This window comes from Sciurus carolinensis, chromosome 7 (assembly GCF_902686445.1).
Source record: "Sciurus carolinensis chromosome 7, mSciCar1.2, whole genome shotgun sequence".
NCBI lineage: Eukaryota > Metazoa > Chordata > Mammalia > Rodentia > Sciuridae > Sciurus > Sciurus carolinensis.
The window spans coordinates 112,153,198-112,275,093 of NC_062219.1; the positions used below are offsets into that span (position 1 = coordinate 112,153,198).

The window sequence follows — 121,896 nt, forward strand, 5'->3', positions numbered from 1 at the left end:
AGTTTTTAAAATCAAGAATGCATTTTGTATTTTCTTGGATACTTCTTCTATGTCTATGGATATGGTCATATGGGTCTTATCTTTTCTATTTTGACAGGGTTTTGCTTTGTTGCCCAGGCTGGTCATAAACTCTTGCCTGGGCTCAAGGGATCCTCCTGTCTCAGCCTCCCAGGGAACCAGTACTACACTCCTGGTTAGTTTTTTCATCTTTAATTTCTTAATGTGATAAACTACGTTGGTTGTTTTTGAATTGTTAAATTAATCTTGCATTCCTAGGATAAACTCTACTTGCTCATATACATATATATATGGAGAGAGAGAGAGAGAGAGAGAGAGAGAGAGAGAGAGAGAGAGAGAGAGTGTAGATTCAAGGTACAAGATTTTTGTTCAGAATTTTTGCATCTATATACATGAGGGATATTGGTCTTCAGTTTTCTGTTCTTGTAACATCTTTGTCTAATTTTGGTGTCAGGGTAATGCTGGCCTTATCTAATAAGTTGAGAAGTATTCCTTGTTCTAGAATTTTCTAGAAAAGTTTGTATAGAAATGATAATATAGGAGCTAGGGTTGGGATTGTAGCTCAGTGATTAAGAGTGCTTACCTAGTATGCATGAGAGACCCTGGGCTCAATCCCAGGAATTATGTAAAAAAATAAAATTAAATTAAATAAAAAAAAAATACCAAAGAAGAGAGAGAGAGAGAGAGAGAAAGGGAGAGAGAAAAGTTAAATGTTTGGCAGCATTCGTCAGCAAAGTCATCTAGACCTGAATTTTTTCTTGTGATATGGCTTTTAACAAATTTGATAATTTGAAAGTAGATACAGGTCCATTCAGGTTATCTATTTCATCTTGAGTAAATTTCCATAGTTTGTGTCTTTCAAAGAATTAGCTCAACTCATCTAAGTTATAGAATTTGTTGGAATAAAATTGTTCATAATATTCCCTTATAACCATTTTTTTAATTTTTTTATTTCATTTGTTCTAATTAGTTGTATATGACAGAATGCATTTATACATTTCAATAGATCATACAGTAGAGTGTAATCTCTCATTTTTCTGATTATACATATTGCAGGATACATATTGCAGGACTTATAATCATTTTAACATCTATACAATCTATAGTGAAGATGCCATTTTCATTTTCAATATGATGATTTCTCTCTCTCTCTCTCTCTCTCTCTTTTTCTTTGTCTCTCTCCCTCCCTCCCTCTCTTTTCCCGATCATTCTAACTGAAAATTCATCAATTGTATTTATTTTCTTGAACAAACAGCTTTTTGGCTCATTGATTTTCTTTAATATGTTTCTGTTTTCCATTTGATTCCTTTTTCTCTCATCTTTATTATTGCTTATCTTCTGCCTACTTTGCGTTCAACTTGCTGTACTCAACAGGTTTTTTAAAATTTTTTTAAAAATTAGAACTATTAAGCAAAAATAGTACGGAAGTAAATTTTCATCTATTTTGTGCTCCAAAGTAAACTTTCCATTTTGAGATTTCTCAATAGGCCTAAAAATACATCTAGTCATTGTCTGCCCTACCTACTACATGCTAGGCACTATTCTAGGAACCTGAGATCGAACAGTGAATAAAACAAAGTTCATGCCCTCACTGAGTTTATGTTCTAGGTAGAGGACATGGACAATAAACAAATAGATAAATATTTAAGATGGTGATGATGAATGCTATGCACACAAATAAATCAAGGGACAGGGATAGAGACAGAGCAGGTTGGGGAGGGATTGTTTCTATTTTAGATAGGGTCAACAGAGGGAGAACATCATGGAAATACCTTGGGGAAGAACATTCCAGGCTGAGACAGCAGCAAAGGCAAAGTCTCTGATGCTGAAATGTGCTGGTATTTTTTGAGGAAAACTGAGAATGTATAAATGGCTAGGGAGAGAAATAGCTGGGGACAAGGGCGTATCAAGACTTGTAGGACAATGAAAACTTCATATTTAATTCTAAGCATGGCAGGTAGCGTTCCAAGATGATCTCACAATATTTCCCACCCCAGGGCATACCCCCTCGTATAAACACAGGACTAAGAATTTGATAAGTTTCACTCCTGTTATTAGGTTATGTTCTATGGTACAGCTGAATAAAAATGAGAAATTTCCCCAATGGCCCTGACCTAATCACATGAGCCCTTTAGAAATGGGGGTTGTTGAAGAGGAAATCAGAGATGTGAAGCATAACAATGATGGGATGTGCCCAGACTGGCTTCTATGGAGGGGACCGCATGGCAAGGTGACCAATGCCTTTAGGAGCTGCAAGCAGCCCCTGCTGATAAGCATGAAGGTAGGATTGTATCCCTATGACCAGAAAGAACTGAATTCTGCTCATGATAAGAATGAGGTTGAAAGTGGAGCTTTCCCCCAGAGCCTCCTGGAAAGAACTCAGTCGGCTGACCCCTGGATTTCAGCCTGTGATACTCGGAGCACAAAACCTAGTCACACCATGCCAGACTTCTGACCTGCCGAACCATGGGCTCATCAATAGGCATTGTTCAGAGGTGCAAAGTTTATGGTTATACAGCCATTTAAAAAAATAGACTTCTTAGGATGGGAAGCCATAGATACTTATGACCTTTAAAAAAATCACTTTTACGTCAATGTCACCCCAATTAAATAGTAGCTCCCTGAAAACATCAACCCACCATTCTACATGTTTCCACACTCTGCTGTACCAGGTGCATAGAGGACACCCAGGAAATAGTCCACAAACAGCTAAAAAGGCAAACTACTTGGGACAACTGTGTAGCCTCTATACTGACCACTTTTTTAAATGACTGCTGATATTTGTGTAAGTTTTTTAAGAAGAAATGGCATTCTAGACATGCCCAGCTTGCCTTCAGTCTTGCCCTCTTTGGGGAAGGGGTGGCTTCTTCTCAAAGGCAACATGTTGAAACAGAGCTCACCTTCCTTCAACCAACCACAGCTCCATCAGAATTCCCACTCTGCTGCTACCGTCTCCCAGGTCTCCGAGCTCTGACCTTGGGCTGATACTCAATTCCTCCCTCTTCCACCCTCTGCAAGTCAGGAAACCCTGGAAATTGATTTTCCAAAATGCCTCTCCATGAGACCTAGCTTCCATGTTCCCACCATTATCAGCCTGAGGGCAAAGGCCTCCCCAGGGAGATTTGAGGCAGGGAGGAAAGGGATGCAAAAGGGTCCCCTCCCTCGGCTTCTGGAAGCTTCCCTTTCCTACCATCCACACCTGGGGGTGGGCTGGGCATGTGGAAGTGGGGTCCATTAATGACCAAGGGCATATCAACTTTTCCTGTTCTTCTAGAATGGGCCACCTTCCAGCCCAGCCTGAAATTTGTGGGTGTGGAAGAAGGAGCTCAGGTGGAGAAGTCAAGGGGTAGCTTCTCTCTTGTTCTCATCTATTCTCTGCCTCAATTCCACTTTGGGTACCACCACCTACCTAAGATATCACTTAGTACATGAAAGTCCTTCCTCTAAAACTTTCATAGGCCCCTGTCTCTCACTCAGGTGAGTTGGGTGCTCCTTACTAGGCTGTGAGCACTCAAGACTTATCTTTGTGTTCCACGTTCATATGATGTCATTGATGATAACAATCATGACCATGACAATGAGGAGGCTTTTGTTTTTCAGCCTGGGATATCAACCCCTCAGAGTCTGAAGACTTAGTCCAAAGCAGGAGGAAGTTGTGAAGCACATCCACTCTTCTCTATAAACTCACTTCCCCCAACTCCTCCCCAACCCTGGGAATCATGGCCAGACAGTATCCCACCCCTCCCACCCTGGGTTATCAATATCAGCTGTCAGATCTTTTGTGCAGGGTGTTGGAGTTTAACAAGGAGACAGGCTTAAAGGAAGCAAACATTCATGGCAGGGTTTCAAGTATCTGTTGGTGGGTAGAGTGTGATGTTTGGACAGGGATACAGAGCTTTGCTCCTACATCTCAAAACACACCCCACCCATGTGGCAGGACTCATGTGAGTAAAAGACGAGCATTGAACATGTGTGCTCTCCCTCGCCATACCTGGGACAGAACAAGGGTCCACACAGTGGGCAGGATCCAGAGGTTACTGCTGGAACCCCGAATGAGACAATGGAGAAGAAATCAAAAGATGTTGAAGGTCCTGGAGATCTTAACAGAATAAGAGAAAAGCTACCCCTTGTCCTCCCCACCTGAGACCCTTCTTCCACACCCCCAAGGTTCAGGCTGGGCAGGGAGGTCCCCATTCTACAAGGGCAGGGAAAGTTGGTATGCCCTTGGTCATTAATAGACCCCACTTCCACATGCCCAATTCACCCCGAGGTGGGAAAGCTTCCAGAACACTGGCCTTTCCTAACTCTGGTTGTCCTGTGCTCCATACTGAAGCCCAGAGGAGGGAACCCTTTTGCATCCCTTTTCTTCTCTTCCCATGACAGCCCACAGCTTCCTGGGCTCAGGGAGGGGAAGCCTGAGATGGGGGACGGGCATGGAAAAGGAGGAAGGCAGGAAGTTGTGTGCAGCTTGGGGGGCTGGCCCTCTGGCATCCTGGGGGAGTCTTCCTCCTTAATTGCTTGACTTCTACAGCTGTTATCGCTAACGAGAAATTAAAAAGTACCCTGACCCCTGCCCCCGCTCCTGCCCCCACAGCTCACAAGTGCTCACTCAGCACGTAGCTCTCAGAGGAGCACCCCATGGAGACTCAGGGACGCCTCAGCCTGACTGCTTCCAGTCCCCCAAGGGAGGAGGCGAAGGCCTGGGGGTGAAAGGGTGGGAATGGGCCTGGGGCCCCTGACTTCTCCACTCCTCCCACTACCGTCAGGCCTTGGGTCTCTTTCTGGTTAGCCCTGAGTTTATGTATCCTGCCTCATAATCCCCACAGCTCTTCTGGGACTCATCAGACCTCAGGCCCAGATTTGGGGCCTGGAACTGCAGACTGAAGATCTCCCCTCAGCTGCTCTGGGTCGGGTAAGCTACTACACAAAGTCAAGAGAAGCAGAGAGATGGGTCAGAAACCACAGTCGGAAGGATTTCAGTTTGCACGTGGAAGAACTTCCCGGCTGCCTCATGATCCTCCCCTGTGTGAGGATAAGGAGGCCCTGCTGCCCATCGCCCTTGCAGTCTGTGTGATCTGCCTCTGCCTGGCTCTTAGCCCTCTCTTCCCACCCCACAGCACCCAAGGGCAGATGCTGTCTCACAACACACCTCCAGCACCTACAGATACAGACTATCGACACACATACCTCTCCTTCCCCAAGGACCACTGAATTTTCATAAGCAAAATACTGTGTTCGAAAATGTGTCTCACCCATTTTTCTCTCTCACACACACACACACACACAAAGTTCTATATGGTGCAGTGCTTCATGTTAAATCAAACCCAGGTAAGGGAAAATTCCCCCAAGGAACTTCTCGCTCTTTCACTTTACATGATTATATTCCTGCTATTTACTATTGTTCTCTCAAACCTACGCAGATAGTATGGAGATTAATAATATGCAATTTTACTACAACTCATTCCCAACTTTATCAACTCTTGCCGCCTTCACAGATTTTTCTCAACTATGATACCTGCCAATCAACCACTGTCTTTTAGAGTTCTCTTAAGCTTTTTAGTGTTAAAATAGGGTTTTCAGGACTAGGGTTGTAGCTAGTGGTTGTAGCTCACTTAGCACATGTAAGGCACTGGGTTCGATCCTCAGCACCACATAAAAATAAATAAATAAAATGAAGATTTTTTTTTTTTTAAATAGGGTTTTTCAACTCAAAACCAACTGGGAATCTGTCTATGAAGATAACCAACAGTTGTCCCAAACATGTGGTTCCCAAATCACATTAATATTCTGTTCTGGCAAGTCTTATGTAAGTCCATTTTTACATAAGTCAGAATCATTTCAAATCAGGGGATAAATGAAGCAGGTATCCGCTTGGCAGCAATGTCAACAGAGGGGAGCGCTTGGAGACCTGCCTAGAGAGGGTGTCACCGGCTCTCCGTGCCTGCGAACAAGGGTTACTCCAGAGCGAAGGAGCCTGACACGCGCTCGCCCAGCCCGCTGGAAAGCCTGACTCAGGCGGAGTTTACATAAGTCATACTTACGTAAGCGTAGGCCTACGAAGACTTGGGAAGGTACACAGAGAAATGTAAATAGCCAGGATTATGGGTGTGTTTAATTTGGGGTACCTGATATTGCAAGACCGCTTTTAAAAATAATGTAGCCATACTCAAAATTAAGCTTAGGCAGAACGTCTGTGTGTGCCCGGCCCTGTGGAGGGGTTGTCAGATAATTAAGACATGTTATGAGAGGGCCCCTGTCTTAATGAAACTGAAACTCAAGGTGCATAAAGGAGCTCCGGGTTCTGCCCAAGCAGGCTGCCATCTACCTCCCACCGGGTGGAGCTCTGGGTTCAGACCCCTCCTTCCCCAACAGGTCCCATTGCCCCCCAGCCAGACAGCCCCGCATTTGGCCTCCAGTCCCCCACAAAGGACCAATCCTCTTGTAGTTCAGATGTTTCTTTGCATGTCACTGGTATTCTGAATTATGACAATGTCAAAAGTCACGGTCTCCTGGGTCCCCTCTCCCAACTCCCTTCCTTGCCTCCCCAGTATCTTTAAGGGAACTTCAGTGTTTTTGATCACTATCTGTCCCCAGTGCTCCTCCCCGAACAACCCAGGGGACACTGGAGCGTGGGTGGGGGAGGGGTGGTGGCAGGGTGGCCACCACCATCTGCATGTTCTCAGCAATCAGTCCTCCCCCATTGCCTTTCTGGAGCTGGGAGGGGGGCACTGCTGAGTCAGGATATTCTTCACATTCCCTCCCTTCTCCCCTGCCGACCCAAATGCCACAAACCCTGCCTCTGAGTGACCAGCCAGAGCTGAGTGGCTGTTCCACCCACCTTGACCTCCAAGCCCAAGACCAGCCCTCCTTCCAGGACCCCAGGGAGAGGCTGCAAGAAGGAGGTCGTCTGCCCACTGTACTCTGGGGCCTTGCTGGGAGTCAGGATGCCACGTTATCTCTGCTGTTCCCATCTCCCTGCCTTTCTCTTAACTGCATCTCTCCCAACTCCCCTGGCTGAGAGGATCTGCCACCACTGATCAGGAAGGTGATGGGAAACAGGCCCACTCCACGTGGGGTGTAGTCAGCCCTCTAGCTCAACATCTAGGGACCCTCCGGTGTGCAGAGGTGAGCCTAGAGGGAGGCCCCAAGAAAGACTTCAAACCCCATTCTGAAGGGAGAGCCTGCCCTGTACTCAGGGAGCTCCTAGCCAGTTGGGAGAGACCCCCAAAGGCAGGTGAGCAAGGGGGGAGGGGGCTGCTCTCACACTAACATGAACTCTCAGGGATCAAGTACACGAAGACTCAGAAATTCAAGGGCAAACTAGGCTGGGCCTGGAAGAGGGGAAGAAGTATAGGAATAGTTAGTCTCAACAGGAAAGGAAGCCTTCCTGGAGGAGGAAGTCTTGGGGGACAGAGAAGCTTTCTGGAGGCTTAGAAGTAAGCAAGGAGGGAAAGACACGTAGGAAGGCCCAGGTCAGAAGCAAGGCCTGCCTCACACAGTTGGGCAGGAAGGAACCCTGAACAGGGAGCAAGCGTGCTGGGCTCTGTTCCTGGCTGTGACATTGCCTTCCAGGGTGGCAGAGGCCAAGGCCTGTACCTCTCAGGCACAGACCCCTCTTTAGCCAGTGCAGGGGTTGGCCTCAGGACTCCTTGGGTGCCTCCCAGCAAGATATATGGCCTGTCCAGCTGCACAGGGCCCATTATTAGAAGGGCTCCATGCTTGCTTTAATACTGTGGGCGCACAGATTTGTACCCTGTCCTGCCCCAAGCCTGGCAGCTCTGTTTTCCTCCTGTGTCTTCTGTTCTGCAGAACCCTTAGTGGGAAGGAAAGCAGGTCAGCCCAAAGCCCCGACTCCCCACCCCACAAGCGGCGGGAAGGGAGGAGGCTGCTCTCCTGGAAGCTACGGGCAGCAGCTGACTCCCAGCACATGCAGGTCCCCAGCCTGACCCTTGGCAGCCTGCAACAGCCCACTCAGCCCGCGAATGGCCTCATCCCTTGGAGAGCCCAGCAGGAGCATTTCACAACCACATGCACTCCGCAGAGCCTGTTCTTGGAAAGCTGAGGACGGGACAGCTCAGTTCTGGGTGTTAGAGAAGCTTCAGCCCCTGGGGTCTTCACTTGAACAATAAACAACTGTGGGCCTACTCGGTGGGAGAGAGAGTAAGGTCAAGGTTAGCTAGTGCTCTGAGGCTGGGAGAGGGGGAGAGCACAGGTCCGCATGGGTTTCCCACACAGCGTTCACTCTGCAGGGGGTTATCCCAACCTAATGAGGGGCACACAGTCAGTTCCCACTGGAGGAGGTCGGATCGGAGGCAAGAGGAACGTGGTGTGCCAGGGAAGGACGTGTAGCCCGGTAGGCTGAGGGGGCTCTGAGGGCAGGGCCACCCCCAGAGACTTCCACAGTGCTGGACTCCCCACTACATGCCATATGAATTAGGGAGGTGAGACACTCAAAAATAAAGTCAGGGTGGCAGGTGAACTGCCCTTTCACAGCTGGAAGCTGGTCATATGAGATGGGACACTGAGGCAAGAGAGAAGCCCAGAACACAGGAAGGTCCCACTCGAGGGTACAGACTACGTCATAATGTGCTAGGAAATGGCACCGATGCCAAGCAGGGGTAGGAGTTCTCAGAGTGGGCCTTCAGGAGAAGGGGCCCTGAGACCCCTTGGTGAAGAAGGGAAAGACAAAGGCTCTGCCCTGCACAGAATGGGGAGGGGGATCCCAGCGAGGGCAAAGACCTAGCTGTGCCTAGAAAATGAAGGTCTCATCCCTAGTGTGGGTGGGCCTGGGGGTAGTGACAGAGCAGGAGGAGCTGCTGTTTCTTCAGACTGATGCATGAAGAGAAGCCCCAAGTGGAAGGTCAGGGCCAATCTCCATTTGATGTGCCAATTCAAATATCTGAGCTAGACGCTCCTAACAGGAAGGGGCCAGGCTGGGCCAGGTGGGAATGCTGGAGGAGGAGACATGGCACGGTGGCTGTCATGGTGCAGGTGCTCACTACACATCTTAATGAATGAATGAACTGATTGATGGATTGGTTAAGTCAGGGAACTGGCTTGACTGGGAGATTGGCAAAAGTAACCTTTGAACTCAGCGCGCTTCTGATGCCTCTGAAGGTCCTGGGGATGCTGCAGATTTGAGCCATCCATTTCAGCTCCTTCAAGCGGCCTCTGTGACTTTCCTGATTTCTCTATCTCAAGCCACTTGCATGCTCCAAGACCTTAGACTTAGAATATTACGAGATTAGAGAACACTAAGGACTTTTCTGTTCATACAAAATCCATATTTATATAATAATGATAGCAATAACATTTAACTTGTAATGATGGTTTACTGTGTACCAGGCACTATGCCATAGATTTACACTTCAGCACAACGCTTCCAAGTAAACCAACCCTCCTATGTAAACACTATTAGATGCGGGGAATAAAAAAAAAAATGTGTATCCAAGAGAAATGTTGATAGAAATGTTTTTCACTTTATTTTGGTTCTCTGACACACATTTTTCACATTTTAACATTTTTGAAATCAGGATGCGCCTTGCAATCAATAACAAGAAGGCACTGTGTCATAGTTTAATTAGCACTGTTCTTTCTTCTCGTTAGCACATAATTTAACTGTCTGTCTTGCTTTGGATGAAGAATGGTGGATCTCTTATGTGGTATGTGTAACTGACCCACCTTCCCCTTTCAACCAACAGTAGATGATACATGGGGCAAGTGTGTTTGGGGAGACATGGAGGCTGTATCTTGGCCCATTGGTCAGGGAGTTGCCTGGGAACAAGGCTGTCTTTCCTCCCCAGAGTTCCTGACAGCCCCCAAGTGAGCACCCCTGGTCCTGGAGGCCCGGTAGAAGGGGTCATGGGAGTGAGCAAAGAAAACCTTGGGCTTCCCAACAAAGCCCTTTTTATGCAGCTCAGTGGGGAAAGCCTAGAGAAGCTGTTCTCAGCAGCTCCAGGGAGGAATGGAGGTAAAAGGGAAGGCACAGGATTGCTCCACTTTTCTCCAGGAACCCTGGGCCAGTGGAAACCATACAAGCAGACGGCACTAGGCCATCAGGATCAGCAGCCGACTACAGACGCGCAGCCAACACTGACCTCAGCCTGCTCCAGCACTTACTATGCTTACCTGCCAAAATGTGTCACCCTTGGCCTTTCCCTCTGCCCTCATGCTGGCCCCAGGAGGGGAAGAAGGAGCAAGTGAGAAAATGACCAGCCCCCGTAGACAGCCACAGAAATGAAGGCCTCCGGAGCCCGGGCCTGGCCCCTCAGCCCTCTCTGCTCCATTCCCGCAGCAGTGCTTGGGTTGGGTGCCTGGTCTGCCTTCTAGGCACTCCTCAGCAGGGGATCTCCAAGGTGGCAGGGGGCGAAAGGAAGGGAGAAGCGGCTCTTGCCAGGGACTCTCCTACTTGGTCAGAACTCTGCCACCACCTCCTCCCCTTTACCCTCTTTTCCCAGTTCTCCTCCAGTCAGAGGCCTGTCTTCTCCCTCCTGTACTTCTCAGAAGATTTGTCCTGGGGTCCTAGTGGCCCAAGGATGCCCAGTGACCCATCAGATACCTAAGCCCAGCCTGGTTGGGGGCAGGGGAAGGACAGAGACCCTAGCTTGTCCCCTCCCCACCAGACCTGGGAGTGGAAGCCTCTGCATCTGCAGTGAGGGCGAGGGGATCAGGGCCTTTAATGAGGACCAAGACCAGGGACTTAAGGGGTTAGGGAAGGGGCTTTCGTCCTGGCCTGGATGGGGGAGGGGAGTCAGGGTCTTCCCTAGAGCCCACTCCTTCAGCATCTCCTCCCCACCCCCCTGCCTTCTGAGGCCACAGATGCATCCTGCTGGGGTGCAGGCAGGAGGCCAAGATAGTGGCCACCCCTCCCACCCATGGCCCACCAAGTCTCCGCAGTCAGAGTCTGCCAGAACTACACACACTCAGCATCTCCACTCAGCTGTGGGCCTTGGAAAGGAAGCCTGTCCCTCTTGCCTGTATCATAGCACGTACTCCTGCAAATGGATTTTGGAGTGCCTTCCCTTCTGTCCTTGCCACAATGAGCCAGGAGTGGGCCAGGACTATCTTCCACCCTAGCATTACCAGCCCATAAAAACCGCACAGGTATTAACTCATATAATTCCTTATACGAGGAAACTGAGGTTCAGAGAGGGTAAGTAACTTGCTGGGCATCACCCCCTAGGGAGTCTGGCTCTAGAACTTGTAGGTGTTTAGTTAACAGTCACTCTCCAGGTGGCATTTTTGGTATGAGGCTGAATCCTGAGGTTGGAGCTGAGTGAATGTCTCTGGGGGTACTGCAGGCTGACCCAGGAGTGAGGGACACCCATCCTTCCAGGCCCATCCCAGGCTCTACTTGGAGTTGCCAAGGCAGGCAGGGAGAACTGGCATCCCTGTGTTCTACGTGCTCGCTGCTCACAGAGTGCCTGCTCAGCCCTGCCCTCATGGCACAAGGGGCCACATGGCCAGTAGGGCTGCCCTTGGGGTTGCCAGCCTGGGAACCGCAGGCCCAGACTCCACTCCATTCCCGCCCACTCTGTGGTGATGAGGGAGCTACAAGGTGACTCCTCCAGTCCAGAGTCACCCTGTGGACACTCACCGCCGGCCATATCTTTTCACCATCTTATCTCCAGCCCCCTGACACAGTGTCTGGCTATTGAAGACACTCAGTAACTGTTGAATGAATGGCCAAGAAACACAAAGATCAATGAGTCAGGGACCTGGTCTCCAGCAGTGGGCAATCACATAGGAGAGTCAGGTTTGTGGACACACTGATTATAACACAAGGAGACCACAGGAGCTCAGTGGAGAGCGAGATCATCCAACTGCAGGTCTGGGGAAGGCTTCATGGAGGAGGCTGTATTTAAGCCACATAATTGTGGTTTATGTTTACAGATGACCACATATGGCACTCTTCTTCCTCAGTACTCTTTACATATTAACATTTATCTCTCATTTTGCCATCAGAGGTCGATACTATGGACATGCCCCCCTTTTTATGTAAGGTGCTGGGGATCAAACTCCCAGCCTTGCAAATGTTAGGCAAGCGCTCTACTACTGAACAATACCCCTAGTCCTAACATACCCATTTTACAGATGAGGAAACCAAAGCTCAGATGAAGTACCTGCTCAAAGTCACACAGCTACAGTAAATGAACAGAGTCATCATTTGACTCCAACTCTGGCACAGAGACAGGAATGGGAGGGCTCTATAGGGAACAGCAAAAGGTAAATTTGGCCAGGTGGGAAGGTTGCAAACTGGCACCCCCTGGACCACATCCGGTCCTGAGACATGTTCTGTCTGGCCCACTGGCACTGACCTGCACAGCCCTGCACAGCCTGCACAGCGTCCTTGTCCTTGAAAAAAGGTGCAGCCCATTACTGTAGCCAGAAAGTAAACAGTGAGGCTGGGGGAGGGTGGTGGCTTCAGAGACTTAAATTCCAGAAATGCACAACCATTGAGAAGTTGAGTGGCAGACCTCCCCCCACCCCCGGCCCACATCCCTTGTCCCCAGTTACCTGTCTGGCCCCTGTCAACATTTAGTTTGAGGACCTGGAATAGAGCCCAAAGGACAAAAGGGAACAACAGCAGGTAACCAAGGGAAGGCACCTTAAGGTCTGGACACAAAGGGCCCTATATTTGGGGCTGAAGAATTTGGGCATTGCATTGGCAAAAGCTCTGTTATCAGAGTCCCTCCACCACCAGCCAGCAACTGAGAAGGGAGTGCACATGCCCAGGTGAGGGACAGTTTAAATTGGTGTCAACCAAACCTTGAGGGTGGTAAGCAAAATCTTTACAAGCATTGTCACCGCCTCGAATTTCTCACCTCTGTGACCCCCATACTCAGCTCTGTGATTGTCCCAGCTGTGACCACACAGGCCTCCCTCAGCAGGCCTCTCTGTTTAAGCAGAAGGAAAGTCCCAGAGCCAGTACCCCTGCCCAGTGGTGTCCCCTGGCCCCGTGGAACTCTCCAACCCACAATGCAGAGCTGGCGGGCCAGAGTAAAAATGCAGGACAGGATTTCGGACTGGAATTTCCCTCTGAGTGGGTGGGGTCCATCAGGTGAACCAGGTGACCCAGCTGGGGGCCGAGTGGAAAAATTTGGTCTGTCCCAGCCCCTTCCCCCAGTGACTCAGGCCCATAGTGGCAGTGTGTCTGGAGAGGGGAGGAGACAGGAACCCACAGAAAAATTTTCCCTTGTCTCTCTGGCTCTGCCACTGCCCAGCTCACCCCCACCCCCATTAAACACACATCCCGCCTCACCACTGGCTCACCACAGCCACTGTCTGTACCTGTGGCAACAGCCATGGAGCTGGCACATCCCAGGGCCTTCCCAGCTCTTTGGGGTGGGGCAGTCCTCCTGAACTTGAGTGCTCCCCACACCCAGATAGCCTGGGGGAGGAAGCATGTTTGACACAGGGAGGAGGGTTGCCAGGTGAGTGCAGGACATCCATGGTCCAAGCAATATTCGAAAGATACTTATACTAAAAAAATGTTTATTCTCTTTTTGCAGAAGGGAGTCCCAGACTCTGAAATTCAGATTTAATTGAGAAGCTTATATTTTATCTGGCAACCTTCTGCAAGAGACAGACGTGAGGATAGGGAACGCCCAAGTCACCACCTACCACCATCCCACCACTCCATGTCTCCCTACAAGGCCTTTCTATGTTGACTTTGACCTCAGGGCCTCTCTCGGACCTTCTAAGTCCCTAGGCACCAAACTCTATCTCCTGACAAGTTATCCCTGGGACCCAAATGCCACAATAGACGTAGAGTCAGCAAGGATCTGGTAGGGGTGGTTCTAGGAGTGCTTGTCTGGAGCTGAGGACGACCCACCCCACAGCATGCAGCTCCAAGTGAGAAGGCTTGAGAAGGAGGAGGCCCGCTGCTCCAGGGCACCTCTTATACACCCCTATCTTCCACCTCCAGTTTCTACCCAGACCTCCCAGGGTCTGGGTTGAAACAGTATCTCTCTTTCTCTTCTTTTGGACCCCACAGCCCTCCCCAGACATACTTGCCCATGAACTTATCATATTACCCTCCACTGAAGTTTCACATCCAAGCAAGGGGCTTGGTCCTGGAACAGGGAAGCAGGCAAGGGCCGGGTTCCTACACCATCTCCTCCTTCACCTAATGGTGCCGCTTGCAGCCAGACACTGTGCTGGGCCCCAGGACAGCACAGCCAAGACCCTCACGGCACTCTCAATGTGGTGAGAGACAGAACATGCGCCTAGTAGTGAGGGAGGGGCAGAGAGAGATGAGAAAAGGATGGAGGGCCAGGACCAAAGCAGCATTTGGTCTGGTTGGGGGAGGGAGCTCTGTGGTTTTACAAGACAGATGTACGCGGCCAACCACTTTGTCTAATGTGTGGCCCTCCGTAGGGAGCCGCGCCTCCTCCTCCTTGAGTGTAAATGGACTTCTGTCTGCCACAGCCATGGGCCAGGCCTGCTGGCTCCCACTAAGCCCCAGGCAGAGCCACGGCCTGCTTGCTGCTGTCAGAAATTCCCTGGAGACACGGGTGTTTTGACCTAGGATTGGTTGACAATTCTCTTGTTGGCAGTAACTGCTCAGCCCTTGGGGCAGGTAGATGCTGAAGGGTCATGTTGTCCTTACCCTCTCCTTCCTGGAAATCCCCATATCCACCCAGGGTAGCAAGGCAGGAACCCATTGTCCAGATGCAGAGGCCAAATCCCAAGGCTCAGCTAGTGTCACAGGGCTCACAGAGAAGCAGGGGCAGGGTGGGGATAAGAGACAAACGCTGGGTTTCCAGAGCACACTCCAGGGCTCGGCAACCCACCTGCTCCCTGCCTGGCGCAGGGCCTGACTCAGTGCTGTAACAGCACAGGCTGGGGGCTTCAATGACAGACATTTATTTCTCACAGTTCTGGAGGTTGCAAAGTCCAAGATCAACGTGCTGGTCAATTTGGGTCCTAGTGAGGGCTCTCTTCTATTCCTGATTAATTCCTGGTGTGTGCACATGGAGTGGGAGGGAGAGGGAGAGTGCTCTGGTATCTTCTATGGGCACCAATTCCACCTTGGGGACACCACCCTCACAACCCAAATCACCTCCCAAAGGCCCCATGTTCAAATACCATTGATTGGGGGTGGAATATCAATATATGAATTTGAGGAGACTCAACGTCGTCCACAGCACTGGACATGAGGGAAGACCCTGTGGTCACTTTAGAGAGGCCCTTTCACTCATTTTTCTTTTTCTTTCTTTCTTTTTTTTTATTTATTAATTAATATTTATTTATTTATTTATTTATTTATTTATTGGTACCAGGGATTGAACCCAGGGTGCTGAACCACTGAGCCACATCCCCAGTCCTTTTTTTTTTTTTTTAAATTAGAGACGGTCTCACTGAGTTGCTTAGGGCCTTGTTAAGTAGCTGAGGATGGCTTTGAACTTGTGATCCTCCTGCCTCAGCCTCCAAGGTGCTGGAATTATAAGCATGCACCACCACGCCTGTCCCTTTCAATCTTTTGAACAGAGCAGTCAGAAGTGAAGGAGGAAGAGGAGTGTCTTTCTGACCTTCAGGACTCCTCCATACCCCAGTCTAGTTCCTGACCCTTGGAGGGGACAGGGCAGGAACATCCCAATCTGCACTTCCAGGTACCTAGGTTCTGAGCTTGTCTCAGCAGGCCTCCCCCTCACTAGCCCCATTTGGCATCCCCCCTGGGTCCTACCCAGGTTGTTACCTCACTATTGAGATGTGCCCTTCTCCTACCTTGAGGTTGCTTGAACAGTCAGATGCTGGCAGAAGTTGAATGTCAGGACCCTGTCAGTCTCCAGGCTGGATGGTCCAGTGGATAGGGCCCAGAGCTGTGAACCTAGCAGAACCCTTCTGCCATCTCCCAGACTCAGCAACCCAAACACAACAGCTACTGGTCCCTTAGTTGACACAATTGTATTGTTGGAAAGAGTTTCCTTGAATCTACTGGGAAGATCTCCTTCCTTCACTCCACCCCCAGGTGTCCCCACCAGTATACCTGAGCACTTTACAGGGAAAAACAGGAGAAGGAGGAGAGGAGCAAAAGGCTCTGAGCAGGCCCATAATATCAGAGCTGGAAAGAAATCTGGAGATTTCCCAGGCATCCCTACATAGACAGATGAGGAAACTAAGGCTGTGGGATAAGCCACTGTGTTACCCTAAGCATGTGCTTTCCCTCTCTGTGCTCTGAGATTCTGCCCAGTGTTGCTGTTCCAGCATTTGAGTTGAAGAATCTTGCCCAAGGAGCTCAGTCCCCACCACAACCAGCCTGCTGTGGACTTCCACAGGCTGTCACCCTAGCCAGGTCCTGGGGACTTCTAACAGATGGGGCTGGGGCAGTGGAGGGAGTAGGGGAGGGAAAAATAGAAGGGGGAGGAGGTGAGTGTCACCCAGGGGAGGGGCAGCAGGAAAGGGAAACTGAGTATGTCCCTGGCTTGCCCCAGCCTGTCCCTTGCATCCGGGGAAGGGTGAGAGTGACTGTCAGCTGAGGAAGGGGGGCAAGAGGGGCAGGCTGGGGAGGGGCAGGGAACCCCCGCCTGGACTTGTTGGGGCAGCTGGGTGCAGCTGTTTCCGGCTGATGAAAGGGCCCTGCTTGATATGGTGGCGGGGAATGACGCTAACCCCGAATCAGAGCCCTTCCCATCCTCCCAACCTGGTCATGCCCAGGGGCCCACTTTAGGGACAGTCAAAATTCAGGGAGAAGAGGGAAGCGCAGGGCTCCTGTTGCCACTGAGGACAATACCCTGAGGGTAGGATGGCCGGGGGGCGGGGCATCCATCCAATCTTCCCTACTCCAGGTCAGCAGGGACTGGGGAGGTGTCCAAGCAGGACCGGAAGACGGGGCACAAGGACCTTGCTCCCTCCTGTTCCCATGGGGGTACCTGGGCACACAGCTCAACATTCGAACACTCACACACAAAGACAGGTGGCACCCAGAGGACGGAGGAGCAGGGAGTGTGGCTGAACGTTGAGTGTACAAACTGTCTAGCCACCTGCCTTTCGTCAGGTCTGGGTCGTAAGAGATAACACTTATTGAACACATCCTGTGCGTCAGGTATCTTTCTAAGACCTTTCTTTAGGTACGTGGCCTTGTTGAGCCCTCACCACAGCTCCATCAGGTAGGTGCTATCATCACCCTCATTTTATAGATGAAGATATAGGAGCCCAGAGTGGTTAAGGAACTTGCCCGTGGTCATTCAGTGGTCAGAGGCAGAGCAGAGATATGAGCCCAGCTCTAGGGCCTGAGGTCTTAACCACTATGCAACCCTTCCTGGAGGGAACTCATCAGGAGATGAGAGTTCTGGTCATCCTGTGACCACCTTGCAAACAAACAGTGCCCTTACAAGAAGGGAAAACTTCAATCAGAAATGCATCAGGTACAATGAGTTCTTAGAGAAAGGGCACCAGGTCCCAGGATTGGGGAGAAAGGAAGAACCAAGAGAGACTTCCAGAACAATAAATATTTAGATTGGAATTGAGGAGTTTGAATGTCCTAGTTGAGGTTGTTTATTTTGTTTTTTTTACTTTTTTATTGCGATAAAAAGTATATAACGTAAAATTTCCCCTGTTCTATATAATGTGAATCTTGAATGTTCCCCAAAGGCCCGTTCTGTGCTGAAAGGTTTGGTTGCCAGTTAGTGGTGCTACTGCGCAGGGTTGGAACCTTTAAGAAGTGGGGCGTAGTGGAAGGAAGCCAGGTCAATGGAGCATGCCTCAAAGGGAAAAATTGTGCCTCGGTCCCTTCTTTCTCTCTCTTTTTGCTTCCCAGGCACCATGAAGTACATAGGACTCCTCCATCACATCCTGCTGCCATGGTGTACTTTGCCATCATAGGCCCAAAGCAACAGGGCCAAGTGACCATGGACAGAAACTTCTGAAACTGCAAGTCAAAATAAGCCTTTTCCCTTATTAAGTTGATTACCTCTGCCATTTTGTCACAGAGATGAAAAACAGACTAACACTGCATTTTATCCATTTTCAGAGTACAATTCACTTTTTAATGTTGATGAAGTGCAATTTATTTTTTCATGTTTCTGTATTTGTAGTGTCATGCTAAAGAAATCATTGCCAAATTCAAGATTTTTAAGATGTCCCCTCATGTTTTCTTCTAAGAGTTTTGAAGTTCTACTTCTTAAATTTGGGTCTTAGCTTCTTTTTGAGGTGATTTTTATATGTAGTATAAGATAAGGTAAGATTATGTGATCTGGAGACAAAGATTATTTTACTTCTTTTTTCCAAGTTAGATCCATTTTATTTCTTTTTCTTGCCTAATTACACTGACTAAAACTTCCTTTGTTATGTTGAATTGAAGTGACAAAAGTTCCTGATGATAGGGTCAAAGCTTTCAGACTCCCATATTTTAATATGATGTAAACTGTGGGTTTCTTTCCTTTATTCTATGAACGTGGTACATTATATTGGTTGTGTGTGTATGTGTGTGTGTGTGTTGAACTATCCTTGCATTCTAGGAATAAATCCCACTTGGTCATGGTGTATAATACTTTTAATATGCTACTGAACTTGGTTTGTGATATTTTTGTTGAGGAGTTTTGCATCTCTATGCATAAGACATATTGGTCTGCAGTTTCCTTGTATTGTCTTTGTCTCTAAAGTCAGGGTAATGCTAACCTCTAGGCTGAGTTGGAAATGTTCCCTCCTCTTCGATATTTTGGAAAAGATTGAAAAAGGATAGTGTTAATTCTTTACAATTTTAGTAGAATTCACCAGTGAAGACGCCTGGTCTTGGACTTTTTCTTTGTTGGGAGGTTTTTGATTGCTGATCCAACCTTTTTACTTGTTATTGATCTATTCAGATTTTCTAACTCTGTTTAAGTTGGTTTTATAAGATGCATGTATCTTTTTCATCTAGGTTATTATTGTCCATAATATTCTCCTATAATCTTTTTTTTTTTTGGTACCGGGGATTGAACTCAGGGGCACTCAACCACTGAGTCACATCCCCAGTCCTATTTTATATTTTATTTAGAGACAGGGTCTCAATTAGTTGCTTAGGGTCTCACTAAAGCTGACTCTGAACTCTTGATCCTCCTGCCTCAGCCTCCCAAGTCTCTGGGATTACAGGTGTGTGCCACCGCACCCAGTGCTATGATCCTTTTGATGTCTTTAAAATCAGTATTAATGTCTCCACTTTCTGATTTCAGTTATTTGAATCTTCTTTCTTAGTCAATCTAGCTAAATATTTGTCAATTTTCTTGAATTTTTCAAAGAACAAACTTTTGTTTTTATTTTCTCTATTATTTTCTATACTTCATTTTTTCATTTTATCTTTACTCTTTATTACTTTCTTCCTTCAGCTAGCTTTGAGGCTAGTTGATTTTTCTTTTTCTAGTTCCTTAAGGTATACAGTTAGGTTTGAGATCTCTTTTCTTTTTTAATATAGGTATTTACAGCTATAAATTGGTCTCTTGCCACTGTGTTTGGTACATCCCATAAGTTTTGGTATGTTGTACTTTTATTTTCATTTGTTTCAAGATTGTTTTCTTCATTGACTCATTGGTAGTTTAAGAGTGTGAATTATACAAATTTTTCCATTTTCCTTCTGTTATTGATTTCCAGTTTCATCCCATTGTGATTGGAAAATAAATTATTTTAATATTTCAAAACTTTATATAGACCATGTGGTCTATCCCGGAGGGCATTTCGTGCACACTTGAGAAGATATATGTTTTGCTGTTGTTGGCTAGAGTATTCTATAATGTCTGGAAGGTATAATTGGTTCATAGTCACGGCTCATTTTCTGTTGCTATATTAAAAACCAGAGACAGGATCATTTATAAAGAATAGACGTTTATTTGGCTCATGGTTCTGGAGGCTGTGAAGTCCAAGAGCATGGAGCATCTGTTCAGCATTGGGTGCAGGCCGATGATACATGATAGCATGGCAGAGGGCACCACATAGCAGGGCAGAGCCAGTGTCCTAGCTTGGGTATCTCTTCCTCTTCTTATAAAGCTGCAATTGCCATCATGGAGACCCTGTTCTCATGACCTTATCTAATCCTAATTACCTCCCAAAAGCTCCACCTCCAAATATGATTAACATATGAATTTGGGGATTAACTTTTCAATACATGAAAACTTGAGGGACACATTCAAACCACAGCAATTGTGTTGTCCAAGTCCTCTAGTTCCCTATTGGTTTTCTGTCTGAATGTTCAGAAAACACTGAATGTTCCCTATTGATTTTCTGTCTGAAAGTAAGGTATTCAAGTCTCCAACTACTACTGTAGAATTGTCTATTTCTCCCTTCAATTTTGTCTATTTTGCTTCAAATATTTTAGGGCTCTGTTTTCAGGTGTGCATATGTTTATAAATGTTATGTCTTCTTACTCACTCAATTGAATCTTTTACCAATATAAAATGTCTTGTCTATTTTAAATTGTTTTGGCTTAAAGTCTATTTTGCATGACAATAAGCTCTCTTTTGGTTACTATTTGCATTAAATATCTTTTTCCAACATTTTAATTTAAATCTCTTTATGCCATTATATCTGAAATAAGTCTCTTAAATATAGCATAATTGTTTTCTTAATCCAATCTGTTAGTCTCTGCCTTTTGATTGATTTTAATTCATTTACATTTAATATAATTATTGATAAAGAATTATTTACTTTGTCTATTTAACTGTTTTTCTGTATTGTTACATGTGTTATCCCCATTCTTCCATAATTGCCTTCTTAAATTTAGTTGATTTTTCGCTAGCATATCATCTTGATTCGTTTGTTTCTTTTTTTCTTTCCTTTCCTTTTCTTTCTTTCTTTCTTTTTTTTTTTTTTTTTTTGTATACTGTTTAGTGATTTTCTTAGTGGTTACCTTGGGATTGCAATTCTCATCTTAAATTTGTAGCAACCTAGCCTTAATGACTCCTATTTAGTTTCAATAGTAAACAAATACTCTTGCTCCTTGTATATCTCTCCATTTACTTTGTTATTGTTCCAGATTACATAGATTTACATTTACATGGTGTGCCCTTAACATGAATCTATGCATTTGCCTTTTAAATCAAATAAAGCCCTCATAAGCAGAAAAGGTTTCAAAGTAAAAGGTACAAGGTATGAGGAGTCCTTGGCGGAAGGGTGCTGTCAGTAGGCTTGCGGGGAAGGGGAGAGACTGGGAAGCTCTCCAGGATGGTAAACATTGGAATTGGAGTTGAATTTTCTTAATTTTTTTTCTCGTGGTGCTGGGGATCGAACCCATTGCCATATGGATGCTAAGCAAGCACTCTACCACTGAGTTTTACCCCCAGCTCTGGAATTAAATTTTGAAGAACAAAAAATTACTATGTAAAACTGCTTATTCACAGGAAAAGATGTCCAAAATATTTCATTTAGGGCAAAAAGTAGGTTACCAAATAGCATGAGTGACCTCATTTTTGTAAATATGTGTGTATTTATACATATTTAAGGATATATGTGTATATGAGCATAGAAAAAACATTCATTTTTATAATCATAGTATTTTAACAGTGTTTATCTCCAGTTGTTGGAACTATGGGAAAAGGAACATTTTCCTTTTTTCCTAGTGCATTCTATATTATTTGAATTATTTACAATGAGTACATACCACTTTTATAACCAGGAAGAGCAATAGTGTCATTTTTGTTCTGCAGGGTCAAATGAATGAGTTGGCATTCACTTTGGAAAGAAGGTCGGAAGGACCTACTAGGCAGAGGAACAGCATCGGCAAAAGCAAAGACACATGAAAATCATGCCCTGTAACAGGAACTGCCAGTCACATGGCTTGGCTGGAGGGCATTGGGAGTGACTGGAAAATCTGTGTTCCTAGGGCCACATTATCAAGGCTTTTCATTTCACAAAAAGTTTAGAGATGGTTCTTGGCACCAGGGCAGGAGAGGAGCAAGTTTTGGTTTACATATTAAGCAAATTGGCAATAGGGGAGGGGAGAAGCTAAGAGACTGGGAAGTCAATGAGGAGGCTGTTGCAATAACTAAAGGAAGAGAAGATGGTGTTGGAGGTGAGTCAAGGTCTAAAGGGTAGAAAAGACAAATGGAAAGAAAGATAAACTGAGGGCAAATCAGACAACACTTTTCCCTGGGAGGAAACTGAGTTTATCTGTCTGTCATCAAAGTCTCCAGGTCTGTGTTCCAGTCTGGCATATTAATGACAGGAAGCCAGTCTAGAAATGATCATGATCATGATGAAAATGGTGCTGATTCATGATGATAAGGAGGAAAATCCCATTCAAAGATCTCGGTAGGTCTTTACAGCTTACACAACCCTCTGACTTCTGTCTCCCAACACTCAAAATATATGTTCCCATTCTACAAATGAAGAAACTGAGGCCCGGAGAGCTGATGCACCCAGAGCGAGACCAAAGAGACAGCACCATTCCCTAGGTGTATGTTGGGCAGCTGCTGCTATGCCCAGCAGAGCATGAGCAGGGGCTTGTGTTCACTTTCTAGCTGCGTGACCCTAGGCAATTTATATAATCTCCCTGTGCCTCTGTTTCCTCTCCTATAAAATGGGCAAATAGTATAATTACTTCATAGGTAAATGAAAAGAGCTTAGGACAGAACCTGGCACCTAGTAAGTGCTCAGTAAATATGAGCCCTATTTTTTTTTTTTTATAATTACTAGAAATACCCAACACAGATAACCTGGACAGAATGAATGGGACAATCAGAAAAATGAGACAATTATACTCCATTTATGTATGATTTATCAAAATGCATAAATGCATTCTTCTGTCATGTATCACTAATTAGAACAAATTTTTAAAAATTAAAAAAAGAAAAAGAATGAATGGGAAACTAGACTCTGGGCATTCACGGGGCCCCTTCCTTACTTCTCAGACCCTGGTTCATGGGATAAAGACCAAAGTTTGAACTTGTGTTCCTGGCCTGGCTCACTTGGGCTCTGGGGGCCTTTGTGGAACCTACTTTTCTACTCTTTTCCATGTTCCTTGGCACAGATTTGTCATTCATTCATTCATCCATTCAGCAAATATGTATCAAATCCTGATCTGGACCAGCACTGAGGCCTGAGACGACAAAGAAGATTATGACCTGGGTCTGCCTTCAAGGAGCTCCCCTTGTGGTTGTCTCAGTCCCCTCCCTCCCTCATTCACTTATTATTAAACACTTGCTAGGCGCCTCCTCTGGACCACACACACGCAGGTTTCTGTCTCTTCCTGCCTTGGACACGAAGCAGTTACTGAAGGAGTCATTGCCCTGGGATGTTTAGTTTCCAATCTGTTTCTCATTCTTTCCCCCTGTGTGCCCACTCTGCGCCCACACACACAGTCACACCGAGACACCAAAACAGAGATCCAGAGGAACATTCTCCCCGCATCTCCCCTGACTGAAGACGTCCCACTAGTTTTCAGAGTCAGGAGGGAAGAGCAGCAGCAACCGAGGCCTCTGGACTCTCTCCCATTCCATCATTCTTTCATACTTTCAACAGCCGTTTACCAAGCACTGTGTCTGGGCAGAGCAGGGGTAACAGAAATGAACAATCACAGAGCAGACTTGAAGCAGTCTCCACTGAGCAGCTTATTCTTTCTACTATTATGTAGTGGGCATCTCTAAAGTGCCAGTCAAAGCTTGAGGAATGTGAATAAGATGAAGCAGCTGCCCTCAGTGAGCTTGCCCTCTCTGGAAGAGACCACAGGCAAGCAAACGCATAAATATTTCACTGGTTTTACGATCAAATAAAGAGGGTGACACAATAGTCATGGAGGTTCTTTGTATTTTAGCAGGACTTCCCTTCTCTGGGCTTCTGCTTGTTCACAAGTAGTAATCATATCTACCTGTGCGATGAGGAGCACTGTGTGTGTCATCAGTTGTTATTATTTTTAAGTAGATGCACAAATGGATCATCAAAAAGACTCAGCAGTTAGTGCAGGATAAAGCAATATAGGTTCAGGACATCCCAGGGGTACTGGGGAGGATCCTCAAGGAGCCAGATCCAGCCCAGCCAGGGAATAAGGTGAGGAGAGTGGACACAGATGCCCTCTGCCCCTCACCTAGCCTTGCATCTCTGGCACCCATAGCCACCCCCAAGGATGCTGGGTCTCTGAGAGGCTGGAGCAGGTGGGAGCAGACAGAACACACCCACAAGCCTCACCTCCCTGCAGGACGAGAGAAGAAGAAGGGTTCACAGGTGGGCACTAACCACCCTCCCCAGGCACAGGGCAGGTAGGACAGTGGTTACCTCCTCCCAGGGCCCCTGGCTCTCCAGAGTGCCCACCACCCCATCTAGTGAGGAGATGTTTGGGTGGGAGACGGAAGGACAGGGCAAATCCCATTCATGAGGTCCCTCCCTGGATCCTGGAGTTCGGAGCCCCTGAACACACCCGACCCTTTCCGCAACTCTGTGGGTTTTATCAAAGCCCCCGCTTCTCAGATGAACCCACAGAGGGGAGAAAGCACACATCATTTTCAGTCATTTACTTCAGAAATGGCAGTGAACAGATGGTATAAGTCTTTTTGTCCTCCCCATCTTCTTCTGGTGGGGTAGGGGGCGTAAGGGAAGGGAGACCTGGGCAACCCAGGATGGTGGAGGGAGAGGAGTGAGAGAAAGACACTGCTGTGCAGAATGACCTGGATCTGGGGGGAGGGCTCCGGGATGGATGGAGAGAGGGGGGTGGGACTGGCAGGATGGAAGGAACACGAGCCACAGGGAGGAAGCCCCGCCTGCCCTCCACCCCCATCACAATAGGCATCCTGGCAAACAGGATGGGGATGGAGCAAGGCCCTGTTCTCTGTACCAACCCCCATCCAGCATCACCTGGCCAGGCAGCCCCATTCCCAGCCCTGAGCCCACAGGGACCAGGATGTGGGCAACTAGGGATAGACAAGCCCTGACGTAGACAACTCTGCGACCCCCATGCCCGGCCTCCGCAACCACAAGCCAAATACTCTTTGTGGTTTGGGCCCCAGCCAAGCGCCCACACCCCAGCTCACGGGACCGCAACTTCCCTGTTGCATCAGGTTACTGAGCGCGTGCACACACACCCAGCCTGTTACACAACCGTGGTGCGCGCGCCCGGCACCCACACACCTCGGGTGGCCAGACAGTCCACAGAGGAAACCGCAGCCTTGCGCAGAGGGCACAGGCTTCTCTCCAGCCTCCTGGCATCTAGAGCTGGGAGGTGGGAGTGGAGAGGGTACCTGGCCAGAAGCCAGGGCCTACAGGCTCTCCCACTGGTTCACTGAGAAACCCCAGTAGTCACGTCGTCCACCTCTCTGCGCCTGTTTCTTAGCCTAGAAAGGAAGATCACCTTCCACCCCGATGATCTACATACCCCATTACCCCCGGGCCAGCCAACACCCTCCAAACCACTGCCAACGCCCTCCTTTCCCTCGGACTGTCAGCTAGAAAGGGGGCCGGAATTGTCACAGAGGAGAAACAGAGGGCTGGATGAGATGACCACCACAAAAGGGCCCTTTTCTGAAGCAGCTCCCCGCAAAAGAAGTGTTCCTTGAGAAACTCATGGTCGCCCCTGTGAGGAAGAGGGACACAGCTCTTTCCAGGCAGGATCGAGGAGTAGGAGGTGGGGGAGGGAATATTTTTCTGTGCACTTTCTCTTCTAATTTTTCTCCAACAAACACGTGTCACATACTACTTTGCAAAGCGGGGAAGGGGTGTGCTTGATGTATGAACATTCCCAGGGGCATTTGCCCTCTGACCCAGGGCGATAACTTAAACTAGTGTTTCCCTAAGTGTGATGTGACGAATGGTTTCAAATAAGCACAGGAAACCTGGATGGAACACCCCCACAGGTTGGCTTCACAGGGCCTCTAAATGCTGATCTGGGGCACGGCCCTCTAAAAGGCCCAATGAGACAAGAGATGCCATTGGCCAGCGAGCATCTTCAGAGACACTTTCTAGGCACTGCTGGAAACCAGGGTCCAGTGGGAAGCCTAGCGCTCACCCAGCCAAGTTGTGCCTCCATCAAGGAGGCTCAGGAGGGCACGGAAGCCCGATGCCCTAGATAACCTCTGCTAACTACATGAGTCAAACCCCAAGCCCTCTGCCCAGAACTGGTCCAAGACCTGCATCCTCCTTAGGAAGGCAGGTCGTGACTTGAGGAGGGCCCGTGGGAGGCCCTGCAGCCTCCCTGAAGTTACTTAGATCTGCAGTGACCCCTACTGGCTCTGGCCAAATCGCCCCTCCCCTTAGTCCTCACCCTCACCACTCCCTGTTCCTTCAGCATTCTCCCCACCTATAGTGTTCCAGTGTAATTTTGTCTGCCATTGCTACCCATTGCTCTGGGGAAGGATGATTCAATGGGCCTTGCCCATGCCCTCCAGGAATGGCCCTGTGATCCAAATCTGACCAGTCATTGAACCATTTCCCCTGGTAAACCAGGATGCAGATTTGATTTTCAAGCCCAGGATGCCTCCCCTCTTCTGCCAATTGTGTCTTGATTTCCCTTGGGCCATCCCCACACCCTCAGTAAAATTAACTTGAATGGAGATGACCACTCCACTATCTCCAGGGGAAGACACACGATTTAGGCCTGGCCACTCAAGCACAAAACATCCTGGCCACAGTGATTGGTCCTGGAAGGGTAGATGGCCAACCCAGGCCCATTAGAGCCAATTCTGGGCTATTCCCAGAACCACTGGGAAGAAGAATGGCTTTCCACACTGGAGTTGCTAAACAGTGGGGTATAAGCTTCCAGGAGCGCTGCCTGGGGAGATCACATTGAAGAAGGAAGTCCACCCAGGAGAGCAGAGACAAAGTCCTGATGACATAGCCCAGCTGAGCCAAGAACAGATTCTCCCGCGGACACTTCAGTGACAGAAGCCAATAAAATACTTTTTCGTTATTGTTCTTGTCTTGGCAGGTATGAGTTGTGTTCCTGTTCTTTGAAACAAAAATCTATCAACGCCCCGCCCCCCATTGTTAATCATTGTTCACAGCTACATCTTCTACTTGCCTTTGTCTCCTATGCTTATACAGACATACTGGACATTTTTTAAATAAAAATCGACACCACTGGCTACTTCTTCCTTCAAGATATACTCTTTCAATTATTTTTATGAAAACTCCCTCTTCTAATTTTCCTCCTGCGCCTCCGAAGTCCTGTCTGGCTCATTTTCCTTTGCTGGCTCCTCTTTGTTTTCAAGTAACAGAAACCAACTCTGACATTTGTAAGGAAAAAAAAAAAAAAAAAAAAAAAAAGGGAAAGGAAAGAAAAAGAAAGAATTTATTGGAAAATATTGAGAAGCCAGTGCAGAGGATTGACTGGAAGGCTAGAGTGCTTAGCTTAGAAATGGGATGAAAATGACTTGGCTGGATTCCAAAATTCCCTTCCATCCCAGGGTCAGGATGTTCAAGATGCCCAGTCCCAGGACAGAGTCTGGCCTACTGAGCTTAAGTTGCATGGACACCCCCTCAGTTGTCCCATGGAAGTCAAAGGGATGCCAGAATAGAATGAGTCTCTAGGGACTCTTCCAACTCTGACATGGGAAAGTAGATCACGTGACTTTTCAGCCCACAAGATGGAAGAGAGGAAGTGACCCAAGAGGGAAACAGAGGCCAAAAGACCACAAAACTCGGGTGCACTTTTCCTGAGTTTTCCCCCAGACCTTTCTCTTCTTCCTCTACACTGCTTCCTGGGCCTTCTCCTTCCCTCCCAGAATGGCCACAGCCGCCTCTGAAATGCCTATGATCCCCAGTACAGACCTCCAGCCAGCCCAGAGATCTGGGTTCAGTGTCCTGAGTCCAGTCATGCCATCAACTCAGAGGATCCAAACTGAATTTTCCCTGGTCACCAAGTCTACTTCTTTGGAAGCATCACACCAGAAACTGGGAGCCATTGAGTCATTTTCAATGTCCTGCCTGACCCCCACACCAGGCTCTTTCTCTAGCATCCTCCTCTCTGTCACTGTCATGGTCACCCAGCGAATTCCCTGTGACATAAACTTCTATCCATCTCCCCTTCTTCAGTAATAGGCCTGCTGATCTGATCTGTAGCTAAGTCGATGGCTGCCTGGAATAAAGACAGCTAAGGTGAGATGGTGTGGCCAAGCTCGAGACGATTTTATACAAGTAGAAGTGGCTGTGTTATCTACAAAGATTCGCCCTTGAAGAGAAGAATGTGCCCTCCTCTCTCCCTTTTTCTCCTTCTTTCCAACTGGACTGTGGGCATAATGACTAGAGTTGGAAACGCAATTTTGGACTATGAACATTCAAGGGTGGTGAGGTGGCACCATGAGATAGGAGGCTGGGCTCCTGATGTCCGTGGAGCTATTCTACCTGCCCTGGCTGCCCAGCTCTCCACCTTATTTACACGAGAGAAACAAATGTCCATGTTGTCAGGGGTTTTCAGTCAGTCACTGCTAAACTCAATCCTCACTCACTGCTGTCATCCCCGAAGCCTCAGTTTATGTTTTATATTGTTTTTTGAGACTCTGCTGCCCTAGCTGACCTAGAACTCCTGATTTCAAGCAATCCTCCTGCCTCGGCCTCCTGAGTACCTGGGACTACAGGCATGTACACTGCACCCAGCTCAGTCTCAGCTGTAATGTCACTTCCTCAGGGAAACTTCCTGGATCACACAGACTCAGGCGGGTTCAACTGGGAGAAATTTCTCAGCATAGCATCCTGCACTTCTCTCCAGGACTTTTCACATTTGTATCCAAGTCATTTTTTTTCATATAATAATTGTTTTATTGTTTTTCACTCTATTTGAACACAATGTCCAATAGGGCAGGAACTGAGTCTGTCTTATTGAATCTTCAGCACCTAAAATAGTCACTCAATAAACTTTGTTGATGAATGAACATCACCTTTTTTGTGGGGGAGGATCTGGGAACTTCCCATTTTAAATGAGATGACTGAGCCAGGCATGGTGGCATGCACCTGTAATCTAAGCAACTCAGGAAGCTGAGGCAGGAGGATCCCAAGTTCCAGGAAAGCCTGGACAATTTAGCAAGACCCTGTCTCATAATTTTAAAAATTAAAAAGACTGGATCTGTAGCTCAGTGGTAAAGCACCCATGGATTCAATCCCCAATACCGAGAGAGAGAGAGAGAGAGAGAGAGAGAGAGAGAGAGAGAGAGAAAGAGAAAGATTACTGTATTCTTCATTGACCAGATCAAGTTCTTATAGTTGCTGTACATAACACAGTGACCCAACCAGACCCTCACCTCAGACACACCAGCTTCTCCATTGGAGTCTTACCCACATGGAAATTTGCCCTCCCCTCTCTCTGTCCCAACCTCTGTATCTTTGTGCTCCTCTTTTTCCCAAAATTCTTGGATTATCTATTTACCACAGACAAATTGGCAGCAACAGGTCCCAGAATTCCAGTTCAGCAAACAGGCTGTTGTCCTTCTGGAAGTCACCTCTAGCAAAGAAGAAGATGATGCCACCATCCTTCTCCCACTCGGTAGCTGAGGAGCTGGCAAGAGAGAAGCCATGAGGTCAGGTGACCTTCCAGGCGCTGCTCTCTCTAGCTCCCACTGGCAGCCATGTGTGTGCCCCAGGCCTTCTCTGACCTTAGACCCTGAGATTCCCACCTTCGCCTCTTTTCTCCACCTCAGTGACCTTCCAAAGCACTGAAGCATGGAGGGTAAGATTGAGGGCCTGGCCAGGTTGGTCCCCACTAGGCTGTGAGCACCTGAGGGCAGGGATCGAAATTTACCCAGCCTTGTCTTCCCGTACTTCCACGTACCTGGTACAAAGTGGGCACTTAGCAAATGGCCACTAGGTAAAGCAAAATGCCATCTGGCCGCAGCTTGGAGAGGAAGAAAGGGCTTGGTAGGGCAAGGAGGATCATTTGAAATACTTGCTGCCCACTGGGTGACCTAAGGGGCTGGAGGGAAAGTGAGATGGAGGACAGTCGGGGCTACAGATCAGGTCTGACCGCCAGCCACTACCAGTGAGGGAGTAGGGGCCCAGTCAGGAAAGGCCAGCTGAGTCCAGGGTCGGTGGGAACCATATCCCAGCAGACCCTTTCCCTGCAGCACCCCAACACCAAGGGGAACTATAACTATAGGTGAGCGACCACAATCGGCTATTGGCTCTAATCAGTGCCATCCTTAGCTGCTGCTTTTATTAATTATTATTATTATTATTACTATTATTATTATTATTATCGGTACTGGTGATTGAACACAGGGGTGCTTTATCACTGAGCTACATCCCCATACCTTTTAAGTTTTTAGTATAAGACACAGAATTGCTAAGTTGTTGAGGTTGGCCTCCAACTAGAGAGCCTTGTGCCTTAGCCTCCCACATAGGTGGAATTTTAGGCAAGTATCACCATGTCAGGCAGCTACTCCACCTGAGAGAGCACAACCTAAGAGGCTGCCACCACAGGGCCACACAAGAGCTGTCCAGGTCCACCACAGTCTTCTGGGCCATTGTCTTCTACCCTCCCACCCCAACCTGAATGATTCCCAGGGACCATGTGGATCTCAGGGATGCCCCCCATACAGAAGTAGTTCCAAGTTGGGCTAGCTAAACTTCAGATGTCAGGCTGGAAGGGCCTTCAGAGATCATAGAACTCAGTCCAAAATATACACAGGGCGGATGAGGAAACTGAGTCCAGAAAGAACAAAGATTTGCCCTCAGCTGTAGAACAAGCTAGAGGAACAAGAGGTTCCTGGCTCCCATTTCAGTGCCATTTGCCACACAAAGTAGGGTCTCTGAGGAAGAAAGATCTGCAGGTTTGGAATGGAAGCTCTCAGTCTCAGAGGAGGATATTCACCCTTACTTCACAATGGAGTAAAGAGCACAACCCTGTGGCCCAATAAGCTGGGTACTAATCCTATCTCATCCACAGTATAACCTTCAGGAAAAGTCCCAGCCTCTCTGTACTTCAGTTTCCTCAATGAAAAAATATAGACAATAGTAATGGTGCTAACCTTGTAGCAATGTTGGGGAAATTAAATGAGTGGATACATACAAAGTGCTTGGAAAAGGTCTGATTATATAGTATGTGCTCAGTAAACACAAGCTGTTACTATTGCATAGCATCAAAGCCCTCTGTGTCTTAAGTCAGCAGAAGGCCCTCCCCTGAGGAGTGATTTGCAGTAGCAAGATTTGCATTTCCCAGAGTGTGGGTGGAATCCAGGGCCCCCTCCCCAGGCTGTCAGTGACACCACCCTCCAACCTCCTGTCTCCCGACTCAGTGGGCCCTCAGCCCCTCCAGTCGCCAGCCTGTCTGCCCGGATCTCACGCCCGATGCAGAGATAAACATATCCCACGATAGTATTGTTTCCCACTTCCCGTAGCTCTCAAGTGCGATCCTAGGGGGTAGGATTAGCCAGGCATCCAGGCAGCTTAGAGGTTTGAGAGGCTATTCACAGAGTTGGCCAGTCCCCAGTCCTTAAAGACAGTGGAGGTAGCTGGGATTGAAGGGAAAGGGCAAGGGAAGCTGCTGCGGCCTGACCTTCTGGAACACTGTGCCGTCCTCAGCCACACACCACAAGCACATTTGACCTAGATAGAGGGAGAGCTGCCCAGCTGAGTGGAGACATAAGACATCCCCTCTGCTAGTCAACTTCCTCCCCATCCCTGATCCGAGCCTCTGGGTTCTGTGTTCCCTCAGGTGGCTGATCTGACATGCAAGGTGTGTCCTAGGAAGGGAAGCCCAGAGCCCTTGGCAGACAGCCCGTAACCCTGGATCCTAGGAGGCAGGCAGGGGGAGGGGCTGGAGGATGGAGGGTGCTTACCTCATCCAGTGGTAGAGTCAGCCAGGGGAGAGAGGCCTTCCTCCCAACTCAGCCAGGGCGGGCCCCCTGCTCTCTCCCCACTCCCCAGTACTCCCAGTACAGCCACTCTCATGACCTCACTGCCATGACCAAGCCAGGCAGGCAGCCAGCAGCCGGGGACCCGCCAAAATCCACATCCCTCCGAGACCACCACAAGTCAGTCATGGCCTAGACAATGTTGCTCAAATAAACCTCCACCCACCCAAATGCACATCCACAAGACAGTGTGTCCCACTACATGTTTACTCCAGTCAGGGGGCCCACCTCCCCTCCCAAGAAGGCTGGACCAGGGCGGTCCGTCCTCTACTACCAGACATCCTAGCTCCTCCTCCCCTGCTCAATTCTGCTCAGCTACCCCAACATGATCTTCCCTAAGTAACCCATCTGCTATTAACCTTGCCACAATTCCATAGTAATGGCGGTGGTGATAATGATGGTGATTGTGGTGGTGATGGTGATGACACATGTTAGTGATGGTGATTGTGGTAGTGATGGTGGTGGTGTTGGTGATAGTGTTGGTGATTGTGGTGGTGATGGTGGTGGTATTGGTGATGGTATTGGTGATGGTGGTGGTGTTGGTGATGGTGTTGGTGATTGTGGTGGTGATGGTGGTGGTATTGGTGATGGTATTGGTGATTGTAGTGGTGATGGTGATTGTGGTAGTGATGGTGGTGGTGTTGGTGATAGTGTTGGTGATTGTGGTGGTGATGGTGGTGGTGTTGGTGATGGTATTAGTGATTGTGGTGGTGATGGTGATTGTGGTAGTGATGGTGGTGGTGTTGGTGATAGTGTTGGTGATTGTGGTGGTGATGGTGGTGGTGGTGGTGATGGTATTAGTGATTGTGGTGGTGATGGTGGTGGTATTGGTGATGGTGTTGGTGATTGTGGTAGTGATGGTGGTGGTGTTGGTGATAGTGTTGGTGATTGTGGTGGTGATGGTGATTGTGGTGGTGATGGTGATTGTGGTGGTGATGGTATTGGTGATTGTGGTGGTGATGGTGTTGGTGACGGTGATTGTGGTGATGATGGTGGTAATGGTGGAAGCGATTATGATGTGATATTAGAGATGGAGGTGATAGAGGTGAAGTGGTAGCAGTGGTGATGAGCTGGTAGAGGGGATAGAGATGGTGATGGTAGTGGAGGTAGTGGTGGTTGAGGTAGTGGAAATGAAGTGAGTAGGGGTGTCTCCTCTCCTTCTCTAAGCTTGAACAGACCATCAGCCATGACCCCAAGGACTACAGGAACACTGTGTTGATTAAAGAGTGTCCAAGGCATTCGGCACAGAAGGCTCTCAGAGCAATGGGAGTAACTACCCCTCCCCTGTTCCCCAGCAAGGCATAATATGTTCCCATCTGGGACTTCAGACTATCCTCCAACTCGCAGCAAGTATCATCTGGCCTAGAATCTGCTGAGGCTTCCCTTGAGGAAGGTGGACAGAGACCCAGCTCAGGAGGCAGAGGATCTTACAATGGGATACCATCTAAATGCACTACACTATGCATCCTACCATAAAACAGGAATCATAATTCTTTTTGGCAAAGTTATTGTGAGGACTGAGATAAATATCCTTAGAAAGGCCTGGTACAGAAAGTGGCATAAGAAGTGTTAGATATTTTTCATTCCGTTCCAGGGTTTTCTTATCAAGCCCCACCTACCCACTCCCCCAGCCCACCTCCTTTGCCGCGTGCCTCCATGCATTCACTTTCTAGAGCTACTGTAACAAATCATCACAAACTTTGTGGCTTAAGACAACAGAAATGTGTTCTGTCACAGCTCTGAAGACCAGAAGTCTAAAATTAAGGAATCGGCAGAGCCGAGTTCTCTTCCAACTTCTGGAGGCTGGTCCCTGCCTCTGTCTTCACCTGAGTCTTCACATGACCTTCCTCTGTGTCTCTGTGTTCCTTTCTGTTTCTTACAGGGACTTTCACTGGATTTATGATCTACCCTAATCCAATATGATTTCATCTTAATCCTTACCTTCATTATATCTGAAAAGACCTATTTCTAAATAAGGTCACAGTCTCAGATTCCAGGTGGACATAAATTTTGAGGGACCACTATAAAATTCATTCTATCCCCCGCCACAATCTGAGTAAACCAAACTTGATTCCTCAACCCCCTATCACCTGGCACAACCGCAGCCCTGTCCAAACTGCTCTGAGACCCACACCCAACCCCTGCAGTGTCCCAGGCCACTGGCCAGTGCCCAGCTCTGCAGCACCATGCGTGCATGAGCTCAGATTCCCTCTTCACTTGGCGGTGAGAAAGGGGGATTCTAGGCTTCAGCCAGAGCCCATAGGGGCCTCTCTGCTCGGAAATGCTTCTTCCTCTCCCCCTGGCAGCTGTTTGGCTTGGCGGGGGTCCAGCTGGCAAGTTCAGCAGCCAAGGAGCCCTGGGGGGCAGGGGGAGGGAATGGTGTGGGGCAGGCAGCTCCCTGCTCAGGCCCAGGCCCTGGGAGCTGGGCCAATGGCTGGCCTCCCTGCTGGCTGGCTCCGGTCCCCTCACCCTTGGTTCTCCTCCTCCTGGTCTCCTGTCCTCCCCATCCCACAAAGGGGAATTCTGGAGACCCTCCACCACCCGCCCCAGCCAAGGAGAAGACGTGCAGAAGAGGAGCATCAGCTGGCAATGCAAGAAACACACCCAGAGAAAGAGCGTTTAGCCGGTGCTGCAGATCGGCTCGTACAGGCTTTGGATACTCCTTCAGGGCACCCTAGGACAACCTGAACTCCTTCCAACATGTGGATACCCTGTCCCTTGCTCCATCATGTTCCTGCACTCTCCTGTCCCTTGTATCTCCTCTAAAGCACTTGCCTTCTCTTTCCAGGGCCCTTCTGAACCCCCAAGCTATTGCCCATTCTTCTGAATCAGGCCTCTCCTCAGATAAACAGGACAGGAAATGAAGTCTCAGACACCACAGGTCCTTTACCAAGGATGAGAATGTGGTAAAGAAACATATGAGAAGGGTCTTTAGAGCCCATTCTGCATAGGTTTAAGTGAAAGCCCTACATTTAACACCTGTGGAAACCTGGACAGGTAATAACTCTCTGAGCCTCTGGCGCACACCTGTAATCCCAGCTACTCAGGAGGCTGAGGCTGAGGAACAGTGTAAGTTCAAGGTCAACCTTGGCAACTTAGATCCTATCTCAAAAAACTTCTAAAGGGCTGGGGATGTAGCTCAATGGTAGAGCTATATTGCTTTCAAGGCCCTGAGTTTAATCCCTAGTATTGGGGGGAGAGGAATGAGGATACTTAATATAGTTAATTTCTGGATTTGCAAGGACAAAATCACATTGCGTCTGAAAGAACAGAGGTACTCTCTAAATGATAACGACTTACTACGTGCCACTTTGTATTGATTATTTCATTTAAACCTAATAATAACTTTAGGAAATAGAAACCATTTCACAGCTAAAGGAGCTAAGCAGTTTAGGTTCCAGAAAAAGTAAGTGGCTGAGTAGGGATTTTTTTTTCCAAGCACCATGAATCCAGACCCTGTCGTCTAAATCAGCATGCTCTGGCAGAGTAAACATGGTAGATAGTACTAGTGTTAGTATTAATATTAACATCATTATGGGCTGTTCGGACTGAGCCTAGGTCACAGAGAGCAGCTGTGGTGCAGGGGTTTTCCCAGGGACCCCTGCAGGTGCAGCATGGAGGTCTCCCTCACCCGGCACAACACAAATTTATATGCAGTTTGCAAGGAAGGTTCTGCCTGGCTGCCTCTGTGATACTGAAGTCCCGGATGCTAGGGTCAGCCCATCCCAGCCTCTCAGTCACAGGAGGAGACCATTGAAACTGAGTCTCCGAGGCGCTTTTGCCTTGGCACATCTGGAAGCTGTTAGCCTCCTCTGCCCCCCTCCTGGAGCCAGCTGTTTGCGGTGGCTAATTCTGGGAAGTGCCCCTCAGTCAGCAGCTGCCTGTGGGGACAGGGGTGGGGGTTCCTCACCACCAAACCAGTGGAAAGGGAGGGAGTTGGGCAGGTCGCACAGGGTTAATCTGAATAACCACAGCTGTCACCCAGAAGAGCTGGTCTCCTCCCCCAGCCCTGCAGATAGCCATGGGGTTACTATGGGTTGAGTAATGAGAGGGGAAGAGGGGGAGGAGGCAGCCAGACCGAGGAGCAGAGATGGAGAGAATGTTTCTGCTGTAAAAGATCTTCAAGAGGTCATCTGATATTGTCCATCCCCCTGTTGCCTGGGGGTCACAGTGACCGTGTGGTGTAGTAGAAAGAGGGCATCCTTTGTAGTTGAGCTGAGCTAGGTCATGATCCTGACTCCATCACTGTTGGTCTCAGTGACCTTGAGAAAGGTCCTCAGCCTCTCCGGGTCTAAAAATCTCATCTGTGCGATTGGGAGACCCGTACCTCCCTGGCAAGACTGCCAAGAGGCTTCTGGGAAATGTGGTCTGGTCCAGGCCCCAAAACATGGGCTTCCTCCTGCTGAGAGCATCAGGAAGCTACAAGCCATCTTCCCCTGGCTCCACTCCCTGCTCCACCTGCTGGAGTCTCACTCTAGCTTTTGCCCATGGCACACCGGCCTCACTCCAGACCTACTCTCAAAGGTATGCCTTCCCTACAGCCTGAGCTACCCACCTCTCTACCCAGCTCTGCCGCCTCACTTCCTAAGCTTATTGAACACACCACCTCCCCACAGGAACTGGCAGCTCCTGCCAATTTCCATAGCCCCAAATCTCCCTCCACCAATGGCCTCCTTACCCCTGGCCTCAGGGAGGTGATTGGATACCTCTGAAGTCAGTCATCCTGGGGTTTAACCGTCATCACTGCTGCAAAGATGCCTCTTTATACACTATCACATGTAAGTTTCATCATTATTCGGAAAAGCTACTATTTTTATAATATAGAACAAAGGACAGATGTTAACATTCATTAGACTTGATATACACCAAGCTGTGAGAGAAAAGCCCAGGCCCTCCTGGATTCTCTTCTAAGTAGATGCAGCATTAATAAATGAAGGACTGGCTAAAATCTCCTACAGGGATTATTGCAAAGGGCTGTGACCCCAGATAGCCACCCTCACCTCCTCCTGGCTGGAACACTCAGAACCACTGCTCAGCCCTAACCCAAGGAACTGCTCCATCACCTGCAATTGGGTGGCACCTATACCCACTTTCACAAGTTTCTCCTTCCTGTCGTCCCACAAGCTGGAGTCCCTGGAACAGTGAAATCACATCCTCAGGCTTCAGGCCCTCCTCCCTCCTCCCTAATCCACACACCTTAACACCTTTGATGGTGGTGCTTTGGTTTTTTGTTTGTTTGTGGTTTTTGCAGTACTGGGGATTAAACCCAGGGGTGTTTTACCACTGAGCTATATCTCCAGTCCTTTTTATTTTTTTATTTTGAAACAGGGTCTCCCTAAGTTGTTCAGGTTGGCCTTTGGCCTTGAACTTGCAATCCTCCTGCCTCAGCTTCTTGAGTTGCTGGGATTACAGGTTTGACTGCATACAGCAATTGACGTTTTGTTTGTTTGTTTGTTTGTTTGTTTTGTTTTGTTTTGTTTTGTTTAATATTTTATTTTAATTGTAGGTGGACACAATGCCTTTATTTTATTTTTATTGGTGCTGAGGATTGAATCCAGGGCCCCACACATGCTAGGCGAGCACTCTACCACTGAGTCACAACCCCAGGCCCACAGCAATTGTTTTTAACCACCATTTATCAAGTGCTTAACTTTGTGCCAGGCGCTTTATGACTACTATCTCATTCAACAGCCCACACATGCTCAGCGACCCCCAAAATGAGTATTGTTATATTAGGCTTACAAATGAGGAAGCCAAGCTTCAGAAAGAGACCCTTCATACAAAGCACAATCCCAGTCTGTGGGAATAGCAACCACTGGCCTTGCAAAGGGCCCAGCAGCCCAGCACACTATCAAGGGTCCCAGACCTGAAGGGTCAGTCACCTAGGTGTCAGCTCCACCTCATGTCTACCAGATGCCTCAAACTCAGCATGTCCAAAAACACACCTTCTGAGCTTCTCCTTTAAAAGCATTTTGCCCAGAGCTTTCCCATCGCAGTTCAGAGCCACTCTATCCTTCTAACAGCGGAGACTCCCATCAGGAAATCCTGTTGTCTGGACCTTCGGAACTCACCACTCCCAACCACCTCCCCTGCTTGACCACAAGGACCCCCTCCCCCACCTCCAGGGCGGGTGTGTAGAGGAGGGAGGACCTTAGGACTGATGCAGACGTAATTGAGCAGACAGCATATGGGAGGCCCCTGCTGAGAGACCAGTCTTATCCCGCCCTTAAGAGGTTTCATGTTTGCAAAAACGCCTTCACATCCATGTCTCCTGGGACCCTCACCATTAGCCTTAGACAGTTCTCTCCCTCCCTCCCCTCTCTCTTCCTTCCTTCCGTGTCCTCCCTCCTACCTTCTTTCCTTTGCTTTCATGTGAAATACATACTGAGCATTTGCTCCATTCGTAACACAGAAAGATGGGGGTTAGGGAATACCAGTGTGGTTCTAGGGCCCTAGAGAATTGAAAACTGTACTTGTGGTTTCCATAACGAGACCAAGATGTTGGACAAGGAACAAAACCAGCCATAGGCCTCACCAGCAGGTATGCTCAAGGATGCAGGGAACTCTCGCTGGAAAAGCAGATCTGAGCTGGGGGTGGGGATTTTCAGACAGACCAAGGTAGGACAGAGGAAGGAAAGGACGCTGGGCGTAAGGGACAGTTTCAGCACAGCCTTGAAGAGAACAGACCAAGTCTGGAGGGCACCCATCTGGTTGGAACAGAAGGGTCACTTGAGGTGTGGTGGAGTCCGGGGAGCATCCAGAAGTGAAGAGAGAAGAGGATCAACGGTCAGACCTCCCAGCAGGATTTACCATAGGACAATGGTGGCACAGCAAAAGCACTGACTTTGGACATACACTGACCTGGGCTCAAATCCTTGCCTCCTGGGCAGGTGGCTTTCTCTCTGCCTTGGATTTCTCACCTCTAATAGAGAAAATAATCCCCACCTCACAGAGTACTTAAATGAGATGATCTGGCATCATACTTCATAGATGCTTTTTAAAAATGTTTATTGAATCTGAGCAAATGAAGGCAGTGGGTGTGAAGCGCTCGTTCAAGTGGTTTAGTCACAGAAGAACCGGATTGCACAATGGCCCAAGTCAGCGCGGGGTCAGGGGAGGCTGTTTCTTAGCTGAGGGAGACCTGTGGGTGTTTGCAAGTTGAGGAGGATGGATGCTGCCAAAAGAGGGCCCAGGGAGGAGAAGGCTCAAAAACAGATAGCGGGGACAGTGACACGGCCCTGCGAATGTACTAAAACCATCAAATGGAACACTTTAAGTGGGTGGATTGTGTGGAATGTGAATTTTATCTCAATAAAACTGTCAAAAAAAATGTCTGGAGAGATCCACTAGCTCTTGGGAGTCAAGGAGGGAGGACTTGGGCTAGAGAACAGAGAAGGATATATAGCGTGCTTCATGCTTCCAAGACAGAGAATGGCAGGCTGATGGGCTTGCTCTTTGGTTCCACAGCTTAAATGAGTATCTACTATGTGCCAGATGCTGTGCCAGCCTGGAGTTGCTCACAGTCCCTAGGCAGGTCCAACATGAATGGAGCCATGGAAGGGTGCACAGAGTGTGGTGGCAGCCCAACACAGTGGGCACAAAGAGGGACTGGATGCTCTGTCCCATCCCACAGTCTCCAATAGAGCCAGGCATCTCTCAATTGGACCCACCTGTGTGGGCTCAGACCTGCAGTACAGGGGTGACCTGTGGGCTGTGACCACGGGTGGTGGACAGCAAGGTAGGACTCTCTGCAGCCCAACTGGGACCATGGTTGGAAGTGTCATTCTGGGAGAGTCAAAAGCAGGTCCTGAAGTCATCAGCCCAGTCCCCAAGAGGACCTGCATGTGGTTTCTTTGCTCTTCTGAGCAAGTGCCTTCCCTGCCCCTGAAACACCGCAGGTCGTGTTCATATGGTAAAGTGATGCTCCATGACAGGTGGGCCAGGAGAGGCCTGGCAAGCTTGTTGGACAGGACGAGGAATTAGTTCAGGCCACAGAAAAGCCACCAAGTGGACAATCCACAGTTGGGGAGAACATTGAGAATCAGGCCCATCTCCTGAGTCAGGGGTCTTAAAGGCACCCCCAGATCAGCCTGCACTACCAGATGTTCCACACACTGACCCAAAGGCCCCAGCTGCCCGTGCCACCACCCAGAACCACTCACAACTTTTCTGTTCACCCCTACAAAGCCACATCCTTGCTACCACCTCCTTCTCTTCCCATCCCTCAGGCAAACTGAAGCAGTGTCCCAGAAGGAGGGCCTGAAGGGACCTGTTCTAACCCTGACTCTGCCACCAGTGTGCTGAGTGCCTTGCCCTCTGGGCTCAGCCCCCTTCCGTGTGCAGAGGCAGAATGTGAGGTGGTGAAGGGCATGGGCTCCAGACAGACTCCTGGGTGACCCCAGCCCCTCACTCACAGCGGTGAGAGCTTGGGCATGTTCTGCATCCTCTTTGCGTCTCAGTCCCCTTACCTAAAGAGAGCGACTCAGGCTGGAGGTGCAGATGTGTGGCAGAGTGTTCACCTAGCCTGTATGAGGCCTTGGATTCGATCTCCAGCTTGGAGAATAAATAAATAAATAAATAAACAGGCTTCTCAGAGGACAGCATAAAGATTAAATGGATTATAGATATAAAGCACTCAGAATGGGGTATGGCCCAGAGGAAGAGTCAATTAATATTAACTCCTTATACTATTACAACTGTGTGGAGGTTTGTTCAGTGGCCTCTGAGGTCCTTCCAGCTCTGGCGTTCTATGACCTTGGGATTCTGCCAGTGCTCTCATACTGGTCTGCCTTTCTACTTCTGTACAATATATAGCCATTATTTGGGTAACGCAGGCACCTCAAACCTGGATGTCTTCTTGTCCTCAGGTCCCCTTGACTTTGGGTCTCCTTGACCTATGCTTTCCTATAACATCCAATGGGAGGCTTGGGCCCCACCCACACATGGGAAAGCGCAGAGCCCTTCCCAGTATCTCTGAGGACAGCCTGGAGCGGGGAGCTCCTATTCCTCTTTGAAAGTCTCTGCCCTGTTGTGATCTGCTCTTAAAATACACCTGTGTGGCAAACCTTTCTGAAGTTTCAGGTGTGCGGTAAGAAATCACAGCACAGAACAGGAAGCAAGTCCAATGTCAAGTTGAAACAGCAGGAATCTGGGTGTGTCCCCAGCACATGTAGACAATGGAACAGGAGAAAGTAACGAGGAAGCTCCTGGGGTGTCCGCTAGTGAATACAAAGACAAGCGAGTCCTGAAAGAGTACAAAGCTGGATGCAGGATACCATGAATGACATGTTTGCAGGAAAAAGGGGGGGGACTGGGAACAGCTCAGTGGGAGAATGCTTGCCCAGCATGTGCGAGGCCCTGCATTTGATCCCCACCACCAACCACGAAGACAACAGCAAAAGAAAGAGGGAGATGTGGGAAGGGGTTTGCTATATGTACGTAGAATACATCTGGGAAGCCACATAAGAAACTGGGGGTCACCTTAGCTGCTGAGGAGGGGTGGAGGGAGACTTTTTATCATACTTAAATGTTTGAGATAGGCAAAAATATTACCTATTAACAAAAAATATTTTTTAAATCAAAATAAAATTTGATTCTGCCCAGACATTTCCTTAGTAGTCCTCAAGCACTGGCCCTCTCGTGAGGACTTTCCCTGTATCCCTCTCTGTCACTGTCTCAGAGATGCCAGTTTCCTCACAGCTCGTGTTATGCAAAACTTTCGCTCTATCTCTATCTCATTGTCACTCATTCTGACCTTACCTCTTTCACTCTGAGGACCCATCACTGTGATTTCCTCACAGGAGAATCATTTCCCCAGGATGAACCATGACACATCCCTAGAAAACAAGAGTGGCGGCAGCTTCCAGACTAAATGGTTTTTTTTAGTCTGTTCCATGCCTGCCACGGTAGGGAGTGTGAATTTTTTTTTTTTTTTTTTTTTTTTTTTTTTTGTACCAGGGATTGAACCCATGAACTCTTAACCACTGAGCCACATTCCCTGCCCTTTTTATTTCTTTATTTTGAGACAGGGTCTTCCTAAATTGCTGAGGCTGGCTTTGGGTTTGTGAGCCTCCTGCCTCAACCTCCTGAGATTACAGCTTGCACCACTGCACTCGGCTGACTGTGAACCTCTTGAGAGCAGAGGCCCCCTAGCACATGTTTACCAGATGGAATCTGTTTGGGGAGACAAGTGTGAGGACAAGGAGAGACAAGCCAGAGGGTGGAACCTAGGCCAGATCAGAAGCAGAGCAGGAAAGTAACAAAAGTTCACACTTACCAAGCATCTGACCCCTTGCCAGTCACTTCCCCCACCAAGTGCTTTCCTTACATTAGCTCATTTAATCACGACAACCCCAAACGAGTTATTATCTGTGTTGTACAGATGAGGAAACTAAGGCACAGAGTGACTAAGGAACTCCCCTGACATCACATAGCTAAAGAGCAACGGAGAAGAGTCCAGTTCAGACAGTCAGACAGAGCTGGAGCTGAGAAGTAGGAAGAAGGGCCTCAAGGAGGCTCCCTCTCTGGACCCTCTCTGGAGATTTTTTTTTTTTTTTTTTGAGGAAAGGGCAGACCATTCCCAGACCAGACCTGCTTGCTGTAGTCTGGACAAGATCACCTTCCAGGGCCTTCACCACTTTTTGAGTCTCTCTTCTGAGCTGAGAGCCCTGAGGGCAGGGATCTAAGTCCCTCAGTAGGTCTGGCTTAGAGCAGCAACTGAGGCCAGAGGTTAAAAAGCAGGAAGCACCACAGCTCCTTGCAGAAGGACAAATGTTGTTCTGACCCCATATCCCTGCCCAACAAAGGCTCCAAAGGGGCTGGATGGGTAGCAAACAGGGGACGAGAGTGGGCTTTCCAGCTCCAAGACCTCCAACCCCAGCCTAGAGTGACCTGTCCCCTCTCCACTGCCCCTATTTTTAAGTGTGTATACACAGAAACCCTGGCCCAATTCGATGAATCCAGTGTTCCCTCAGGGTACAACAACCCTTGGCTTTGATTTATACTAGTGAATACACACTCCAGGAAATTCATTTATTCATTCATTCACTCTTCTTTCCACAAGTTTTCATTGAGCTCTGCTAAGCTCCAGGCCCTACATGACACAAGCCCCTCAAAAAATTACCCACCTACTAGAGAAAATGGCACTTGGACTTGTAAGCCCAATAAAGATCCTTACCAGTGAGCTGGGTGGAAAGAGGATGTGTGGGCCCAATGGACGTCTTCACGGAGGGAACATCTGAGCTAAACCTTCAGGGCAGGTGGAACTTTCCAGACAGTAGCCAGTTGAGAAACTGAAGGTCATGTGGGGACTAGCGTGTACAACCCAAGAGCAGCAGCCACAGGCAAGACCAAGAGAGAAGAGAGAAAGCCAGGAGCTACACCACAGAGGCCCCTGCAGGGCCCTGGACTCAGCGGCAAGGGAGCAACATTGTCTTCTTTCTGGTTTAGACAGACTATGCTGGCAGGGAGAAGAAGGATCAAAGGGGGAAGCTGGGCCTCCTTAGTCAATCTTGCCATTCACAGGCCCCTCCTGCCCTTCGCACTGTGCTGGCTGCCTGGGGCCCGGCCTCCTCACAGCCACCATCTTTAAGTGTCTGAACCATATTCCACCACAGGCATGTTAGGGGAGTAAAAAGAAGAAGACCCCTGGTGGCTGGTCAGCATCCTGTCCTAAGCCCCAGGGTGTGTGTGTGATGTTTGCTCCACTCACTTCTCTCAGCTGGGACCCCGGCAGGAGCTCAGAGAAGAACAAGAGAGAGCCTTCCAGGAGCCAGCCCCTGAAAACAAAGTTACAGGTTTAAGATTACAGCGAAGGCTTACTGAGCACCTAGTGTATCTGCGAACTAGCCAGGCTTAACATTAGAAATCCTATCAAGGATACATTGCTGGTGGGACTACAAATTATTGCAACCACTCTGGAAAGCAGTATGGAGATTCCTCAGAAAATTTGGAATGGAACCACTGTTTGACTCAGTTATCCCCCTTTTCAGTATATAACCAAAGAAGTTAAAATCAGCATACTACAGTGACACAGCCACATCAATGTTTACAGCAGCTCATTTCACAATAGCTAAACTATGGAACCAACCTAGGTGCCCTTCAATATATGAATGGGTAAAGGAAATGTGGTATATAAACACAGCGGAATATTACTCAGCCATAAAGAAGAATGAATTATGGCATTTGCCTGTAAATTGATGAAACTGGAGACTGTCATGCTAAGTCAAATAAGCCAATCCCCAAAAATCATATCTCTGATATGCAGATGCTCACACACAATAAGGGGGAAGGGCAGAGGGAGGGAAGAATAGAAGTTCATTGGATTAGACAAAGGGGAATGAAGGGAAGAGAGGAGGATGGGAATAGAAAAGACAGTAGAATGAATAGGACAGAACTTTCCTATGTTCATGTATGAATACACAGCCAGTGAAACTCCACATCATGCACAACCACAAGAATGGGAAGTTATACTCCATGTATGTATAATATGTCAAAATAGACTCTACTGTCATGTTTATCTAAAAGGAATAAATTTTTTAAATTTTTAAAAGAAATTTTATGAAGAGAGGGCTGGGGATATAGCTCAGTTGGTAGAGTGCTTGTCTTGCAAGCACGAGGCCCTGGGTTCGATCCCCAGCACCGCAAAAAAAAAAAAGAAAAAAAAAAGAAATTTTATGAAGAGATTCTATTGCCAAACCCATTTTACAGAAGGAAAAATAAAGCAAACAAAAACCCCATAGCATATACCACAAGGGCTCAAAACCAGGTCCTCTAGCTCCTTTTGTTTATTCAATAAATGCAATCATCATCTTTCAGGATCTGTCAGGGAATTGGTTCTAGGACCCATGAAAAAAACCAAACTCCTTGGGTGCTGAAGTCCTTCATATAAAACACAGTCCTCCTGCACGCTTTAAATCATCTCTAGGTTATTTATAATACCTAACACAATGTAAAGGGTATGTAAGTGGTTGTTACACTGTGTTTAGGAATAAAAAGTGTGCATTCAGCACAGTTGCTATTTACTCATTGATTTGTTTATTAGTATTTTCGCTCCTCAGTTGAATGTGCTGATGTGGAACCGTGGATTCGGCAGGACCCAGGAATGCAGAGGGTGCACTCTGCTTCCTAAACCCCCGGCAAATGTGCCAGGCACCAGCTAGGCTCTTAGGAGAATAAGTAGTGAATCTGCAACAGTTCATGCTGTAACCACCCTGGGCCACCTCCCTGGGGTAGGATGAAGGTCAGGAGCAAGGATCAGTCATCATGCTTAGAGACGAAGTTCAGAGTCCCAGAGCATGATCAGTTACCAAAGAGAAAGAACAGTCACTCTGCTAAGGAGCAGGAGGGCTCTAGGGTTCATGACCTCCTCTCTGAGAGGAGGACACAAGGCTTGAATCCTCAGCATCCTCACTCAGTGCTCTTCCTGGTCTCTTTGGGTTGTGCCCAATCTCTTAACAACCATGTCCCTTGGTGTCCTAGAGGCAGGAGGGGATAAGCGAGAGCCGCCAGGAGGACCTTATGGAGGAGAAGGGAGACATGTTTTCCCTCCCCCAGCCTGCTCCTGGCCTTGCACCTCAGGGGCCTAGCTCTGGCCTGGGAAACAGAGTAAGTGGGTAAGAGAAAATGGCAGGAATCTGGGACGATGGGACAATTCCCTTGCCTGGGTGGCAGGTGGCTATCTCTGCAACAGTGACTCAACTGCAGGTCACTGAAGTCAGGGGAAGATAGAGCGGTTTGGTGTGGTCACCTTCGACTCAGCGGCCCCAGGCAGAAAGACTGAGGGCCAGGTCAGCCTCAAGGATGTGGAGCTGGGCGTGTGTATGTGCTGGAGGATGGAGGGATCTTTGGGGACTTTCTTGAATTCACAAGCCAAAGGCAAGAAAGATTGTCTGGGATTACATTCCTATTGTGGGGTCTATAGAGACCCTGGTCATCCCCTCCTACCTCCCATTCCTCAAGACCCTCCCTAAGAGTCTTCCGCCAGGAAGCCTCCCTGTACGAATGCATCTTCTCCCCACTGATCCGCGTGCACTGACTGACGCAGGGCCTCTCCAGCATTTTCCTCAAACTTATACCCAAGTCAGGGAAGTACTACACTCCACCCCATCTTCAGGCTCAGGTTTCCTAAAATGGTGGCCAAATTTCTTTAACAGCTTATCTTTTAGTTTTAAATATGTGCAAATTTTATGTTCTACTCCAGGATATAGTCATATATGTTGTTATTATTTTTTTCTTTTTTGTATGTGGTACTGGAGATTGAATTCAGGGGCTCTCTACCACTGAGCTACATCTTCAGTCTTTTCTATTTTTTATTTTGAGGCAGGGCCTTACTAAATTGCTGAGGCTGGCCTCCAACCTGTGATCTTCCTGCTTCAGCCTCCTGAGTCACTGGGATTACAGGCATGTGCCCCTGAGCCTAGCTATTATTGTATTTTTTTAAAATAATAATTCTGCCATGCCTGGTGGCACATGCCTGTAATCTCAGCGACTCAGGAGGCTGAGGCAGGAGGGTCACAAGATCGTGAGTTCAAAGCCAGCCTCAGCAATTTAGGGAGGCACTAAGCAACTCTGTGACATTGTGTCTCTAAATAAAATACAAAAAAGGGATGGGGATGTGGCCTAGTGGTTAGGCACCCCAGAGTTCAACCCCTGGTACCAAAAAGAAGAAGAAGAAAAAGGAGGAGGAGGAGGAGGAGGAGGAGGAGGAGGAGGAAGGGGACTCATACTTAACCTATAACTTTGTAAACTACCTCAACTTTAGCAAGTATGTCATTGTGGACCTCGATTTGAGGACCAATGAGGCAATAAACTTCATCTGGATCCAAGAGCTGTCTGGCTGGTCCTGAAACCCTGATCTCTGCCATCCTCAGGGCAGCTAGGTAGGTGGGCAGCTGGAGGCCTCTCTGTGGTTCCCTCTGCTGACAGGGCACAGCTCAAACCTCACATTCTGCTGATGTCACAATGTTACTGGTTTGGAAGCACATCCAGAACATTAGTGCTCAAATTTAGCTGGAAATTATAATCACTTGTGGATCTTTTGAAACCCCTGCCACTCAGTCCACAACTTACACCAATTAAATCAGTGTCTCTTGAGGATGAAATTCACTCAATGGTACTTTTTAATTCTCCCCAGACAATTCCAATGTGCAGCTGAGTTTGAGAACCAGCGATTTGGGCCAACCCTTTATAATGACAGAGATGCTGAGGCCCAGCGAGACGTGCCTGGCTCAAGGTCATCAGCAAGGCAGTGGCCAGACCCAGCAACTCCACTAACCAAGGCAGGCCTCCTCCTGTCCACACTCATCCTCCACACCCCTGGGGGCACTTGCCTGGCAGACTGCTAGTTCCACAAGGATCCTAGAGTTCTTGGTTCAAGACTGGCTCAGAGGAAGATCCCCAGGAAAAGCTCCCCGAACCCTTCATCCCAGAGTGCCCCCATTCAAGCTGCTCTCTGGAGACAGGATGTCCTAGAGCATTTCCAGCCTGCAAACTCTCCTTGCCTCAAAGCCAACCTGGATTGATTTAACAGGATTTCAGGGGGACTGAGGACTGGGATGGCTGGGGCTTGGGGGCAGGACACCACAAGGAGATACACTATAGCTACAGGCAAAAGCTGGGACAGGCATGGCACAGGGTTCCCCGGCTCCACCCTGAGGAGGGGAGTACTCTCCCCTCCCTCCTCTCCCCACCCTCTGGTGACGCATGCCCGCACGCACGCAAGCACGCAAGCACGGACCTCTGCCTTCCACCTCATACCCTTGCCCCAGTGGGGAGATGAGGGAAATCTGTCTGCAACTTATTTTCATTTGGGTCTGGCGGGTCTCAACAGATCCATCCAGGGACGTGCAGGGCCCTGTGTCCTATCCATATGACACACACCCACAATCAGAACTTCTGGAGGGAGAGGGAGGAGGAGGCATCCCAGGGATTCAGAGTCTTCGGACTGAAGACATTCAGTGGCCAAACACCACCCTAGAAAGGGAGGAGGGATGGGGATCACAAGGAAAGACAAAGAGGCCGAAGTGGGCATCCAGTCTTCTGTCGTCTTCTTCCATCTTCCAACCCAGTGGTTCTCAACCCAGGTCACACATAGAATCACCTGGGGAGCTTTTAAAAATGCAGATGTCTAGGCTCCAGTCCCAGGAAGTTTGATTTAACTCTTCTTCCAGTAAGAAGTTTGTGGCATCAATTACATGTGCAGACAGGACCTTTGCCTAATAGAATGGCAGAGGGCCAGAGGAAGAGCTTGCCCTTTCCAGGCGTACAGGGTGGGCACCATACTCTGAGACCCCAGCTTCATGTCCTTCATCAACATAATGCAGAGAATGGGTAGGTTCTCATTTTCCCTGTCCCCTTCCCTGGCCTTGGACAAATCACTTGGCTTCCCAGAGCCTCAATTTCTTCATCCACAAAATAGTTGGAGAGATTAGTTGCCACTTGAGAGGTACTTGTAAAAATTAAGTGATTAAGTCTACACAGTCCTGAGCATTTAAAAACAATCAATAAAATGTAGCTAGATTACCTAGTCAGCTTTCCATTACTATAACAAACACCTGAGATGAGAAATTTATAAAAAGAAAGGATTGGACAGCCACAGTGGTGCACACCTGTAATCTCAGTAGCTTGGGAGGCTGAGGCAGGAAGATCTCAAGTTCAAAGCCAGCCCTAAGCAACTCAGTGAGACCCAGTCTCTTAATAAAACATAAAAGAGCTGGGGATGTGGCTCAGTGGTTAAGAGACCTGGGTTCAATCCCCATTACAAAAGAAGGGGGGCATATTTTGGCTCACAGTTTGGGAGATATCAGTCCATAAGCAGTTGGCCCTGTTGCTCATGGGTCTATGATGAAGCAGCGCATCCTGGTAGGAATGGCAGAGTGAAACTGCTTACTTGAACCCAGCGAGAATTCAAAATAAAATATAAAAATGGCTGGGGATGTGACTCACTGGTTAAGTGCCCCTGGGCTCAATCCCTGGTACCAAAGCACAACAAACAAAAACAAACAAACAAACAAACAAAACAAAACTGCTTGCTTCATGGCCAAGGAACAAAAAGAGAGAAAGAGGAAGGGGCCAGCCAGTGTCCCAGTATTCCCTTGAAGAGCACACCCAGTAGCGTGGAGACCTGCCACAAGGCCCTAATAGGTTCCACCGCCTCCCAATAGTGCTGCCTGGGAACCAAGCCTCCAAAACTTGGACCTTTGGGGGATATTAACCTTTTTTTAAATTGTAAACAAATGGTGTACAACTTGTTTCTCAGGTTGTACATGAAGTAGAGGCATACCATTTGTGTAATCATACATTTACATAGGGTAATGGTGTTTGAGTGCTAGCCTTTTATTTTGAAAAATGAAAGCTAAAGTCGGTCATGGTGGCACCCACCTGTAATCCCAGTGACTTTGGAGGCTGAGACAGGAGGATCACAAGTTCAAGGCCAGCCTCAGCAACTTAGTCCTGTCTGAAAATTAAATCAATCAATCAATCAATAAATAGAACTGAGGTCATAGCTCAGTAGTAAACATCCCTGGTTTCAGTTCCTAGTATTAAAAAAAAAAAAAATGAAAGCCAATTTGTACACCTGTGTTCGTAGTAGCATTATTCGAAACAGCTAAAAGGTCAAAGCAAACTAAATGCCCATCTACAGAAGAATGGATAAGAAAATGTGATAAATGCACACAATGGGATATTACTCAGTCTTTTTAAGAAGGGAATTCCTTTTTACTTTCCATATTTTTTATTGATGCATTATAGTCGTACATAATGGTGGGATTTGTTGTTACATACGTGTACATGCACACCATGTAACAATATAATTTGGGAAATATCATTCCCCAGTATTTCCCCTTTCCCAAAAGGAGGAAAATTTTGACACAGGTCACAGCATGGATGACCCTCAAGGACATATGTTAAGTGAAATCAGTCAGTCACTAAAAGATGCTGTATGGTTCCACTTGCAGGAAGTTCCTAGGGTGGTCAAATTTTAGGACAGAATGGTGGTTGCAGGTGCCAGGGGTACAGGAGGTGGGGACTTAGTGTTTAATGGGTACAGAGTATCAGTTTTGCAAGATGAGAAGAGCCGTAGAGATGGATGGTGGGTTTAGATGCACAACAATGGAAGGTATTTAATGCCACTGGAACTGTACACTTAAAAATGAGTTCAGATGGGACTTGGGATGTAGCTCAGTGATTAGGGCACTTACCTAGTATGTGCCAGGCCTTGGTTTCAATCCCCAGCACCACAAAGATTTTTTTTAAAAAAGTTCAGATGGTAAAGTTTATGTATACTTTGCCACAATATTAAAAAAAAAAAAAAAAAAAAAACCTGGAGAAAAATAAATAAATAAATAAATAAATAAAAGCCAGAATTAGCCACACAGTTGACCTGAGCAATGCTGTGCTCCTAGAGAAGGGTGGACACATGGCCTTGCCTTCAGGCCTCTCCTGAGATAGATACAGGGGGACAGATGCTAAATGAATGAACGCAAGATTTATACTGACAATAAACAGGAAATCATAGATGGTTTTAAATATTTACATAGTATACAGGCTTCAGGGTGAGGACATTACAGGGGAGGGTGGAGGAGGGGCAGGAGATATAGGACAAAGTAAACATTGGTAGAAAAAGGGGACTGAAGTCGTCCAAACATGCGCACCGAGGGAGAAAAGACGACCACTGGAGGGGGAAACCCCTGTCCAGGCCCAGGAGAGTGAGCCAGAAGTCTGGGCCGCCTCCTGTCTTCCTTCCACAGGAGATCCTTGTTTACCCTGCTAGGCTGAAAGAGAATGTAATCAAATTACGACTCATTATTCTAAACTGTCTCCAGTGGGCAGGGCAGGCAGGGAGGCTGGAAAAGGGAAACAAGCTGTTTTCCAGAACATTGTTCATTTGCTCCTTCTCCAGCTCCCTCTGTCCCCAAGCCCTTTGCTCCCTTTCTGGCTCCCCCTGTCCTGCCACATTCCGCCCTCCTTCCCGCCATCAGTTCCTTGGGCAGAACCAAAGTTAGGGGAGCAGAGCTGGAACTTCCATATCTGAGCAAGTGACCACAGGCAGGACAATCAGCAATGTCCCGCCTCCAGGGGCTCCCATGTTGGAGACCACCTAACCCCCAGCAAAGAACCTCTCCAGCCCCTCCCACCTGCCCACCAAAGAACAAATTCAATCTGTTGCTAGAAGTCAGGTTGCTTGGTTGATCAGGTCTACCTCTCTAACTTGCTGGGTCTTCGGGGTCTTTGGGGAGTGGTGGGTCATGTCAGAATGAACCCCTCTGTTTTCCCTTTCCTGCCATCCAGGACTTATTTGAGAATAAGGGGTGATTCCATCCATTAGGACCCTCAGATCTGACACCCAGAAGCCTAACACAGATAAAATAAACAGAGCTTCAGCAACAGGGGCAGCAGCTGGGAGCGTGGGATGGCCCTGTGCCATGAACCCCACAGAGATCCAGGGACCAACATGGCCTGGCAGCAACGAACTCAATGCCCCGCAAGGATCATCCCTGATCCACACAAGCCTACATGCAGTTTCTCACAAAGGGGAGTAGTGGGGCAGAGGTCCCTTTGGAAGGCCAAATGGGTTAAAAAGGGGAAATAAAGCAATCGCCCTCTTCCTCCGTTCTGGCCAGCTGCCTTCCAATGACCCAACAGGAGTGAGCAGAGAGGCCGGCTCCACCGCCTCCCCTGGGTTCTCACGTTCCATGTCCTGGCAGCTCTTGGTCATAAATACATCAGAAAATCTTCTCTGGGGTCAAAAGGAAACTGTGAACAAAGGGGAAAATTGGCATTTTTCCAAACATTGAGTTATGACAGTCCCGTCTCCCCCACCCACCCCGCCCCACCGCCACGACACACACGAGCCATGCATGGAGCATGTTTGTGCTCACTCAGAAAACATGGGCACGAGTCCTCACATCCCAGAAAAACTCTAGTTTATGTTATTTTATTATTAATACTCACAACTTTAATAAATTCACCCCCAAACTGCCAGATCCAAAGCTCACTCAGTTTCCAGAAGCCAGGAAGATGGTATTGAGGGAATGTTGTGACTGTCCCAATCCTGACCCTGCACTCTTCTCACTGCCCCCACCCCACCACTCTCACCTGAGGCCAGTCTCCCTCGGGTCAAAATGGCTCCTGTAGCAACAGTAGGGGCAGAGTGAGAACATGAAAACAGAACTCCCCCGGGTCCCAGCCTCTCCCTTCTGTGCCAAGCCCAGTCCAGCGATGGAGGCACAAAGGAAGTACTTATACTTTGGCTCAAAGTGACAGATTCGTAAAATTGGGAGGTGACCTCAGAGATCCCTTGCCCAACATTTCATTTATACATGAGGTCATGGTAGTCTAGAACAGTCCAAGGTTGAGCCTCAGGCTCCACAGGCACTGAGAGGCAGAGCTAGCAGGTCATCGGCAGGGACTCCCCAGTCCTTCAGCTATCTCCTTCCTCCCTCTGTCCTATCACTTTGTGACATTTGTCTCCCATCAGGCCTTCCCAGGATCCAGAAGAAAACCATTCTCAACAGTAGCCTTCTCCAGGAGCCCATTCCAGCTGGTTCCTAAGATGATCTCTCTCTCATCTGGACCCTATCCCTGGACTATGGCCCAGGTGATCTCCTGGCCCTCTAACGACACCCACATCAACCTCCAGGCAGGGATGGGGAGGGCCTTGGAATTCAGACTGCCAGATCAGGGCTTCCAGGTCTAGTCCATCCCTCTAGGTGACTCGTCAGACATCATATCTTATAAGAGGAGAAACAGAGTTTCAGCAAGGTGAATTGACTGGCCCAGGCTGACTTAGTTGGTCACTGGCAACTCTAGAGTCCCAAGGCTTTCTATTTCCATATGTCTGCCTAGAATAAAGACAATTCCCAGCAGCCCTGGCAGCTAAGTATAGCTATCTAGCTAAGTTCTGGCAAATGCGATAAACCCGTCCTACCACTCTGAGTTGTAAGGATGGGACTGTTTGCAGAATCAGAGTCAAGAACCAGATGATGCTCTTTATGGATGGAGAAACAAGCCCAGACAGCATATGCATCTGACTTTATGTTGCCTAATTGTTCGGACAGAGGCTGATTTTCAGTCTGCAACTCTGTCCTTTTGTTTTTTTGGGTTTTTTGTTTGCTTGTTTGTTTGTTTTTGGTAGTAGTGGGACTGAACCACTGGTTCTCTAGCATGGAGCTACCTTTCCAGCCTCCCCCTACACTTTTTGTAATTTATTTTGAGACAAGGTCTCACTAAGTTGCCCAGGTTGTCCTTAAACTTTCAATCCTCCTGCTTCAGCCTCACAAGTCACTAGGATTACAGGTGTGCACCACTGCACCCAGCTACTCTTATATATTTCTTCTTTGCATATAGAGGATAGCATCTGCCTAAAGCACCATTTTGTACATGTTCAGCAAAATGCACCAGCAGTTTCAAAGTGCCTTAAAAAGTTACAAACTTTTCCTTAGACCAGGGGCCCTGTGTGGTGGCGCACGCCTGTAATGCCAGTGGCTCAGGAGGCTAAGGCAGGGGAATTGTGAGTTCAAAGCCAGCCTCAGCAACTTAGCAAGGCCTTAAGCAACCTAATGAGACCCTGTCTCAAAATAAAATATAAAAATAGGACTGGGGGATGTGACTCAGTGGTTAAGTGCCCCTGGGTTCAATCCCCAATTCCAAAAAAAAGAAAAAATGCATTTGGAGAAAGGACTCAGATGAGTTGCTTAGATTAACAGGGACATGAAGGCATTTTCGGAAAGGTATCCAGCCCTCTGCAGAAATACCAGAGCAGGGGCTTACTTAGATTGTGAGGGAACTGAGCTGAGTTGGCTTCACTGGACATGGCCGCAGGCTGGGCCTCTCACTTGGTTTAGAGTCCAGTCCATGCCTGTGAGGGCACCCAAATGCCATACCAGGTCTTTTCCCCCTCCCACAGGCAGTTTTGTTTGGGACCTTCCTCTAGTCTCACTTTCCCAGAAGCCTTTGGGATAATGAAGACCCTCAGAACTGCCTCTCACTGATTCTACTTCTTTTTTTTGTTTTCCTTCCTTGTCCTTATTAGGGCAGTCCTGTGTCCTAGTGCTCCAGCATAGAAATGAATCTGTTTTGCTTTACAATCAATCTGTTATATGAAACATTTAAGTTTCATGTACTTTTTCTGAATGTGTCCTATTTTCATGATTTAAAATGTTTTAAAAATAGATAAATTAAAAGGAAAGAGCAAGTGAACTTCAGGGCAATCATCAAATTCATAAAATGTTTCTTTTGTGAAACAAGAGGATTCACACCCAGAACATGTTCCCTCAGTGCATATAATCATTTGTTTATAAAAGGCACATAGTAACTGCTCAATTAATACCTATTGATGAAATGAATTCCTGAACAAATGAATGACAAAATTTGGACAGAGTAAAAATCCTGGCAAAGAAGAGAAGCAACACTGAAAATTCGATGGGAAATGTTGAATTAGCAAAGACTCCAGATCTAGTCCCAACTGTTGCCAGGCCCATGGTGTCAGCAGGACACACCTGTAGAAAGGCCACTACCAAACAAGGGCTTTTTGTCCAAGGTTTCCCCCACCCCCCGACTCAGCTTTTTGGGAGGCCACAGCCCAAACTGTCGGGCACTGCCCCGTATGAAAGGTCGTGGGAAACCAAAGTGTGCAACCAGGCGAGCCCACAGCAGCCAGGCCCTGGCCTTTTCCCCAGCCCAGCTGTCTCCACAGCTTGAGGTGCAGTCCCTTCCCTCATCTGCATAAAACCAGTGAAGGGAGAAGGGCTAGCCGCTGCACATGAAACCAGACCCTTCTTGGGAGGCATCCAGCCTCAGTTCCTGGCCTGGGCAGGGCAGGCCACGTGTTGTTATGGTTGAGTGGACCAGCTGGGAATCAGCAGGGGGGTTGTAAGGAAACCACATTAATTAAGAGAAAGCAAACATGACTGTCACTCCAGTCTGCCAGTCCCTTCCTCTGCTTTCCCTTGCCCCCTCCCACCATGGTCTCTACCGGATCAGTTCTCTCCACCTTCCCACACTTTTCATTGCCTCTGCTCTTTCACAGATCACAACCATGTGGCTCTTGGCTCTGATCTTTCTTCCTGGGCGAGGTGGGAAGAAAGCTAGAAGCACATCCATCCACAGCTGGGCTCAGAACTTCCCTGAAGTCAGACTGGCTGACCCACCCAAGGCGTCCTAACTCTTGCGTCTGCTCTGGCCTGAGCCTGTTGGTGGGCAGCAAGGCACCAGACCACATCGTTTCTGCTACAAGTTGAAATTTTCCTTGGCATGAATATGTCTGGGTTCTTCTCCTATGGGCATTTCCCTGAACATCTTCCTTAGGAAGCTTTATTTGGGATTAACATGATCTCCAGAATTAGGAGACAAAAGTCCAGAACAAAGTATGGAGGAATAAAGGAAGGTTTCCTTGGGAAGCAGGGTGGAAGCTGGGGGTTGGGCTCCTTGGAAGAGGGAGTTGGGTAAGGGGAGGTTCAGCACACAGTGTCATTGCTGCTCTATGAATTCCAGGATTGTCACTGCAGCTAGAAATAGTTCTCCCATACATTACAGTAGCTCTGCCAACAGCCCCCAGAAATCATGAAAAGACCTTTCCCTTGGGTGGCAGCTACCATTTTGTAGCCCCCAGACAAGGTCCTTCATCCCCTTTTATTTCGCAGCATAATTGTACTTAAAAAAAGAAAAGAAAAGAAAAAAAGCGGACGGCGGGGGAGGAGACGGGTCCACTGCCCGGTGGAGGGGCAAGGCAAGTGTCCTTATCCAAGCGATTGGGGCTCTGGCCTGCGTGCCAGTTGGAGTCGCCGCAGCCGGAACGATTGGGCCGAGCGGAGGAAGACATGTTGCTCTTCGTGGAGGTAACATCTGAAGGAACTGGTTTAAATCCTAATGCCAAAGTATGGCAAGATTTCCTCCTGGAACCCCTGATGCCACTCCTGTAACTCATGGAACTGAAAGCTCTTGGCATGAAACAGCAGCCACATCAGGGTCTCATCCTGAAGGAAATGCTGAGCTTTCAGAAGATATGTGTAAGGAATATGAAGTAATGTATTCTCCATCTTGTGAAACCACAAGAAACACTACAGGCATTGAAGAATCAACTGATGGAATGATATTAGGACCTGAAGAGCTGAGTTACCAAATATATGATGTTTCTGGAGAAAGCAGTTCAGCAATTTCTACAGAAGACCTAAAAGAATGTCTAAATAAACAATTAGAATTCTGTTTTTCAAGAGAAAACTTGTCAAAGGATCTTTATTTGATATCTCAGATGGATAGTGATCAGTTCGTCCCAATTTGGACAATTGCTAACATGGAAGAAATAAAAAAGCTGACCACAGATCCTGATCTAATTCTTGAAGTGTTGAGATCTTCTCCTATGGTACAAGTTGATGAGAAAGGTGAGAAGGTGAGACCAAGTCATAAGCGTTGTATTGTGATTCTCAGAGAGATTCCTGAAACAACACCAGTAGAGGAAGTGAAAGCTTTGTTTAAAAGTGAAAACTGCCCCAAAGTGATAAACTGTGAGTTTGCACACAATAGCAACTGGTATATCACTTTTCAGTCAGACACAGATGCACAACAGGCTTTTAAATACTTAAGAGAAGAAGTTAAAACATTTCAGGGCAAGCCAGGCATGGCAAGGATAAAAGCCATCAACACTTTTTTTGCTAAGAATGGTTATCGATTAATGGATTCTGGTATGTATAGTCAGCCCATTCAAACTCAAGCACAGTATGCCTCACCAGTCTTTATGCAGCCTGTATATAATCCTCACCAACAGTACTCAGTCTATAGTATTATGCCTCAGTCTTGGTCTCCAAGTCCTGCACCCTACTTTGAAACGCCACTGGCTCCCTTTCCCAATGGTAGTTTTGTGAATGGCTTTAATTCACCAGGATCTTATAAAACAAATGCTGCTGCTATGAATATTGGTCGACCATTCCAAAAAAATCGTGTGAAGCCTCATTTTAGGTCATCCAGTGGCTCAGAATATTCAACAGAGGGTTCTGTATCACTGGGGGATGGACCATTGAACAGATCTAGTTCAAGGAACTTTCCACCCGAACGGCCTAACCCTATGGTAACAGGGAATCAGGAGCAAACTCAACTTCCCAAGGAGACTCCTGTTTTACAAGTGGAACAGAATGGGGACTATGGTAGGGGCAGGAGAACTGTTTTCAGAGGTCGAAGACAGCAAGAAGATGACAGAGTCCCAAAACCCCATCCTTCAACAGCTGAAACAAAGGCTCCAACACCAAAGTTTGACTTACTAGCTTCAAACTTTCCTCCACTACCTGGCAGTTCATCAAGAATGCCAGGTGAACTGATTTTGGAGAACAGAATGTCTGATGTTGTTAAAGGTGTCTACAAAGAAAAGGATAATGAAGACTTGAGAGTTAGTTGCCCAGTGCCTGCAGAGGATGAGCAAACAGACTGCACTTCTGCCCAGCAACTCAATATGAGTACCAGTCCTCCATGTACAGCTGAGCTTCCTGCATTAAGCACAACTCAGCAAGAAAAGGATCTGATAGAGGAATCCACTGTTCAGAAGGACATTCTCAATCACATGACTATACCAGTTTCTTCCCCAAGCACTACAAAGACATCACGGGCAAATACTGCTTCACCAAGTAATAGTAACATAAATGCATCTGGAGCTGTGACCCTACAGGAACCTCGAAAGTTAAGTTATGCTGAAGTGTGCCAGAAGCCCCCTAAAGAGCCAGTTCCAGTTCTTGTGCAGCCACTACGGGAACTTCGCTCCAATGTTGTGTCTCCCACCAAAAATGAAGAGACTGGAGTTCCTGAGAAGTCCATTGAAAAATTACGAGAAGCCAGAAGCAAGGGTTAGTAAGGATTATTCTGGCTTCCGAGGCAATACCATTCCCAGGGGAGCAGCTGGAAAAATCAGGGAACAGAGACGCCAGTTTAGCCATAGGGCTATACCTCAGGGAGTGACTCGACCTAATGGCAAAGAGCAATATGTGCCACCCAGATCACCAAAGTAAAATCAAAAAAACAAAACTATTCAAAAACTTTCTCTCTTCCCATTAAACTTGAGCCGTGGCTATATCGAACTGTTTTGGAGGGGAGTGGGTAGCCAGGAAGGAAACAAAGTATGTCCTTAAATCATTATGGATTTTTGAGTTGTGAGGAGTAGAATCCCAAAATTCATCTCTAAAGTGATTTTAAAATGCTGGAGGATTCCAATCAGTATAAATACATATCTATATACCTATATAAAATGTAATTTTTCTATTTTTGTTTTCAATTTTAATTTACAAAGATTTTTCTGCCTGGAATCAATTTTGAGGGTTCAGATTTAGCTTGAGAAATTTTAAAAAACAAAACAAAACAAAACAAAAAAAAAAACAGTATACATCCTTCAGTATAGGAGATGAGGGAGTGAGAGAAAATATTTTTTGAAGAAGCATTTCTGTAAAAATTAGAAATTACTTTTTTTAATCTATTTAAAGTTTGGCTTGGAGAATGTCATCTCTGATTATATGGCCTTGTGTTGCAAGCAGATCAGTGACTAGGGTGTCTGTGAGTGTGAGTGTGTGCAAGAGTGATTTAAGCCAAATCTGTTGTCATGTTAGTAAATGATTTGAAAACTGAATGTAATACTTGAGTAGATTTTTATTCTAGTTTGAAATTTAGTCTGTCTTTTCGACTTTATTAATATTTCATTCAACAGGCTGTTAAAATTTGATTGTACTTGGAGATGTGACTACCAATCACTTTGATACTCAAGGAAAGAATGGAGGCTATCCAGAAAACTTCATCTTGGACCTGAAGTGATAGGTCAAGTGAATTTCAGAGGTTTAAACTACTCTGTGATCCCTCATCCACAAAACTTTTTTGCTTCTTCATTTGTTACTCTTTGTTTTTTGACTACCTACCCCCAAAAGCAAAATAACCAACCACCTACTGAATTGTATATTTCTGTCTGCTTTAATTAGTCCAGTCAAATCATATAACAGTTATAAATTTGGAAATTTAATGTTGAATTACTTTAGTCTTCTGTTCACATACTCAGAATTTTAGGTCCCAGAAAGGTGGAGCAGACTGACCTTCCAGTAATATATTTGTTTATTGTTAAAAATGGAATTTTGTAACTGACTTTTTTTAAGTATTAAATAGTATAGAAGTAAAGAGAAAATTTTTATAAAGGCTTAATTTGGGGGAAACTTTCTGTTTACAGTATATTTATCACCTTGCTTCCTTCCTCTTCTCAAAAAAAAAACTATATATATATATATGTACACTATACATATATATATATATGTATATATATATACACACACAGTTTGGAATTCACTGAAACAGCAAGAGATTTTTATGATAAGGTGATAAAAATGGTTGAATAAAATTAATGCAGAATTTCTCAGTGAATAAAGTTGTAGCTGTCATATTAAATAGGCAAGTTTACATGCTGGTATTTAGAAAATGGCTAAAATATTAAAAACCATGTTGCATTAATCTGTTTTAAGTAAAAAAAAAAGAAAAGAAAAAAAGAAAAAAAGCCCACAGCATACCCAACTGAGGATAGGGGTATATAAAGAGGGCTCACTGATTAACTAGGTGTCATTTTTTGAGTAGGAAAATAGGTCCTAGAAAATATGTTTGAATTGAAAGCAAGCTAAAAGTCTAGCAACAGGGAATTGGTTGAATAAGGGCTGGCAACTTCTAGAAAATGAAATCATACATTGTCATGAAAAATGATACCCAAGGACAACAATAGAGATTAATGGAACCAGAGATGCCAGAAGACAGACTAGATAAAATGTAGTGGGGGAAGTGTACTTTTTTTTTTTTTTAATGGTTCTGGGACAGTTAGATATTGCTGTGGGAAAAATGAATTTTTTTTTTTTTAAACCGGGGATTGAATTCAGGGACACTCAACCACTGAGTCACATTCCCAGCCCTATTTTTTATTAAGAGCCAGGGTCTCACTGAGTTGCTTAGCACCTCACTTTTGCTGAGACTGGCTTTTAACTCTCAATCCTCCTGCCTCAGCCTCCAGAGCTGGGGGGGATTACAGGCATGTGCCACCACACCAGGTGGAAAATGAAACTTAATCCCAATCTCAAACCATATAACAAAACAATTCCAGATGAATTTAAATTCTAAATGTGAAAGGTAAAAAATAAAGTTTTGGGGAGAAAAATACTAGAACATCTTTGTGACTTTAAAGAGAAAAACAATTAATAGTAAATTAAAAGAACAAACAATAAAGAAAAACCCCAATGAACTGCAATATATTAAAAATGAAAGATTACTGCTCACCTAAACAACATACTAACTGGAAAGAATAAGCAACCCACAGAGAGGTATAAGACATTTGCTATATAAGGATAAGTATCTAGAATATATAAAGAATTAGAAATTGAGAAGACAGAAACAAGCAACCCCAAATAAAAGAGACCAAAGTCTTGAACATATATTTTACAAAGGAAGATATATAAATAGCCTATAAATATATGAAAAGTTATTCATCTTCATTAGGCATCCAAGAAATTAAAATTCACAATGAGACACTACTACACGTCAACCAGAATGACAAGATAAAAACTACAAAAGATATCAAATATTAACAAGGCTGAAGATCACCTCTATCTCTTATACATTAATTGGTGTCAGAGTAAACTGGTGCAATCACTGTGGGAAATTGTCAGGATTTATGAAAGCTCAGCATATGTATACCTGATAGCCTAACAATTCCACTGCTAGCTACATGCCGGAAAAAGGGTTATTCTTGTTTTTGCCAAAGGTCACGTTTTGTCCCAGGACTATTTTCAATAGTTTTAAATGGAAAGGATCAACAGAACACAGGTTTTTTTTTAAATGTGACATATTCACAGCAGAGTATTTCTGGTGCTAAAAGTTGACATAAAGATCATCCTTGCAGGGGCTGGGGAGACAGCTCAGTTGGTAGAGTGCTTGCCTTATAAGCACAAGGCCCTGGGTTCGATCCCCAGCACCCCCCCCCCCAAAAAAAAAAGATCATCCTTGGAAGGAGTAATGTCTAGAAGGGGACACAGCCAGCAGTAAAGAGTGCTGGTTATGTTTACTTGTTGGCATGGATAGTGTGTTCCATTTGTGAAAACTCATCAAATTGCACACCACTGATTTGTATACTTTCTTGTATAATTAATACTTTCATTTACAGGGGTGTGTGTAAAATCTTGTCTCTCACATTTCATGTAGAGACTAATAATAAATGTATTTAGAAAAATAAGATATTACAAAACAATACACAGATTATTATTTCATTTTGCTAAACAAATAACACTTCTCTGGTCATGGGTGGCACTTATTTTCTTTTTATTTCATCTATTTCTTCTTTATTCTACAATGATCACATTACCTGCTATTGTAGAAAATATGTGGTTTTTCAAAATAAAATTTGATTGTGATAAGTTAATGAGCAAAGGTTGGGCACTTGAATGCTTTAGCTCACTATGTCCAAAACAAGTGCTGGGTGGAGCTTTGTTACTGCCCCAATCTCTGCCGTGTCCCAAGAAGTAGTTGAGGATGGGTAAAGAAATGGAATACGGTACAAAAAGTGGGTGTGGTTAAAGGTCATCTACATAAAAGAAAAGTGTAAGCTATAGGGAGAGTCAAAGCTTTCGAATTTTGGCTGGGAAACCTAGACCTATATCTCACCAAGACCTTCTGTTCCATTCCTAACCCAGGTGTTAGTCTCTCCCACTTGACTGACATTTCTTTCAAGCTTCCCCTTAGCCTGGTTGTCTTTGCTGAGTGTGGTGTTTTTTAGTACCCCAATGCCACGTTTCCCCTGTTCTCCATGTCTTTGGTGATGCCACTCAAGTGCCTCATGCAGCAACTGCTCTGCATCGTCCAGCCCACCAGTCCCAACTAGAAAATGGGCTCCTCTCTCTCCCTCTCATCAAGGAACATCTGGGGGCTGGGGAGATAGCTCAGTCGGTAGAGTGCTTGCCTTGTAAGCACAAGGCCCTGGGTTCAATCCCCAGCACCCCCCCAAAAAAAAAGGAACACTTAATAAGCCTCATCTTTCTCATCTTTGAATCAAAGTAAGATGACTAGAAATTCACCCTTTAGGTTTATTCTGGAAGGGAGGGGGATTCTTACCACTAAGTGGAATAATTGAGTTGCAAATGATCTTCCTTTCTTACATAGCTCCAAGGGGAACACTGTACAGATCCTGCCAATGTAAAAGAGGGAAAACTAGGCAGTGGTATTTTCTTTCTGGGTATCATAAGTTTCCTTATAAGGCAAGACGGTCAAACATGAAAAGAGCTATCTCAATTAATTCACTTATGTTTGTGGAACATGTTTTATCTAAGATTCACAACAACCCTACAGAATTGATTTGCAACCGGAGGAAGTGTTGGAGATACTAAAGTCAGCAAAAAGCAATATTCCTGCTTTAATGGAGTTTACACTCTGGTAGGGAGACACATGTTATACAAACGAATGTAAAACTGCCACTGTGTTGAGCACAAAGATGGAGACTTATCTAGGGCTGAGAACCAGAATAAGGATGGTCAAGGAAGACTTCACTGTAGAAATGAATGTGAGGTGGGCTCTAAGAAATAAGGAGGAGTTTGCCAAATTGTTAAAAGAGCAGGCAGAGGATAAAACTTGTGCAAAGACCTTGATGCTGGAGAGAAGGCTGAGCAAGAATCCAAGATCAATGTGTGTGTTGGGGGTGTGGAGTGTCGGTAAAATGGTCGTGTTAATTCTATCCCCAGTCTGTCTAAAAACCTGATACTCCAAAGTCAGAGTTTCTAACCATTCAACCTCTCCAGTACAGGTCTAGCCCCAGTCACAGATACTGAACATCCACAGCTGATTTGCAGAAAAGAGGAAACTCCGAAGAGTTACGGGTGGTGTAAAGAAGTCTCCTAGGGAACGAAAGCAACTTTGGAGACGAGGGATTGGCAGAAAGAAGCTAGAAGATCTCGAACGAAATGAAATACAGACTTGACACAATGGCTTCTCTCCTTAGCTCAAATCCAGAAGGGGCAAGAGAAATGGCAATAACAGGCCTAAAGGCCAGGAGCGGTGGTACACTCCTGTAACCCCAGGGGCTCGGGAGGCTGAGGCAGGAAGATCTCAACTTAGGCAGCAATTTAGGAAGGCCCTAGGCAACCTAGAGAGACCCTGTCTCAAGATAAAAAGTAAAAAGAGCTGGGGATGTGGCTCAGTGCTGAAGCGCCGGAGGGGGTTCAATCCATGGTACCAAAATAAACAAATATATAATAACAGCACTAAATGAGCGAGGAGTCCGCCGCCGCTGGCGTTCCTGCCCAACTACCGGCTGCGCGCGCGCCGTTACGGAAGCGGAAGTGAACGGAGGTCAGGCTTGGTTTTCAAGATGGCGTCCCTCATGGCGCTGGTATCCGGCTGTGGGCGGCTGCTCCGAGGGCGCCTGGAGGTCCCACTCACTACCAGTTGTGCTCGACTTCCAGCTCGCGGATTCAGGGAAGGTGAGTCCCAAATCCTTGAGCGTCCGAAATTGAGAAAAGCAACAGAAAGTACTTCCGCCTTCCTCTCCCTTCACGAGATTCTGAAACATCGGCGGAGGTGCTGACCTCGCGGGGTGCTTAAAACCTTCTTCCAGACCTTGGTGATGTTGCTTGAATCTCTGTGCCTTGTTAGTGTTCTCAGGAAATGGAGGAAGACGGAGGGAAAAGCCTAGTTACTTAACAGAAATAAAAAGAAACCTGTCGCAGGGTTCAGAAAAGTTTTCAGGAAGGACTTGCACCGCCATCTCCTTCATTAAAGTATTCCTGGACGATGAAGAAAGAACATTGGTTTCTCTTCTGAAAATGCTGTGATCTGAAGGTGGCTTCTCCCCCATCCACCCTGGCCGGTAGTTTTCCTGAGAGGTGGAGTGGAGGCCAAGGCGGAAAGGCCACTGAACAGCTGAGACAGGCAAATGCCTCATGGTGGTTCCGCATTTCGTTAATATTGTCTGGGAGCCTGATTCTAGCATCAGCTGAAAGGTTACTGAAGGCCAAGTGCTGTGCTTCAAGCTGTGAAGGGATTCTGAAGAAAGAAAACACAGCCCTTTTTCTGAGAAGCTTAGGTTCTAATGAGATGATATGTATGCACTCCAGTAAATTCAAGTTAGACATTTACATGACAAAGTACAGGGAGATTCAGTTACCAGAAACAGCAGACCCGGTTGGAAATTTTCATAAAGGAAATGTTTCTTGAACAGGCTTATAAATGGATGGAATCTGGCAGAGAGTGAAAAGGTCTTTCAGGACATGGCCTTCTTTTGTGTACTGTTGGAAGCTGGAAAGGGAGTGATGTGCAAAATAAGCGATATGATTTGGTTTGGGGGTTTTTTGTTTTGTTTTGTTGTTTGTTTGTTTTTTGTTTTTGTTTTTGTTTAAGATTCTGTCATAGTATTTATTGGCCAGCCAGTATATCGTTAAAAGCTGAGAAGTATCCAGTGAAAAGAATGATCATTGTTGTCAGAGGGAGAAAGAAAAAAAGAGTTTAATTAAGGCATCTTTCGATTTGCCTTGGAAGAATTCTCTTTTTGGATTTCAAACAAGTTTCAGTTAGAGTGGCAAACAAATTTGGGGAAATCAAAGAGATATTCAAGAAGAAATGGTAATAGCAGGTATGCTTGAAGAATTCAACTATGAAGGGAAGATGGGACAATTGGTAGGAGGAAAAAAAGTCCAGATTATTCCTGTTTAATGCTGGAATAGTCTATTAATAAAGACCAGACATCATGCTGATGACAGAAAGAACTTGGATAAGGTGTTGCATCTACTCCCATGCTGCATAATTAGGCCTATACTCACATATTTTTGAGGATATCTACCAAGTGTCAAACACTAATGGCTGGAAATTGCATATCCTTTATGAAATTCAGAGTTGGAACAGTTCTTTGTTTTGTTCCCAGAAAAAAAAAAAGAGGAATAGTTTTTGTTTTGCTTGTTAGATTTTTATTTGTTGTTGTTTGTTTTGTTTTGCTTTGTTTTCCAATATGGGGGATTGAACACAGGGGTGCTTTACCATTAAGCTACATCTCCAGCCCTTTGTATTTTGAGACAGGGTCTTCCTAAGTTGCCCAGGGCTGGCCTTGAACTTGTGACCCTCCAGCATCAGCCTCCCACAGTCCTAGGATTACAGATATGCGCTACTGCGCCAGGTCTTATTTGTTGGGTTTTTAAAGACAGGAATGTTTGAGGTTAGACTTAGGGAATTGTTTTAGTTGAGGAGTCTGGGAAGTGATAGACTGTATATTCAAATGGCTCTCTAAAGTCTTCTCCATAAATACTTAGGTTAGTAGCTCTTATGTCTGTTAATCATTGGTAAACCTAAAGCTAGTCATTAGATTGAATTGATGTGGTCTTATGTGAAGGCACTATCATATTCTATGTTCTTGGGAATCATCTATGTATAGAACCTTTCAATGAAATGAAAAATTATTTTGATCTATCCATTATTTGTAAAGCATAAAGTATTGCACATAAGCTAATTTTTATTAGTTCCTGTGGGTATATTTGACACCCAAATAATATCGTACACAGAATTTAAAGTTGTGGGGAGGAAGTTGAGTCACTTGCTATAAGCATTTAAGCATCCTGCTTTTCAAAGGTAAAACTACATAATTTTATCAGAATGCTTGAGTACTGGGCACCTTCCTCCTGCCTGTGAATACTTCTAGTCTAAAACAATGGTTCTCAATCAAGGACAGTTTATCTCCCAGGAAACATTAGGCAATGTCTTCAGACATATTTGGTTGTCACAACTGGTACTACTGGCATCTGATGGGTAAAGGCCAGGGATGCTACTAAAATAGTGCACCTGGCAGCTCCCTATAACAAAGAACCATCTGGCCCCAAATGCGAATCATGCTGCTTTTAAGAATGTCTGGTGTAAAGTTTGGCAAGAGGTACATACAAAACCAACAGAGAGAGAGAGACAGAAAAAAATTTTTATGGAAGGAGCAAGACTGAAAAATAACAAAAATGAAAATTGTGATTTGCTAAGTTCTTGCTGCACCTACTGTGCTTGACTCTCCCATATGTTTATTCATTCTTTTTAACAGTCCTTAAAGGTGGCCATTAACTGTCCTTGTTTTTACATCTGAGGAAATCTGGTCCTAAGGAGTTCAGTAGCTTGCCCAACATGAACTGTAAGTGGTAGAGGTGGAAGTGGAGCCAACAGTCTTCCTTCTCAACCAGTAACATCATCTTGGTCCTCCATGGCACGACCTTCCTGTTGTTCCCTCCTTTCCTGAAAGTTCTTACCGTTTAACTTGCTAAAGACTGTTTAAATACCTTTATGGTTGGTACTGCCAGATGTAGCAAAGATTTTGTTAGATCTTAGTCCTGCTTTGTCACTCTTAGAGCCCTTGTTAAGGAATTTTTTTATTTAAAAACAAGAAAACAAATACATGATTACATGAATTAACAGCCATTATCTATACACGATTCAATACACTTTCAGCAGAACTTATTGAAATGAGGAAAAGCCAAAGGGAATTTGCATCATTTCTTTCATTTAGTTTAGGGAGCTTTCTAGAGGACTGTCATTTCATGTGCCAAGCAGGGTGGACAGTTTTGTGAACTAAAAGCTATGAGAGAAGAGTGAGCAAGTTGAAGACTTGGAAGAATTCAAGGGACAGTCAGGTGGAGTGGCACACACCTGTAATCCCAGCAGTTTTGGAGGCTGACACAAGAGGACCACAAGTTTAAGGCCAGCCTCAGCAATTTAATGAGACCCTCTCTCAAAAATAAAATAAAAAGCTGGAAGTCAGGCCTGGTAGCATATGCCTATAATTCCAGCAGCTTGGTGGGGTGAGGCAGGAGGATCACCAAGTTCAAAGGCAGCCTCAGCCATTCAGTGAAACCTTGTCTCAAAAGATAAAAGATAAAGGGCCGGGGAGATAGCTCAGCTGGTAGAGTGCTCGCCTCGCAAGCACAAGGCCCTGAGTTTGATCCCCAGTACCACAATAAAAAATAAAAGATAAAAAGGGCTAAAGATGTGACTCTGTGGTTAAGTGCCCCTGTGTTCAATCTGGTACCAGAAGGGGTGAGGGGTGCTGGAGATGTAGCTTAGTGGTAGATATGGGTTTAATCCCCACTACCACAAACAACAAAACAAAGAATTCAAGGGACATAGTCCAGAGTAACCTGCTAGTGGAAAGAGATTTCTGTGCTGCAAATAATCCTCCTCATTCAGAACTATAGGGCAGGGGATGTTCCCTGAGAGGTCCAAGGGAAAAGAAGGGGAGAGGCAGTGGAAGAACCAGGAAACTTCAATGACTGAATTAAAGATGAACTAAAGAAAGCAGTGTTTGATGCAGGAAGGCTTTTGAGAAAAGCAGTCAGTGATCAGAAATGCAGGCACACATCCCGAAAATGCTGCTACCTTCTGGTTATCAGTTGTTCCATTCCTTCATAGTCTGCTCACAACTTGATTTCCACATATCTTAGGCCCTTGGTTTCTTTGACCTGACTGCATCCATACACTGCAATAACTACTCGTCATTTATCTGTCCTCACTTTCTTTACTAAGCAGTCAGGTCTTTATACAGCTGCAGTTCACTGGGTGTGTTTATGTGGCCTTCAAGGTCTTTTGTGTTCATCGCAGTCTCACCACAATGCTATTTTGCTCCAGACTATTATAATTTAATTATCTTGGACTCCATCCTAGGAGAGTATTTACTGAAGTACTCAAAGAACCTCTTTAAGAGGCATGAGCTTTCTTATGGTGAAATTCTCATACTTGGTTTAGTTCCCTCTCCTCCGCTAGGGCAAAAATTGTGTCTTCCACTAATTAGAACAAATTTTTTAAAAATCTAAAAAAGAAAAAAAGATTGTGCCTTCCTATTCAATCCCCAACTCTCCACAGTAGGTAGCATGAGGCTGTGTACCCCATAGGTGCTTAGCATATATGTTGCCTCATTTGGGACAGATTATTCCATGCTTATGAGAAATGCCTATCTTGAAAGATTTGGGCCTTAATTCTAGTTTAGAAAACTGCTTCATCTTTTTCCTTAGTTTACTTCATACTGCCATATCTGTGAACACAAGGGTGATTTTCATCTTTTCCTAAACAAGTTTTCTGTTAGTGCCTAAATCTCTTAGTTCAGCTTTTAGCCATCCCACTTCTCTTGAATGAAGAGGAGGCTGGGAACAAAATGGATCTCAGGTTTGTTTGGTTTTAACATGTTTTGCTATACACACTGAAAATCAATACTATTTCGATTCCTATCTCCTCTTTCCAGAGGCTTAAAATCTACTGAGGTCCTGTCCAGGCTCCAGCTGGGCCCTCTCCCCCTGCACTAAGACACCACCCTGATCAGTCTCTGTCTCATGTGAGTTCTCAGGTCATTCCTCTGGTTTGACAAATTGTCTCTCTCAGATAAGCATCAGCCTATTGTTTTACCCACTGGCTCCTAGTAAGACGATTCACTGGCTCAGAGTTGCAATGCAGAGAGCTTGTGAATAGTGGAGCTTGCCATCAGCTTTGATCTCTTTTCCAGGGGCCAGTGGGATGACTTCAGGGTTTGGGTCTTGGCCGAGAGTGATGTGTGTTTTGTTAGACTTGTTTACCTCATGGTTAGGACCAAGTGCCTGCACCACGAAGGGAACCACATGTTTATCCTCTGTGTTTCAGGGCATTGTTCTTGTGCTGACTCCAGTGGTACTAGAATGTGTCTCTACTTTTGTTTCCTGTGGGACTTCTTAGCTTAGAAACTTTCCCCCCTATTTACTGTTCACATCCAGTTTCCTGCAGACCCTCTCCCAATTTGGTTTGTACAAATTTTCAAAGTTTGGGGCGCTTGGATCCCTTACTGGGTTGGGGATGTACCCTCTTTCGACTCCCCTAACCCTTGGTTGCATCTGCAGATTGACCTTCTCTCTGCAGCTGTGCTGGCTTTCAGACTAAGGACCAGGTTGAGTCTCATCCACATCCCGTTCTTGGGTTGGTCTCTGTTCTGTACAAGTAGATCCGTGTGTGGGGTGACGTAAATTAAGTTTCTGTGAGAAACCTAAGTTTGTCTTCAAATTGGTTAGTGACTACAGTGTTCTCGGGAGAGAGCCTCAGGGCTCTGCTAGTTGTTGTTTCTCCTTTGTCTGTCTGGATTGGACACTGAGGGGCTCTCAGGTTAGTTGTTTTGGAATAACAAAACAGACTTTTTGAATGGCTCACCCAGAAAACAAATGGGGGACAATTTCAAGCAGTCTGTGTCCAATTAGGTGTGGGTCACAGAGCTCAGTGATCACAGATGCTGCCATGCGCCTCTAGTTGAGTTAGAATTGCCTTTTTTCCTTATACAGTCCCTTCTATTTTTATTTTTTATTGCAAAATCCATATATGTTTTAGAAAATGTAGGTAGGCAAAAAGAAGAAACTAAAAGCACCTACATATTCTCACCACAAGGAATAACCAGAAAAAAGATTTGGATTTCTAACATATAGACATACAGCTGGCCAGCAGCCTCTTGCAGTCCACAGTCAATTTTGTATATGCTAATGGCCATTTTCCTGGGGAGTGGTCTGTAGCTTTCACTGGGTTCTCAAAGTTAAAGACCTTAGACTCTTTCTAATCTGTACTATTTCTTGCTTTGGCCAGAGCTGAGTAAAGCTAAACTGTGGTAGCCACGCTGCTGTTTAAATAGGGTTTTAGTGTTTTGAGAGACAGTTTTCAGCCTAGCTATGCGGGCCCAAGTTTTCTCTTGCAGGAATTAGCAGTTAGAAGGGGATTGTGACAAGTATTTTGCTCCCTAAAATAATAGCTAGCATTGAGCATTGAGCATTTGGTATGGACCAGTTCCTCTGCTAACAGCTGTGGCTGCTCTCTTCCTAAAGACACTTGAAGAACAAGGGATTCTCTCCAAGAACAGTGCTGAGTGTGGCTGTCTGCTTGGTTCTTCCTTTGATCATTGTTGGAGTTGTCATTCTGCATCCTGGTTAGGTTAAGAGAGGAAATGTGTGTAACCTGACAGAGGTGTGCAACTGACGGTCTTGCCCTGTTTTTCCTTCTGACTGTCTCAGACCTAGGGAGTTGCTCTGTTTGGAGTGACAGTGCTCTCCTTGAAATGGCTGCTGCACCCTATCTGCATGTTCTTTATTCCCTCAGATTTCTTGCATCATCCCTTTCCAGTATAGATAACAAAATGCAACCCTGCAGGAGAGGAATAGAGAAGAATACTGCAGAGGAGAGGATTCAATTCACAGGGCTGTCTTCCTAGGGATTTAACATGCAACTCTCAGGATGTGTTTAAGGATGAACTTGTCTCACTGATTAGCCACCATGGGGCTGCTGGAACACTCTATTTTAGATTGCAAACCTTTCAAAATCAGAAGCCATTTTGTCTGATTTCTATGTGAAGGGGCATATGCAGGGAGTACTTCTCAAAGTCCTTTCAATGCTGCTGCCCCACCAACTTTTAGGACATGATTGTTAGCCACAGTAGGGCAGGATCTTGCCAGTTCTTGAACAGAACCAAGATGTATCTCTCAGCTTAGAAAGGAGAAAACAGTGTGGAGACCCTTAATCCCACAGAGATGATACTGTGCCCGACCATCCAGGGCTTTCCCCTAGTCAACCTAAGGGCATACAGCTTTGGCACTTGGCCGGGGTGAGCCCTGAATGCTCCCTGTCCCAGGTGGGGCCCACAGGAGAGGGCAGACTTGAGGCTCCTTTTTTCTGCCTTGTATTTGAACTGTTATATGAAACTCCACGTTCCTTATTAAATGACTGACCTAATTTTTCCCCTTTATCTCTGTAGTGGTGGAGATCCAAGAAGGGAAGACAACTATAGTAAGTATCGAGTTGGCCACTTAAAACCTCCTTAATGCTTAGAATTGCCTGGCTGTCCCTCTGAAGGAGGGAAGCAGGCCCACACTGGACTCCTGGCTCCAGGACCAGCTCCCTGGGTGACCATAAATCCCACAGCCAGTGATTTTTCCAAGCCGTGCATTGTAGTGTGGTTAATCAGGAACAGTCACTGTGCCTGGGCAGAGGTTATCTGTTATTTGATTAAAGAGATCTTTTGTATGACAAGGTCTCAGAGATTTTGCTAATACATTCTTTGGTAGGTGATAAATCAGTTTCCCATAGGGGAAACTGAGGCAGCATTGCAGGTATAGAGAGCCAGAGCCAGGAACGTGAACCTTAGCTCCCTTTCTTTTCTGCCTGGAATGACTAAGCTGCTCCTTTAAGTGATGCATGTTTGAAAGGAGACATTCTCCACACTCTGGCCTTATTTAGCTGGCATGTTGACTGGCTGTTGGTAAGAAAGTTGGAATGAGTGTTCATCTAGCCATTCTCCCCTTTCCTTTACTGGACACAATCTCACCTCCCTCCCTGGGGAGTCACGGGGCCTAGATTATCCTATAATCCTTAAAAGACAACGCTGTTTTCACATGGCCTTCCATGCCTCAAAAAAATCCTCAGCCACTCCACAGAGCTCCTCGAAATCTCTGTAACTTGTATGTCAATCAAGGATTTAACCCTTCTGGCAGCTGGCCAAGCTCTGCCCTCCCCAAGGCAGTCTTATCCCCAGGACGAGTCCTTTGGGTCTTCCCCAGAATACTCCCTCAACCTTTCCACTAATTAGCCTCAACAGTTCTGACTTTTTAGGGGACTTCCATCCCATTAAGGCATCTTTTTTGGGTTCCTTGATTAAAGGCAAGTAAGTGTTTACCCTATAAACTCCATACTAAAGGAGAAAGATACATCTGGTTTTCTTCTCTCTCTCTCTCTCTCTCTCTCTCTCTCTCTCTTTCTCTCTCTTTCTCTCTCTTTCTCTCTCTCTCTCTCTCTCTCTCTCTCTCTCTCTCTCTCTCTCTCTCTCTCTCTCTCTCTCTCTTTCTTTCCCTCTCTCAGCAGTATTGGAGCTTCAACCCAGGGCTTACACATATAGGTAAGCACTCTACCACTGAGCTATGCCCCTAGCCTTTTTATAAATTTTATTTTAGACAGAGTCTTACTAAGTTACCAGAGTAAATCCCAGCAACTTGGGAAGCTAAGGAAGGAGGATTGCCATGTCCAAGGGCAGCCTCTACAACTTAGCAAGATTTTGTCTCGAAAATAAAATAAATCCTGTCTCAAAATAAATAAAAAGGGCTGGGGATGTGACTCAGTAGTTAAGCATCCCTGAGTTCAATCCCTGGTGCAGAAAATTAAAAATTAAAATTAATAGGGCTGGCAATGTAGCTCAGAGTTAGAGCACTCCTGGGTTTGGTCCCTAGTACCTTAATTAATGCCAGCTGGCCTTGAACTTGTACTCCTCCTGACTCAGCCTCCCAGGTGCCTGGGATTACAGGTGTGAGCCACTGCACCTGGCTCCATCTAACTTTTGAGTGCTTTTCATGTGAGGCATGAATCTGCTCTTTGTAGAATGAACACGGTGACACTCACAGTGGCTCTGGGAGAACCCATCCATCCTGTGACTGGCTATGGGTGATACTGTCTCCTCTATGAAATAAGATCAGATACCTGCCACACAAGGTAGTGGGAGCTAAATGAAATATACATGTGAACCATTCTTGGAACAGAGCCAGGCATATAAGGTGAGGGGGTTATCAGTAAATGTGAGTTCTCTCTACTGCAGTACACCCTCCCAAGACCTACCACGCACCTGCGGATTTTCTCTAGACCACAACTTCCGTTTCTGGCATGGTAGTGGTTGCTATGGCAGAAAGGTGGGTAGGGGTGCCCAGCAGCCAAGCAGGACTTGCAGTCCCCTTCCCTTTGGCCAGTCTCCCTGCTACCTCGGGGAGGCAGTGTTGTTTCCTTCCCAAAGCCTCAAATTTTTCCCATTCTTATGCTCATAGTTCACAGCCTCAGTTCAGCCAGGCTCTCTAAACACTGTTTGCAATTGGAGCTGACTCCCAGATCATTGATTTATAGGACCAAGTAATTCCAAGGCCGCATCACAGGATATAGCTGCAGGGAGGTCATTTTGCACATGGTCTCAGCAGGGTTTGAAAGATGGTATCCAAAATGAGAAAAGTAAAGGGGAGGACCATGGAATCTTATCTGCATGTTTGTGTTTTTTGTTTGTTTCAGAGAAGAGAGCAGCAGTGCACACAGATACCTGCTTGTAGGGACAGGGCCCAGGGTTTCTCAGTCTTGGCATCGATGGCATTTGGGACCGGATAATTCTTTGTTCGAAGGACTGTCCTGTGCAATGTGGGATAGTTAGCAGCATCCCATTTAGATGCCAGTGGCACCCCTTTCCCAATCACCATGCATTACCAAGGGTCCCCTGGGGAGCAAGTCACCTCTGGTGAGATCAGCTGGCATAGACTTCATTCTGTGAGGTAGAGCTAGAAATTGCAGTCTCCTCAGAGAAGGACATGTGGAATGGGAGGGCGTCTTCCTTTGGACTCTACCCCCCAGTGCCTTTGAAACTTTTTACCTTTTCCCAGAGGCCGAGAGGAAGCATAATGTTCTAGTGTTTTGTTTTTGTTTGATGAGGAAAAATAGCATTTGGTTAATATAGCAAGCTTCTTCCTCTCTTTTGCCACTAGTATTAAGTTTAGATAGTTCCCACTATCCTGCAGTGGCCCTGCAGTGGCCATCCCAACTGAAAATCACCACAGTGCAGGCAGTAGAGGTCTGCTGCCCCAGACCTCCAGAGATAAACCTTGACTAGCATTCCTGTCATTGGGGGTCTGCTCAAAGGTAAGCAGCTACATACTGACCCTGTGCTTCACACTGTCTTTTCTCTGCCTCCTAGATTGAAGGCCGTATCACAGGAACTCCCAAGGAGAGTCCACATCCCCCAAACCCCTCAGGCCAGTGCCCCATCTGCCGTTGGAACTTAAAGCACAAGTATACCTATGAGGTAAGTCAGCATGCAGAGACATTCAGCCTGCATGTTGTGGGGGTTGGGTTCCTAGTTAACTTGAGCATTGTCCAGTGGCTATAAACCCTGACTGCACTTTAGAATCACCTGAGAAACTTTAAGTGATACCTCATTTCTACCCCAGACCAATCAAATTATTCTCTGGTAGTGAGCCAGGCATTTTTAAGTCTTTCCTCTGATTCTAACACAGCCTGGGCTGACAGCCATGGATTGAGTTTATGGATCAGTTGTGCTTTGGAGCACTAGGAGTTATACTCTTACAGTGATAGAATCAGTTCTGATTTTACTCTCCTTTTATTATTTTTATTGATGCATTATAATCATACATAATAGTGGGATTCATTATGCCATATTTGTTTTATGTAGGTTTATAGGTATGGTGTGAGGGATCATACCCATGGCCTGGCATAGGCTGGGCAAGCGCTCTATCACTGAGCCACATCCCCAGCCCTCCCTCTTTAATAATGAGGGTGGCTCATGCTTCTTACTGTGATATGGAAACACATTCCTCTCTTTTTCCATATTGGAGCTACAGAGATCCCTGATTATTCCAGCTCTTCTGGAGCAGCTATTTCTGGAGGAAGGGATACTAGTGAATAGCAGCAGCCGGCAGGCGATGAGAGCATGCTCTATGTCAGACACTGCTGTAATTGTCTGTGTTTCAATTCACCTAGTTTTCACACTAATGCCATGAAGTAGGGACTTTCTCATCCTTGTTTTACAGATGAGGAAATTTGAAGCATGGAGAAGTTAATGAACTTGCCTCAAATCACCCAGCTAGTAAGAATCAGAACTGGGATACAAATTCCAGGGACACCAGACCCAGGCAGAGCCCCTGTTCCTGCTGCCCAAAAGAGATGGGGAGGGCCTTGGGGTAGGACATAGCTCTGGAGAAATCCATACTTGTTCTTCAGAGCTGGTGACATTAAGCACTCTATTCTGGGGTTTCAGGTGATTCAGGCTCTGAGCCAGTTTGACCTGTGAGTTGTCCCTGTGCTCCTTTGTGGAATGGGATGACTAAGGGCAGAGATCCTGGTCAGATGATAAGAGCAGAAGAGGCCACATGCCCATGGGATCTGAACAGAATGACCCAACTAATCTCCTGGGCTGGGAACCTTGGCTTCAGGCCACCTTTTCAGGGAGGCTCTTTCGCCCTTCCTTAGGCCCTTCTGCCAATGGGTGCCAGAAGTAATAGAGAGTGTGCAGGCAGAAGGGCGGTGTTGTGAGCTTCTTGTGACATGGAAGTTAGTAGGATGTGGTTATGCTTGAAATCCCAGCTGCTGATAGGTGAACCTCACAACTGCCAGCCACTGTGGGTCACTCTTCCCACCAGCCGTTTCCAGGAAATGTACTTGGTTCTGTTTATCCAGCAGAAGAAATCTAATCCCCTCCGAGGTAAAGGCTAGAGTTGTTTTCCCTTTTACCCCTTTCCTCTCAGCACCGCTAGCCTGAGCCGTACAAAGCCGGCAGCCTGCGTGGCAGCCCACAGTGGAGTGCTGGGGTGATGAGCCCAGCTTATCAACCTTGGAGTAATCCAGTCCAAGTTCTTTTTCAGCTGATTTTGAAGAGTACAGGGGAGGGAATCAGGGGCCTGGGTCCCTCAGGAACTGTCCAGTGATTAAAACAAATCTGTGGTCATACAGTGAGGCACCTGCCAGGGCAGCAATTTGGTATGTGGAACATGACTTCTAAGACTGTGCCAGGCCCCTAGTCAGGCAGGGGTGGATTCTATTTAACTCCTTCAGCCATTCTGTTGTGGGGGAGGGGGACCTCCGGCTTAGTTCTAGCTCTCTTTATCCTTTTTTCCTTGACCCATCCTGAGCAGCCTGTGGAGCATGTGATGGCCCAAAGGAAACCCAAGAACCCATTCCCATCTAGTCACAGGGGGCTTAGAAAATATAGGATTAAATTTAACAACCTGTCCACCCCCCTCAGCTCCAGTTCCTGCCAACCACTTCAGAGGAAAAGGCAGAAGGAGCCTGCAGGGGGTGGGGTTGTCTGCATGTGCTCATCCTATGGCCTGTAGGCTCTGGTGGCTGAAATGGCTTTCCCTCTTGTGTGGATATCTGACATGCCCCTTCCCCCATCCGAGGAGAACAATCCACCAGACTTTTTGCCACCAAGAAAGATACTACAAGGGCTTGAAAGATGGGTGCTACTCAAAGCATTTCTAGTCTCTTTCCTAATCTAGCAATACATGGTCTCATGGCAGCAAAGAGAGCTCTTGGGGTTGGTAATTAGGTATAGGAAATCCTACTGAGTTGAGATTAACCTTTGCTAGAGAAGGTAACTGACTAGTGTACAAAGGTCTATGTGGAAAGAGTCATCTCAGGTAGACTCCTGAGAGATATCAACCCCTTGAAGTGGCTCCCCTGACTCCCCATCATCAAAAGTAAATCTAGCTGATTTGTCTCCTATTTTCGGTTTCCACTAGGATGTTCTGTTACTCAGCCAGTTTATCCGGCCTCATGGAGGCATGCTGCCCCGAAAAATCACAGGCCTTTGCCAGGAAGAACACCGCAAGATTGAGGAGTGTGTGAAGATGGCCCACCGAGCAGGTAGAAGTCCCCCTGGGATAAAGGGCTGCAGGCTTCTCCTTCCTCTTAGTTGCCCCGTAGCCCATCCTCCTGGCAGAGAAGTATCAACAGGGGTAATTATGCTCACTCCTGTGCCCACCTCCCCGCTCCCTTGCCATTTCTGGATGTCCCCTCAGCTGCAGAGACCACCCCTTATATGCTCTTCTTTCACTCAGGTCTGCTCCCAAATCATAGGCCTCGGCTTCCTGAAGGATTTGTTCCGAAGAGCAAACCCCAACTCAACCGGTAAGTAAACATGGATGCCAACAACCAGAGAACTCTGTGGGCCTGCGACTTGTGCTGGATTCCACTGGGGAAGCCATTTGCTGCAGTTTGGCCCACAACTCAGGAAAGTTAGAGTACACTTTGGCTGTCTGGTCCTTTCCTCGCCAACTCAGGCACCACCACCCCCATCATTCCCACCATGGCTGCAGTGTATACTACTTCTGCTGCCTTCCTTACTGGCCTCAAACTCTCCTCTTCCCTACCCTGTGGGGCATTGACATAGAGGCAAGAAGGGTAAGGAGGCCTGCTGATTGGTTATTGGAATGTGCTAATCCCCTATTTATGACATCACACTGAGTTGCTATGGAGATGTCAGAGTACTTCTATAAACTTACAGTTTTCTAGCTCACTGTAGCATTGGGGTTATTAGAGGGCAGAGCAAGGCCTTAGAAATGGGAGGGCTCCAAGCTGGGGTTGTAGCTCAGTGATAGAGCACTTGCCTAGCACGTGTGAGGCACTGGGGCACTGGGTGCAATTCTCAGCACCACATATTTACACATAAAGGTTCATCGACAACTAAAAAATATATATTAAAGGAAAAAAAAGAAAGAAATGGGAGGGCTCACAAAGCACAATGTCACACAACTATAATCCCAGCAGCTTGGCTGGGGAGTCTAAGGCAGAAGGATCACAAGTTCAAGGCCAGCCTCAGCAGCTCAGCAAGACCCTTCTCAAAATAACAGATAAAAAGGCCTGCGAATGTAGCTCAGTGATAGAGTCCCCCTGTGTTCAATCCCCGTACCCAAAAAGAAAGAAGTGGGAGGGTTCTGTGGGGTAGGGCCACTGTACATAACAGCAGGTCATACACTGCACAACCTTACAGTAAACTAGATCACAAATAGGGTTGTGCAGTTAACATCCAACACAGCTTCATGTAGCAGCCTGAGGGGTCCTGAGGGTTTTAAAAAGGAGGAGAAAACAGCTCACACCCTGGAATCAGTTAGTCTTCCCTCCAGCCTAAGAAGGGTAGCCCCTCTAGAATAGGAGCAGATTCTTGTCTAACACTCATGCTGCTCTAGTCTCTGTTCTGTATCTGATATCACCACACTCACATGCTCTTAGATCTGTGATATCTCTTTGTTCAGTGTAGGGCTAGGTCTGTAAAGTTGGTTTTGGGATTTCTTGTGTTCCTCTACCAATGGCCCCTCTTTCCTCCAGTCTGTCCAGCTGTCCTGTCTGTTCCCAGACTGGAGTGAGAAAGGTGCAGTTGCTCTTTGTAGGGAACCAAAGATGTCTGTTGCAAAGCAAGACCCCTCTGCCCCCAGCAAACCTCCTAGGCTTAGCCCTACTAGAACCCAGGTGTGGAGGGTGGGAGGCTAGATTGCTGGGCCAAGGATGCAGGATATGGGAACACAGGGTCGCTTCGTGGTACCATGTCTCCTATGACCCCAGAGCCTGGGCCAGAGCTGCACCTTCCCTGACACCTTGCCAGCACCCTGGCCCTGTGCCCAGTTCCACCTGTACCTCCCACATTGTGAACTGGGCAAAGTGCCAACATCCCTGGAGGGGCAGGACATGATAACTCTTCTCTTACTACCTCTTCCCACTGGGCTATGAACCATTGGGGGCTGAGCCCACCCTCCTGAATTTTTAAGAGACAGCAGCAGGCCTGAGGACACAATCCATCCTGCCCTCAGGCCTTTGAAGCTAGGCCAGGCTCCCTCCCATACATCCGGAGTCCTTTAACGTGACACAGGATTGATGATGTGTGGGGGCTCTTGGGTTGCAAAGGGCCACCCTGGGGGGAGGGGGAGCCGTGACTCTGAAGGAAATTAATTCCCTTGCAAGGGACTCTATGATTTCACCCAGAGGCCCTTGAGCTGCTATACATGGGGCCCAGGTTCTGCTGGTCCCCACGGAGCAGTGCTTTGTTCTCTTGCTGCCTCCCTCCCCTCCCCTGTTCTTGGAGAGGTAAGAAGAGGCTGGTTTGGGGGAGAGCCTGGGTTCTTCCTAGAGCTATGGTGTTTCCAAAGAGCTGACGAGGTCACTAGCCTACCCCTGCCAGCCAGCTTCTCCATGTGGCACATGGAGCTGAAGCCCAGCTTCCCTCTGATGCCTCCAAGGCCTGGGAAAAGAAGAGCCGAGGACTGATACAGTGGCTCACCCCTGTAATCCCAGGGACTGGAGAGGTTGAGGCAGGAGAATTACAGGTTCAAGGCCAACCAAGGCAAATTAGTAAGGCCCTAAGCAATTTAGCAAGACCATCTCAAAATAAAAAATAACAAGGGCTGGGTTTGTAGCTCAATGATAAACCACCTCTGGGTTCAATTCTTAGTACCAAAACAAAAGAAAAAGAATGGCTGAGAACAGAAACTCTGGAGAACCTGATCAGCCTTAGGGTCTTTTGGAGTCCTAGAATCCTAGTGAGCACCCCTTTTGGAGGGCCCTCCCAAGCCCCATGTCCTTACCCTCTACCCAAAAGACGGGGAGAGGTCAGCAGAGGGACCATCTGGTGGTCCCCTCCCTTTGCCTTATTCTTCTTTTATCCAGGAATAATTGATCATAGAAAAACTGTCCTGAGGCCAGCCCTTTCAGAATCAGCACCCCAGCTGGGACATTGACATCTCCAGCAGATATTGGCAGCCCCCACCTGCACCCTGTACACACAGTGTGCAGATCAGACACCCACCCCCTGCCCTCACAGCTTCCGCTCTGCGTAGAGCTGATAGCAAAAGACCAAGGGCCAGGAGAACTCAGTTGAAATGCATAAAATAGCAATCTTTTTTTTTTTCTTCATCTAAAAAATTTCATCCAAGATTATTCATTTTTTTAAATAAAATATTTTTTCATTTGAGGGTCTCTCGAGGTGACTAGGGTGAACCCACACCTAGAGTAGAGTCTGGGGAGGATTCCTGGCCCTTGTCAAGGCTGAACTTTCAGGATGAAGGATGGGCCTATTTGGACAGGATCCAAGTTTTATTCTGGACAGAGTAAACCCCAATCCCAGCTGATATGAGCCACTTTTCCAAGAACTCTCAGGGCCCTGGCCATCTCCAGAGGAGGCCAAGGGACCACGGGTGGCCTCCATTTTTCCCCAACCCCTCCTACTTACAGGAACCTTCCTGGGCCAAGTCTACACCCAGAGGCCCTTATCCTTTGGTTCCCGTCATGGGTTAGGTGAGGGGCAAGGGTCTTGACCAGTTGTGGTGCTCTGGGGAGTTCCCTGAAGACTGGGGTGGCAGAGAGAGCCAAGTGGGGAAGAGTGCAGGGTTCCTCCAGGCCCTTGCATCACTCTCCTACCCTGGCTGAGGCCAGAGAGCAGCCTCTTCCTCTGCCTTCTCCCCACAGCACAGACGAACACTGACAACTCATAAAAATCAAGGGAGCTGGCCCAGGCTGCCTATCCCTGGCCACACACACGTGGAGCAGCAAGAACCCAGCCCATCTGTTTACAGGACACTCAGCAGTTACTCCCAAGAAAATCCTCTGCCCTTCGAGAAAGGAAAACTATAGAAAGGAATTGCTTGGCCCACGGCAGCCTGGCCCAAGGAGACAGTACCCTGCTCTCCCTGTCCCACTGTGGGCCCTACACTCACAGCTGCCGCCTATGCTTGCTCCACAGCTACCTGACCCGCTGGTCTCCCCGCTCTGTCAAGCCCATCTACAAGAAAGGCCCCCGCTGGAACAAGGTGGGCATGGCTGTGGGGTCTCCGCTCCTGAAGGACAATGTCTGCTACTCAAGAACGCCTTTGAATTTCTATCATTGACTGAGAGCCAGGTTTCCTAAGAGTCTGGCCAGAGCACCTCCTGCACCTCTGCTGGGGAGCAGCAGCAAGCCAGCTAGGAGCCCTTACAGCTCTTCTGCCCATCCCACCACAGGATGGCCTGGCCTCTGCAACACAAACGGCACGAGGGTAGCGGGCCTAACTTCAGTACTCTTGGCCCCAGCTACAGTGCTGGGAGCTAGGGGCAGGCAAGTTGGGACCCTTGGCAGTTGCTGTGATTTCATGACTGGCTTGGGTGATGCTCAGTGCTGGGGAACAGTTTTGCCATAAACCAGGCCCCATGGACTTACCCACTGGGTGTGTACTTGCTGCTTGGGAAGTGGGGGAACCTGGGGACATTACCAGCTGGTTGCTGAGCATTGAGCCACTAAGTCCTTAGGATGGACCATGTGGATGGATCATGTGGTGGCCACTGGGGGGACTTCATGCACCAAGCAGGTTCCATACTTTTTATTGTTAGCTCTTAGCTCCTTATTCTGGGGGACATGAATTGGGCTGCCTGGCCTCCATGTAGCTCTCACCCGAACTGAGAAGCTGCCTTCCTCAGAGGGTTGCTGGTTGTCACCTTCCACAGCCATGCCACCCATTATTATCTAATATCTTCTATAATACATTTCAAGTTCATTGCCGTCTGCTTTAGGTAGGTTTCCTGGCTCAGTGGGCCTCTCTTTAGAGACTGGACACCAGAAGGAGGCAGAAATAAGGAAAGGCAAGACAAAACAAATAGGCCAAGTTCATTCTTTAGATGTACATAAAAAATACCCAGGCTTGCTCCATCCTACAGCATGAAGGGCAAGTCTAGGTTCTTCTCGCCTGTGCCCACATAGATGTAGCCATAGTTCTTGGTGCGGGGAGCATGGTAGAAGGTGAGGCCTGGCCAGAGCAGGCTGCGCAGAACCACCAATGCATTGCCTCTCTCCATCTGGATGCTCCACGACCCTGCTGGGAGACGGCAGAGGTGAGGCCCAGTTTGTGGAGCTAGAGCTCTGCCAGGTGTACAGAGGCCCCTACTCCTTGGGCAGCCATGCTGAGTGCTGAGGTTCCACTGGAAAGGGGGAGATAAGTGTGCTCCTCCCTCCAGCCATTTCACAGCTCATAAAAACCACTTCCAGAGGCAGGGTGAAGGAAGTGAAAAGTGAAACTCCAGACAGTGGGTTCTGTTCTTGTCAGCAAGTCTAGCTGCAGGTTGAGTTGGGAAGTAGGCTGACCCACAGGCATGGAGGAGGTGGCAGTGGCATGGAGATACTCCCAGCCTCTTCTACCCCGATACTAGGGGTCATCACCAGTGACCTTGGTTCTGGTGCAGTTTCACCCCTTAGATTTCCTCTCTTCCTCAGTCCCAGAAGTCTATGCTCTGAGATGAACTAAACCAATTCAGAGGGCTCAAGTAGAAGTTTGGCCACTTCTGGCCTCTCAGCCCAGTGCCCTTTGTGAGCGCTGGTACACTGGGAGTGGTCCTTGGTGGGAGAGGTGGGCTGCCGCTAAGGAGCCCGTTTATCCTGGGTGCTGCCCTGGTTTTTGCTTCTCCAGACAGGAGCAGCCCAACCCGGGCTAAGTTGTGCAGCCATGAGGACTTGGCTGGAAGGGCCTGATCCAGCTCCAGATCTGAGGGAGGGAGCCGCTGTGTGGGAGGAAGGAGCCTGGGAAAATCGCCTCTGGATGCAGATCTGGGGCTTCTATTCCCCTGCGCACTGAGGCCTCTCCCGAACCAGCCGCAGCCCTGTTCCAGGCCCTGCCAGAAAGGCAAATGCTTTGAAGGTTCTGGTGTTAGACCAGCCAGCCGCGCACTGAGCTGCTCTGAAGCCTTCATCAGCTGCCAGCTCAGCCCGCCTTCTTGGCTCCCGCCGCCCAAGCTTCCCACAGCCCACCTCCAACCATGGCCCACCCTGGTCACTCCACACCCAACAGCCTCACAACTCAGTCTCCACCCACTGGGGGCCACCCTGCCTCCGAGAGACCTGACTGCCAGGAACCCTGGACGCTGATGGCAGTTCAGCCCTACATGAGGGGTAGCTGCCTGCCCAGGTCAAATAATAGACCTCTGAGGACGAAGAAGTTTGCCCCTGACCCTCCAAGCTCACTGTAGCACTGTGCAGTGGCCACAAGTGCTACCACCCTTGCGCGGCATGACCACGTGGGTGCCACCGCATGCACTTGCTGGCTCCCCCAACCCACAGTGCCTGTTGGATCTCAAGAAGGAAGTGGATGTCCCTGTGTTGCCAGGCTTTGGCTAGAGCATTGCCCTGAGAGAGGGGCCTTTTTCCCAGCTCTGCCACTCTGGGCACCCCTCCTCAGATCCAGAGGCCCTGGCCTGTTGCCATCCTGATCAGGCATCTCCAAAAAACACTGCCTGGGGGAGATGAGGGTGGGGATGACAGAACAATGTGTTCCCAGGCCACTGTGTTTGGTAAAAAGCACAGCCCAGGAAGGTACTATTCCCTCGCCTTTGTCACTCCCACCAGACCCAGAGCATCATCTGGGGCCAGCTTATCAAGGCACAGTCCCTCCCTGACTTTGGACCCCACAGCCCCCTTACACTCGGAAAGACAAGACCACATTCCCCTTTGCCCACACAGGGAGGGTGACTTGCAGCCTCCCTGGACCATGTTCTGCCCTGGAGAAAATGAAATCCTAGAGCCCACTGCCAACCTGGGCCCTCATCATTCATGTAAGGGCTAAGTGTGCAGCTGCCCTCATACCAGCCTGCCTGCCCTAGGGCTTGGTGACCTCTTGCCTCCACTAGATAAGGGAAGGGAGTCTCCCACCCAGAGAGCAAGAAGCTGGAGAAACAGCACCCCCAGCAGGACAGGAGGGCAGTGCCCAGCAGGCCGGGCGCTGGCAGTTAGCGACTTGTGAGGGGCAGGCTAGCGAGTAGCACTGCCTCCCCTCCTGTGCATTCCTGTACACTCCTGTCGTCACCCCTGGCTCAGCTGGTCACCCAAAAAACGCACAGACTCAACGTGCCAGAAGTCACACAGCATCTACCTGAGGAGCTAGGCACTGCTGTCACCTTCACCCACTTATTACACAGACTGAGAAGGCTGGGCCCAGCCAGTTGCTGTCACCCCTTTTAGGACTCAGGGGAGCAGTCTGGTGTTCCGGTTCGTAGTCCCTGGTCTCTCCTAAGTCTCAAACTCCCCCTCCTTCCCACTGGCAGCTTCACTTCTCCACACTTTGAGGATATGGTGGTAGATCAAGGAAGGGCCTCCTACAAGGGGCAGGTGGTCCTCCCAAGTGTCCTGGGCCCCGGGGCTCTCACCTTGCTAGAGTGGAAACCTCACATCAGGGTGTCTTATAATTACATTTTCCTGCCATCCAGGTAGAAAGGCAGTAGATAGAGCTCTGAAATTAAGATTGTGGGAGAAGGCAGGCCAGGCTGGGGATCAGGGTTGTCCAAGGACAGCAGATGGCTTGAAACCCTCTCCTCAGACCAGCCTCTCCCTCCCAGTAAGGATTCCAAGGAACTTGAGCTCAAAGAGCTGCTGCACACACACCAGAAGACTGATCCTGGCACCGTGTTCCCCATCCCTCTTCAATGCCACTATCTCACTTGTACACTCCCCAACCAACACAGCAGCTTTCAAAGATGCTTTCCCGGCAGCAGGCCCCTTGCTGCCCTCTGCTGCTCATACCAGGCATTGCTGCTGAAAGCTGGCTTGCGAGGGAGCCCCAGCCTGCACCTAGCCCTTCCTGCCATCTGCTCTAGCCCAGAGTGGAGCAAGGATAGGAGCTCTGCCCTCCAGCCTTCCTGCTCTGCCTCCTTCACTGCTCTGCCTGATCCCCTCTGCTCCCCAAGACACCAATGATCCCGTCTTTAAGGCGCCTCTGGCCTACATTTTCCCTTCCCAGACTGTTTCATTTGATCTCCCCAAACCTCTGTTACGCAAAGGAGTTGTCTCTCATCCTTAGGGCACCAAAAGGGCCTGGCTTGTAGCAGCTGCTCTGTGACTGAAAGGTTCAGGAGCACTGAACAGCAGTGGAGAACCAAGTTCTCCATCTCTGTCACCTAGTGCTCCACCTGTTACTTAGCTACAACCCAGGGTCAGAGAACTCAACCATGGCCCTGAATCCACCAGGAGGATGATGCTGCCACCCCAGAAGTCGGCAGTGGCCCCTAAAGCCACCCGGATCCCAGGGGATGGCATGACAGCCCATAAGGACATATTGGCCCCAGGTAACATCCATCCCCTTCCTCTTTTTAGCCATGTCTGGCCCAGGGACAAGCTGCTGAATTCCTGGCCTATCTCTATGGGCTCAGAGAGTAGGAATCCAGGGGCCTGACCAACCTAAACCACACCTACTCAGAGGTGGCATGAAGTTCCCCTGAACAATGCCTCAGATCCAGGTGGGGGGAAATGATCTTGCCTGGGCAGAGAACAGCTGCCAAATCCCACCCTTTAGACAAGTCTGGGGTCCCAGAGAATACTTTCTTGGGGTTTTGGCCCTGCCTACCAGCCCAGCCCATCTTAGATGTGATCTATCTAGCAAGGGAGTCCCCCAGCAGCTCATTCTACTCTTTCACTGACTGCTAAGTAATGGAGTCTGGGGGACAAATCAGAGCTATGCGCTCTCCTGACCATCCACAGTCCCCCACCACAAGCATGCCCCCCAACGAAACCCTCATGAGATAAAGTTGGGTCTGACTTCCTGCAGGCTTTCTGGTGGTGGCTCTGGGAGGAAGTGTTAGTGGCCTAGAGGCCAAGGGCTGTGGGAGGTTTCCCAAGGTAAAGCCAAGAGTATCCCCCCTCAGGCCCGCCCGCACAGAAGCCAGGATCCCTCAGCTCCCGAGGCTCCAGCACTGAGGACAAAGCAACTTGCCAGCTGGACTGGGAAGTAGAGTCCGCGGAGGATCCTGTAGCCCCGGGAACCACAATCAGGGCAGAAAGCTGAGGGCCTCTGAAATTTGCCCAGGTCCTAAGCCTCCCAGAGGCCTGATAGACTCACTTGTCAATTGGACACACCAGGGTGTCCCCAGCAGCCTTTAGGACAACCCCCAAAACTCTACATCTTACTTCCACTGCTGCAAGGAGAAACAGTGCTGACTGAGCTGATGGTGTTTCCTTGAAAGACTTTGCTGCCCCCACCACCCCATCTGACTGACTTTGGTCTTGGCTACAGAAGCCCTGGGGCTTTCCCTGCCCCTTCCATCATACAAAGGGAGAGCCCTGTCCTCCCACCCCACACCTCCAGCTGCAGGGGAAGAGGCTACAGACAGCTTCCCTGAACCAGGGGTGGGGTTGCCACCCTAGACTAAGGAAATGAGTTGTAGATGGACAGAATATCTTTATTTTATATGATGCTGAGGATCGAACCCAGTGCCTCACACATGGGAGGCAAATGCTCTGCCACTGAGCTACAGTCCCAGCCCTTTTTATTTTTTGTTTTGAGACAGGGTCTTTGTAAGTTGCAGAGGCTGGCCTTGGATTTGCAATCTTTCTGCCTCAGTGTCCCAAGTAGTTGGTGACTTTTTTCTTTATTTTTTGAATTGGCAATACTTAGAAGGACTATGTGGTTAATAGTTAATGATGATTATCATGTATTCTTGAAAAATGAAAAGAGTGGATAAATGTTCTCATTGCAAAAATGAGAATTATGTGAGGTGATGCATTTTTAATTGACTAGATTGAACATTTCACAGGGTATATAGAACATTTTTTTGACTCGTGTGTATGTGTGTGTGTGTGTGTGTGCGTGTATGTATTGCTAGGGATCAAACCCAGGGCCTTGCACATACTAATCATGTGTTCTACCACTGTGTATATATTTTAAAATATATTGTACATGAAAATACATATAATTTAATCTCTCAATCTGAAGAAAATTAAAATAGAATTTTTTTTAATTTAAAAAAAAGGTTTCTCTGAAAATCAAGAGACACTGAGACACTTTACATCTGTGGAAGTATCTCAGGAAAACAATCCCACCTTCTGTCATTGGAAAATATTAACCAATTGTCAACTACAACTAGGCTGTAGGGAAGCCCCAGCCTCAAGGGTCCATAGTAAGCCACCAATTCCTACACAGATCCTTGGTTCCAGTCTCAGAGGAGAAGGGCATGTGGCATGGCCCAGTGCTCTGACCTGAGGGCAGATCATATATCCTCAAGATAATGAACCACTACCTTTGGGGATGTCATGCTCCAAGGAGTCCATGAAGTCCAGGGAGGGATCCAGGTCAGCCTTCTCAAGCAAGGTCTTATTCTTCAGGTCGACAGCCTCCCTGAAGTGGAAGTAAGAGCTGAGCTTCTTGGCTTCAGACAAGGACAGTCCTAGGAAAAGAAGGCAGGCAGGGAAGATGGTCACCCAAAGCCCCAGAGCCCCTTTCTGCATGGAGGGCTTTGCTAAGGACTTAGTCAACCACTGCCAGAGAACTGAAGGGAGAAAAGGGGAAAGTCTGATTCAGATCCTGCAGTGAGGAAAAGTCCAAGGACAAGGAAGGTGGGAAAGGCAGGTAGCCCAGACCTGTGTTCGGCAACCTTGGTCACTCCTGCCCCTCAGGCACAGGAGGCCCAGGATCCAGTGACTGGGTAGCCCATGCCAACCACCAGCACCAGCTCATGGGGCACATCCTTCTAGGTGAAGTGGCCCAGCTTTCTTCTCCAAGGAGGGCAGGTCCACTCTGGTGTCCCAGACATATATCTAACTTTTGGGAAGAGAGGCCCACCTGTCCTGAGAGGGGCTCCAAAGAACTCACCTTCAAAGGTTCGATTAACATTAGTGGGTCCAAAAGGGGTCTTAAAGAGGGCACCTCGGGGGATGATGGCCACCGCCTTGTCAATCTGGTCAATGATGGATACCAAGCGGGTCTCTTCCTTGACCTGAACCTGGGAAGAGCAGAAAGGAGCCATCCAGCCAGAGTGCTGTGTCCACTCACACCCTGGTACAAGGACCCTCTGAGTGGCCCTCTCACCTGAGTCACACAATATAGGTGCTAGCTAAGGCCACAGAAGATCATGGTGGCAAGCCCTCGCCCTTACCTCCCTGCACATGTAAAACAGTTACATTTATATCCTGGGAAGAGGGCCTGTGTACAGGACAGTCAGGGATGAGAGGAAACCTTACTATACTCCTTTTTCTACCTTTGAATCTGGGACCATGTGATGTATTACCTAGTAAAATAAAAACTGATACAAAAATGCCAGTTGAGGTGTAGCTCACTGGTAGAGCACTTGCCTAGTAAGTGTGAGGCCCTGAGTTCCATCCCCAGCACCACCACTATACACATACACACACACACACACACACACACACACACACACACACACACACACACACAGTGTGTATACATTCTTTCACCTCAGAGTACAACACAAATCCCTTTTCTTTCTTTTTCCCCTTCCTTTTTTCCTTTTTGAATTGGTGATAATTATAGGTGACAGAGTATTCAAAAGTATAAAAAATTCAGTCTTTCTCTCTGACCCCCAAGTTGCCTTCTCTCTGTCCCCATGGTGGGGACACCCACCATGGATGGTTTGTTATGTTCCCTTCTTAACACATACCATTCTGTCATCATGTTTAAGTCTTGCTTATTTTGCCTTCTTAAAATATGAAAGCAATCATGCTCCCTGTAGAATATTTGGATAAGACAGAAAGACATACCTAAGAGGATTAAAACCACTCATAATTCCACCTCCCAAAGATAATCACTAACATATTGGCATACTTCCTTCTATGCTTTTTTAATGCATATATTTAAAGTAAAATTAGAGTTACACTTTATATAGTTTCATATCCAGTTCATTATTTCCCAAGCATTTCCCCCATTTTATAAACTGCTTTTTTTTAAATATTTTTTTTGGTTGTAGATGGACACATACCTTTATTTTATTCATTTATTTACATGCAGTGTTGAGGATCAAACCCAGTGTCTCACACATGCTAGGCAAGCACTCTACCACTGAGCCTCAATCCCAGCCCTTATAATCTTCTTACACAGGTGCAATTTGGTTATAATTAACATGAAGGGCACCATGAACAAAAGGACTGCATAGAGATATCTGGGCAAAAGCAACACTTGGCAGGGAAAACATGTCAACAGAGGCCCCACAGAGCCATGGAGCCACCTACTTCCCACAGGCTGCTATCTTGCATGGTTGGCAAAGAAGAAAACTAACATTCAATAAGTGGTTGGCCAGGGGCTTTGAATATGCCACCTCAGTGAATCTGCACAAACTGCAAAGTAAATATTATTATCTCAGTTTTACAGAAAATGAAGCAGAGGCCCAGAAACTGTGTATCAGGTGGGAGGTGTAGCTGTCACAGGCTTCTGCCATCACCTGGGTTCAAGTGCAGGAACTGGGTTTTTTGAATTCTGGCTTTGTCTAGCTTCAAAATTTGGGCTCCTTACATGTTGACCTAGCAATTCCATTTCTAGGAATTGATCCTTCAGATGAAGCACACACATTAGAAATGATGTAGGTACAAGGTCACTCATGGTGGCACTGCTTGTCACAGCTCACACCTGGAAGGTGGCATTTCCATGAATCAGACACTGGCTAATTGCTGGCACAACCCACACTGGCACAAAGAATGGGGCAGCCCTTTAAGGCACTGGCACAGGAAGGTCTTCAGAAGACACTGTTAAGTGAAAACAGCAAGGTGCAGGACTGTGCAGATAACTGGCCTTCATTTGTTTTGTATCATGTACTAAAGGCAAAAAGAGAATTGGCGGAGGTCAGGAGTTTGCTGAGGTTCGTGTTTACATGAACTGTCTCTGGAAGCAGCACCTCACACCTCAGTGTGAATTCGGATCCTGAAAAGATGCAGGTTTCTGATGGGGGGACACTCCTGACTCCCAGGACATGGTGAGGCTTCTGACCCTGCCTGCATTCTGACTAGAAAGCTGTGGACACACACACACACACACACACACACACACACACACAAAACAATTTCATTACTGTACCCCGAGGGAGGACCTGCTTAACTGGTAGACGGGAAAGACAGGAAACTTTACTATTTATCTTTATATTCCTTCCTTCCTTCCTTCCTTCCCTCCCTCCCTCCCTCCCTCTCTCTCTCTCTTTCTTTCTTTCGCAGGGGGTACCAGGGATTTAACCCAGGGACGTTTAACCACTGAGTCACATCCCCAGCCATATTTTTATATTTTATTTAGGTTCTCATTAAGTTGCTTAGGGCCTTGCTAAGTTGCTAAGGCTGGCTTTGAACTTGCAATCCTCGTGCCTCAGTCTCCAGAGCCACTGGGATTACAGGTGTGCACTACTGCACTTGGCATCTTTATATATTTTTGAATCTTGGACCATGTGGTGTATTTTCTAGTATAATAAAAATTGATATAAAAATATAACAGGGTTGAGAATGCAGCTCAGTGATATGCTGAGGCACTGGGTTCTATCCTTAACACTGACAAAAATACACACACACATACACACACACACATAAACCTGAGCACCTTCCTTGATTTCAGCACAGACCCCACCCCCCAGACTCCACAAGAGCTGCCTGTCCTCTCTCTTCACTCTGTCCTTCAGGAGCTGTGTACCCCTGGGCAAGTCTGAACCTCTCTAAGCTTCAATGTCCTCCTCTCAACCATCTGGAAAGTAATGTCTCACCTTCACAGAATCATAGGGATTAAGGGAGATGATTCAAGGGCAGTAGCAAAGCACCAGGCACATCCATGTACTTAGAACCAACTGGGCAGCAGTGAACGTCATGGTAATAGCCGTCGTTGCCCTGTTCTATTGGGCTGGTGTGTGTGTGTTTCATTTTGGTGTTGGAGATGGAACCCACAGCCTCAGGCATGCTAAGCACATGCTTTACTACCCGCTACAGCCCCAGCCCTAGGCTAACTTCTGGATGATTCAGGCTGCCCACTACCCCTGCACTTACCACTACTTCTTCTTCAAAGACCTTGTCACCCTCATTCACTTTCTGGAGTTCGGTGTGTTCATACTCATGTGATGGGTCCCCCATGAAGCGGCCCTTCACCATGGCTATCTGTGCCACCATCTCCTCTGTGGCAGGGGGCAAGAGGCTCCAATCGGTGCAGTTCAAGCTGACAACAATATCCACCATTACCCCTGGATTCCAACACCCCCCTCACCCAGTCTTCCTTCCCCCTTCCTTTAAGCCCTAGGTGTTCAAAAGAGCTGTTAGAACTTCCACCTTTCTTCCCTTCAAACCCTTAGAAACCCTCAATGTCTATCGCATGTACAGTCTATCCTCATATGTGATACAAATTTTATTTATGTACTTATTTATTAATGGTACTGGGGATTGGACCTAGGGGCACTTTACCACTGTTGCATCCTCAGACCTTTTTTGGGTACCAGAGATTGAACTCAGGGGCATTTGACCACTGTGACATATCCCCAGCCCTATTTTGTATTTTATTTAGAAACAGGGTCTCACTGAGTCGTTTAGTGCCTCACTTTGCTTAGACTGTCTTTGAACTCAAGATCCTCCTGCCTCAGCCTCCCAAGCCAGGGGGATTACAGGCATGCACCACTATGCCCACCCTCAAATTTTATTATTTACTTTGAGACAAGGTGTCACTAAGTTGTTGAGCCTTGAACTTGCTATCCTCCTGCCTCAGACTCCCAAGTTGCTAGAATTACAGGTATGTGCCACCAAGTATAGCTCCATTTTATTTTATTATTTTTTTTTTTGTACTAGGGATTGAATCCAAGAGTGCTTAACCACTGAGCAACATCCTCAGCCCTATTTTATATTTTATTTTGAAACAGGATCTCATTGAGTTGCTTAGAACCTCCCTAAATTGCTGAGGCTGGCTTTGAATTTGTGATCCTCTGCCTCAGCCTCCCGAGCTGCTGGGATTACAGGTATGTCCCACCATACCCAGCCATTTTATTTTTTTTAAGGTCACAAGAATTTCACATTCTGATGCCCCCTCAACTTCAGTAAGGTCACATCCTGGCAAACCCATACTAAGTTGAAAATATTGTCAAGTAAGAATGTATTTAACCTAGGAAACATGGCTTAGCAACATCTAGTGGGAGCTGCAGCTCACTGCTCTGACCAGCATCCCAAGAGAGGGTCAGATTACATATTGCTATTCCAGAAAAAGATCAATACTCAAAGTAGTTTCTACTGAATGAATACTGCTTTTGCACCATTGTAAAGTTGAAAGTTTTTAAGTCAAACCATTGTAACAGGGGTGATCAGTTTGCTGAAATTATGAGTCTCTTCCTGTACATCTGGATTAAAATTCCAAATGAGTTTCTGGAAGGTGAACATTGCTCAATCATGGGCAACCCTGCTTTGGTGAACCCTAAATTTTGCTCAGCTTGCATCCTGAGCCAACAGATGGCTACCTCTTCTCCCATCTCAGGGAGGTCTAACCTGGGCTCAAGACCTTCTCTTCCTCTAAAAGCCTCCAGGAGCGCAGGCCTCCCAGCCCCATCTTTCACTTCCTGCTTGAGTCCCCAACCTGGTCTCTGCTCTCTAAATCCTTTCACTCTCTGTAGGTTCCTGTTATTCAGATTTCTAAAATGACAGCCCTTAAATCTGGGCCCCTCTAGAAAATGCTTTTCCTCCCTCCCACCTTTTCCTCAGCTCTGAACAATAATCTCAAAACAACAGTTTGGGCTGGCTGTGGTGGTGCACGCCTGTAATCCCATTGGCTGGAGAGGCTGAGTTAGGAGGATCTCAAGTTCAAAATCAGCTTCAGCAAGGCTACGGAACTAAGCAACTCAGGGAGACCCTGTCTCTAAATAAGATATAAAATAGGGCTGAGATGTGACTTAGTGTTTGAGTGCCTCTGAGTTCAATCCCTGATACCAAAAAAAAAAAAAAGAAAAAGAAAAAAGAAAAGAAAACAAAAAACAAAAACAATTTGGGACTGGGGTTGTAGCTCAATGGTAGAGCACTTGCCTACCATGTATGAGAAAATAAAATAAATAAAAATATTATGTCTATCCACAACTAAAAATGTTTTTAAAAAAAAATTTGCCCTCGCAGCCATCTTGGATAATCTTGGAAGCCATAACTCCGATCTTTAGGTGGGGCAAATCCCATCCTGAGACGCCTGCTGGAGGCTTGAAGCTCCTTGTCAGGGGCTATTTGGTCTAGGATTGCATAGTGTCTGAATTGGGCACTGCTAATATTGATCTCCCCTTAAAGAAAGGGTTTTGGAAACCTGTAGGGCCACTATAAGCCTATAGGGGGAAATCTGCAATACCCCAGATCTGCACTGCTAGAGGGGAAGATACATGAGCAACATGAAAAAACAAGGGAAGAAAATGATCCAAACAAATCTAGATTCTATATTAATAGAATCCAATGACAGTATGTTACAAGAAATGTCAGAAAAGGACTTCAGATTATAGGAGATTAAGATGATTTGCGAAGCAAAGGATGAGATAAGAGAGCAAATGCAGGCAATGAATGATAATACCAATAAGCAGTTGAAAGAGCAACTGCAGGAAGCAAAAGATCATTTCAACTAAGAGATAGAGATTCTCAAAAAAAAAAAAAAAAAAAAAACGGAAATCCTTGAAATGAAGGAAACAATAAACCAAATCAAAACTCAATGGAAAGCATCACCAAAAGACTAGATCACGTGGAAGACAGAACCTCAGACAATGAAGACAAAATATTCAATTTTGAAAATAAAGTTGCCCAAACAGAGAAGATGGTGAGAAATCATGAACAGAATCTCCAAGAACTATGGGACATCATGAAAAGACCAAATTTGAGAATTATTGGGATTGAGATACAAACCAAAGGAATGAACAACCTATTCAATGAAATAATATCAGAAAATTTCCCAAACCTGAAGAATGAAATGGAAAATCAAATATAAGAGGCTTACAGGACACCAAATGCACAAAATCACAACAGGTCCACACCAAGGCACATTATAATGAAAATGCGTAACATTCAAAATAAAGATAGGATTTTGAAGACCACGAGAGAAAAGCATCAGATTACATATAGGGGGAGACCAATATGGATAGCAGACGACTTCTCAACCTAGACTCTAAAAGCTAGAAGGGCCTGAAACAACATATTTCAAGCTCTAAAAGAACATGGTTGCTAACCAAGAATCCTATACCCAGCAAAACTAACCTTCAGATTTGAAGATGAAATAAAATCCTTCCACGATAAACAGAAGTTAAAAGGATTTACAAATAGAAAGCCTGCGCTACAGAATGTTCTCAACAAAATATTCCATGAGGAGGAAATGAAAAACAACAATGGAGGTCAGCAAAGGGAGGAACTACCTTAGAGAAAAACCACTCAAAGGAGAAACCAAGCCAAATTAAAAACCAAAAATAAGCCAAATGACTGGGAATACAAATCATATCTCAATAATAACCCTGAACGTTAATGACCTAAATTCATCAATCAAAAGACATAGACTGGCAGAATGGATTAAAAAGAAAGACCTGTGAGAGACTCATCTCATAGAAAAAGACATCCACAGACTAAAGGTGAAAGGATGGGAAAAAACCTACCACGCACATGGACTCAGTAAAAAAGCGGGGGTTTCCATGCTTATTTCAGATAAAGTGAACTTCAAGCCAAAGTTAGTCAGAAGGGATAAAGAAGGACATTTCATACTGCTTAAGGGAACCATAAATCAGGAAGACATAATGATAGTAAATACTTATGCCCCAAACAATGGTGCATCCCTGTACATCAAACAAATCCTTCTCAATTCCAGGAATCAAATAGACCACAACACAATAATTCTGGGTGACTTTAATGCACCGCTGTCACCACTAGATAGATCTTCCAAACAAAAACCAAACAAAGAAACCATAGAACTCAATAACACAATCAATAACCTAGACTTAATAGACATATATAGAATATTCCATCCATCGACAAGCAGATTCACTTTCTTCTCAGCAGCACATGGAACCTTCTCAAAAATAGACCATATGTTATGTCACAAAGCAGCCCTTAGGAAATGCAAAAATAGAGATACTGCCTTGTGTTCTATCACATCATAATGGACTGAGAGTAGAAATCAATGACAAAATAAAAAATAGAAATTACTCCAACACCTGGAGATTAAATAATATGCTATTGAATGAAGCATGGATAGCAGAAAACATCAGGGAGGAGATAAAAAAATTCTTAGAGGTCAATGAGAATGATGATACAACATATCAAAATCTCTGGGACACTATGAAAGCGGTACTAAGAGGAAAATTCATTGCATGGAGCGCATTCCAGAAAAGAATGAAAAGTCAACAACTAAATGACCTAACATTACAGCTCAAAGCCCTAGAAAAAGTAGAACAGAATAACAACAAAAGTAGTAGAAGACAGGAAATAATTAAAATCAGAGCGGAAATCAATGAAATTGAAACAAAAGAAACAACTCAAAAAATTGACAAAACAAAAAGTTGGTTCTTTGAGAAAGTAAACAAAAGAGACAAACCTTTGGCCACACTAACAAAGAGAAGGAGAGAGAAAACTCAAATTACTAAAATTCGTGATGAAAAAGGAAATATCACAACAGACACCACTGAGATACATAACATAATGAGAAGCTACTTTGAAAATCTGTATTCCAACAAAATAGAAACTACCGAAGACATTGACAAATTTCTAGAGACATATGCTCCTCCCAAACTGAAGCAGGAGGACATACACAATTTAAACAGATCAATATCAAGCAATGAAATAGAAGAAGCCTTTAAAAATCTACCATCCAAGAAAAGCCCAGGACCAGGCGGATTCTCAGCTGAGTTCTACAAGACCTTCAAAGAAGAACTTATTCCAATACTTCTCAAAGTATTCCAGGAAATAGAAAAGGAGAGTACCCTACCGAACTCATTCTATGAAGCTAATATCACCCTCATACCCAAACCAGGAAAAGACACATCAAGGAAAGAAAATTTTAGACCAATATCCTTGATGAAATAGATGCAAAGATCCTTAACAAAATATTGGCAAACCGTATCCAAAAACATATTAAGAAAATTGTGCACCATGATCAAGTGGGGTTCATCCCTGGAATGCAAGGATGGTTTAACATCCATAAATCAATAAACGTAATCCATCATGTCAATAGACTTAAGGATAAGAATCATATGGTTATTTCATTTGATGCAGAAAAAGCATTCGACAAAATACAACACCCCTTCATGCTCAAAACACTAGAAAAAATAGGGATAGTAGGAACATACCTCAACATTGTAAAGGCTATTTATGCTAAGCCCATGGCCAACATCATTCTTAATGGAGAAAAACTGAAACCATTCCCTTTAAAAATGGGAACAAGACAGGGATGTCCTCTTTCACCACTTCTGTTCAACATTGTCCTCGAAACTCTAGCCAGAGCAATTAGGCAGACTAAAGAAATTAAAGGGATATGAATAGGAAAAGAGGAACTCAAGCTGTCACTATTTGCTGATGACATGATTCTCTATTTGAAGATCCAAAACACTCCACCAGAAAACTTCTGGACCTCATAAATGAACTCAGCAAAATAGCAGGATATAAAATCAACACACATAAATCTAAAGCATTCTTATACATAAGTGATGAAGCGTCTGAAAGGGAAATGAGGAAAACAACTCCATTTGCAAGAGCCTCAAAAAAAATAAAATACTTGGGAATCAATCTAACCAAAGAGGTAAAAGATCTCTACAATGAAAACTACAAAACATTGAAGAAAGAAATTGAGGAAGACCTTAGAAGATGGAAAGATCTCCCATGTTCTTGGATGGGCAGAATTAATATTGTCAAAATGGCCATACTACCAAAAGTGCTATACAGAGTCAATGCAATTCCAATTAAAATCCCAATGATGTACCTTACAGAAATAGAGCTGCAATTGTGAAATTCATCTGGAAGAATAAGAAACCCAGAAGAGCTAAAGCAATCCTTAGCAGGAAGAATGAAACAGGGGGTATCGCAATACCAGAACTTCAACTATACTACAAAGCAATAGTAACAAACGGCATGGTATTGGCACCACAATAAACAGGAAGATCAATGGTACAGAATAGAGGACACGGACACAAACCCAAATAAATACAATTTTCTCATACTAGATAAAGGAGCCAAAAATATGCAATGGAGAAAAGATAGCCTCTTCAACAAATGGTGCTGGGAAAACTGGAAATCCATATGCAACAGAATGAAACTAAACCCCTATCTCTCACTCTGCACAAAACTCAACTCACAATGGATCAATGACCTTGAAATCAGACCAGAGACCCTGCATCTTATACAAGAAAAAGTAGGTCCAAATCTTCACCTTGTTGGCTTCGGATCAGACTTTCTTAACAGGACTCCCATAGCACAAGAAATAAAAGCAAGAATCAATAACTGGGATAGATTCAAATAGCTTTCTCTCAGCAAAGGAAACTATCAGCAATGCAAAGAGAGAGCCTACAGAGTGGGAGAATATCTTTGCCACTCATACTTCAGATAGAGCACTAATTTCCAGAATACATAAAGAACTCAAAAAACTCTACACCAAGAATACAAATAACCCAATCAACAAATGGGCTAAGGATATGAATATACGCTTCACAGAAGAAGATCTACAAGCAATCAACAAACATGAAAAAATGTTCCCCATCTTTAGTAATAAGAGAAATGCAAATCAAAACTACACTAAGATTCCATCTCACCCCAATTAGAATGGCGATTATCAAGAATACAAGCAACAACAGGTGTTGAAGAGGATGTGGGGAAAAAGGTACACTCATACATTGCTGGTGGGGATGCAAATTAGTGCAGCCAATCTGGAAAGCAGTGTGGAGATTCCTTAGAAAACTTGGAATGGAACCACCATTTGACCCAGCTCTCCCACTCCTTGGCCTATACCCAAAGGACTTAAAATCAGCATACTACAGAGATACAGTCACATCAATGTTCATAGCTGCTCAATTCACAATAGCCAGACTGTGGAACCAACCTAGATGTCCTTCAATTGATGAATGGATAAAGAAACTGTGGTATATATATACAATGGAATATTACTCAGCTATAAAGAATAATAAAATTATGGCATTTGCAGGCAAATGGATGAAATTGGAGAATATCATGCTAAGTGAGATAAGCCAATCTCAAAAAACCAAAGGACGAATGATCTCACTGATAAGCGGATGATGACACATAATGGGAGGTGGGAGGGGGGCAAGAATGGAGGAAGGAAGGACTGTATAGAGGGAAAAGAGGGGTGGGAGGGGTGGTGGAAGGAAAAAATAACAATGAATCAAACATCATTACCCTATGTAAATGTATGGTTATGCAAATAGTATGCTGTTACTCCATGTACAAACAGAAACAACATGTAGCCCATTTGTTTACAATAAAAATACATTTAAAAAAATTTTTTTGCCCTATGTAGGCCCTTCCCCCTCCCTCACCACTCCAAGAACCTACTTGGGAGAAGGCCATCCATGACATCTAAGAACCCACAAACACATCTCCATTTCTATGTCCTCTGATATCTCCTTTCTCCCTCCTCCAGTTCCTCAAGTAATTCCAGAGATCAATTCTCACCTGCTATTTTCTCTTTGACTTCCAGAGGCCCAGCTATACCCAGTGAGTATCCAAAATCCAGTCACCTCCACTGGGCCAAACCGCTATCCACTCCTGCCTGGATATTGCAATAGATGCCTATCTGTTCCCCCTGCTTCCACATCTACTCCTCTCTCAAACTATTCAAACCTAAACCAAATCATGTCACCTCTGGGCAAAATCTTATAATGGCTTCCCATTGAACCAAATCGTTTCATGCCCCACAAGGTCCTGCATGATTTCTCTGCGCTCACCTCTCTGACTCACATCCTACAACACATTCCCTCCCTCACTCCTCTCTAGCCATGCTAGTTGCTATGGAGCTCCACAAACACACTAAACACACACCTGCATTGGGGCCTTCACACTTTTCTGGAATTCACTTTCCTCAGAGATCCACACAGGTCACTCCCTTAGTCACTTCAGGTCCCCTCTGCAGTGTCACCTGATCAGAGAGGACATCCCTGACCACTCTGTTTAATATAGTACTCCAAAAGCTGGGTGTGGGAGCACGTGCCTGTAATCCCAGTTACTCAGGATGCCAAGGCAGGAGGATCACAAGTTTGAGACCAGCCTGGGCAACTTCTCAAAACTCTGTCTCAAAAAAAAAAAAAAAAAAAAAAAAAAAAAAGGCTCGGGATATAGCTTAGTGGTAGAGCACTTGCCCAGCATGCACAAGGCCTTGGGTTCAATCCCCAGCACTGCAAAAAATAAAATAGTACTCCATCCTATTGGATGGAGGCACTTTATGAGGCAGTAATGTGTTGATGTGTGTTGTGTGTTTATCTATTTTGTCTCCAACTCCTTGGCCCCAAAACACACACTGTGATGTAAGCTCCATGAAGACAAGGTCTTTGTATCATTTACCACTGAATTCTTTGCACGTAAATCAATTTTTAGCACGTGGTAGGTGTTCAACAAACACTTATACAATAAAATAAAATGAATCCCAAATCTCTTGTCTTCAGTATAAATTTTCCTTCTAGACGTTCTGTATTTTAACATGCCTTCTTATACCCTGCCCCCAGGAAACTCACCCCAAATTCACTAAGTCTTCCCAGGTCCTGCTGCCTGGATTCTCTCCTAGTGAGTGGTGCCAGCATTGGCTGCCTCCACCAGAGGTAGGGATGGACCTCAAACTCTTCCCATTAAACCCATTACAGGTCCTGCCACTCTCCCACTTAAATCTTTCCATCCACCCCCACCACCATCACTTCTTCAGCTACTTTTCCCTATCAAGACCTTTCATCTGGATGCTACAATGACTCCTAAATGTTCATTCACCACTTCCAGGCCGCTTTGCTCACTCAGATATGAGCAGGTTCTTCTTGCTTATAGCCCTTCAATGGCTTCCCTATCCAGTTCTACAACACCCCATGCTGCTGAGCCTCCTCCAGACAGAGTGCAAAACTGTTCCTCTTACTGGCACTTCTTTCCCCAGACTAGCCTGGAGAACTGCTCACCTTTCAGAAGCAATGCAAGTTACTCCCTGAACGATCTTATTTGGTTGTTCTCTAGATGACCAGGGCACTTGGTATCCCTTTATATATACTTTACTGTTGCAGTTTTTAACACATCATGCTTTAATTGCTGAGTGACACGTCTGTCCCCCTCCCTAAGATGTGAATGACTCCTAGACAGAGGCGCATCTTGGTCACCTTCCTAACCCCAAGTGAAGCACAGGATGCATCCAGTCAATGTTGGATGAATGTATGCATAGGTAAATTAAGTCTTCAAACGACCTGCAGCTTGAATGAACTGGTAAATTCCCCATCATCGCTGTGGTTAGTCAAGAAGAGGCTTGATGACCCTGTATGGCAAGAGTCCAGGGAATTTTTCCTAGTTCTACATACCTCTCCCCATTTCGCCTATTTTTCTACTTCCAAAGCGCCTATCGCGGCACGGCAGCCCCTCCATGGAAGATGCTTCCAAACAGCACCAACCCATCCCCCGCGGCATCTGACTTTTCTCCAAACTAAACCCTTGGCAATTGCCAGGTCCGGCAGCTGACTTGGACCTGTCTCCTACTCCAAGTCTGCCTTCTCCAGGAACTTCTTCATTACCTGGTCTCTCTTACATATTCATATGTATCTCTCTCTCTCTCTCTCTCTCTCCTCTCTCTCTCTCTCTCTCTCTCTCTTTTGTCTCTCTTACATATTCATATCTCTCTCTCTCTCTCTCTCTCTCTCTCTCTCTCTCTCTCTCTCTCTCTCTCCTCTCTCTCCTCTCTCTCCCCCTCTCTCTTTTGTACCGGGTCTTGAACCACATCCCCAGTGTTTATGTTTATTTTTTTGAGACAGGGTCTCGCTGAGTTGCTTAGGGCCTTGGTAATTTGCTGAAGCTGGCTTTGAACTTGCGATCCTCCTGCCTCAGCCTCCCAAAACTGGGATTCCTTGCGTGTGCCACCGCCCCCTCCCCTGCCCCGAGCTGGACCCCCACGCGCTCCCCGACCCCGCCCTCTCAGACCTCGCCCGGTCACTTCCCTGCCCCGTCACACTCCTCAAGATCTCCAGGTTCCAACCATCCCAGTTCCCACCCCTCTACCGTCCGTTTTAGCCCCCAGGCTCCGCCCCTAGGCCTTTTCTCATTCTATCTCGCTTAGCTTCTGCCCACTCGCTTTCAGGAGAACATAAGCCCCGGCCCTTGGAGAACCGCCAGCCCTTTCCCTGCCTCTGGGTAGCCCTCCTGGATGTCCTCCAGCGGTCTCAACCGCCCCAAGTGCCGCCTCCACCTGTAGAGTGTCTTGCGTGGTGCGAGCTGGTCTTCACTCAGGCCCTGCGCGATGTAGTAATCTGCGACGATGCCGAGAATGCGACCCCAAAACAGGACCCGATCGTACCGGTAGTCACGCTTAACGAGCAGGAGGGAAGTGAGCAGCGAGGCCCGACGGTCCGGGCTGAGGCCCTGCCCACTGCCCGAAGCCAGCTCCAGCGACAGGAGGAGGCTCTCAGCGTCCATGAGGCCAGCAACTCTGCTCAACGCCTGTCGGGTCGCTAGGAGTAGCCGTCTCCACGGAGACCAAGAACCCCGCCCCCCGTCAGGCAGGAAGCAGGATTTTACCCACTGGACCGCTTACCGCCCAGCCCTTCTCCCAAAGGAACTCTTGCTTAAAATCTGGGTTTACATCAGACTCCTCCCTCTTAATTTACCTGTTTGGGACCGGAAGTCTTCAGCTGTTATGGCGCGGCTTCCCTACTATAGGTAGGCTACAGTGTGGGGTTGGAAGTCCCAACCCAACCCAATTCCAGGGATATTTTGGCCTTCCCGCCCTTTCTCTTAGTCGACATAAATAATGTATTATATATGTAAATATACTGCAAAGGGGACTTGGGAAGAAAAATACAAACCCCAACACTGACACTAGCTTTATTATTTCAGTCAGGTCACACTACTTCCGGGTCTTAGAATTATGTGAAGAACCCAAAATATCTCCCAACCCAGGACAGGTCTTAAAGAATGGATTCCACCCACTTCCTAGTCTTTAGTCTTCATCAGATGTTCCTTTGTCTCCTTCTTAAGTAGACAAATGAAGATGAGGCAATGGGAGATGTAGAGCTAACATGCTCAAAAAAGAATGGTGTGGAAAGGGGTACAAAAGGGTGACATTTACAGTCTGCACTTGCCCATCAATTACCACTTAGGCGTACCTACCTTGGGCTCAACAACTGTTGCTTTGAGACCCAAATGGTAGCAACAGGTTAAAAGCTAGAACCCACTGCTGCTGCAGCTCTGCATTCCCTGGACTAGAAACTAGCTAGTACTTCACATCCACCTCTTGAGTCCCCTGCCAGGCAAACAGGTTCCTCAGCAAGCTTGTTGCCAGGGAGACGGCTTTAATGGTAATATTGATTTTCATTTCTGGATTCCTTTGGAGAAGATTTATGAGATCAGAATGAACTGGGTCCCAATCCCAAACCCACTGAGAAATAAGTGTCTAAATTATCCAGGTATTTCTTTGCTTTGATTGTCTAGGCATCGTTTATGAAGGCTTTTAAAAAGTATATTCTTAGTTGTAAATGGACATAATACCTTTATTTTTATGTGGTGCTGAGGATCGAACCCAGTGCCTCACAGGTATTAGGCAAGTGCTCTACCACTGAGCTACAACCCCAGCCCCTATGAAGTCTTGTTTAAAATTAAATTTTATTTACTTACTTTTTGGTACTGGGAATTGAACCCCAGGGGCCTTTAAGCATCAAGCCACACCCCCAGTCCTTTTTGAGACAGGGCCTCACTAAATTGCTGAGAATAACTTTGAACTTGCGATTCTTCTGCCTCAGCTGCCAGAGTTGCTGGGATTATGGGCAAGTGCCACAGCACCTGACTGAAGGTTTTTAAAATAAGCATTTCAGAAAGTTGACTTGGCTTAACATGTCTTCCAAATCAAAACAATTTATAATCTCTTATTCAATAGCTCCCCATTCCCCTTAGTCAGACTTTCCACCTTTCCCTAAGTGGGAGGTTTGGTTCAATTCCTTTCTATAAGGTAATATTATCAGTACTGAAAAATAGTAAAAATTCCTGCTGGTGGAATATGCTACAAGTGGTCAAAGCACAGAAAAGAGCTCATATATTCTGTTTTCACTGATTCTGTATTTACCTATTAATGCCAGACTATATGTCAGGAACCAGAATCTGAAGAGATGAGAGTTCTGCAGCTTCCTAATGTTAACATCTTTGGAAGGGCAAACTCTGGCTATTTCAGAGTGAACTCAACAGGATGTGCAGCACCCGGCCTCTACAGCAAGGTGCACCAGATTTGAGGCCATGTTCTATCACTTAAGCTCCCCAGACCTCATCTATAAAATGGAGACAATAAAACATACATTGAAAGGTTCTTTGGATTAGATAATGTATTCTTGCACTTTATTCTTGTGGTACTGGGGATTAAATCCAGGGCCTTAAGCATGCTTGGCAAGCATTCTACCACTGAGCTACAACCCTAGCCCTATGCAACTGCTTAAAACACAATGCACAGGCAAATGGAGCTGTGTCCTGGCATGGAGGCCAAAAGCCTGCTATTGCAGGTATTGGGTTTTAGAGATAGAAGTCTCCCTTGTGGTTGTAGTAGAGGGACATACTGAAGTATGCTAAATTGAAATTCCATGTCTAGAGGAATAAATGCTTCAAAAAACAAGCTGGGCATGGTGGTACACACCTGTAGTACCAGCACTTGGGAGGCTGTGGCAAGAGGATCACTTAAGCCCCAGAATTCAAGACTAGCCTGGACAACAAAGCAACAAAAAATAAAAAAAAAATAAAATTAAACCAAAAATTTAAAAAGCTATTATCTGGACGAGGGTTGTAGGTCAGTGGTAGAGCACTTGCCTAAGGCTGTCAGTTTGATTCCTGGCATTGCAAAAAAATTAGTAAAATCAAAATATTAAAAAGAAAGAAAAAGATGGAATCATTGAGAAATAATCTTCACATAATCCTGGCAATCACCAAATCTGAATGACAGCCCAGGAGGGAGACCTTGCCAGAGCCTGCAAAATGCTGAACATTCAGGTTCTAAAATTGTGAGCTAAATAAACCTTTTTTTTTTTTAATATCGGGGAGGGGACTGTATATGCTATATACTGTTTAAAGCACTTTACATACACTGTCTAACCTAACAACCTTGCAGTTTAAGTACTGTTGTTCTCATTTATACACATGCCCAGGAGTGCTGCACTATACCCATCTCCAACACTAGCAGGATGAGAATTCTATCCTCAATTTCCTATGAGAAAATGAGCTGCAACCCTTGGTGGCCAGAACAGGGTGAAGCCAGAAAGGGTAACAGCAAGGATCACAATGGCCAATTACATGTAGATGAGGAGGAACTGCCACAGGCAGGATGGCAGAGTTTTGCCAAGAGCAACTGCCAGCAGCCATCAAACAGCTGCAGTGGAGAGGTGCTGGGCAGAACTCCAGAAGGCCACAGAGAGTGAATCCCACAGGATTGCAGAGCAATCCAGAGGGCCTAAGCCACTAGTTCAACCGGGCTCTGTAAAGACCCTCAATTTTCTTTTCTTGATCTGTGTCTCTCAGTCCCCTTCCCCTGACATTTGCTTCTCAGATCTGAAGGGCATAATAGGCCAGGTTTACAGGACCATTCAGAGCCCAGAACAGCTGCAAGGGGCTGGAGGGCCTTACTCCAGGCCTCAGATCCCCAAGCCTGGCATGTGTTTAACAATTGACATAATGAAGATTAACAGGCTCCAACTGTCCTCTGCCCTAACTGACCACTAGCAGCATCTGTGACCCTCAAACTACAGGTCACCATATTTTTAAAAAATATTTTTTAGATGTTGATAGACCTTTATTTTATTCATTTACTTATATGTGGTGCTGAGAATCGAACCCAGGGCCTCACAGGTGCCAGATAAATGCTCTACCACTGAGCTAAAACCCCAGCCCAGATGACCATATTTTGAGGAACAGGGCAGTAGGCTCCTGCTCTCGGAGGGTGAGAAGTCTTATTAGGAGCTCCTCCCCTTCACCACTCTTTCTGCAAACCTGCTCAGAGTTTACTAAGGATCAATCACAAGGGCTAAATTATTCCCCTACATCCCTGGACTTTCATTGAGTGAACTGGTAAGCTAAGTTCCTTACCAGTATTTTGCCCACACCAAAGGGGACTCCTGCTTTGGGCCACACAGAATTTAAGGGTCACAAAGATCTATATGTGGCAAGTAAAGAATGCTGGGCTATAAGCTGGCTGATGAGGATTCTTTTCCCAACTCTGCTATCAAACTACTTATAGAATCCTGGTCAAGTCACTTAACTTTCCAGACTGGCCTGAGGCTGATGAAAGAAAAAACCATTAGTAAAAAATCCTGGAATCCCTGAAGCAGACAAGACCCAGGAGAAAAAAACAACTCTGGGCCTTAAGTCAAAAGTTTCAGGAAATTTTAATATGATTCTATTCATTTTATATTTAAATTCATGAGTCACACCCACCTTATGACCCCAGAAGAAACTCTGAAAGAACAGAGCAAAAGCAGAAAAGGGGCACCTCCATAGGAGATTCTATCTATGGACCCATCTTTGCTTTCCAACCCTAAATAGACCTGACCCAGCACCCTCTGGGAAAATCAACCTTTGATTCGGAGATATTGCTCAATGATGATGATTACAGACACAGCCACACCCCATCAGCCGACCAGGAAGCCTGAGGGGAGGCATACAGCCAGGAGGACAGAGCCTTCTTTCCTCACCAGGAAGCAATTCCAGTCCAAGCAAGAGATGCGTGACTAGGTGCCACAGGGAGAAAGATAATTTAGCCACTGTGTTTTTACAATTAAGAAACACCCTCATTCAATCGTGGAAGCCCTTAAGCGTCACTGGTGCCTGGAACCAAATGTAATCCTCTGAATCCATGGCTGGGATGGAAGGGCCACCACAGGACAGGGTCACAGTGAGTTTGTGGCCCCGGCTAGGCACTCGGTAGTTGAGCTTGGGTCGAAACCAATCTTCTCCGCAGTCACGGTGTCCCTGTGCCATGACAATGGTGCCCATGAGCGGAGGAGCCTGTAGCTCATTAAAGGCATCAGCCATGAAAATGGCTCGGAAGAGACGGCGCAAACAAGCTGCTGTGCTCAGGCTCTGGTGCACGCTGAAGGGGACCAGCCTGGATAGATCGAGTTCATAGAACTCCTTGGGGCTTAGGGCACTGCCACCAAGGAGGATCAGCACTCGTGGTACTAGTGTCCGGGCAAAGAGGTCCTCTAATGGCTGAGGACACTCTCCAGTTCTGCCAGTGCTTGTTGGCATTTCCTGCTGCTTGCCTCAGCCGTGACTCGAGGTTTCTTCCTCACTGCATTCTCTGCCTGTAAGGACAAAGAATTGTGGGAGAGAAGGACAAGATAAGGGGAAGCTAATGTCCTCTGAAGAACACTGCTGGGATGCATAGACAGACTGTGGGACTGGATTTCTAGCTCAATTAACTGCCCTAACTATACAGTGGGTTTTATCAGAGGACATTATGTTGAAATAGAAAATATACTCTTTGTACAAAGCCATAATTTGTATGCACTCAGAACAACAAAGACAGTATTCTGAAGCCAAAGGGAATTCAGATAATAAGCAACTAAAACAGTCAAGAACATTCCATGGCATGGCTAAAAATAGGAAATTTCTGTTATACGGGTAGTTTTTAGGAATGAGGATTATTTGAACTAATAAAGATAATTCTGGGACTGAGATTGTGGCTCAGTGGTGGAGCACTCACCTCACGTGTGTGAGGCACTGGGTTTGATCCTCAGCACCACATAAAAATAAAAAGTACGTGTCCATCTACTACATACCAAAAAAAAAAAAAAGACAATTCTGAGTAGGTCTTCTAGTTAAGCGTGACAAATTAAATACATGATTATTAATACACATCTTCACCTAAAATACTGCAAGAAATTAGGAAGAGGAAAGAAAGCAAAAGACAAGTCCCAAGAGAGAATAGGCAACATTGGCCAAAGGCAACAACAAAGTTTTGAAAGGTAAACATAAAGTACATGGAAGAGGGTGAGGAATGTAGCTCTGTCGTAGAGTACCTGCCTAGCACGTGCAAGGTCCTGGGTTTGATTCCCAGTGGGGGGTGGGGGGCAAGAGAAAGAAAAGAAATGTGGAGCTGGAGTTATGGCTCAGTGGTAGAGCACTTGCCTGGCATGTGTGAGACACTGGGTTCAATTTTCAGCACCGCATATAAATAAAAGAATAAAGGTCCATCAATAACTAAAAAAAATTTTAAAAAAAAAAAAAAAAAAAAAAGAAGGTGGTAGATGGAAGAGTTAAGAGCTCAAGAGGGCAAAATACCAAGCACTGACAAAGCAGATGCCCACAAGAAGCAAATTCACACTGCAGAACCCCAGGAGAATTCAAGAAGTGGTAATATTCTTGGCAGAAGGCAAGAGTGAGCATGGAGGTACTGAATAAAACTTCATTTTATTCAAGTGAGGATGCTTAAGACTACCCGCTGATTTCCCCGTCCATCCAATACTATGTTCAGGAAGTTCCCCAAGGAGACCACCAGGTTCCCACTTAAAATCTCTTTCAAGGAAAGTCTATCAGCTCATAAAGCCCAGGCATACACACAGAATTTGCAATAACTTATTCTAAAATACTCACTAGACACAAATAAAAACTTTCAACATGAAAGTTATCAAAATACATAAATGGGCAAAGGATTCTGGAAGAAACAGAGAAAAACATCAAACACACTTTTATTGAAAATCTTGAAGTAATGACTTCCTTAACAAGACTCCTAAAGCACAAGAAGAAAAATTAAGAATCAATAAATGGGATGGATTCAAACTAAAAAGCTTCTTCTCAACAAAGGAAACAATCAATAACATGAAGAGAGAGCCTACAGAGTGGGAAAAAAACCTGTACCACACACTCCTCAGAGCACTAATCTCTAGGATATATAAAGAACTAAAAAAACTTAACACCAAAAAACCAAATAACCAAATCAATAAATAAGCTAAAGAACTGAACAGACACTTCACAGAAGAAATATGATCTATCAACAAAAACATGAAAAAATGTTCATCACCTCTTGCTATTAGAGAAATGCAAATCAAAACTATTCTAAGATTTCATCTCATTCCAGTCAGAATGGCAATTATCAAGAATACAAGAAATAGTAAGTTTTGGTGAGGATGTGGAGGAAAAAGGTACACTCATACATTGCTGGTAGGGACTGCAGATTGGTGCAACCACTATGGAAAGCAGTACGGAAATTTCTAAGAAAACTTGGAATGGAACCACCATTTGACCCAGCTATCCCACTCTTCAATTTATACCCAAAGGACTTAAAAATCAGCATTCTACAGTAACACAGCAACATCAATTTTGCTGATAGCAGCTCAATTCACAATAGCTGAACTATGGAACCAAATTAGATCCTTTCAAAAGATGAATGGAAAAAGAAAATGTGATACATACACACAATGGAATATTACTTAGCATTAAAGAATGGGATTATGGCATTTGCAGGTAAATGGATGTAAACAGACTATCATGCTAAGTGAAATAAGCCAATCCCCCCAAACTAAAGGCTGAATGTTTTCTCTGATAAGTGGATGCTGATCCAAAGTGGGGGGTTGGTAGGGAAATATGAAGGAACTTTGGATTATTCTTAGGGGAAGGGTGGGGTGGTGGGGATGGGAAGAATAGTAGAATGAGACAGACATTATTACCCTATATACATCTATGAAAAAAATAAAACATTTTTTAAAAATCTTCAGGTAAAAGAAGTTCATAGTCATGAAACAACAGGATGTTATTTTTAAAAAAAATGAAAAAATGAAGAAAAAGTTGTCTTAAGAATATAATTTACATCTATAATCCCAGCAACAGGCTGAGGCAGGAGGATCACAAGTTTGAGGCCAGTCTCAGCATCTTATTGAGAAACTGTCTCAAAATAAAAAATAAAAAGGTCTGGGATGTAGCTCAGTGGTGGAGCACCTCTAAGTTCAATCCCCAGTACCAGAGAGAGAGAGAGAGGAGAGAGAAGAGAGGGAAGAGGTGGGGAGAGGGGAGAGGAAAAGGAGAGGAGGGGGGAGAGGGAAGGGAGAGGGAAGGAAGAGGGAAGAGAGAGAGGAAAGAACACTAAAAGTGTTCATCAAGAAAGCCCCCTAGTAAGAAGATTTAAAAAGAAAAGAAAAGAAAAAAAGGAGAAAATCTGAAAATAAATTAGCATTTAAAGAGCCAGTTTAAAGGCTGGAGGAATAGCTCAGAACCAGAGCACATGCAGAGAATGCACAAGGCCCTGGGTTTGATCCCCAGTACCATATTTACACATTTAAGAGCTAGTTCATGCTGACACAATGGTGCATGCCTGGGATCCCAGCAACATGGGAGGCTAAGGCAGGATTCCAAGTCAAGGCCAGCCTCAGCAACCTTGACTTGGTACCACAAAAAAAAAAAACAAAACAAAACAGTTCATGCTGGATGTGGTGGTGCATGCTTATAATCCCAGTAACTCAGAAGGCTGAGGCAGGAGGATCACAAGTTCAAGGCCAGCCTCAGCAACTTAGTGAGGCCCTGTCTCAAAATCAAAAAATAAGGCTGGGGACATGGCTCAGTGGTAAGGCCACTGAGCTCAATCCCCAGTACCAAAAACAAACAAAAAAACAGTTCGTGAAGTTCAAATGCAACACATAATAGGAGTTTTGGAAGGGAACAAAAGAAAAAGTAAGGAGAGTCAGACTACCAAAGACAAGAGCAGAGAGAAAGTGGCTAAAGCCCTTGTAACTGCTAGGCCAATAGGGGCCCTGAAAATTTGTTAATTTGTTTTTCTCTTTTTCTTTCTTTCTTTTTTGGCAGTAAGGGAGATTGAACCCAAGTATCACTGAGTTATATCCTCAGCCCTTTTTAAAACTTTATTTTGAGACAGGGTCTAACCTGCACAGGCTGGAACTTGTGATCCTCATGCCTCAACCTCCAGAGTTACTGGGGTTTGGGAGGGGCAGGGAGCACCAAGTTCTGCCCTCCAGGTTTCATCAGGGCAGTTTTCTACCTGCATATTCATCTTATGAAGAGCTACAGTTTTCCCCCAATTGTCTCTCAAAGCCTGTGCATACCTGGGGAGAAGGTTTTCGGTAGAAGTGCTTAAGCTGTTCATAGGGCAGAGGGAGTTGCTGGCGTTGGTACATGATATGTTTTAAAAGTTCACAAGTAAACCGACAGCAGCCTTCCTGGCTTACAGGCCCAGGAAACACCACTGGTACCAAGCAGTCTCTTGGGCAAACGGACTCCGACGGGTTGGAAAGTTCCTGGGCAGAGGTGGTCTCAAGTAGATCTATCTGGGTGGTTTGAGTTTCTTCTGACTTCTCATACCACTCCAAATCTAGTGAGGGAAAATAGGGTAAAAAGTGAGGAAAAAAAAAAGTTAAGAGGTCAAAGTTAGTCTTCTCATGCCTGATGGTCACCATATCAGCCACGACTGTAAAGGGGGCACCCGGACGCACTGACATACTTTAGGCGACCTCGTGTCTGGGAAGTTTACTGTTTCCTGTCTAAAGTAACTTAAAAGATGGCAGCAGAGTAGGGGGATTTCGGAGGCAGTGACTACCTCTCCGCTAACAAAGCGGTGGGCCTCGACCTGGGAAAATGAGTCCAAAGTGTAGTTAAGCGGGGTCCGGAACACTGAAAATAAGGCGGCGAACCAACTCGACCCAGACGAGGGAGTTACAGAGCCCGATGGGAGCAGGACACCAGGAACTGGGGGACAGGGTAGACGGGCCGGAGAAAGGGGGGGCGACAGAAGGGAAGAAACAGGTCCTTAGGGCTTCCCAGACTCTGGACCCCGTGCCTTACCAGGGACTGCAGCAGAGGAGAGCACTTCCGGCTCCGGCGCCGCCATCACGACCTACTCCCTCTCTTCCCTGCGGTTAGAATAGGCGCCCTGCGGAGCATCATGGGAAGGCCGCACCTCCACTTCCGGTTCGGCTGGTCCGGAAACGGGCGAGGCGCCGCCGCAGTACGTTAAAGGACGGGCGGAGTTCTGAATTGAGTTCGTCACACAGTTTCTTCATGCACTGCTACAGATACCCTTAGCCCTTACCCCACAGAAAACCAGGCCCCCTTGGCAACTGGGCTCTGCCTTCCAACGGACGCCGCACTCACGCTTCCATTCACTCCTGTGTTCACTATTCACTGTGCATCTACTTTGTGCCAGGCTCTGTCCCAGGTGCTGGAGGCCCGGTCGCGAACAAGTCAGGCCCACAGACCTTGCCCTTAAGGGATTCATTGCCTATAGATACAAAGTGATGAATTGTACGGTGGGCGTGGGGTGTACAAGGGTTGTGGATGTGAATAACAGGGGCTTCAGACCTAGAACACGTTGGGGCAGGGAAAGAATAGCCCCAGAAGAAATGTGTGAAAAAGCTGTGTGGTCTGCAGGATGAGTAAGTTAGCATGGTAAAGAGGACCTAGTGGTCCTGAAGACTGAAAGACAAGCGCATCCTCTGTTAAAGGAATGAGAGAAAGTATTATAAAACGAGTCAAGGCTGAGCCTGGCACAGTGACTAGAGAGGCCGAAGCAATTTAGTGAGCCCCTATCTAAAAATAAAATTTTAAAAAAATAAAAATAAAAATAAAATTTTTAAAGGGCTGGGGATGTAGCTCAGTGGTAGAGCACCCCTGGGTTCAAACTCCAATATGGAGGACGGTGAGTGGGGGGCAGTGGTGGTAAAAGGCTGTGGTGGACAAACTGGAGTCCTAAGCAACTTTCTGAGACCCTATCCCAAAATAAAAAAAGGGCTGGGGATGTGGCTCAGTGGTTAAGCACCCCTGGGTTCAATCTACAGACCCAAATTAAAAAATAAAATCCGTATATATAGATCTTATTATAGCCTCATTGGTGACTTTTCAAAGCAAATAATGTGAGACAACTCTATCCATTTAAACATGGGGTTTGGACTACCACACACTACAGAAATTTAAATTACAATGGATTTAAATATCTAAACATAAAGATAAACCCCAAAGCAATCTGAGTGTGGTGGTGCATGACTGTAATCCCAGCTACTTGGGAGGTTGAGGTAGGAGGATCATGAATTCTAGGTCAATCTTGGCAAATTAGCAATATCCTTTCTCAAATTTTAAAATTAAAAAAAAAAAAACCCTTAAAACTCCTAGAAGAGCACTGGGGGCATAGCTCAGTGGTAGAGCATGTTCTTAGTATGTACTAAACTCCTGGATTTGATCCCTGGGTAAAGGGGTATTGCTCCTAGAAGAAATATTGGGGGATAATGTATAATCTAGAAGTGGGGTTGGCTTAGGGATAACACAAAACCAAGGAAGCATAAAGAGAAAGATTGCTATGTATAAAATATGTTGCTTACATTTAAACATATGCAAAGATACTATTCATAAAAATCAGTGACTAATTACAGGCCAGGAAAAATGTTTGCATGTGACCTGAGTGTCCATGATATATTTATCCCATAGCCAACCACCTCATAAGCAGTCCTTCAGGAAACTAATCACACACACACCACTTTCCATCCCCCAGGACCCTGATCTCCTGAAGACACATCCCTGTTCAGGCCACTCCTCTGCCAGCCTTCTCATCTGTCTGTGGTAGGCCAGATTGTTTAAGAAAGGGCTCTCAGAATGGGTTATCTTCTGCTATCTCTTAGAAGTTCTCCATACAGCAGACAGAGGATTCAAATGGATGAAGTAGAATTGTGTGTGTTGGACTTGGCTGCTGAAAGATCCATGTAGATGAAAAGATGGGTGTTAGCAGTCAAGTGCAGCAGGTTCTGGTTATCAAGAGGGCCCAGAACTGGTTGTAGTGATAATGTTGGGGGCTGGTTACTTATCTCTTGCTTCCCATCCCAATCCTTTTTAACATCTCTCACTGAGTTTAGTTTCAGTCTCTAACAGCAGTTTTCCTGGTGGACCTGTGCCCCTGTTAGGGTTCACCTCTACAGCATAGCCTTTTCCCTCAACCACACAGGATTTCCAAAAGTCACATATATTTTCAACCACTGAAGACCCACATAATTGGCTGAACCTGCTAGGTCCGTAATTGCTGACTTCGGTCCTTCTGCTCTCATCGCTTTGGGGAGTTATGCCATTGTGCACAGCAACTGTGTCATCAGTAGACCTCCCTCCCTCTATGTGGACCGAGGAAGAAGCTATGGACTCCACCAGGTCTGAACCCCTACAGGGATCACCAGAGGTAAGCCATTGTTGCTGCTTTTAGTTTTCCAAGGAAAACTGAGGTCAGAAGGCACAAACTATTTTATTTCTTGGCTATGTGTGAATACCTCCTTGTTTGTGAAGAGAGGGAAGTGTGAGTAGTGAGTCATCAAACAGCCATAGGGCTGGGAATTGAACCCTGGCGTCCTGACTCCCAGCGCAGCAATTCTAACTGCTTCTCCACCCTGCATTTCTAGTGTCTTGTACACTGGTTTGTCGCTGGATGTGTTTACTCTATGCTGTCTGCAAGAGCCCTAAAAGAAACGCCTTGACAAGAAAGTCTAAAGTCAAAAGTCAACAATACCCCTGGAGTCCTGGGCCAAGTTTCTATTCCCGGCCACTTCCGCTGCACTCGCAGTAGTGGAAAGTAATCCGTAGCTCCAGTCCCGCCCCAAATCGAGGTCGAGCCCCTCCTACAGCCCTGGCTGTTTTAAAACCAAGCTCGGTTATCCCGGATTGGTTCGGCCTCAAAACAAAGGGGCAGGGGGATACTTGCTGCGGCATACTTGCAGCCCTCTGGCAGCTGGCTGGTTTATAGGTTCGGGCCTTGTGTCGGGGCCATCGCGGTGCCTGAGGCTGCTAAAACCAGCCCAGGACGGTGCCAGCCCAGTAATAAAGCAGTGACTACTGTGTAAAGGTGGCATAATCATCGCCACAAAACATCCCGTAATTAGGCTAACCACCATTTGCCTCCGCCCCTGGCGTTCGCCCGACTCACCCCGACAGCACGCCGGCCATCGGGGAAGAAGAAAACAGCCAGAGGTGGACCTGGCAGGCTGGAGGGACAGTCGCCCTGAATTCTGCCGCTTTTAGGTCCAACACCTGTTGTCTGGCATCCACAGTAAGAGGTCCTAACCAGGGGCGTCCACAAAGCTCGATTCTGATTGTAAGCTCTTCGCCGCTGGTGACGGTCCCCATCCTCAGGCCTCAGGGCTCTCAACCGCCCCCTGCCCCACGCCCTAGAAAAAGACGCTCTGAGCGCGGGCACTGGGAACCGGACTACAACTCCCTTCGGTCTTTGCGCGCAAAGGCGCGCTCATTGCCCACGCCCCGAAGCCAACCTGCGGACCTCTCTGCGCCGAAATGCCTCCTGGAAGCTGTAGGGCGGCGGCGCGCTCTTTTAAGAGAGGTCCCAGGCACGTGGACTCGATATCCCGTGGTGCCTCGCGGGCTGTTTCTGACGCGACCCGGAGGCCAGGGGAGGTGGGGGCGTGGCCTGCAGAGCGCCCCAACCCCCGCTCTCCTCTGGCTGGCCGACACGGCGGTGGCAGTAGGGGCGGCGGCCGGCGGTGGTGGCGGCGGCGGCGCGGCGGCGGCGGCGGCGGGGGGGAGGGGTCGGGCGGGGGGCTGGCGGCAGCGGCGGATGGACTCGCGGGTATCTGAGCTGTTCGGCGGCTGCTGCCGGCCGGAGGGGGCCCGGCGATGGGCGGAACCCTCAATGGCTAGGGGGGCCGGCGGTAGCAGCGGCTGCGGGGCCCGAAGGGTAAGAAGAAGAACGGAAGGAACAGAGGGAAGCAAAGCCAACAACCCCCCGTACCTGCCCCCCGAGGTGAGCACTGAAAGTGACTTGGCGAGATGAAACTACTCCTTCCTGTCCCGGGACTCCAGGGAGGCGGGACACAGAGAATTAGCCCCCCCTTCCGGTGTCAAGACCCCAAAAAGGAGGGGCACGGGAGGAGAACCCTTCTTCCCGTACCGGGACCCCAGGGAGGAGGGTTTAGAGGACTCTGCCTCCCCTCCGAGAGAGTGCTTTATCTCTTCTTATCTTGATAACCCCAGAAGAAGAAATGAGGATAGGGGATCCAATCCCCCGGGCAGAGAAGAGTAGAACCCTCTCACCCCCTTCCCTGTGCTGCAAACTGGACGAAGAGGCAGGCAGAATAACCACTACTTTTTTCTAAACTTGTTCCACAGGGAGGAAGGGAGTAGCCGGGAAAAGAGCAATATGTTCCCTCTATATCCCTCAATATACGTACACATAAAACTAGAGAACAGTTAGACTCAGTCCTCTGCCCTTTGCCTATCCTATGACAGAGTGGGAACAGAGAAGAGCCTCCACATACAGGCTCCATCTGTCCTTATGGCAGAGAGTGACAACTTTGTTCCTCTTAAGATAGGAGGACCCAGGGGAAAAGCCTAAACCAGTGGTTACCAAACTTTAGTGTACCAGAGTCACCAGGATTGCTGGCTCCACTCTTAGATTATCTGACTCAATAGGTGAGGGATGAACCTGAGAATTTGTCCTTCTTACCAGTTTCCATTGATACTAATGCTGCTGGTGCTGGGAGCACACTTTGAGAACTACTGGTCTAGACTGTCATCCTCATACACATTTTCTGGTTTCCAGCCTTCCTAAATCTCCATCTCCAGCAAAATGATAAAAAGATTTCTGGAAGATCTTTGTTGATGGAAAAAATCTCTCTATTCTCTATTGGGTGGAGATTATAGGTGAAGGCCACCTGTTAGGGCCTAGAAGGGATGGAATAATGATGAGGAGGGAGGAGTGCAGAATACAGAATGACAGAACAGGCAAAATCCATAACTTTTTGCACTGGAGAGGAGCTGCCTCTGGCAAAAGGATCTTTCTGTGCTGGAAGAGGGAGGATTCGGGATTTCACCTCAACTGAGGCATGAGGATTAAGGGACAGGAGGCAAGAGCCATGGGGAGTCAAGTTATGGAGTCTGTCCCCTTTATTACATTTTTTAAGTTCGTTGTTTGTCTTAACCCCACTTTTGGAGTTCTGCACCTCTCACACTGGGGCTTCTCTCTCATTCAGCTTGTAGTGACCAGTACTGAGCTCAAGCTCACTCTTTGGCCCTGATCCAGAACCTCTTGCAGCCTCTTACACTTGGTGACATTCAGCTGAAGAGGGCGGGCAGGAAGGAAATGGTGTCTCCCAGATCAGTGGCAAAGAAAGGCCTTAACGAGCCAGCATGGTGGCACATACCTGTAATCCCAGCTGGTCAGGAGGCTGAGGCAAGATTGCAAGTTTAAGACTAGCCTTGGCATATATTAGCAAGGCTCTGTCTCAAAAATAAAGAGGAAAAAAAAAAGAAGACGTAGCACTGCAAAAAAAAAAAAAAAAAAAAAAAAAGAAGAAGAGGAAATAAGCTCTCTGTGCACAGAGAACAACAAGGAAATAGTAGTTTTAGGTCCTGGGGAGAAGTATGGGTTGATCTTGCATCCAGAAGAACATGCTGCCAGTAAGTGGAAGAGGAAAGAATGCCACAATTTTGTTCTTGGCTTTAAAGAATGATTGCTGTGTGTTTATAGGTCTTTCCTTCAGAGGGGTCACTGGGGCTGGGTGAGGGCTTGTCTCCCCTGACCTTCACAGGTACTTGCCTAAGCAGATGCTGCTGGGGCTTCCTGCTGTCTCTGCCTGGGCCTAGACCGAATGGAGGGAAAGGTGGGGAAAGGTCTGGACAGTGTAACTGCTCCCTGCTTCTTTTCAGGCAGAAGATGGAAACATCGAATATAAGTGAGTCTAGGCTGGGGAGGAGTAGAGGGCGGGTAGGTTGCCCTTGTCAACGGGATCTGAGATCCTTCCAGCTTTGTGGTCTCTAGCAGTTTAGTGATATGGTTTGGGTAAAGGCTCTACTTCATTTCATTGGAGGGGGACTCCCTGTTAGAGGACCAGGGAAAAGAGGTTTAGATGGAAAGGGAAGGTCCCAGTCCTTGGGGCAGGACAGGTGGGGAGGAACACTCCATTCAGGAGGAACACTTCTAATTTTTATCTTCTCATGATATCCCACCTACCTTAAGCTGAAGCTGGTGAATCCATCCAGTACCGCTTTGAGCACCTGGTGACACAAATGAAGTGGCGTCTCCAGGAGGGACGTGGTGAGGCAGTCTATCAGATTGGTGGTAGAGGACAATGGACTGCTGGTGGGGCTGGCTGAGGAGGAAATGCGGGCCTCCCTCAAGACCCTGCACCGGATGGCAGAGAAGTATGCTTCCCCCTCACCCCTATTCTTTCTCTAACTCTGGGGAGGACCCACACATAGGCAGTCACCCAGGGCCTCAGGGACCAGGAGGGTCTTTCCTTCTGCAGTGGTCTCTTGACAAAGGGCTTTCCTACTTAACTGGCTCTAGGCTTTTTTGCTCCTTGATTTAAGAAGTTTACTTGTTTGTTAGAAGAGCTGTGGATATGGGATAGATTGGAGGGTGGTAGAAAGTACAATAAGGTATTAGGAGCTCTGGGGTAAGAGGTTTAGGAAGGTGTTGGTCCAGAGCCAGGATAGTGTGCAGGGAGTATCTGTGAAATATGGCAGCTGTGGCCTTGCTGTGACAGGGTTGGGCAGACATCACTGTTCTCCGGGAACGAGAAGTGGATTATGATAGTGACATGCCCGGAAGATCACTGAGGTGCTGGTACGAAAGGTCCCGGACAACCAACAGGTGAGCTGGTATCCTTCCTGCCCCCCATGCCCTACTCCGTGGGAGGCTCTGTGATGGCAGGCTTTTCCCTGGCCTGGGATCCTGGGGGTGTCCAGATCATTCTTATTGCTCCCTAGGGAGCAACCTTGACTTAGGCTTCAGTGAGAGAGGGATTGGACCCCCTTACCTTATGGCAATTCATCCACAGTTCCTAGACCTCCGTGTGGCTGTCCTGGGAAATGTGGACTCAGGAAAGTCAACCCTGCGTGGAGTCCTGACCCAAGGAGAGCTGGACAACGGGCGGGGCCGGGCCCGGCTCAACCTTTTCCGCCACCTGCATGAGATTCAGTCTGGCCGAACCTCCAGTATCAGCTTCGAGATCCTGGGCTTTAACAGCAAGGGAGAGGTGCATGGGATCAACGGGACCCAGTGGGACCAGACTCTGGGGATGGGATGGTAGAGGTGAAGGACAGAGGTTGGGGGTTGAGTGTGGAAACTTTTTGTAATAGTATAGACGAAGGCCCTGAGGGCACTGTGAACAAGTTTTTCTCTTAGAAAACAAATGGGGAATCAACTGAACTAAATAGGAAATGGGGCTCAGGGTTAAGAGGCAGGGCCACCCAGGGACTGGTTTAGGTCCTGGCAACTCTTGAAGGGTTGGGGAGGCTCACAGGGGGCACTGAGAGCCCTGGGCCCTGGACTAGGTGGTGAATTACAGCGACTCACGGACCGCAGAAGAGATCTGTGAGAGCAGCTCCAAGATGATCACCTTCATCGACCTAGCAGGCCACCACAAGTATCTGCACACCACCATCTTTGGCCTCACCTCCTACTGCCCTGACTGCGCCCTGCTCCTTGTCAGTGCCAACACTGGCATCGGTAAGAGGCCTTGGGCAGGGACAGGGGATGCTGGCTTCCTGCTCTGGGAGCCAACACTTCCCACTCCTTCCTCCCATACTCTCATTCTTCCATCCTCCTGCCCGCCTTCTTTGTCTGAGGCAGCTGGCACCACAAGGGAACATCTGGGGCTGGCCCTGGCCCTGAAAGTGCCCTTCTTCATCGTGGTCAGCAAGGTGGACCTGTGTGCCAAGACTACAGTAGAGAGGACAGTACGCCAGCTAGAACGGGTCCTCAAGCAGCCTGGCTGCCACAAGGTCCCCATGCTGGTTACCTCTGAGGATGATGCTGTCACTGCTGCCCAGCAGTTTGCCCAGTCACCCAAGTAAGCCTGCCTCATCCTAAAGTCCTAATAGGAAAGGATGCCTCAGGGCCCAGGAGCATGGTATCTTATCTCCAGGGCCAGACTGATTCTGGCTCTGTGACTTTTTCAATTTGGGATTGTGGGAGGGAGTCTTTTTTTTTTTTTTAAAGGGATTGGCCCTTACCCTGTTCCAACCTGGAGCCTCGCTGGTGCCTGGAATCCTATAGACATTCACTGTCTCCCTTGGGCCTTGGGATGGGCTTCTCATGTCATACTCCTTGACTTGCTCACAGCCAGAAAGAGAGGGCCCCTCAGCTGCCCAGAGAAAAGCTCACCTTGCCACTTGTGGGCCCTTGACCTCTGCCTCCTATTAGGACTTTCTTCATCTTCCCATTCCATGCCTTCCTCCATAGTGTCACCCCTATCTTCACACTGTCCAGCGTGTCTGGGGAGAGTCTGGACCTCCTCAAAGTCTTCTTGAATATCCTGCCTCCCCTCACCAACAGCAAAGAACAGGAGGAGCTTATGCAGCAGTTGACGGAATTCCAGGTAGTTGGCCCAATAAACAGGTAGAAGCGGGGGAGGGAGGGGCCAGTTCTGACCAATCCCAGAACCCATTCAGAGAAGCTGGACCTGCCAGCCCTACTTAGGAGGACATTGATAGTTTTCTTTGGCTCCAGGTGGATGAAATCTACACAGTACCAGAGGTGGGGACTGTTGTTGGAGGGACACTTTCCAGGTGAATTGCCTTGTTTGCTACCCACCCCACTCAGCCTTCACATGCCCCTGTACTCGAAAACATCCTGGCCCAAAGAAGGAGATCCTGGAGTTGAACAGAGCCCATCTACGAGATATGCTTGTTTGCAAATTAGGCTTTCACTATCAGAAGTGCTGGCAGGAACTAGTCTGTTGGCTTATTGCTGCATGCTGGGAATCTCCAGACCCCTGAGTGAGATGTGTCCTGGGCCCCAGGAAGAAATCTAGACTGTATTCAGCTGATCTCATCTCAAAAGTATGGAAATGAGAAAATGACTCTTTCCAAAGCACAGGGGAAAACCCAAGGGAATAATTTCTTCTTTCAGGGATCAGGTGTTCAGTGTTACCAACCCAGCAGGTACTTCTCTGCCAGATGTCACTGCTGACCTTTTCTGGCATTAGCCTTCAGAGTCTGAACCCTGGACCAGGCAAGAAGTCATCATTCCTACCTACAAATCTGAAATTAAGATTCCTTCCCCCTACTTGAGGGACTCAACCCCATAAGGGAAAGAGTACTCTGGGTGACTAGCAGAGAAGTAGGAGACCTACGCTGACACTGTGCCACCTTCCCTCTGGGCTGCAGTGGGATTTGCCGTGAGGGGGACCAGCTGGTGGTGGGCCCCACAGATGATGGCTGCTTCCTGGAGCTGAGAGTGTGCAGCATCCAGCGCAACCGCTCTGCCTGTCGTGTGCTGCGAGCTGGGCAGGCTGCTACCTTGGCCCTTGGGGACTTTGACCGTGCGCTGCTTCGCAAGGTGAGGTGTGTGAGTGGGATGGAGAGGGAATGCCTCAAAGACTGGCTCATGAGTGAGGAGCACCCTTCTAGGGTGCTTCAGAGAAACTCGAAGGAAACATGGACTCTCTTGACCCAAGAAGCCTAAGGTCTAATTACCCAGACTGTATGAAAATGGCTTAGAATCCTAATGAAGAGCAAATCACTAAGTATTGAATCACTGTGCAAAGTGAATGTCCAGGACCCTAAAAATACAAAGCCTTGAAGGTTTAGAGGGAGGTAGGTAAATGAGAGTACCCACCAAAAGGAGAATTTGGAGTTTTATCTTGAGCTCTGTGTTTGGAGTCATGTAAAGGAAAAGGAAATTCAGGAGCTATAAAGAGGGTGGGAGGGCTGGAAAAAGAGAGGCTAATGCTAGGTCTGCCCTTCCTGGGCCTGGGGGCTGTGCCTCCCCAGGGCATGGTGATGGTGAGCCCCGAGATGAATCCCACCATCTGCTCAGTGTTCGAGGCAGAGATAGTCCTACTGTTCCATGCCACCACTTTCCGACGAGGATTCCAGGTGACAGTACATGTGGGCAACGTACGTCAGACAGCGGTGGTGGAAAAGATCCATGCCAAGGTGAGAGGGACCCAGACATGCCTCCCTTTCTCCAGGGAAAAGTCAATTCTGCCTCCAAAAGGGAGAAAGGCCCAGTCTCAGACTTGGCAGGCAGAGCTCCCTGATCCCTTGAAGGGAACAAAAAAGCCCCACTTAGGGTGGGTAGCAGCCCTCCCAGAGGTCCCAAGGGTGGAGAGCCAAGGCCGGTAGAGAATGGGATGGGAGGCACTGGCCAGGGCAGTGACTGCTTATTTGCTGCAGGACAAGCTGCGGACAGGGGAGAAGGCAGTGGTACGTTTCCGCTTCCTGAAACACCCAGAGTACCTGAAGGTGGGCGCCAAACTGCTGTTCCGGGAGGGTGTCACCAAGGGCATCGGCCATGTCACTGATGTGCAAGCCATTACAGCAGGAGAAGCCCAGGCCAACATGGGCTTCTGAGTTCTCCAGGCAGGGACAGCTCTATTGCTGCCCCTATAATATATAAGGTGACTTCTGGCCATGCTGCCCCCTGTTGGCAGCTGTGTGTGTTAATAGGCTAGGGAGACAGGGTGCTCTCTGCCATTTGCTTCCTGCCACCTTGGAGGTGTCAAGCTTGGTTGGCCAGGGAGGGGCAGTCTTGAGGGAGAAGACAGAAATCAGGGCAGTGTTCAGCAGCTGTGTGCGCCCACCTGGTTGGCTCAACCCTGGCAACCCTGTGGCCTGTCTACTGGAGGGAGCTGACTACAGCCACTTTGGCCCCACTCCCAGGACTGGGTGTGACTCACCAGTATGATCCCTGCACTTCAGGAATTGTCACAACTGGGGTGGTCCTCGAAAGCACTCCTTTTTCTATACCTCTTCTAAAGGCCACATAAGTTGCCCATCTCTACCTGACTGTGGACAAAAGACGTTGCTCCTGGTCATCTGGTGGCCCAGGGTCTGAAGAAATGGCACAGGAACAGTGAATGGCAGTGTTCCCACTCTGCTGAGACCCAAGGCCTGTTCCTGAGCTTTATTTATCTCCTTTCCCTTCTTCCCACAAGGGCCATTTCCCCAGCTCCTCTCATAGGCCCCACAGGTGCTATTTATTGTGCTGGTCCAGTCGTGGGGCTGCCAAGCTAAGACTTGGCATAGCAAAGGCCAGCTGCATGTCAGTCTTGTCCTTTTCTCTGCAGTCATCTGACTTTCATCAAATAGTGTTTTTTCTTTTTTTCCCCAGACTAGTGGCTGGGGGGACCTGACCCACAGTTCCACATGCTGCCATCCTCACCTCCACCTCCTGCTCCCACATAAACTTTCTCATTTCAGTAATTTGTAGTGACCATCCCCTTCCCTCTACTGCAGGGAACCAGGAGGAAAGGGAAAAATGTTGCCATATTTTCCTACTCTTTAGGCATGGACTCCCTCCTTTACCTTTGTTAGTGTCCTGGGTTCCCATGGACTCAGGGATTTGTTGATTGAAGTTTCTCATTTCTCTGCATATATATATGTATATGTATATATATATATTTAAATACACATATATATTGTACAGAATAAAAAATGTTTTATTGAGTATACTGTACTTATGCTTAAGACACAGATTCAACTTCCAGAGTTAGCTTCCTTTCCAGGTTTAGAGACAAGTGAAACCCTACCATTGCTGAGCCCTGAACAGGGAAAAAAAACTCATCCTTTATATCATTTGCCATTCTTCTTTTCTGCCACACATTGGTGTCTTTTTTTGGTACCAGGGATTGAACCCAGGGGTGCTTAACCACTGAGCTACATCCCCAGCCCTACTTTATATTTTATTTAGAGACAGGGCCTTGCTAAGTTACTGAGGCTGACTTTGAACTCAGGATCCTCTTGCCTCAGCCTCCCAGGCCACTGAGATTACAGGCGTGTGCCAGCACCCGGTACCATACATTGGGTCAG

At 46.8% G+C, this 121,896-nt stretch overlaps 5 protein-coding genes across 9 annotated transcripts; 3 read left to right on the top strand and 2 right to left on the bottom strand.

The window, feature by feature from the left end:
• Positions 1 to 50,128: 50,128 nt before the first annotated feature.
• Rsph9 (radial spoke head component 9) lies at positions 50,129 to 100,735 on the bottom strand. 5 transcript variants are annotated; one of them, XM_047557416.1, is made up of 5 exons: positions 100,373 to 100,731; positions 90,016 to 90,181; positions 86,861 to 86,990; positions 86,289 to 86,435; positions 50,129 to 51,506 (listed from the first exon to the last, which is right to left on the bottom strand). In XM_047557416.1, exons 1-5 carry the CDS (start codon positions 100,597 to 100,599, stop codon positions 51,496 to 51,498), a joined length of 681 nt encoding a protein of 226 aa, XP_047413372.1. In that variant the 5' UTR covers positions 100,600 to 100,731; the 3' UTR covers positions 50,129 to 51,495. The 5 variants fall into 5 exon arrangements, with proteins under 5 accessions (XP_047413372.1, XP_047413370.1, XP_047413367.1 ...); XM_047557414.1 differs by lacking the exon at positions 50,129 to 51,506 and adding an exon at positions 80,885 to 81,109 and having other exon boundaries at positions 100,481 to 100,735; XM_047557411.1 differs by lacking the exon at positions 50,129 to 51,506 and adding an exon at positions 80,885 to 81,109 and having other exon boundaries at positions 100,373 to 100,733.
• Positions 55,571 to 57,508, top strand: LOC124988165 (la-related protein 4-like). The gene is given in 3 exon segments (XM_047557418.1): positions 55,571 to 55,640; positions 55,643 to 57,129; positions 57,237 to 57,508. Coding segments are annotated over 3 exon segments (1,689 nt in total). The 3' UTR covers positions 57,369 to 57,508.
• Mrps18a (mitochondrial ribosomal protein S18A) lies at positions 63,068 to 80,456 on the top strand. Its single transcript, XM_047557417.1, has 6 exons — positions 63,068 to 63,211; positions 70,495 to 70,526; positions 73,453 to 73,560; positions 76,016 to 76,139; positions 76,334 to 76,403; positions 80,005 to 80,456. Exons 1-6 carry the CDS (start codon positions 63,100 to 63,102, stop codon positions 80,147 to 80,149), a joined length of 591 nt encoding a protein of 196 aa, XP_047413373.1. The 5' UTR covers positions 63,068 to 63,099; the 3' UTR covers positions 80,150 to 80,456.
• Positions 100,736 to 101,872: 1,137 nt separating the features above from the next.
• Mad2l1bp (MAD2L1 binding protein) lies at positions 101,873 to 110,040 on the bottom strand. The gene is given in 4 exon segments (XM_047558325.1): positions 101,873 to 105,356; positions 105,359 to 105,455; positions 109,206 to 109,471; positions 109,942 to 110,040. Coding segments are annotated over 4 exon segments (822 nt in total). The 5' UTR covers positions 109,988 to 110,040; the 3' UTR covers positions 101,873 to 104,943.
• Positions 110,041 to 113,695: 3,655 nt separating this feature from the next.
• Positions 113,696 to 121,555, top strand: Gtpbp2 (GTP binding protein 2). Its single transcript, XM_053743421.1, is given in 17 exon segments — positions 113,696 to 113,801; positions 113,804 to 113,841; positions 113,843 to 113,881; positions 115,786 to 115,815; positions 116,096 to 116,111; positions 116,114 to 116,196; positions 116,198 to 116,284; positions 116,625 to 116,682; positions 116,685 to 116,731; positions 116,919 to 117,116; positions 117,415 to 117,589; positions 117,713 to 117,932; positions 118,325 to 118,460; positions 118,592 to 118,650; positions 119,251 to 119,422; positions 119,857 to 120,021; positions 120,262 to 121,555. Coding segments are annotated over 17 exon segments (1,806 nt in total). The 3' UTR covers positions 120,439 to 121,555.
• Positions 121,556 to 121,896: the final 341 nt, after the last annotated feature.

What these genes read in the sequence shown, in the direction of transcription:
- Mrps18a (XM_047557417.1), top strand. Translation starts at nt 63,100, where the DNA reads ATGGCGTCCCTCATGGCGCTGGTATCCGGCTGTGGGCGGCTGCTCCGA. An exon ending in GAAGATGGCCCACCGAGCAG is followed by an intron (nt 76,140 to 76,333) that starts GTAGAAGTCCCC and finishes TCTTTCACTCAG; the next exon opens with GTCTGCTCCCAAATCATAGG. An exon ending in AGCAAACCCCAACTCAACCG is followed by an intron (nt 76,404 to 80,004) that starts GTAAGTAAACAT and finishes CTTGCTCCACAG; the next exon opens with CTACCTGACCCGCTGGTCTC.
- Rsph9 (XM_047557411.1), bottom strand. Translation starts at nt 100,599, where the DNA reads ATGGACGCTGAGAGCCTCCTCCTGTCGCTGGAGCTGGCTTCGGGCAGT. An exon ending in CCACGCAAGACACTCTACAG is followed by an intron (nt 90,182 to 100,372) that starts GTGGAGGCGGCA and finishes TATTGTTGTCAG; the next exon opens with CTTGAACTGCACCGATTGGA. An exon ending in TGTTAATCGAACCTTTGAAG is followed by an intron (nt 86,436 to 86,860) that starts GTGAGTTCTTTG and finishes TTCTTTTCCTAG; the next exon opens with GACTGTCCTTGTCTGAAGCC.